Consider the following 144,179-nt stretch of genomic DNA (forward strand, 5'->3'; position numbering starts at 1 on the left):
TTAGTTTAGTTTAGTTTGGTTTAGTTTAGTTTAGTTTAGAGATACAGCGTGGAAACAGGCCCACTAAGTCCATGCTGAACAACGATCACCCATACACTATTTCTATCCTACACACTAGGGACAATTTATAGAAGGCAATTAACCTACCATGTCACAGGGAAAACGTGCAAACTCCGTACAGCCAGCACCCCGTGGTCAGGATCAAACCCAGATCTCTGGCGCTGTCAGGCCACAGTGCAGCCCTTCAAAGAGTCTTAAAAAATGAATTAGCATTGTACTTCAATTTATAAAGTGCAGCTTCTGCTGATAAACTCCCAGCATTCATGATGCAGGTGAATGAAAATTTTGTGCAGAAGGATTAAAACAGTCTAATATTGAAATTGTATTGGTTTATGACTGTCACATGTACCAAACTCAATGAAAACCTTGTTTTGATGCAATCCAAGCAAATCATACCATACATGAGTACATCAGAAGTTCAAAAATGTGGAAGGAAACAGGGTGCAGAATATAATGTTACAGCTACAAGGAAAGTGCAGATAAAAAAAAGTGCAAGGGATGCAGTGAGGTAGATTGGGTGATTGGGAGTGCATCCTTAATTGGGTAGAACCGAGGAACTGCAGATACTGCTTTATTTTAAAAAAACGCAAAGTGCTGGAGTAACTCAGGGGGTTAAGCAGCATCCCTGGAGAACATAGATAGGTCGGGACCCTTCTTCAGATCTCAACCCGAAACATTACCTATCCATGTTCTCCAGAGATACTGCTTGACCTGCTGTGTTACTCCAGCACTTTGTGTCTTTTTTTTCCTGAATTAGGTAGTTTGGGAGATTGTAAATACATCCTTACAACACGTAAATTATGAATGTCCATGAATTCATATGAAATGACTTTAATAAATTTTGGACTTTTTAATAGGCATTTATTAATTACGAAAATCACAAAGCATAATCTCAGTCCAGTTATATTCTTTACGTTGGTTACTGAAAGCACAGACATGAAAACCTAAATTTTAACAATGGATAAAAGATGGAGATGAATACATCAACTTCATATTAATGTTCTATTTGTTTTGTCACTTTGATCATGTTGATCTTTTTTACGTGGCTCTCATGATGGCTGAACTGCAATCCATCACTGACCGGCTCATAATTCACATTTATTATGATGGCTATGTTTCAAAAACTTACAACACTGTTGTCTCATAATTCAGTCAAGAGTCAGGAGTGTTTAATTGTCAGATGTACCAGCCATGGAACAATGATATTCCTACTTTCAGCAACTTAACAGGCCCGTAACCTCTATAACACACAGATATATATATACTCACAAAATGCTGGAGTAACTCAGCAGGTCAGGCAGCATCTCGGGAGAGAAGGAATGGGTGACGTTTCAGGTCGAGACCCTTCTTCAGACTGAAGAAGTATATATATATACTAATCAATAGTAGAATAAATTAATAACTGTAATACTAGGTAACCATAGTAGTTCAAAACAAAAGTCCATTGTGCAACCAGAGACAGTGCAGAGAAGATATAGTTGTTGAGGTCAGTGTGTGCAGTGTTCAAGTGCCTGATTATTGCTGAGAAATAGGTATTGACAACAATGGACTGGCATTTCATTAAATCTTCAACGTAAAACAGACACAAAAAAGTAACCAAGCCATGCACTGTTTATCTTTAATCAGCGTAATTAATTTAATTTGTCTCCACAAAAATCCATATAATTGCTCAAAATCAGATTTTTCAACATAAGGTCTTCTAACGCATGTTGTTGGAAGAATCATTCCTTGACTGAATTCTGATTAAATTAACTTAAATGAGCAGTCTGTGCACCTGGACAATCAAATTACCTTTCATAAATCAGTTTCTGGTGCGTACATTTGGTTCATGAAACAACAGTGGCACAGCTGGTAGAGCTGCTGCCTCACAGCGCCGGAGACCCAGGTTCACCCCTTTTGATGTCTCGTTTTCACACCTGACACTTCCTTATCTCTGTAACTCCCTCTCCCCTGACTCTCAATCTGAAGACGGGTCTCGACCCAAAACGCCACCCATTCCTACTATCCAGAGATGCTGCCTGTCCCGCTGAATTACTCCAGTATTTTGTGTCCATCTGTCAGTCTCCCTGTGATCACGTTAGGTTCCCACCGGGTACTTCAGTTTCTTCCCACATCCCAAAGACGCGCGTTTTAGTGGATTAATTGCATAACCTGATAATGAGTGTTTATCAAGAATTAACATATTTCTTTCAGTAGCATTTACAAACAGATCTTTCCAATTTTTCACTTCTCCATTTCGTACAGAGTGACTTGGAAATTGGATCAGACAAGAAACATATCCACCTGGTTTGTCTGTATGAGCAAGCTGTTTTGCAATCTAGAAGCGCGGATCATAAATTTCCCTTTGAAATTCCACCCACGGAGAACTTGGACCAGAAACCTCATGTCACAATTCACTCTAGCACAGTTTTCCTGATGCCATTTGTTTATTTGATGCTACTGCCAATGTGCACAGTGAACATCCCTGGCTTGAGGACAGAAATTAGAGAGAGCAGACTCATCTCGGGGCTGACAATGTATAGTCACTGTCAACCAAGGAGCAAATCGCACAACCAGGTGATCACCTTTATCTTCACTGTCTCTCACAGTGATGCTCGTGTCACTTTGCATTCAGACAGTGCTAAGATCACCATACCTGTGCATTGTGCACCTCAGTGAAAGATGCCATAAGACCATAAGACCTGGGTGGCACAGTGGCACAGCGGTAGAGCTGCTGCCTTACAGCGGCAGAAATACGGTTTTGATCCTGACTATGGGCGTGGTCTGTACGGGATTTGCACATTCTTCTTGTGACCGCGTGGGTTTTCTCCGGGTACTCTGCTCTCCTCTCACATTCCAAAGATGTGCAGGTATGTAGGTCAATTGGTTTCTGTAAATTGGCCCATGTGTGAAGGATAGAACTAGTGTACGGGTGACCATTGGTCGGTGCGGACTCGGTGAAGCAAGCTTTCTCCAAGCTGTCTCTTTGAAACTAATAAACAAAAACATAGATGCAGATTTAGGCTGTTTGGTCCAACAAGTCTGCTCCGTCACTCAATCATGGTTGATCTATTTTGCCCTCTCGACCCATTCTCCTACCTTCTCACCTGTACTAATCAAGAACCTATCAATCTCTGCTTTAAAAAATACCCATGACCTGGCCTCCACCGCCATCTGTGGCAATGATTTCCACAGATTCTACAGATGCCACAATCTATTCTGACGCTCATGCTGTCTCCAATGGAGGTATTGTCTCTTCTTCTTCTTTGTCAGCCTCATGTGCCTTTCTGAAAATCTAGGTAAACAACATCCACTGACTCGCCTTTATCTGTTCTGCTATTTACTTCCTCAAATAATTCCCACAGATTCATCAGACAAGGTCTCCCCTTCACAAAACCATGCTGACTTTGGCCTATTTTATCCATGAACTTCTAAGTACCAAACCTCATCCGTTATAATGGACTCTAAAATCTTACCAGCCACTGAAGTTAGGCTAACTGGCCTATTTCGAGTCATAGTTATACAGCATGCATCAAGCCCTTTGGCCCACTCGCCCATGCTGACCAAAGCACCCGTCTAGGCTATGCCCATTTGCCCGCTGTTAATTTGTATCCTCTAAAGCTTTCCGATCCATGTACCCATCCAAACGTCTTTTAAATATTATTGCACCTGGCTCAGTCACTTCCTCTAGCAACTAATTTCATGTACACATTACCCTCTGTTAAAAAAAGTTGCCCCTCAGGTTCCTATCAAATCTTTCTTCTTTCCCCTTAAATCTGTGCCCTCTCATTCTTGATATCCCCAACCCTGGGGGAAAGGTTGAATACTTTCATCCTGTATTTTCCCCTTATGATTTTAAACCTCTTTAGATCATCCCCCAATCTTAACTCCAAGGAATGAAGTCCTAGCCTTTCATGCCGCATCTTATAAAAAGCACACGCAGGCAAAAAACAAACATGTTTTTGTATTATTCCGTCTTTAGTTTAGTTTAGTTTAGTTTAGAAATACAGCGCGGAACAGGCCCTTCGGCCCACGGAGTCTGCACCGACCAACGATCCCCACACACTAACACCATCTTACAGACCCAGGGAAAATTTACATTTTGATACCAAGCCAATTAACCGATAAATCTGTACGTCTTTGGAGTGCGAGAGGAAACCGAAGATCTCGGTGAAAACCCACACAGGTCATGAGGAGAACGAACAAACTCCGTAGACTCAAGCACCTATAGTGTCGTGTTTGATAAATCACCAGATTCAGATAACAGAGCTTCATGCACTCAGTAATTTATTACACTACCAAATAAGGCACATACACTCACATATCCCCGAATATCCCCAAATGCACTCGCAATCCCTGAGTACACAGCGGAGCACACCGCAGGATGTTCTGTTCAAGATCACCTGGGACTGTTCGCGACACGGTCCAAGGCTGAGGTTCTCTTCCCGAAAGGGCGCCCAACACCAATCTTTATTGCATTTCTTTGCAGAGCAGACCTTGCCACTGCCACTCAGAGAGGAAATAACACGTCTGGAAACTTGTTTTCGAGAGGCTATGGAATGTAGGGCTGCTAACTTAGCTGATAACTCCATTTCACATTTTAGTTGAAATTATAAGTTTAACCCTTACACGACATGTAGTCAGGGTCAAACTGGGGTCTCTGGCACTGGAAGTCAGTAGCTCTACTGCTATGCAATTGTGCCTTGCCACCGAAATTTATCTATTATTTACCCATAGACTAAAGATCAATAAAACTTTGCAAACGCTGAGAGAGAAATTCTGATTCTATTTGAGCGAATCTCTCAGCAAACTCAATTAGGGGAGACTTTGTGGGCAGGATGTAACCTTGAGGTTAATGTGTTGTGCGAGTGGGGTTCAAAGGAAAGTGAAAAGTTCATCAGTAAGGTTACAATTAAATACCTGTCAGAGATGTTGACTGTGATAAAATTATCTCCAGTTTTTAATGGGAATTGTTCTATATTTATTCTCAGAAACATCCTGTCAGTTTTGTTACTCAAGGTGCTAATGTGTTAATTGCTGTATGTATGAGTGTGACAAATATTTTTACCTGTGCTACAGACATTCGATTAGACTAATTGAGGATTGCATGACTTGACAACGGCAAGTTTGAGTTATTTTGGCATGAATCTTTCTTGAAATGTAATAGACAATAGACAATAGGTGCAGGAGTAGGCCATTCGGCCCTTCGAGCCCTTCCAGCCAGCACCACGGGCCATTCGGCCCTTCGAGCCAGCATCATGGCTGATCATTCTCAATCAGTACCCCGCTCCTGCCTTTCACCGAAGGCGCAGTTGGTAGAGCTGCTGCCTGATCGTGCCAGAGAGCAGGGTTCGATCCTGACCTGATCCCTGATGCTGTCTATGTGGAGTTTGCACGTTTTCCCTGTGACCGCATGGGTTTCCCACTGGTGGTCCGGTATCTCCCCGCATCACAATAACGTGCGGGTTTGTAGGTTCATTGGCCTCTGTAAATCACCCCTGGTGTGTAGGGAGTGGATACGAAAGTGGGATAGCATAGAACTAGTTAGAATGGGTGATCGATGGTCGACGTTGTCTCAGTGGGCTGAAGGGCCTGTTTCCAGGCTGTGTCTTTATACTTTAAACCAAACTAAACTAAACACAAGCAAACCCTTTATCTTCCATATGGCTTCACGAGCAAAAGCCGAAAAAGCATGAGTTAAAATTCAAGGATAACAGGGGGTTGATGAGATCCTGGTTAAAGACTGTCATGTGCCAACTAAATGGACACTAAACTATAATGGGAGTTAACATAAGGCGGATGATTGAACATTTGGTTAAAGAGGTGAACTTAAGAAGAGGGGTAAATGGAGGGTGAATGGGGATTAGAGATGGGTGGACAACAGAAGTGGGTGAAGGGAGAATCAAGTACAACCCCTCCCATCCCACACCCCAAATCTCCTTCAATTGCTTGCTATCTCTTTTCCAATGACAATACTTGAGTAATGTACCTACAGTTAAGATGCTATATTTAGCTTAGTTTACTTTCGAGTTGCAGCATGGAAACAGGCCCTAGGCTAGGGGCCACATCGATTACCATTCACACTAGTTCTATGTTATCCCACTTTTGCATCTGCTCCCTACACACTAAAGACAATTTTCAGAGGCCAATTAACCCAAAAACCTGCATGTTGATGAAATCCAAGAATGCATTTACCTTGAAGGAGGACTATCAGTGGTTTAATAGGATATCAACTAGGATATGAAAGGGCTGAGTAATGTAAAACCAGATATTCCAGGATTATATTGTCAGGTGCTTAAACTAAAAGGCTGTATAACTGGCAATTCCAAATACCAATTGGAATTGGAAAGTTTATTGGGAATGAATCTCCCCTTTAATAGATGATTCAAATAGAAAATAACATCTTATTCCACAGGCTTCGCTAGTGAAAAGTGAAACTGGATGATTAAAACTTTAACATAAAGTGCTGCATGTATGTGGAACAGCCATGCATACAGGGGGAATTAATGGGCAAAAAGATGCATATTTAAAACGCGATAAAGGACACAATGTGCTGGAGTAACTCAGCAGGTCTGGCAGCATCTCTGGAGAACATGGATAGGCGATGCTTCGGGTTGAGACCCTTCTTCAGACTGATTGCAGCGGGGATGAAGAAAGCTAGAAGTGAGGAGAGGCGGGTCAAAGCATGGCGGGTAATAGGCGGAAGCAGGCAAGTGCGTTTTTTTTTCAATAGGAAGGTGGTCGGAATAAAGGTCAGAGATAAAAGCAGAAGGTGTGAGACAGGGTTAAAAAAGTTTCACATTGTGGAATTGGAGGGAGGAAAGTAGCAGGAGGGGAAAGCAGGAGGTGGGGAGAAATAGGTGGGAGTGCAGGTGGGACACAGGGAAGGAGAGAAACAATAGTAAGTTGATTGAGATAGAACTGACCTGGTTAATAAATAATAAATGGCAGCACAAAACTACTTTGGTTCATGTTTCAGTATCCCAGTCTGGCGCCCCAAAATGGTTACTCTCAAACAGACCCGAGAAGCTTGGAAGATTTCTTTTTGCACAAACTTGCAATTTTCCCAGGAACATTTTGCACAGCTCTCCAGCTTTAGGTCCGGCTAGGATCTGAAGAAGAAAATGTTTTGCAACAAAATGTGTAGGAAGGAACAGCAGATGCTGGTTTATACCAAAGATAGACACAAAAATGCTGCAGTAACTCAGTGGGTCAAATTGGAGAAAAGGAATAGGTGATGTTTCGGGTTGGAACCCTTCTTCAGACTAAAGAACTGAAGTCAGGAGTTTTAACATTTCAGTCTGAAGAAGGGTTCCGACCTGAAACATCATCTATTCTTTTTCTCCAGAGATGCTGCCTGACCCGCTGAATTACTCCAGCATTATGTGTCTATTTGCCAAAAGTAAAACTATATCAACAATAGGAAACACTTAAAATATAATTCAAATTTGCCAATAACAGGAGTTTGCTATATCTGGAGTTTTAGCATTTCAGAAGCGAGCTATTTCTGTAATATTATCTGATAAGGTTGCTTAAATAAGCAAGTTTCAAATTCTAGAGTAGAACCAAAGAACTGCAGATATTGGTTAATACTCAAAAGGAAATAAAGTGCTGGAATAACCAGCATCTGCATTCTTTGTTTCTACTCTAGGATATTGACAATAACTGGTGTGTTTCACTAAAAGTCTTTGAGATTGTAAAATTGCCTATCACTTAAATGTATCATTCTCATGAAATATTGAAGCCACTCATTGTAACTATTAAAATTGCATGCAATTTACAAATTCTCACATTGCAATGTTAAATTCTCATGAAAGCCAGAACAAGGAAGAGAAGGGAAAGATCTGAAATATTGTGAAGTAAGGCTGAGGGGGAGAGTGACAAGTGTTGGTTAGAAGGAGGTGCAGTTTCTATTCTTTGATAGAGAGCACAAAGTCACTCTCCTGATCCCTGGAAAGATTCATGGAATGACTAGTTATTGACAGGACATTGTTTCTCATGGGATTGCTGGCATAGTTGTGAGTATAAGATGTCTGAAGATGTGTTCCAACTCGAAACATCACCCATCATTTATTCTCCAGAGATGCTTCCTAACCCTTTGATTTACTCCTGCACTTTGTGCCTATCTTGAGTATAAGATGGGTTTAGCTCAGCGAAGAGTGGGGAGAGGTGAGAACGGAAAGGGAATCCCTGTGTTGTCTGTCACATTAACATTGCTTCTTGTAGAGTTCTACATCTCTTTCAGGACCTTCAGCCCAATGAAGCTGTGCTGGCTGTCAAGCATCTAATGGTGTCGATCCCATACTAATCCCATTTTATTCTCTCCTCATTCCCATCGAATGCCCACCCCTTCCACACCCAATTCTACCGCCCACCTACACACTGGGAGTGATTTACAGCGACCAATTAACCAAATAACCTGCATGTCTTTGGATGCTGGGAGAAATGTATATGGGGAGGGGAGAGGGGGGGGGGGGGGGGGGGAGAACGTGCAAGCTCCACGTAGACAGCATTGGAGGTCAGGTTTGAACCTAGTTCACTGAAACTGTGAAACAGTAGCTCTACTGGTTGTGCCCCTGTGCTGTCCCACAAATCTCCCAACCGCAAAGGCATTTAACTTTAGAATGAGGAACTCTGGCCTGCTTTATTAAATAAATCCCTGATCAGCATTTCTGTGGAGCCAGCAGTAATCATGTTACCAGCTCAATGCAAACATAAAGGGCAATAGGTGGCTCCAGATGCTCATGCCTGATTCTTGGTTGAATAGAATTAAACTGGACAGAGCAGGAGCAAAACACAAAGCGCAGGAAGAGTTCAGAGGGTCAGGCAGCATCTGTGGAGGGAATGGACAGGGGACGTTTCGGTTCAGAACCCTTCATCAGACTGGTGGAGCAGGGGCGAGAAAGCTGGAAAAGAGAGGTTGTGGTGGAATTTCTCCATTCCATCATCTACAGTTTCTTGTGTCTTCATTTTAATGCTTTGTCCCAACCCCACCTCTTTTCCAGCTTTCCACCCTCCTACTCCATTAAAGTGAAGAAGGATTCAGACTTGAAATGTCATATGTCCATTCTCTCTGTAGATGCTGCCTGACCCGCTGAGTTGCTCCAGGATTTTATTTTTAGCTCAGGAGTCCAGCATCTGCAGCGTCTTGTGTCTCCATCGTACAGAACAGGAGATGAGTTACTTGTGACTGTTAAAGTGCAATATTTCTTTCTCGATAAACTGAGCAATGACATTTGAAATCTATCCATTGAATCCTAACTATTAAAACGCAATTAACAACCAAGTACCTTATTTGAAAAATCTATCACCCGAGAGATAACATGCAACTTGCCAATGACGCAGAGGTTCATAATATGAACTCACTGATCCTTGCACGATTGGAAAGGCGAGGGTTCTGAGACTAAATACAAACCATTCAATCATATATTACCTTCGCAAAACAAAACCTCTTTCAAATGCTTCATGTTTTGTGCACGTGGTTTTATTTCCTTACTCATGCTCTATTTTCCTCATAGAGTCAGAGAGCCACACAGCACAGAAACAGATCCTTTGGGCCAACTAACTCATCCATGCCGACCAAGATGCCCATCTATTAGTTTATGTCATGTGTACCGAGGTACAGTGAAAAACCTTTGTTTGTGTGCTATTCAGTCAAAGAAAAAACCAAACCGTCCACAGGGCACACATAAAGGACACACAGGAGATCCTTTTTTCCTGTGGCTATCAAACTGTACAACTCCTCCCCCTTCTGTCATGGGGTAGACGGACACCCCTCCCCCCACCCCCCTCCCTCCCCAGTCTTTGCACATCCCAAATCCTGGACTTTCCATTCGTCACTTTAATTTCATATTTCATGTATCTTGTTGCGTTTTATGATTATTGGCAGCCCAATTTCCTTCCTGGGATAAATAAAGTTCTATAAGAAAATAACTGCAGATGCTGGTACGCCGAAATTGGAGGAGCAGCACCTCATATTTCGCCTGGGCAGTTTGAAGCCCGGTGGTATGAACGTCGACTTCTCCAACTTCAGATAGCTCCTCTGTCCCTCCCTTCCCCTCCTCCTTCCCAGATCTCCCTCTATCTTCCTGTCTCCACCTATATCCTTCCTTTGTCCCACCCCCGACATCAGTCTGAAGAAGGGTCTCGACCCGAAACGTCACCCATTCCTTCTCTCCCGAGATGCTGCCTGACCTGCTGAGTTACTCCAGCATTTTGTGAATAAATAAAGTTCTATCGTACTGTATCGTATCGTATACAGGGATTAAAGGATAAACGGATACATTTAGTGCTAAGATATAATATAGTCCCATTTGCCTGCACTTGGCCCACAGACCTCAAAAACATTTCCCATCCACGCACCTGTCCCAATGTGCTTTAAATGTTGTTATTGTACCTGCCTCAAGCACTTCCTCTGGCAGCCCATGCCCTGTGGGAAATATTGCTCCTCAGCTTGCTACTAAATCTTCCCCTCTCACCTGAAACCTATGTCCTCTAATGTTTGATTCCTTTACCCTGGGGAAAATATTCTGTGCATTCACCCTACCTATTCCCTTCATGATTTCATACACCTCTCTAAGATCACCAGCAGTCTCCTGTGCTCTAAGGAATAAAGCAGAACATCTCTCTCTAGTTCAGCCCCTCGAGGCTTGGCAACATCCTTGTGAATCTTCTCTGCACTCTTTCCATCTTAATGGCATCTTCTCTATTGCAGGGTGACCAAAACACAATGCTCAATGCTCTAACGGTGGCCTCAGCAATGCCTTGTACAACTGCAACATAACGTCCCGACTTCTATACTCATTTCCATGACTGATGAAGACCAGCGTGCCAAAGGCCTTCTTCACCATTCTACCTCCCTGTAATGCCAGTTTCAGGAAACCATGCACTTGTACACCTAGATTCCTAAACACTACAACACTTCTCTAGATCCGACCGATCACTGTGAAGGTCCTGCCCTGCTTTGACTTTACAAAATACAACACCACACAGTTACTTGAATTAAACTCCATTTGCCATTCCTCGGCCCACGTGCCCAGCTGATCAAGAATCCTCTGTAATTCTTGATAACCATCTTCCCTTTTTTCCTGGGAATTTTATCCAAAATAATATTGAAGGTAGGTCCAATTTTTCAGGACAAAAGATCGAGAGAATAGAAACGATTTACATCCATTTTTAATCCATTGCAAACATTTTGAACTGTCTCAGGCAATGCCTAATGAGATCTAATTGCATACCTACCTTTCAACACGCCTTTATTTTTCGTGTTAAATTGATTCATTGCCTTAAAATATAACCTCTTAACACGACAGTTCAATGATTCAATGAGTCAATGGTACTTTATTGTCACATCTCCAGTGAAATTCTTTGTTTTGTATACACTCCGGTAAAATCACACTATAGACAAGCACAATAATAGATAAGTACAAAAGTTCACCAATTGTAGGTATAAGAATAGCAGACTTTACTGAGGCAGTGCATGGTGGCGCAGCGGTAAAGTTGCTGCCGTACAGCGCCAGAACCCGGGTTCGATCCTGACTACGGGTGCTGTCTGTGCGGAGTTAGTACGTTCTTCTCGTGACCGCGAGATCTTCGGTTTCCTCCCATACTCCAAAGACGTACAGGTTTGTAAGTTAATTGGCTTGGTATAAAAAAAATTTAAAAATTGGCCCTAGTGTGTAGGATAGTGTTAATGTGCAGAGATCACTGGTCGACGTGAACTCGGTGGGCTGAATGGCCTGTTTCCGTGCTGCATCTCTAAACTAAACTAAACTAAACCAAACAAATGGTGGCCAGGTTTCTGACGCCAACATTTGCCCTTCAAGTTAAATGTTCTTAATGGTACAGGCTGATCTTGGCCTTAAAGTCCCGTTCTCATGGTGGCGGCACTGGGTCAGTGTTACAGAGGTTGACCTGGCCTGGCGATGTTGTTGGTGTCCTCCACCACTGCTCTGCCTCTCTGTGCTACTGCAGGCTGCGTCTGATCCGCTCACTCAGCCTCAGTGGAGCCTTCAGCAGCACCCGATCCACGTGATCTCCCGGCTGCTGCAGGGCCTCGAGCGGCCCTCTCCACTCCGCCAACACCTCGACCCACCGACACACCGTCCCCTCACCTCCTGCAGCCACCGCTCACCCTCCGTGCCCTGGGGGCCTCCTGCAGCTGGTCTCGGAACCCCCAGAGCTCCCCCAAGAGCGCCCCCAAGTGCGCGAGAGGTGTGCCTACAGCCCGCTGACCGATCCTCTCCTCCGTCTGCCGCCATCTTGAAATCGGCCCTTTGTCCAGCGTTGCCGCCGTCACTGACTCCTTCCACCCTCCTCACCGATTCCTGGTTCTTCGTGGTTGAGCAGGAGACGATCCTCAGACACGGCTCCCACTCCAGGCAGGTTCCCGGTTTCACGGTGGGCGAGCCAGGCCTGCTGCCCAGTAACGGCCCATATAACTGAACGCTTCTGTACTGAACAATAATATAAAACTTTACTGCTTCATGGACACAGTGCATATTATCCTCTGGAGATGGATATTTATCACAAAAAAAAAATAGTGGTGTTGATTGCCCCGTGGTATTTATGCTTAACATGATAGAGTCTGAAGAAAGGTCACGATTCGAAATGTCACCTATTCCTTTGTCACCACTCCAGCCTGACCCACTGAGTTACTCCGGCATTTTGTGTCTATAATAGATTTCACCCTTCCAACCAGCCATACGAGCGCAAGGCAATATTTAATTCAAATTTCAGATTCAAAGAGAAAATTACATGTTGTTTAACATTCAGTCTTATGCTTTATTACATCATCTGTTTGTGTTATTCCCTTGACACTTCTTCCCAATTACATACATCCCATCCTACTTAACATGGAATTTAGTACTCGGAAAATAAAACTATTCTAAAGGAAATCAAAAAAGTATTTCTTCGTGGCAGTTGGAATCACCTCCCCGTGGAATTATTTTCACTTCTCATTACCAGTTGCTAATAGCAATTCAATGCGACATTTCTGATTTGCGGGTTTTTGTCATCAGTCATTTCCAGCTTCAACGGTTCCTCTGCAGACATAACCCCAGCCGCATGTATGATGAGATGGCTGTTGCAGGCAGAAACACTAGACCGCACTGCAAGGTCACCTGAAGGACAGGAATATAGTGCAAGTGAGGAGAACAGGAAGATACATCGACTTCGAACCATTCACATTCACATTCCCGTTAATGTGCTTTGTGATTTATAAAACAGCATGTTTTTTTTTTCTCATCATTTTCCTTCAGGGGACAAGGATGACTTGCTTCCACTCCGGTTCTGCCCTTGAGAAGGCGGCCGTGAGCTGCCAACTTGAGCCACGGCAGTCATAAGATCATAAAGCATCGGAGCACAATCAGGCCATCCGGCCCATCAAGTAGGTTCTGCCATTCGATCATTGCTGATTTATTTTTCCCTCTCGACCCCATTCTCCTGCCTTCTCCCCGTAAGTTTGATACCCATACTCATCAAGAGCTTATCAACTTCCGCTTTGAAAATGCCAATGATTTTGGCATCCACACCATCTGTGGCAATAAATTCCCAGATCCTCTGGCTAAAGAAATTCCAGCTCATCTCCATTCTAAAGGGTCATCCTCTTGGGGAAGTTGCTCTCACTGTGGTGTTGGGTGGGCAGTCTGAAGATCCAGACTCAGCAACGATGAGAGATCGACAAATCTCTTCCAAGTCAGGATACAGGGTGACTTGCAGGTGATTTTGTTTTAGTTTTAGAGATGCAGCATGGAAACAGGCCCTTCAGCCCACACTAGTCAATGACCAATCATCGATTACCCATTTGGCACTAGTTCTATGTTATTCCACTTTCTCATCCACTTCCTACACTCTAGGGACAACTTAAAGACACAAATTAACCTCAAAACCTGCCCGTCTTTGGGATGTTGCACCCTGTGGAAACTGACGCGGTCACAGGAAGAATGTACAATCTCCACACAGACAGCACCCGAGATCAGGATCGAACCCAGGACCCTGGTACTGTGAGGCAGCGGCTCTGCCAGCTGTGCCACTGTGCTGCTGGTGTCGCATGCTTCTGTCACTCTTGTCCTTTCTTGTGGTTGTTGGTTTGGAGATTGTTGTCAAGGTTGGTTGGGGAAATCGATGGCAGCGGAGGTACAAGGATGCAAATTCTGTAATCTGGAACAAAGAACATGCTGCTGGAGGAACTCAGGGGTTCGGACCTGATCTGCTGAGTTCCTCCAACATAGAACAGAGAACATTGAACGTAGAACAGTAAAGCACAAGAACTGGCCCCTCGGCCCACAATGCCATTTCCAAACATAATGCCAAGTTAAACTAATCTCCTCTGCCTGCACTTGATCCATACCCCTCCATTGTCTGTTTATTCATGTGCCTATCTAACAGCCTCTAAAATACCTCCATCGTATCATCTTCCTCCGGTCCATCAGACACCCACCACTCTCTGTGTAAAAAGCATGCCTCGCACATTAAGTTGGAAAGGGTACAGAAACGATTCACCAGGATGTTACCTGTGCTTGCAAGCTTGAGTTACAGGGAGAGATTGGACAGACTGGGACTTTTTTCTTTGGAGCATAGGAAGCTGAGGGGTGACCTTATTGAAGCGTACAAGATTATGAGAGGCATGGATGAAGTGAGAGCTTTCAGTCTTTTCCCCCAATGTGAAAGGTTCTTAAAGTAGAGGCTACAGGCTTAAGGTGAGAGGGGGGAGATTTAAGAGATTAAGGGGCAACCTTTTCACTCAGAGGGTAGTCCGTATCTGTAACAAGTTACCATAGGAAGTTACACAAGAGCTTACAATTATGACTTTTAAAATATATTTGAACAGATATTTGGGTAGGAAGTGTTCCGAGGGCTATAGGCCAAATGTAGACAAAGGGGACTAATTCTGTATGCAAATTTGGCCGCCATGAACAAGATGGGCCTTTTTAGTGTAGGAAAGAACTGCAGATGCTGGTTTTCACCGAAGATAGACACAAAATACTGGAGAAACGCAGCTGGACAGGCAGCATCTCTGGAGCGAAGGAATGGGTGATGTTTCGGGTTGAGACCCTTCTTCAGACTGTCTGTCTGATTGATTTTACTGATTGTATGCCTCCTTGTCACCTTCCCCTCAGCTAACCGGTGAACCATTCTACATTTCCTTATCACCCTCTGCTTTGATCTGTCGTTTTCACACCTTACCCCTCCATACCTCCAGACTCCTTCTCCCTTGACTCCCAGTTTGAAGAAGTGTCTCGACCCGAAACGTCACCCATTCCTTCTCTCCACAGACGCTGCCTATCCTGCTGAGTTACTCCAGCATTTTGTAGGCCTTTTCTGCGCTCTATGGTTCTAGGGTTTTATTGTGCGATCACCACTTTCTGGAGATTGGTACCCACTGCACCGTCCCTTCTGTTGTCTGCAGATATGTATTGAATATTCCCTTCACATCACCTTGTGAGTTCCTTGCTTGCCTGATTCCAGGTTCATTACTATTCATTTTGATGACCCCTTTCACCACAGAATTTTTGCAATTCCCAAATATCCCGTACATGTGATCATTATCGTTAAACTTGCTTCATCGCTCTCGCCTTCCATTACTTCAAGGACTCGATCATTAATCATTGCTGTGTCTAACTAATTTCTAGCCCACAACTAACCAAGATAACTCAAGTGGCTCCAGGTGTTATCTTATTTGAATTCAAAGTCTAAACTTCACATCCATACATCTTGTTAACTGGCGAATACTATATTTACTCAATTTCACAGATGGTTATTCCTTAATTTCAACGATATTCTTCAATATCCTCAGCATAGTAATATAACAGACACATGGTTAACCTTCGCTTAACACACAATGCTGGAGTAACTCAATGGATCAGATGAAGTTGCAGGTCAGGATCCTTCTTCAGTATGATTGTAGTCGGGGGGGGAGAAAGCTGGAAAATAGAGAAAAAAGCATTGGGGATGGGGTTCTCTCTTCCAGCTCCCCCCCCCCCCCCACCCAACTACAGTCAGTCTGAGGAAGGGTCTCAACCCAAAATGTCGCATGTCCACTCCCTCTGCAGTTACTCCAGTAGAAAGACACAAAATGCTGGAGTAACTCAGCGGGACAGGCAGCATCTCTGGAGAGACGTTTTGGGTCGAGACCCTTCTTCTTTCTCTCCAGAGATGCTGCCTGTCCTGCTGAGTTACTCCAGTTTTTTGTGTCAATCTTCGGTTTAAATCAGCATCTGCAGTTCCTTCCTACACAATTTACACCAGTACCTCTTTCTCCCTTCCCCTCATCCCCTTCCACCTATATCCCTTCCCCTGGTTCCACATTTCATGCCTCTTCTATCCGTGTTGCCTTATCTCGCACTTTTTGTATTTTCAGCTCTGGCCCTTGTCCAATCATCATCTGCATCGTCCTATCACTGGCCTAACTTTGTCCTACCCCCATCTCTTTTCTCTCTTCCAGCTTTCACCTCCACCCCCCACCCCCCTAACTGTAATCAGTCCGACCCCAAAACATCGCCTATTCATGTTCATCAGAGATGCTGTCTGACTTGCTGGGTTATTCCAGGGGTTATGGGAAGAAGGCAGGTGAATGGGGTTAGGAGGGAGAGAATGATCAGCCATGATGGGCCCCATGTCGCATTGAATCGCCAAATAAGAACAATGAACTCTTGTGGCACAGTAATGTTAAAATCGTTGAAGGCACTTAGGTTGATAATTGAAACGATCCCGGTGAAAAATAAACTTAACAAACCTTCTCACACGGTCTAATCTAGAAACCTGTGTAGGAATGAGTAAGGTGATGCAGGCACCAGGGACTTATTTATCACTTGAATTATCGTCCTGCAAAACCGCAAATTTTCACCCACCTGTCAACAAGCAAGTGTTCCAGCAATAGGAAGTGGCAATAATTCTTCACCTCAGCTGACAAATACATTCCTGAACCATTAATCCATCAACACTATCACGCAGGATGGTCCTTGCTAATCGTATTTAGACTGTGAAGCCTCACAAGAGATAATTTTGGAATCTAATTGACTAAAAATAAAAGGAAGTCATGCTGTTCTCAACCTTTTACGTGTTAACAAGTTTAAAATCATTGTACCTTCGGTACTTTATGTCACAATTCAGGGACATTTTCTTTCCAGCTGTTATCGGGCAACTGAACTATCCTACCAACAACTAGACAGCAGTCTTGAGCTACTACCTACGTCATTGGAGACTCTCGGACTATCTTTGATCAGACTTTACCTTACACTAAACATATCTGTACACTGGGGATGGCTCGATTGTAATCATGTATTGTCTTTCCACTGACTGGGTTAGCACGCAACAAAACCTTTTCACTATTCCTCGGTACACGTGACAATAAACTAAACTCTAACTAAACTCAAATTCAAACTCAAACTCATTGTACCTTTGGTGCTTTGTATCACAAATATAGTCATTGGTCTGCAATTCTTAACAAATGTATTGTACCACATTTTAACATGTAAAATAAGTTGTTAATGTGACATGAAGTATTGAGATGTGTCTCTTAAACTTATGGGAACTCTGAGTGATAATAGAATTAGTGCATAATGAATTTTACTGCTATAGTATAGATTTATCTTTTAAAAAAGCATGTTCAAAATTCTTCCCATACAAGCAGTCATTGAGGTGAATCAAATATTCACAGGACATTTGAAGGGCGTTGAATTGCTAATCCGAACCATTTTACTTTCTTTACCCTACCTCCAAAATGTATAAAGATTGAATAGATATAATTGGGAGTAATCTAAGTACACAGGACTGTGGAAAGGTGAAATAAAACTGAAAATACTCAGCAGGTCAGGCAGCATCTGTTGGAGGGAGAAACACAGTTGCAGGTGACTGACATGAGTGTTTCCAAAGAAGAGTAGGTCGAATGATTTTTAGACTGTAGAAAATTAATTGAGGTATATAATTAATCTTGCCTTTGCTTGAAAAAGACGAGAAACTTCAAAATGACAAAAGTTAACCTGCCGCTGAATGGTGCAAGGATCAGGATTAGGATCTCAGCTATACACAACTTAATGTTATGGATGAAAATGGTTGTGCTATATCCAGCTTTGCTGATGATATAATGATGGGGGAGAAAGTCAGCATTGAAGAAGATTCACTGAATCATTAGATGGACATGGTAGGTTAAGCTGGAGAGCAAGAATATGCCGAATAGAGTTTAAATGACACTAAGCAGTGTGTAAGGATAATGGAAGAAAAAACATATTTACAGTGAGATGGCAACAGAAGAACTTTAGTGAGTTAATCATGAGAAGCAGGACTTAAACATCAGTGCTGTTTTGTGACAGAACGAGCTGGTAAGGTCCAACGTAGTACAAGAAGCAGAATATGTGGACTGGAGGGAACTACACCTGGTTATGAATGAACGTACTTACGGTGTACCGGCTGATGCACTAGAGACGTGAGAAACTGCAGACGCTGGACACTTGAGCAAAACCATAAGTGCTGGAGGAACTCATCAGGTCAGGCAGCATCTGTGGTGGGAATGGACGGACAACGTTTCAAGTCGGAACCCTTCTTCAGACTCAAATATATATTTTTTTTCTCTCTCTCTATTAATCCAGCCATCAGAAGGATTAACAATTTATTATCATGACCACCTTGGCTTCATCCTTTGCCCTGTCATCCCTCTCCCACTCTCTGCAACGTTAACCTGTTTAGACACAAAAAGCTGGAGTAACCCAGTGGGACTGGCAGCATCTCTGGAGAGAAGGAAAGGGTGACGTTTTGGGTCGAGACCCTTCAGTCTGACTGAAGTTACAGTACTTCAGCTTTTTGCGTCCATCTTCGGTTTAAACCAGCATCTGCAGTTCCTTCCTACTGGATAACCTGTTTTCTCTCTTTTCCAGTTCTGACAAAGGGTCTTCAAACCAAAAGTGTTTCTCTTTTCACAGATGAGACCAAAGGTTAACTACAAATGTGGTTTAAAGTCAGAGAAGAATTAGAGTGAGAAGGAAACAAATGAAAAATGTTTCCCTTTAAAAACAACCAAGAACAATACTCTATCAACAACATTGAGATTCCAGTTTTAACAGTTCTGCCATTGGGCTGAAGTGTGTTATAATAATTTAAATCTGGACATTTGAGGTCCTGTACGTATTTAATTGTTAGCGCTGTGTTTCTACAATGAGTTTTATTTTCTTTTGAAGGGAAACTCTACATGTTGTGGCGTTGAGGATGACGCTGGGTTGATAATGACTAAACTAACACTCACAGTAGGGTGAACGCACCAAATATGTTTTATTTACAGTGACAAGAAAGTTGAAGCCCATGTTGAGGTGCTGTCTCTTGACGTCAGTGCACATGTGAGGAGGCGTTGGCAATCTTGGGCTTGTCCCAACAGCTCAGTCCTGATCTTAAAGGAGGAAGCACGGCAATCTCAGGTTTGTCCCTGCAGTTCACCCTTGCCTCGAGAGAGTGCCGGCGGTCTTGGGCTTGTCCTGGCAACGCAGCTTTGGGCTTGAAGTGGAGGCACAGGCAGTCTCAGGCTGGTCCTGGTGGCTCAGTCTTTGCCTGTGTACGTGGGCTTATTCCCTTGTTGTCTGTGCGCAGGGAAGAGGCACTGGCGGCCTCAGGCATGCCTTGGCTACTTAGTCTTGGCCTCAGTGGAGGTGTTGGCTGTCTAGGGCTTGTCCTGGAAGCTCAGTCTTCACTACAAAATGGTGGAGCTGGTGGTCTCGGGTTTGTCCTAGTGGCTCTGTCTTCCTCCCGACCTGCAACAGGGGATCGCAGCTAGAATGGAGGCACCACAATTTTTCTTCTTCCTTCCTTCCCTTTTCTTTTCCTTCCTTCCTTTCTAACCCCCAACCCACCCCCCCCCCCCCCCCCCCTCCTCTCCCTCTCCTCTCCTCTTTCTCTTTCACTCACCCTCTCCCTTCTCCTTCTGGTTGGAATGCGTGGGTTTATAAGGAATAATTCTGACAAGGTTCAGGTTGGCTAATCTAATATTACCTATTGGTAATATCGGGTCACGTGTGGCTGCGCCTAACGGCTGCGGCTCTCTGGCAGTCTGTTTGTCTTTTTTTTGTGTGTGTCGGTGTTGGGATGGTTTTTGTTTCTGTTTTTGGCTGTGTATGTGTGGGGGGTGTGGGGGGGGGTGTGGGTGGGGGTGTGGGTGGGGTGGGGGAAACCTTTCTTTTATTGGGTCTCTTTCCCGGGGCGCAGCTCGGCCGCGGGGCCTTCCATCGCCCGTGGGGCCTTCCAGCTCGGCCGCTGGACTTAACATCGCCGGCGCGGCTCGGCCGCGGGACCTAACAGTGCCCGGCGCGGCTCGGCCGCGGGGCCTTCCATTGCCCGGTATGGCCGCGGGACGGTTCAGTGCTCGGTGCGGCTCGGCCGCGGGGCCTTCCATTGCCCGGTGCGGCTCGGCCGCTGGACTTAACATCGCCGGCGCGGCTCGGCTGCGGGACGTATCAGTGCCCGGTGTGGCTCGGCCGCGGGGCCTTCCATCCCCTTGCGGGGGCTGTGCGTGTCGGTTGCCTCGGTAGGGGTCGAGCTGCCTGTCCGTGGGCGCGGGGGGGAAGAGAGTGGAAGTTTTGTTGCCTTCCATCACAGTGAGGGGGTGTTTGGAGTCACTGTGATGGATGTTGGTGTTGGGGTCGTGTGTCCTGTGTTCTTTTCTTTTTTGCTGTGTCTTGTGACTGCTGAAATTTCGTTCGGTATTTATACCGAATGACAATAAAGTTCTGTTATACTGTTATACTGGACATGGCTGTCGACAATGGTGCTGAGGTTTGGCTTCACCTGGCCTGCCTGCTGGTAATGGGGATCAGAGCAGCATCTGAGGGAGCTGTCACCACATCAATGTCTTGTAGTTTATGAAGAAATTAAAGTTGAATTTTTGTTTTCATCAGTTCAATGATGGCCTGTGGCTAAGGGTCCAAAGATTTCCAGCGATGTTCTGTTCATTGGGTATCCCTACCTTGCCACGGACAGCAATGTTATTAACCCATGAATAACTGTATGGATATGTTTAGAATAATTTATTTTTGCAAACAAATGTGGGCCAAACATTACATTTAATCTAGCACTGAACTGGCTAATTGCTTACATCATTATGCTGGGTGGCACCGCTCGATGGCAGCCTCGCCAACAGTCTGTCACGTCCTTTTTCTTCTTTTGTTGTTTTTAGTCTGTTGTTAAATGGATATTTTAGTGTATCTTTAGTTTTGTATTATGTGGGGGGTGGGGGAAACGTTTTTATAATCTCTTTCCTCGACTGAGATGCAACTTTTTCCGTATCGTATCTCTGTCCGCGCTGCGGCCTAACATCATGGAGCTGGCAGCCTCTTGCTGGGGATTGACTTCGGGAGCTCCAACCGTCGGAGCCTGCGGACTTAACATTGTGGAGCTCCCGGTCCCTTGGTTAGGGATCGACTTTGGGAGCTCCAACCACAGGAGCTTCGATCGCCCCAACTGCGGATGGTTCGACTGCCCCGTCCACGGGAGAATAAGGAGGAAAGAAGATAAGACTTTATTGCCTTCCATCACAGTGAGGAATGTGTGGGAGCCGCTGTGGTGGATGTTCATGTTAACGTTTATGTAGTTGTGTGTCTTGTAGCTTTTTTGGTATGACTGTGTGGCAAATCAAATTCCTTGTATGTTTTTACATATTTGGCTAATAAATTAATTACAATACAATCATTAATCATTTCACTTCTGCAGGATGTCTAGTTCCGTACAAACGTGCCTTTTAAAAGGTGTAGAAACAAAGAACTGCAGGTGCTGGTTTACCGAGGAAAGACTAAAAATGCTGACAGGCAGCATCCCGGAGAACATGGATAGGTATCGCTTTGGGTTGGGACGCTTCTTCAGCCCAAAGAAGGACTGAAGAAAGGTTCCGACCGGAAACATTGCCTAGCCATGTTCTCCAGGGATGCTGCCTGATCTGCTGAGTTACTCCAGCATTTTGTGTCTTTCCTTTTAAAAGGTGTATTTCCAACCCTGCAGACCTCTTAAGAAATAACAGGAAGGCTTCTTTGATTTATTCGGAGATTATCTCACTAAGAAGTTGCAAAATGATCATTTTCTGATAGATTTAAATCCCTGTGGATCGATTTGAAAGTGTGGAGCTCCAAGTGTGAACCCAGTTTACAAATGTACAGACTGCATATACAAATGAGTGTTTGGGAGTCCGGTGGGATGGATTGGCTGGCTGCTGCAGGGCGGGAAGCCACTGCTTTTGACACCGGCTGGAATTTTGCTACATCGAACCCAACCTGTGTACATTCTAGTTAACACATTGATGTCCATGTTCCATTGGCACAGTTGGTAGAGCTGCTGCCTCATAGGACCAGGCACCCGGGTTCATTCCTAACCTCGGGTGCTATCTATGTGGAATTTGCACATTCTCCCTGTGACTCCATGGGGTTTCCTCTTGAGTGCTCTAGTTTCTCCCACATCCCAAAGATGTGCAGGTTCGTAGGTTAATTGGCCTTGTGATTGCCCCTGCAGGGAGCCGATGAGAAAGTGGGGCAACATGGAACTTGTGTGAACAGGTGATTGATGGTCGGCATGGTGGGACAAAGGACCTGTTCCTATGCTGTATCTTTCAATCAACTAAAGGGCCTGTCCCAGTTACACGCGATTTTTAAGGCGACTGCCGGCGACTGTCAAAGTCGTAGTGGAGCGCCAACATTTTTTTTACCCTACAACAATACCGAGTCAGGTCGATACAAGTTACTTTTTTTGTGAAGCTAGCACTTGGCTAAGAGATTACACCGTCTTCGGAAACATCCTGAAATTCCCACACTTACCTGACCGTCAAACTGTCGCCTCCAATCTACCTGTCAAATGTCCTGACGGTAAATAAATTGGTTAAACAAAACTATCTTCTGGTATCTTCAAATGCTTTTTCTTAATTTTAGTATTACGTGCTTCTAAATGCATCTGCCACAAGGGTTTTTCAGTGAACCTGCAGCAGAAACAAATGCGTTCCTGTGGCAGACTTGGAATCTGGTTTTAACGTGACGTCCGGGACTTTTCCGAAAGACAGCGAGAACCCGAATGCCAACATTGTTGTCCCCACTGTCTTTGTATCAGCCTCCCCGGTATCAACATCTTTTACTTATCCAATCCCGCTGAAAATCCCACGGCCACTATTCCTCTTGCTGTTGGGAGATCTGATTCCTTGTAACCTGCTGGAGTCAGGTTCAGGTGTCCGCCCACCTTTGACAGCATCGCGGTCTCCGCCCCCTTTCCACACCTGGTGGCTGCAGCTGCTTTTCAGTGGACAGGTTTTGACCACAGGTGTCAGGCACGGAGGCACCTGTGATGTGGTAATGGTTTGGCCGGACCTTGCTGTCCTTATGGTCAGGTGTCCATAACAGCATCGCAATAACTCAGTTTGTCTTTGTGTTAGTAGTGTCTGTCTTTGTGTGAGTGTTTGCCTTTAAACATAGTGAAATGCTTGTGTATGTGTTTGCTTCATTGATCAAAATAAATGAATGAAAAGAGTTCTCATAGTGCAGGTTCTGTGTCAGCGTTTTATTTCATTGGTCAAAATCAATGAGATTAGAATCTTTGAAAGAGAGGCCATGATAAAGTACTTAGAAACACAATAAATTCAGATTCTTAATTTTTTTTTAAATCACCAAAATCAACTTTATTACAACAAACTATATTCCTTTGAAAGACGGATAACTACATGCCAAAATCTTTTTTTTTTAAACGGAAAATTCAAATGATTACAAAATATGCCAAAAAATTTCACTGGCCGGACCGTGCTGTCGGTTTGTTCAGGTGTCCACCCACCTTTGACAGCATCGCCGTCTCCGCCCCCATTCCACATCTGGCTGTTGCAGCTGCACTTCTGTCAGCTGTCAAAACGGGTTTTGACAGTTCCTGTCGGACCGTGGCTTCTCCTGCTCCCGGTACCTGTCTCCGGTTGATGTTGGCAGTCGACAATGAAATTCATCCGTCCTCAGTACCGGCGACAACCTAACAACCTGGGGACAGCACGCGACAGCGCCCGCAATAAGCTACGATACCTGGCGACAAGCCAGCTGTCACCGAGAAATTTCTAGCAGGTAAACCTTTCTGCGACGCGCCGATATTTGCTACGATTCATTGAAGACTCACCCCGCCGAATGTTCGGCGATAGCCTAGTCGCCATAAAATCGCCTAGCTGGGACATGTCCTTTACTAAGTTCTATCTGGAGGCATACCCTCCAGGCCAGCTGTAGTGTCCTTTCTAAAACTGGCAATAGCATTTAAAACCAAGAAAAAAGAATCGAGAGTTTAATCATCATATGCACAGATAGCAGAAGAATTAAATTCTTACTTCTGACACAGTGGTGCAGCTGCCTCATTGCGCTAGAGACCTGGGTTCGATTCTGACCTCAGGTGCTGTCTGCATGGAGTTTGCATAATCTCACTGTGACCACGTGGGTTTCCTCCGGGTGCTCCGGTTTCCTCCCACATCCCAAAAAAGTGTGAGTTTGTAGCTTAATTGGCCTCTGTAACTTGTGTGATGGAAGTGGTATCATTCTCTTCTGCACCCTTTCCAAAACTTCCACATCCTTCCTGTAATGAAACGACCAGAATTGCACACAATACTCCAAATGCGGCCTTACCAAGGTCCGATAAAGCTGCACGAGAAAGCTCCAAGACGTACAGGTATGTAGGTTAATTGGCTGGGTAAATGTGAAAATTGTCCCTAGTGGGTGTAGGATAGTGTTAATGTGCGGGGATCACTGGGCGGCACGGACTTGGAGGGCCGAAAAGGCCTGTTTCCGGCTGTATATATATGATATGATATGATAAGACCATTTACTCTTGGAATCTGGAACATTCCCTGCAGTTCGGAGGGAGAAAAATGTAGGCCGACTATTTTTTTTGAAAAGAATGGAAAAAGAAAGGAATTACAGACCAGTAAGCTGAGTGGCAGTAATGGGGAAGATGCTAGAATTTGTTCTAAAGAATGCAATAACAGAACTCTTGGAACTCATTAATGTAATTTATGAGAGTGGCACAGAGGTGCAGCTGGTAGAGGTTGCTGGCTCACAGCACCAGAGACCCAGGTACGATCCTGACCTTGAGAGCAATCACAGTGGAGTTTGCACATTCTCCGTGACCGCATGTGTTTCCTCTGGGCGCTGCGGTTTCCTCCCGCATACCAAGATGTGCGTGTTTGGCGGTTCATTGGTCTCTGTAAATTGCCCTGAGTGTGTAGGGAGTGGATGCAAAAGTGCAATAACATAGAACCAGTGTGAACAGGTGATTGGTGGTCGACATAGAACCAGAGGGCCAAAGGGACAGTTTCCATTCTGCATCTTTCTAAGTCATGATATGTTTATGAAGGGGAAATCTACTGGTGTTTGTTTAGAATGTAATCAGAGGAAACCTCACAGAAACATATCAAACATATCAGAAACATATTTAACAGAATCGATCCATTAAATGAAATGAGGATACTCCTGATGGCAGGGACATGTCAACAATCAGATTTCCCAATGGCAATATGGCAGCACAGTGGCAGAGCTGCTTCTTTAACAGCAGCAGGGACCTGGCATCGATTCTGACCATGGGTGTGGAGTTTGCACGTTCTCCCTGTGACCTCATGAGTTTCCTTCGGGTGCTTCGGTTTAATCCCACACCCCAAAGACATGTGGGTTTGTAGGTTAATTGGCTTCTGCAAATTGCCCTAAGTGTATTGGGGGGTGGATGCTAAAATGAAATAACCAAGAACTGGTGCGAATGGGTGATCGATGATTGTTGTGGGCTCAGTGAATGGAAGGGTCTGTTCCCATGTTGCTTCCCTAAACTAAACTAAAATGCTTGTAGCTCTCAATCCTTTCATTAGCACAAACTTCTGCAGAAACAAACTAAACACTACAGAATGTTTCTTAGCCATTTTTTTGGATTGCACATTTTTATTACAAAAAATAAAATTTCTCAACTGTTTGCAAAAAAGGAAACAATCCATAACAGCACAAAAGTAACAAGAAATGTCACAATTTCTTCGTTTTTTTAAGATTGGGTATTGGATCACCACAGCTCCAAACTAAAGTCATGAAGGCTTCAATGGCATTTATTCTTTCAAATCAAAATAAAATTGACATTTGCATCAATGCACCATTTATCATAGAGGTTTCAAAGCCAATGATTGAAGGATTCAACTGAAAACAATTCAGGAGATCAGAAGAAGGGCCTGTGTGTTGCCAAAATCTTTCTAATCCAGAGATTTTTGTCACCCTTGTGGATGTTGTTACTTTACATTCCTCGGATTACTGCCACTATCATGATGTTAATATTTTCAAAATAATGTAGCAACAAAGTCCTGCCTCTAAAATAACCAAGAGTGGATGCTTAGATTTCCATGAAAATAGAATGGCAAGGTTTACCTTAGGAAAGGTTTTTTCTGCTATTGTTGCAATAAAACAAAATGAAACTGATTTGCTGTAAGAGGGACAAATCATTTTTCAATACTAAATGGCAAAAGACAATGTCCTTTAATGCAATCAACTCACAATGCTCTGATATGTAGGATGGAACTGCAGATGCTGGTTTAAACCGAAGATAGACACAAAAAGCTAGAGTAACTCAGTGGGTCTGACAGCAACGCAGAAGAAAAATAGGCGACGTTTTGGGTCGAGACCCTTCTTCAGACCGAGAGTGAGGGGCTTTGAATACTGTGAACTCTCTCATCAATATCCAAGCATTGTGCTGCAATTTACAAACAACAAATATTTGCTTCCACTGGTGCAAGAATGATGGTGGTGGGACAAGCTGTCAGAGGAAGTAGTTGAGGCAGGTATAATAACAACATTTGAAAGGGCAAATGGGATCAGATGGGGCATCTTGGTTGGCATGGATGAGTTAGGCTGAAGGCCCCCTTTCCATACTGTACGACTTATGACCAATAACAGAAGAACTGTAAAAAATTGAATGTTTGCTCCAATAAATTTTGCAGTCTCCTTTACGTCAATGATAATTCATTGTTTGGATAAAAATGTAGTTCAACTGCGTATGTGGTAGTTTTATTTTCAGATTTCATTGACCATACCATAAATATACAACAATTTATACAAATCCACTGTATTTATAAAAAAACAATTTCATCGAAATAGAAGTTACCGTTCCTCGGCAAAGGTACGACGGGGGGGAATTCCACAGGGCATTTAAGGCAAATAATCTCAGATTCTACCATCTTCAGCTGAAGAAATAGGTGGACTCTTTTACCTTCTGTAGATCAAATTCACCTGCAAGGAAAAATGAACGTTAAGCTGAGAGTCCTGATGCAAGATGGAATGAGGAAGGAATAGATGATGCAAATTATTCTTCAAAAATATCAGGAGGCAATGTTGGTTTCTTTGCAGGTCTAACCTACCAAATGTCAAAATCACTCGTGAAAATCAGGGCCACTGTTAATTGACCGTCAGATGGAAATTCAATTCCTGGCCCCTGTGGTGGGTTTCATGGGTTTATTTAGTGTAAAGTTCTACAGATGGTCCAGTGTGCGCTCCATATTTAATCCATGTGTGTTGAATCAGCTGTCAATATTTAGATGCCCAGAGTAGGTGAATCAAGGACCAGAGGACATAGGTTTAATGTGAAGGGGAAAAGATTTAATAGGAATCTGAGGGGGTAACATTTTCACACAAAGGGTGGTGGGTGCATGGAACAAGCTGCCAGAGGAGGTAGTTGAGGCTGGGACCAAACGCAGGCAGGTGGGACTAGTGTAACTGGGACATGTTTGCCGGTGTGGGCAAATTGGGCTGATGCGCCTGTCCCCACACTGTATCACTCTATGACTCTAATGATGGTGAGGTACCACAACTCTTGTAAACAATCTTGTTTATGGAGGAGCAAAAGGCAAGTGTTCCAGCGATCCTTGCAGAAACATTGTATATGCATTGCATTAGGTTAGGATTACCATTTTCCCCTTGGGGAATGACAATCAGCCACAATCAGGAATAACTAGTGCTTTTTTGTATACAAGGAGCAAGTAGACATATCAATTAAAAATTAAGTTACATGTACCAACAATGTTTCCCATCACATATGCCCCCCTCGTGTTTTCATTTTGTGACCAATCAACTGATTTGACAAACCAATAAGTATAAAATCACTTTAAAAATTAAATGTATCAAATGATATACAGTAAAACAATTAGGAGCAGAACCATTGTGTACCATCCCTAAAAAAGTGGGAACAACAACTATTTAGGCTGTGTGCATGGGATCAGTATCCACACAAAAGTGAATGAAAAACTGTTAGCAAAGAGTTTAAAAAAACATACTCTTATCTCAGGACAACTTCCTCTAGTTGTGCACAGTGTTTGTTTTGTTCGTCAAAGAGTTTCGACAAACATGCAGCCATTATTTTTTACTCCATTTGCAATTGTCTCCTTCTGTAATACCTAGCTTCAACTATATAAAAACTCTAAAACCCTTACATTTTACTTTGGGAATATGTGTATTATTTTATCCCCCTTGACTTATTGACAGATACAAAAGTTAAACTAATGCCAGACTTGTGTTCTTTCTTAAAATAATTTTCCTGGTACCTTTTGTTAGAACTTTAGACAGCGTATCCATCATCCTTTTGTACTCCTGGAGTCGTTTTGGTTTCTTGTCGACACTGCAAAGCCACATAATCAAACATGCCCAGATTAGCATTTTATTTGAACATAAGTTAAGACATTGAGCAGTTTTAAGTGGCTTTTATGACTGCTTCTCATCATGTTTGAATGTCGATACAAAAAGCTGGAGAGAAGGAACGGGTGACGTTTTTGGTCAAGACCCTTCTTCAGACTGGCCTCGACCCGAAACGTCACCCATTCCTTCTCTCCAGAGATGCTGCCTGTCCCGTTGAGTTACTCCAGCTTTTTGTGTCTATCTTTGGTTTAAACCAGCATCTGCAGTTCCTTCCTACACAAATGTTTGAATGTGTTTGTTGTACGGGATACTTACGGAATGTTATAGCGATATTTGTTTAACAGGAACCTGGACAGATCTTGAAGAATGGGCTGGTCATGTAGGGCTACGAACTGCTCACGGCAAATCTGCAACATACACACATCATTTATTATGGAAACTATCAAGTTATTGATACACAGGCTAAATGTGTCTGGATTTATGATGATCACTCATATTCAAAAAGCTACAGGAAAATAACACGCAAGACCATAGAGTCATACAGTACGACAATGGGGCCTTCGGTCTAACTCGTCGATGTTAATCAAGATGCCCCAACTAAAATGGTCCCATTTGCCCTCGTTTGGTCCCTTTCACTCTAAGCCTTTCCTATCCATGTACCTGTCCAAATGTATTTTTGATTTTGTTATTGTAGCTGCCTCGATCACTTCCTTTGGCGCCTTATTCCATCTATCCACCACGCTCTGTTCTTATTAAATCTTTACCTTCTCACCGTAAACCTATGCCACCTAGTTTCTGATACTACAACCCTGGGGAAAAGACTGTATTCATTCTATCTATGCTCATGATTTTGTACACCTCTTTAAGGATGGAAATATCAAATACTGAAGGGCTTAGCTTTAAGGTGAAAGGGGCAAAGTTTAAAGAAGATATGCGGGGCAGGTTTTATTTTACAGAAGGTGGTGAGTGACTGGAATGTGCTGCTGGGGGTGATGGTGGATGCACTTGAGGGAGTTTTAGATATTATATGGATACACACAAATTTGTGCAGATTAGAGTTTGTCTTGATATCAGCACAAACATTGTGGGCCAAAGCCCCTGACCCTGTGCTGTACAATTTTACAATCTATGTTCTCACATCACCCTTCAGCTTCTTGCATTCCAAGGAATAAAAACCAGCTGGTCCTCGAAACCGGGCAATATCCTTGTTAATCTTTTCTGCACTCTTTCTACCTAACTGACATCTTTGCTAAAACAGGGTCGTCGAAACTAAACACAATACTCCAAGTATGGCTTTCACCAATGTCTTGTACAGCTGTAACATAACGTCTCAACTTCCATACACAATTCCCTCAATGATGAATGCCTGCATGCCAAAGACGTTCTTCACCACTCTATATATCTGCGATGCCACTTTCAGGAAACTATGTACTTGTACTTCTAGATGCCTCTGCTCTACAACACTCTCCATGGCTCCACCTTTCACTGTGAAGTTCCTGCCCTGGTTTGACTTTCCAAAATGTAACAGCTCACACATTCAAATTGAACTCCATTTGCAATTCTTTGGTCCAATTGTCCAGCCGATCAAGATCTTGCTGTAATTCCTGATAACCATCTTTACTGTCTACGATACCACCTATTTTAGTGTCACCATCTATTTTGTAATAATATTTCTTTTCAGTACTGCCTTCCAAAATAGATGACCGGAAATGAAAAAGACACCATTTAGCTTTTCATATAGCATTATACAAAGCTTTTCACTATATACATGTGACAATAAACTAAACGGAAAAAAATATATATGGTGTGATTATTTTGATTGCATTTTATGGATATTCATTACATGGCCAACAACCCATAACTCCTTGCTTTGTGAAACATGATATTCCTTCACATTGTTAGAGCAGAACACAGGAAAATCTTGTTGACTACTGAGAAACCCCACTAGACAGGAATAACAGATTTGGCCCGGCAGAAAAAATGCCCTATTTTTAACTTAATCTTGAGCTGCAATTGATTTGCAAGCTCGCTGTCTATGTGCATTTATTTCACTGATTTCAACATTTATCTGGAAGACATGTTTATTGCACAAAAGCAAAATTATGTATTAACTGACAATCTGAATCTAAAAAAAAAGAAACTGCTGGAACACTCAGCAGCTCCGTATTTCTGACGAGAGAAAGTATGAATGTTTTAGGTCAATAGGCATTTGCCAGAACAGATGAGATCTGATGAACATTATTGACTCTAAATGTTCAGAGAAACCCAAAGGTGGGTTTAGAAAAAAAGACAAAGTGCTGGAGTAAATCAGCAGGTCAGGCAGCATCTTTGGAGAGAAGGAACGGGTGACGTTTCGGGTTGAGACATCAGTCTGAAGGAGGGTCGTGACCCGAAACGTCACCCATTCCTTCTCTCCAGAGATGCTGCCTGCCCCGCTGAGTTACTCCAGCATTTTGTGTCGATCTTAGGTCAGGCAGCATCCCTGGAAAACATGGATAGGTGACATCTTGGGTCAGGACCCTTCTTCATTGTTTCATTCGACACAGATGCTGGCTCACCTACTGTGGAGTTCTTATGACTACAGCTCTGAGTACTAATTTGTTAAACAGCCATTTTGATGAAACCATAAAGTTGCATTGAGAGAATAAACAGACAAAAACTAGATGAGAAGATTATTTTTGGGGTGGATTTTCAAGATTGACATAGATGTACAGTTGGGAAAAGGTTTTAGGAGAGAGATTCACCAAGGTCAATTCAAGTGGTTGATGTATCTCTCAGAATTGGCAGAGCATTGCTCCCAACACTTGTATTTTCTGCTGATTGAACATTCCATGTTACAGATTTTGATCAGAGTCTGGTATACACAGAATGTGTGACTCCAAAATCAAGATGTGATAACAATCCAAAGTACAATTCTAAAAGACACTTTTTTATCTACTTCCTAATTCAATTATAACTGGTATCAGATTATTTAATCTGTAAAATGCATTAAATCATATGCAAGCTAGAGGAATCTCTAAAGCTACAGATCAGTGATTATTTTATAATTTTCATTGATTAGCAAGAAATTGCAGATGCTGGAACCATGAGCAAAACACAAAGTGCTAGAGGAACTCGGTGGGTCAGGCAGCATCTTTGGAGGGCATGGACAGATGGTGCTCTGGTATGGGACCCTTCTTCAGACCTGAAACGTCGTCTGTCCATTCTCTGCAAAGATGTTGCCTGCCCTGCTGTTTTTTTTCTCTTACACTTTGTATTTTATTTATTTGTTGGGAAAGTCAAAGAAATGTGATGACATTAGCCATAAACTAGCATCTCTTGCATGCAGTCTTAAGAAATAAAAAAACATTACCATCCCTTTATGTAGGTCCACTTTTTAACTTTGCTTTTAAGTATAGAAATTTCTAATCTGTTCCACTACCATACACTATTAACAAGCATGAGCTATGTTTTGCCAGGTTTATGATAATGATATGTCATTACTATGATAATAATCTTTACACTATGGGATGTACTGTTCCCACCCCATCCCCACAGCCTGCAAGCTGCTGCTATTTAAAGCATTAATTAGAAAATTGAGGGGAAAGAAAATTACAAGTTTGTTTTTCTGTTTTGCACAATACATTATTTCAATGCTCTATCCAGCAATTAGACTTTATTATGAATATGGCAGGACACAAGATCACAAATTTGCATGAAAATGTGAGCGAACTCTGCAGTATGGTAAGTAGTTGTGAGTGTCGTCAAGCTGGAAAGCGTGCAGAGAAGATTTACGAGGATGTTGCTAGGACTTGAGGGCCTGAGCTATAGGGAGAGGTTGAGGAGACTAGGACTCTATTCCTTGGAGCATCGGGGGATGTGGTATGATCTTGCAGAGGTGTACAAAATCATGAGGGGTATAGATCAGGTCAATGCAGAGTATCTTGCCCAGTGTAGGGGAATCGAGAACCAGAGAACATTGGTTTAAGATGAGGGGGGAAAGATTTAATAGGAAATTGAGGGGTAGCTTTTTCATACAAAGGCAATGGGTGCATGAAACAAGCTGCCGGAGGAGATACTATCGCAGCGTTTAAGAAACATGGATAGGACAGGTTTAGAGGGATATGGGCCAAACACAGGCAAGTGGGACCAGTGTAGATGGGACATGTTAGCTGGTTCGGCAAGTCATGCCGAAGGGCCTGATTTCACACTGTAAGACTCTATGAGCTATGTTTTGTTAGGTTTATAATGATATGTCATTACTATGATAATAATCTTCACACTATGGGATGTATTGTTCCCACCCCAACCCCACAGCCCAAAAGCCTGTAAGCTGCTGCTATTTAAAGCATTAATTAGAAAATTGAGAGAGGAGAATGACAACTATGTTTTTCTGTTTTGTAGAAAACTTTACTCGATGGCTTTATCCAGCAATTAGACTTTATTATGAATATGGCAGAAACGAAAGATTACATAGCATACAAAATGGAAAAAAACCCATTTCTTACACAACGGTCTTGGGCATTATTAAAAAGGCAGAAGTAATTTGATGAGAATAGTTACCTTGTTCATGATATCTACAGTAAGAGCGTGCGTCCAGAAGCAGTCATGTACAGAGACAAATGTTATGCCAGCTCTGAAAGAAAACGTAGAAAGTTAGAGTCTTAAAGTCATTGAGTCACAGAGTGATAGAGAGTGGAAACAGGCCCTTCAACCCAACTTGCCCACACAACCAACATATCCCAGCTACACTAGTCCTACCTGCCAGCATTTGGTCCATATCCCTCCAAACCTGACCTATCCATGTACCTGTCTAACTGCTTCTTAAATGTTGGGATAGTCACTGTCTCAACTACCTCCTCTGGCAGCTTGTTCCATACATCCACCACCCTCTGTGTGAAAAGTTTACCCCTCAGATTCCTATTAAATCTTTCCCCTTCACCTTAAACCTTTCTCCTCTCGTCCTCGATTCACCTACTTTGGACAAGAGACTCTACCCGATCCATTCCTCTCATAATCCTTTACACGTCTATAAGATCGCCCCTCATCCTCCTGTGCGCCAAGGAATAGTGTCCCAGCCTATTCAACCTCAGCCTATGGCTCAGACCCTCCAGTCCTGGCAACATCCTCGTAAATCCTCTCTGTACCTTTTCCCCTTGACAAGTTACGGCAATAAAATTCTCCTATTGACACAAAGACTGCGGACACATTTGAAGTCAACATTCCCAAAATACTTTACATTTAGATTACCTTTAATTTAATCTCCAGAACACTTCCAATTTAAGTCTCCAACCTGATCCATGCTAAACCAGCACCTCACAAGCAAATTTCATCATGCTGTTATGTTCCAAATACATTATTCATTTCAAAACCTTAGACATTTCTCCTTCCTCAAAAGGTCTAGTTCTTCCATTGTTCCCACCCTTGTGAATATCCAATGTCTCCTGTGCTACACTAAACTGAGTAATTGGTTAAAATGATTAACAGCACCTCAAACTCTGCCTGGGTAGCTTATAATCTAATGAACATTGAATTCTCCAATTTTAGATAACATCTAACAACCACCTATGCAAAAAGAATTAGGCTCAATGCCAGAAAGTATTTATTCTTGAAGATGATCATCATTCTCTGAACCAAGCTGAAGTAAGTGCTGAGTAATCCTATAGAAAGCAATGCAGCAAGTTTCAGTAATTGGCATTTCCAGTTATATGGGTAAATCCTTTAATTCTGTTTTGACTGCTAAAAGCCAGGTGTAATGCGAGTCTCCCAAAGCTTCGGAATCAAACTTCTGAATTAAACCATGATTCATTAATCTCCAATTTGTTTTCTTTTTCCCATGAAACCAGTAGCAAGGATAGCCAGATAATGTGTAAGCTTGCATCAACTGGATAGAAAACAAACATTGTGGTTGTATGAGCCACTTCTTGTTTTAAATGTGGGGATGTGGTGAATGCACTTACCTGGCACAATACCAGTAACTAATCTTGTAAAAGAAAAACAAATATAATTTAGCTCTATTTTCCACAAGTCGTAGTGTATGCAAAGCCATTTTACCGTTTTGATTCAAGACTAGTCTTTCCAATATTAATTGAATTCAATGATACTTTTGTACCACAACATATGCCCATATGTACACAATTCTTCTCAAGAAGCATGAAGGACTCATTGAGCAAAATACAAAATGCTGGATGAACTCAGTGGGTCAGGCAGCATCTATGGATGGAATGGTCAGGTGGAGTTTTGGATTGGGACCTTTCTTCGGACTGATTGGAGTGGGAGGTAAGGAGAAAGCTGGAAAAGAAAGGTGGCGTAGGACACAGCCTGGCAAGTGATAGGTGGATACAGAGGAGAGGGGCGATTGGCAGATGGGTGGAGTAAGTGACAAAGGATCGAGGTGAAAAGGAAACAAAAGGCTGTCAGATAAGAAGAGAAGTGGAGGAGTGAAAGGTAAAGATAGAGGGAGGGATATGGGTGGAAGGGCATGAGGGGAAGGCGGGGGGATAAAAGGGAAATTGGGGACTCGGGGATGGGAGATGAGCATACAGAGGAGGGGAACAGACCAGGGTGTTGGGGGGGGGGGGAGAAATGGGTGGGTTTTAGGGTGGGGAGGAGGGTAAGAAAAGAGAGGATGATATTTCTAGAAACTGGAGAATTCAATGTTATTACCATTGGTACATGTTTTGATTTATGTCCGGGGTAAAGTTTATACATTTTGCTGCAGCAAAAGAAATGATTAAAATAGTAGGCCTGGAAGTAAACTGAAAAACCTAAGGGTGCAAAAGGATTAAAATCTGCTTACAGAAATGAGTTCAAACACACTTTTGTGGTGCGGTTTAACCTAGATGCTGGTTGTCCATCAATAGCTTACCTGTAACAATACAGTGCTGTGAGCATCATATGAGTTGAATCAAGGGAATGAATGAAATTCGGGGCGAAAGCATTCTTCTGCTTGACTGTGTCAGGTCGCCTGCAGCAAACAGAGAAATGACGTGGTCAGACTTCCATAAATCATGAGCCATTGGATTATAGAATGTGCAGTTAAATCAATACTCATCAGCATGAGTTTCAAATGAGCACATATTACCAGATATCATTACAATTCAATGAGAATCTTAAATATCCATAATACATAATCCATAACTCCAAAGACGTACAGGTTTGTAGGTTAATTGGCTGGGTAAATGTAAAAATTGTCCCTAGTGGGTGTAGGATAGTGTTAATGTACGGGGATCGCTGGGCGGCACGGACTTGGAGGGCCGAAAAGGCCTGTTTCCGGCTGTATATATATGATATGATATGATATGATACATCAATTGTAATGATTTCACTGGAATGCTGGAGGTTACGGGGAGACCTGGTAGAAGTATCTAAAATTATGAGACCTAGCTAAGGTAAACAGTAAGATCCTTTACCCCAGGATGAAAAAAAAAAACAATTACGAGAGGTAATAGCTTTAAGGTGAGAGGGGCAAAGTTTAAAGGAGATATGCGGGGCATTTAAAAAATATATACACAGGGTGGTGAGTGCCTGGAACATTCTGCCAAGATAATGGCATTTTAGAGATTTTGGGATAGGCACATGGATATGCAGAGAATACAGTCTTTGTGGAAAGCAGAAAGGGGTGAGGATGGGAAGATGTGGCAGGCGGTGGGATCACATGGTAGATTCTAGAAATGTCAGAAGATGATGTGTTGAATGCAGAAGCTGGTGCGGTGAATGGAAAGGATCAGGGGAATTAAGATAAACACAAAAAGCTGGAGTAACTCAGCAGGACAGACAGCATCTCTGGAGAGAAGGAATGGGTGATGTTTCGGGTTGAGACCCTTCTTCAGACTCGATCTTGGTTCTGCCTGGGGGATGGGGAGCGAGAACAGAACTATGGGACACAGAGGAGATGCGGATACGCAGGTGAGGGATCCATCTATGACAGCAGGGGGAGGGGAGGCACGCCTAATAAAGAAAGAGAACATCTTGGATGTCCTAGAATGGAAAGCCTCATGAATTTGTGGACAGGGTGGAAGTTGAATCTTAAGACTGTTCCTCAATTCGATGGGACCAACACCAGAGGCATCTGCTTAGATAGTAATTCTTCTGTTGAAATATTGAGATTCTTTTGGCATACCAAATAACTTTTTAAAATTGTAAAACTACCTTCAAAGTAAGCCAATTTAATTTAAAGATGAAAATGTCACTGCTGTAAATGTCCTGTGCGCTTTGGGTTTGCAGAACAAAATGCTACTACAGTTCTAAAAAGAATGAAAACCACTGTCACAAATAATTAACCAGGCCAGTGCTTATTCATGTGGAAAGAAGAAAGTATTTATAGTAACTATTATCGAAATGAAAGAGGATGCAAGGCAGGAAGTGCGACAATCCACAGGAGACACGGTGCATTGATTCACTGGTAATCAAGAACAGAAGCACCGGCCAGGGACATAGAAGATCAAAGAACTAGACTGAAGTCAGAGCAGCATGAAGGAACATGGGAGAAGCTGCAGCTAATGCATAGAACAAGACATGAGAGTTGAAATTGAAATACACGATTACACTATGAATATAAACTTTTTCTGTATTAGTTTCAGCTAATGCACATTTGTCTTTGATACGATCGGCCTATATATTAAGCAATTAACTGTTTGGGGCTTATACTCCTGCAACTTCAATTGACAGGATGACAATTTATAATTATCACACCAAGCAACAGTAATTATAATGACAATATTTGTTTTCATGCTAATTATTAACTAACACGCTTTAATATTCCTTTTCTCTATCAAGATTAGTTTAATTTAGAGGTACCGTGTGGAAACAGGCCCTTCGGGCCCACCAAGTCCACACTGTCCAGCGATCCCTGTAAAATCATATAAATCCATGATTTTAAAGCAAATAACTATCTAAAAGAAAATAAAGTCTTATCACACCAAGCTAGAAAATTGCTGAAAACGTCAATTATTTCTAATTTATTCAAATGATTTATACTGAATTTATTATATATTTCCACTTTTGAATCATTTTGAGTTTGTGTCATTATTATATCTTAGTAACTCAAAAATATTCCTTTGGTAAGGTGAATACAAATCACCACAAAGAACTTTGATCTCTGGGGTAATCCAAACACAACCTGAAAATGAATTTAATTACTCCGTTGTCGATACATAAGACAGTTAAACACTCTCGGCTCTTGAAATGTTGGTTTCTGAGCTGAAATATTAACTCTGTTTCTGTTTTCATAAATTATGTTTGACATGTTGAGTGTTTCCAGCATTTTCAGTTTTTATTTCAGATTTACAGAATCTGTATTTTTTTGTTAATATTTAATATTGGATTACTATTGTCATGTCAAGATGCAGTGAAAAGTTTTTGTTTGCATGCTATCTGGTTAAATCAAATTATACTGTACACGAGTACAATCAAGGCATACACAAGTACAACGGGTAGAGCAAAGAGAGCAGGATATAGTGTTACAGCATTGTAGGGTTACAGTATAAAAAGTTCAGCATTTAAAATAAGGTAGATTGGAAGATCAGAACTGCACCTTAGCTTATGGGAGGATAGTTCAATAGTCTGTTAATAGCGGGGAGGAATCTGCTCCTGTATATGGTGCTACGTGCTTTCAAGCTTTTGTATTTTATATCTGACGGGGAGGGGAGGGGAGAAGAGGGGATGACAGAGGTGAAAATGGGCATTACTTTTCCTGGTAATCTAAATGTTCTTGTTTCTGTCAGTGCTCATTTGGTGTTAGCATGATTGGATGGAAGGCAGTTCTGAAATACACCAGTCAATATTTTAGGTTGGGACCCTTCATCTGCACTCCAGATGCAAGATCTTGACTTGAAACATTGAGTTCACCAGCGGCTTCTTTCTTTTGCTCCAGATTCCAGTCTCTTGCGTCTCCACTTAATAGAAGTTTTTTTAATTGTGAAACACAAAAATGGCTTTATATCGACATCAGTCTCTAACATTCGAGGTGAAGGCTTTTATGATTATGCCCGAGCACAAATATCTGAAAGCCGGAAAATCTGGAGAACAGATCCGTGAAGGAAATCATCTTACACATTTTACAGAAGCAATCAATTTGAGAATGTGCTTCTCCTGTTCACCTGATTTGTCCTGCCACTTCTTGCTTCCAGTTCCCTTTCCCCCACTCTCCCCTACTACAATCAGTCTGAAGAAGGATCCTGACCCAAAATGTTGCCTATCCATTTTCTCCAAAGCTGCTGTTTGATCCGCCGAGTTATTCCAGCATATTTGCACCAATTTATGTTCAATTAACTTTTCCTTTGTAGTGTCGGGACACTTTTACTCAAGGGTTTTACAACAGCGTACACAAATGTTCTCCAACCAATAAGCATGACAGGAAGTCAAGTATAGGAGGAAAAAGTGCTGGTGAAAATTTGCATTCCTCTTACTTCACTGGGAGTGGGAAAGATGTGTGGGAGGGGTTGGAGAGGTTGCTGGTAGCAGGAGGCAAAATAAGGAGAGAAAGATCAAAATGATAGTTGCATCCAGTAACTGCTTTGAATTTCATGGTCCTCATAATTTCTTTTGACATTTTCACTGTTACTCACCAGAGTGGTAATTCCAGTAATAATTTGAAGCAATTTATTCAAATTAATTGTAATGCCAGTGTCATTTTTTTGCCATTCAAGATTCAAATTAGAAATTAAAAGAGCAATCAAACAGAGATAATGTGATGCTAGAATGATTTAATTTTGGTTTTAATGATGCCAGGGTGGTTTGATTATTACCCGAGGGAGTTGCACCCAGAACTTCATTCAGAAAATGGCCTTCATGTAGTGAATGTGTCTATTCTGGCACAATTCTTTTTCAGCCCAAGATTTGAAGCTTCAAATCTTCATGATCAGTGTATTTATTGCAATGTATGTTCATATCTTCAATCTGGTATTGGTTACAAGCATATAATGTTATAAGGTTTATTAACCTTCATTTTCCAAACTGGCTTCAGCTGAAAACGATTTGTATTGCGTTTTATGTGAGAAGAATGAACCACAAATTGGAGGAGGCAAAGCAATATTCTACTCATCACATTCACAAATCAAATGTTATCAGATGTAACAAATTTGCTCAACTTATAAATCGTGGAGGACTTCAATAATTTCCACAACAAGGATTTATCGAATTACATTACAACAAAATGAGGCAACCTACACACTGAAATGGTGGAAATACTTAGTGTTGTGTTTAAAGTATAAATTGAACTATGAAAAAAACCCCTAATAGAGTTAAGCACAGTGGTGCAACAGTAGGGTTGCTGCCTTACAGTGCTAAAGACCAGGGTTCTATTCTAACTATAGGTGATGTCTGTACGGTGTTTGTACTTTGTGACCGCGTGGGTTTTCTCCGGGTGCTCCAGTTTCCTTCCACACTCCAAAGATGTACAGGTTTGTAAGTTAATTTACTTCTGTAAATTATATATTGTCCCTAGTGTAAGACAGTGCTAGTGTATGAGGTCGCCATGAACTTGGTGGGCCGAAGGGCCTCTTTCCCCCTCTGCATCTCAATAGTCTAAAGTAAACTATTTAGTTATTTGGAATTGGTTAGGAATTAAGTGCTTACATTGAAAGCCAAAGTATCACAGAACTATTGGCCATCCGCAAGATTCATACCAGATTAAACTTGATTAAACATAGTTTGGGGTTTTGCAACAATGCAGATTAAAAGTGCTAAAAATGTTTAGTGTTATTAGCCATTCCTTATTAAACATGGCAATGAATTCTGAATGTGAAATAAATTCCCCACATTTGGCCAATATTGTTGCAAAACACTGAACAGCTCAGCAAAACATTTAAGTGCTTTATTTATTGAGCAAATTTAAATAGTATTATTTTTGGAACAGAGATAAATGTGTAAATATTTTACATCTGCCTAATGTGTAATTCGTATTGAATGTTGCAAATTCTGCTAACTTAAACATGCAGCTTTGTGATCATTGTGAAGAAGGATCTCAACCCGAAACATTTTCTGTCCATTCCTTCCACAACTGACCCGCTGAGTTTCTCCAGCAGTTTGTGTGTTTTGTTCAAGTTTTCAGTATTGCAGTTCCTCGTGTCTCAGATTTAAGATTAGACTGGCCAGCTCATTAAAAAAGACTAGACTTTATGTTAGAGAAATGCAAGGTAATGCATTTGTCAAACAAGGCAAGGGAATGAACAATACAAAAGTAGGATACTGGGAGGATATTGTAACATCGGGACCTTGAAATGAATGCCCACAAATCAATGAAGTTAGTTAAGTCAATAAGGTGATTACAAAGGCATATAGACACATGTTTTTATCAGGCACGATAATGTATGTAAGAATAGGGACTTTTTTTGAGGCACAAGGAACTGCAGATGCTGGAATTTTGACCAAAACACAAAGTTCTGGAGTAACTCAGCATCTGCGGATGGAACAGACAGGCAATGTTTGGGGTTGCAACCCTTCTTCAGACTGGTGGAATACGAGGGAGAAAGCTGGAAGAGAGAGGTGGGGGCAGGCCAAGGTCTGGCAAATGGAGACACGACGAACTGCAGATGCTGGAATCATGAGCAAAACGCAAAGTACTGGGTCAGGGAACATCTGTGAGGGAAATGTGTGAACTATGCAACATACCAAAAACATATAAACCTCCTGAGGTCTATACAGGATGTCAAAGAAATACTAATTTCTCTAAACAGAGCTCAAAATCTTGATGAAATAAAATTAAAGTTCCTAGACTCGAATGAAGATAAGGACTTTCTTTTCACCCAAGAGTGATACAAGAGTTAGACTCACTGGTTGGAAGGATGTGATGAACAACAACAAATTTAAAAGACACCTGAACCAATAGTTTAAGTGCCAGAACCTGCACCCTGATATCCGGTGTGTGTAAATTGCCTTGTTCACTTTGCTTGGGAACAGTGACTTCTCTTTGACCAATCCACCTAATGAGAGTGTTCGCATACTTCAGGATTAAATGCAGCTACAATTAAGCCTCTTATTTTCCATAACCATACAACATATGCCATTCATTAAAAAGTCAAACACTTACTGAGTTGCATCATGATTTATCTGAAGTTTTAAATTTTGAAGATTGCTTCTGAGCTGCAAAACAAATGAATGTGGTTTAACTTGCAATATTTTCAATGAAATAAAGAATAACCATTTCTTGATTTGGAATAAATGCATTCTATTGAAGATAGGCACAAAATGCTGGAGTAACTCAACGGGTCATGTAGCATCTCTAGAGAAAAGGAATAGGTCATGTTTTGAGTCGAAACATGTCTTCAGTCAGAAACGTCACCTAATCCTTTTCTCCAGAGATGCTGCCTGACCTGCTAAGTTACTCCAGCATTTGGTACCTACCTTCGGTATAAATCAGCATCTGCAGCTCCTTTCTACACAACTGCATTCTATTTGGTGGGATTTCAACATTTTGTCTATTTAGCTTTTATTTAAAATACTGTTAAAAACTGCATTCAATATAATTTAGTTAAACAACGGTAAATCTAATAGAAGAAAGCTTGCAAACGTATACGTTGAAGTGAACCCCTTGAACTTAATTCATACAATTTGCAGTATTAGTCTGAATTTTGTTCATTTCTGACTGGGTGCCAAAGCAAAGCCACATAGAATTTTTAGATTTTTTTTAGAGATACAGTGCAGAAACAGGCCCTTCGGCCCACCGGGTCTGCGCCGCCCAGCGATCCCCGCACATTAACACTATCCTACACCCACTAGGGTGTACATTTACATTTTCCCAGCCAATTAACCTACAAACTTGTACGTCTTGGGAGTGTGGGAGGAAAACGAAGATCTCGGAGAAAACTCACGCAGGTCACGGGGAGAACGTACAAACTCCGTACAGACAGCACCCGTAGTCAGGATCGAACCTGAGTCTCCGGCGCTGCATTCGCTGTAAGGCAACAACTCTACCGCTGCGCCACCGTGCCGTTCGTAATTGAAGATACTGAGCTTTTCCTGAAAAAATCGTGACATGTATCCCAGAAACCTTACCAGAAGAAAAAATGGGGATGCCAATTGAAAATAGGAGTACATATGCACGCAATATCATTTTATCTATGAATAGCCCCATCAAAATAAGCGTCAAAAAACAAGAATGGGCAAAAGGAGAGAAACTGTATCCAAACCATCAGAAAGAAGTTGGGGAGAGGAGAGTGGAGGAGGCATGTGGGAAGGGAGAGTAACTGAAAAGCTAACGTATCTTGTGAAGAAACATTTAATCATCATTTAATTGCAATTATATATTTGCATTTGATTATCAATATGTTTTATGCAGATCACATTTATCTCTGAAATGTAGCAACAAATCATCTGGATGGTTTTCTCATTTATTGCAACCTATTCCATTTAACAAGAGTCACCTTCAACACAGTATATTTATAATCATTCCGATTCTTAAAATAGATGCTCTTAAATTTCAAACATAAATAAAAGATTTTGTTTTAAAATAGGTCATGGGTTGATGCTATATCAAATTCTGGCAGCAATGTCAAAATATCATACATTGGTTGCATTAATTTAAACAATGCAAAGCTGAAATGCTGTTGCTCAGTTTAGTTACTAAGGGCAACACTCCTGCAACCATCTTTCATTGGACAACCTAATATACAGTGAGCTACTTTTGTGATGAATTCTCATAGAATAGAATTCACACACTGTAAAATATTACTTCCCTCCCCCCCCCCCCACGTGTTTTATACTATAACAATATCAAATGGAAGCATCTGCATTGAAATCAGTGTCATGGCAAGATTTCTGAATTGGTTCCCCAATTAAAATGCCACAGGCAGGGCTGGAACATGGAAGTGAATGATTCTTTTAAGGTATTAATGGATAAATGGACCTAAAAGCCTCTCTGACCCATGTAATGTTACAAATATTAGGCTTTTGTTTACTGCAAATACCATCTATCTTTCCCAAAAATTATCTCCCTTTTCTATTAAACTTGGAATCCTGTAAAATCTGCAAAACTTCTGAACAAATAGAAGAACAACAGGAAAAGCCATTACTTTGCCTCCAAAAGCAAAAGTTGTGTGATAATAGGTCAAAGCACATCAGACAGAGGGCTTTTTCCGAGAGACAGAGAATGTGAGAGACACAGACACCTGCACATCTACCAATGACTTGTATTATAAAATGGCGCGGGGAGAGGTTAATTTGTTACACAATACATCAGAATGCAAGAAATAGGAAGTTGGGCCATTGACCCAATACACCAACTCCACCTTTCAAGATCATAGGTTATCTGTTAACTCAGCACCACATCCCCCGTACTCACTACACATTATTTGATTTCCTTAATATCTAAACGTATATTGACATCTATCTTGAATAGGTTTAGGTTTATTATTGTCACCTGTACCGAGGTACAAAGCTTCTCATATTCAGCTACTGAACCTCCATGGACCTCTTCAGTGAGAATTTTTTAAAGATTCCTTACTCTAGGAGGAGAAATTTCTTCTTATTTCAGCTGTGATTAATTTTATTTTGAAACTCTGCTGTCCTGGTGACAAATATCCCAGCCATGAGAAATATCACCGTCTTAAGCTCTACAAGAATTCTGTTTGCTTCAGCATGATCAGTTTTCTCTCAGTACAATGATATTTTGGAGGGACAGGAAGCTAAGGCATGGTGGAGGAGTTGTTCTATTAATTAATAATAGCACAATGTAGAGTGCAATGATGCAAATTCAGGAATTCAGAATATAGGGGTGGTTTGGCTGGAGATGGAGATAAAAGGCAAGAAATCACTTCTGCGAAATAAGAAATAATGGAAATTTGTCAGAAAGTTGTGACAATAATCTTAAGGGATTTTAATCTTAAAATTATTGTCATTCCTATAATCCACAGACAGCTGGGGGAAAAAAATCTCTACCCAAAACATCACCCATTCCTTCTCTCCAGGGATGCTGCCTGACTCGCTGAATTACTCCAGCTTTTGGTGTCTATCTTTGGTTTAAACCAGCATCTGCAGTTCCTTCCTACATATCGTGGATGGGAAGTGCATTGTGTTTGTGGGAAAGCCTTGTCGAACACATGGTCCTCGAGCCAAACAGAAGCAGGCTATACCTCACATTGTTTTAGTGCAATGAGATTAGATTAATTAATGATCTCATTGTGATGAGACCTCTAAATTTCAGTGATCCTGACAGAATTGAATCTTACATTCAATCTGAGAGGAGAGAGAATTTTATACATAAGGGGAAGAAAGGGGGAACTATGAGGGCAGAGCTAACTGAAACTGGCAAATTAAGTTAATGGAGTTGGTGAGTTAAGATACAGTTGCAGATGTTTAATAGAAACATTCAAGAGGAGAAAGAAAAATTCTACTATCTGTTGTTAACTTTAACCTTATAGATAGTATTATGGTTAAAGCCAAAAAAAACGTACGTCAATATATATAGATAGCTGACTGGTTGGGAGCCTGAATTGAATATATAAAACCAAACTAAAAGATTGATAAGGAAAGGAAAATTAAGCGAGCCAGGAATAGATAGTGGGCACAAGTGGGTCTTTATATGGTTGGCAAGATGTGCCAAGTAGTGAAGTATGGGTATCAGGGCTGAGGCTTCAACTTTATTTTACAGTTTACATAAATGACTTGAATGAAGGCACCAAGGATATGGTTAGTGGATTTTCAGGTAAAACAAAAGAAAGGTGGGAAAGTAGGTTATAATAATAATAATAATATGCCTTTATTGTCATTGTACGAACAGTACAACTAAATTAGAAGTGCTACATTTGAAACAGTGCGACAGTGCAAATCTTTCAAAGACAATCGCACAAACATAGGAACCAACACAACAAGTACCAATATCAATAAAAACCAATAAAAACTAATAAACAATAAATGAGTTTTACACCTAAGATGCTGAAAATATTTTTAAAAAGTGCGATGAAAGTGAGAGTCACATCAAATCAAGTATTTCCATTCACAGTTCTTATGGCCCAGGGAAAGAAACTGTTTTTAAGTTGGTTTGTTCTGGCCCTTAGGCTCCTATAGCGCCTCCCAGAGGGCAGGAGAGCAAACAGTTCATATCCTGGGTCTGTGCTGTCCTTAATTATATTTCTGGCCCTGTTTAGACAACGTGAGCTGGAGATGTCCTTCAGAGAAGGTAGTGGACAGCCGATAATTTTCTCTGCTGTCTTAATAACCTCTGGAGGGCCTTCTGGTCTGCAACTGAGCAGCCAGCATACCACATTATGGTGCAGTATGCCAGTACGCTCTCAATGGTGGAGCGGTAGAAGTTCACAGGTTATGGAGAGAACTTAAGAATATCTACAAGACTGCAGACTGTGAGATGCAGACAAAATAGTGCACAACTCACTCAAAAATAGTGAACAGTTACACCAGTTGCATGGTTCATTAAGTGCTTTCACTAAGAATATAGAGTATTACAACACAGAAACAGGTCATTCTGCCCACATTTGTGCTGAACATGATGCCAAGTTAGCTTAATCTCCTCTGTTTGCATGTGATCTACTATATATCCTTCCACTCCATGTGCCTATTTAAAGTGTCTAAACCACCATACTTCTATCTGCTTCCTCCACCACCATCCCTGTCAGCATATTCTGGGCATCCACCACTCTCTGCGTAAAAAGACTTGTCCCACACACCTTCATTAAACATCCCCGCCGCTCACCTTAAAGCTACCATCTACCTCATTGGAGACCCTCGGACTAACTATCTTTAATAGGACTTTACTGGACTTTATCTTGCGCTAAACGTTATTCCCTTTATCATGCATCTGTGCACTGTGGACGGCTCGATTGTAATCATGCAGTCTTCTTCGCTGACTGGCGAGCACGCAACAAAAAGCTTTCCACTGTACGTCGTTACACATGACAATGAACTATACTAAATTACGCCCTCTAGTCTTTGACATTTCCACCCTGGAGAAAAAAAATACTGCCCGACTACCTTATTTATGCCTCTCGATTTTATATACCTCTATCGGGTCTCCCCTCAACTTCTGACATTCCAGAGAAAATAATCCAAGTTTGTCCAACCTCTCGTTTCAGTTAATACTCTCTAATTCAGGCAGCTTTGCGGTAAACCTCTTCACATTCTTCCCGCAATGGGGAGACCTGAAATAGACACCAGCTAAACTAAATTGATTTAACATAAAAAAAGGTGAAAATTAGATTAAATATTAATTCTAAATCTGAATCACTGTCTTCAAAATAAGAGGCCTGAAATGAATTAATATTCTGTACAGCAAAAATACAAATAATACAATTTATGCACAAGACCAGAGATTAAAATTAATTTTTGCAATGCATTATGTTCAAAAGTTATATCTGGCATGAACCAGTATAAACATATAGTGATAGTTTTTATAGTTAAATAAAACATTTCAAACAGACCAAAATTTCAAAATTGAGTTTTAAGTTCTTTCAGTTATATATAAGATCACAAGACATAGGAGTAGAATTAGGCCATTCACCCATCGAGTCTGCTCTGCCATTAGATCATGGCTGAGCTACAAGTATATTTCCCTATCAGCTCCATTCTCCTGCCTCCCTCCATAACCTTTAATCAAGAACTTATCAATCTCCATTTAAAAAATACCCAATGACTTGGCCTCAACAGCTGCCATTGCAATAATTTCCATAGATTCACCACCCTCTGCCTGAAGAAAGTCCTCCTCATCTCCATTCAAAAAGGTCCATTCTTTTATTCTGAGGCTGTGGCCTCTGGTCCTATGCTCTTTCACTACTGGAAACCTCTGCTCCATATCCACTCTGTCTAGGCCTTTTATTATTTGGTAGGTATCGTTGAGATCCCCCTCATCCTTCTAAACTCCAGCAAGTAGAGAGCTATCAAACGCTCTTCATACATCAACCTAATCATCCCTGGGATCATTCTTTTAAACCTCTGGACGCTATACAACGACAGCACATCCTTCCTCAGATATGGGGCCCAAAATGGCTCACAATATTCCAAATGCTGTCTAACCAGCACCTTAAAAAGCCTCAGCATGACATCCTTGCTTTTATTTTCCAGTCTTGAAATGAATGCTAATGTTGCATTGGTCTTCCTTACCACTGACTTAACCTGCAAATTAACTTATTGGGTGGGAATCCTGCACCAACATTTGGCCACAAAGCCATCAATTTTATCATCTAGATTAGTAACATACAATGTGAAAAGTAGCAGACCCAAAAGCAACCCCTGTGGAAGACCACTAGTCACCAGCAGCCAACCAGAAAAGGCCCTCTTTATTCCCACTCTTTGTCTTCTGCCAGTCAGCCAATCTTCAATTCATGCTAGTTCATTGCCTTTAATATCATGGGCTCCAATCTTGTTTAGCAGCCGCACGTGCAGCATCTTATTGAAGACCTTCTGAAAATCCAAATAAATAACATCCACTGACTCTACTTGGTTTATCCAGCTTGTTACTTCTGCAAAGAATTCCAACAGATTTGTTAGCAAGATCACCCCTTCACAAAACCATGCTGACTTGGTCTATTTTACCATGCGCTTCTGAGTACCCCATAGCCTAATGTTTAATAATGGACTCTAAAATCTTACCAATCACTGAAGTCAGGCTAGAAGGACACAAAGTGCTGGAGTAACTCAGCGGGACAGGCAGCATCTCTGGAGAGAAGGAATGGGTGACATTTCTGGTCCAGACACTTCTTTTGAAAGGTTGAGACCCTTCTCCTTCTTCTTCAGAAGGGTCTTGACCAGAAACGTCACCCATTCCTTCTCTCCAGAGATGCTGCCTGTCCCGCTGAGTTACTCCAGCACTTAGTGTCTATCTTTGGTTTAAACCAGCATCTGCAGTTCCTTGCTACACACTGAAGTAAGGCTAACAGGCCTATAATTTCCTTCCTTTTGCCTCACTCCCTTCTTAAACAGTGGAGTTACATTTGCAATCTTATAGTCCTCTGAAACCTTTCCTGACTCTAGTGATTCTTGAAAGATCTCCACTGAGGCCTCCACAATCTCTACAGCTAACCTCTTTCAGAAACCTGGGATGTCGTCCATCTGGTCCGAGTGGCTTATCCACCTTCAGACCTTTCAGCTTCGCAAGCATCTTCTCCTTAGTAATATAAAACATTGCAAAATAATTTGCATAGTTAATTTTAGCTTTTTGAAGGTAAAATTTTAATAAAATAGTCAGATTATCAAATATGAATTGATACTTGTGGAGTTAAGAGAAATCTGGTTTAGATCAGTCTCCTGATCTTTCCCCATTGCCCTACAAATTTTCCCATGCACAATTCCTTTAAAAAAAAAATCTGCTTCAACCATCTTTCAGGCAGCACATTTCAGCACTCAATATTAAAAATCGTTTCCTTGTGTCGCCCACCTGCTTTTGCCTATCATCTTAAATCTATGTCCTCTGCTTATAGATCTTTTTTCCCCACTGTATGCAATTTCCCAATGATTAATCAATCAAGCAGCTAGAATTCTGAATATATCAATCAAGTCAACTCAATCATATTTGTCCCATGTGAAATCACTCCAGCTTCTCCAGTCTATTAAATTAAATCCTCAATCTTGAAGGTCAGGACATCTCAGTCAGATGCTCAGCGTTGAAACCAATATCGTAGTTGAAGACTAATCTTTCATAAAGATTTAACATAATTGTGCTGCTTTAAACTTGATGCCTTTATTAATAACTAGAACAAGTGTACCCGTTCAAAGCGGGCCCGTTGGGCCCGACCCCACACCCCCCATTCTCTCCTCCCCCAGCCCCACTCTTACTCTCCCCACACTCTCCCCTTTGGCCCGTCCTCTTAGGGTTTCCATTGTAACCGGGAGGGGGGGAGGGAGTGAAGGGGGGAGGGAGGGAGAGGGAGGTTTGGGGGAGGGAGGTGTGGAGGGATCGAGGGGGAGGGAGTGGTGGAGGAAGGGAGGTGTTGAGGATGGAGGGGGGGAGGGAGGGGGGAGGGTGATGAGAGATGGGGTGGTATTTGTGGAGGGGGGAGGGAGGGAGGGTGGGAGAGAGTGGGGGGGAGGGGGGAGGGGAGGATGGAGGGATGGGGGAGGGGAGGGATATGGACCTCCCCTTTTCCCAGTACCCCTCTTTCCCCCACCACCAAGTCCCCTCCGCACGACCCCTGTTGTCCCATTCCCCATTCTCAGACCCCCCCCCCAATTTTCTCTCCCCCAGACACACTCTTAGCATCAGTTAAAGGCCCGGGGGGGGGGGGGCGCGGGGGATCGGATCAGTGAAAAGTCCGGGGGGGGGTGGGGGTGCGGGAGATCGCATAATTCAAAGGCCCGGGGGGGGGGGGGGGGATAGCGGGGAGATGTTCTCCCGGGTGTGGGAGAGAGGAGAGAAGCAAGGGGAGAGAGGAGATGTGAGCCGGTGATCGCGGGCTGGCGCCGCTAACGTCGTCCATTTTTTTGGTGCGAGTGAGGAGATGCCGCGCATGCGTGCTGAGCACAGAGTGAGGAGATGCCGCGCATGCGTACTGAGCACTGCCTCACCGCAGCGCCCTCTATAGAAACCTCAATAAGGGGGGTGGCAGTGCTTTAATACCTCTGTAACTTAAAAAATATGCAACCGAATTAAATAAAAATATCATTTTCCAGCCCCACCCCGCGTGGTGATTAAGGCAGTGCAAAAATCGTGGCGCTACGGTTCACCGTTTTTTCCGAAATCAGCGAAATCGCAGATACATACATAACATATATTCACGAGATCTGAGTTTTAGTAGTATACTAGAAAAGAGGGCCCGTTGGGCCCGTCCCCACACCCCCCATTTTCTCCTCCCCCAGCCCCACTCTTACTCTCCAAGTGTGCCCGTTGGGGAGGGCCCGTTGGGCCCGTCCCCACACCCCCCATTCTCTCCTCCCCCAGCCCCACTCTTACTCTCCAAGTGTGCCCGTTTTTTTTTTTTTCCTAATCAGATGTTTGTTTTGTTTTCCTAATCAGATGTGCAGTACTTTGGTCAACGTGGGTTGTTTTTAAATGTGCTATACAAATAAAAGTGACTTGACTTGACTTGACTTGACTTGCAATAACAAAAAAGACTTCTTGGAAGCTTTTCGAAACAATGTAGCCGTCACAAGCTGAAAACTAAATCCTTGCTGAAAACTAAATCCTTTTCTGGAAACTTTTGGAAACAAATGTAGCCCCTTGAAGAAAAGGGTTAGAAATGAAAAATTTAAACTTTAATATCTCTCTAGCTTTAAAAAGGTAGCTTCAATTTGAACGAAAGTACTTACAATAGTTGCCCAGGTTAATGGTGAATACGGCGGTACAAAAATCGTAGCGCTTTGGTGTACCGTCTAGGAGGAGTAGGGTTTGTAAGTAATCTTCCGTACATACACATATACATACATACATACGGAATGTTGGACCGCAGAGTTTTAGTATTATATAGACTAGCAAAGCTAGTTGGGCCCGTCCCCACACCCCCCATTCTCTCCTCCCCCAGCCCCACTCTTACTCTCCAAGTGTGCCCGTTGGGCCCGTCCTCCTGATCTGTGTATGTCAAGTGACCACTATAACTCTTTTTTTTTTTTTTTCCTAATCAGATGTGCAGCACTTTGGTCAACATGGGTTGTCTTTAAATATGCTATACAAATATAATTGACTTGACTTGACTTGACTTGACTTGCAATAACAAAACAATCAGTCCTTTTCTGGAAACTTTTCGAAACAATGTAGCCGTCAGAAGCCACAAGCTGAAAACTAAATCTGCACCGCAGCGCCCCCCTGAAAAAGGGGGGGGGGCAGCGCTTTAAAACCTCTGTAACTTAAAAAACACGCGACCAAATTAAATGAAAATATCACGGCCGAGCGAGCGCGAGATTGGGGATTGAGGCGGTGCGAAAACCGTCGCGCTACGGTCCGCCGTTTTGCTGCAATCGCTGTTACGAATATATCAGGCCAAACCACAAAAAAATATATACACAAGATCTGAGTTTTAGTATTATACTAGAACAAGTGTGCCCGTTCAAAGCGGGCCCGTTGGGCCCGTCCCCACACCCCCCATTCTCTCCTCCCCCAGCCCCACTCTTACTCTCCAAGTGTGCCCGTTGGGCCCGTCCTCCTGATCTGTGTATGTCAAGTGACCACTATAACCTTCTTTTTTTTTTTTTTTCCTAATCAGATGTGCAGCACTTTGGTCAACATGGGTTGTTTTGAAATGTGCTATACAAATATAATTATACAAATATAATTGACTTGACTTGACTTGCAATAACAAAACAATCAGTGCTTTTCTGGAAACTTTTCGAAACAATGTAGCCGTCACAAGCTGAAAACTAAATCCTTTTCTGGAAACTTTTCGAAACAATGTAGCCGTCACAAGCCACAAGCTGAAAACTAAATCTGCACCGCAGCGCCCCCCTGAAAAAGGGGGGGGGGGCAGCGCTTTAAAACCTCTGTAACTTAAAAAACACGCGACCAAATTAAATGAAAATATCACGGCCGAGCGAGCGCGAGATTGGCGATTGAGGTGGTGCGAAAACCGTCGCGCTACGGTCCGCCGTTTTGCTGCAATCGCTGTTACGAATATATCAGGCCAAACCACAAAAAAAAAAATACACAAGATCTGAGTTTTATTAGGATAGATAGATAGATAGATAGATAGATAGATGGATGGATGGATGGATGGATGGATGGATGGATGGATGGATGGATGGATGGATGGATGGATGGATGGATGGATGGATGGATGGATGGATGGATGGATGGATGGATGGATGGATGGATGGATGGATGGATGGATGGATGGATGGATGGATGGATGGATGGATGGATGGATGGATGGATGGATGGATGGATGGATGGATGGATGGATGGATGGATGGATGGATGGATGGATGGATGGATGGATGGATGGATGGATGGATGGATGGATGGATGGATGGATGGATGGATGGATGGATGGATGGATGGATGGATGGATGGATGGATGGATGGATGGATGGATGGATGGATGGATGGATGGATGGATGGATGGATGGATGGATAGATAGATAGATAGATAGATAGATAGATAGATAGATAGATAGATAGATAGATAGATAGATAGATAGATAGATATATATATATATATATATATATATATATATATATATATAGATATATATATATATATATATATATATATATATATATATATAGAAGATAGATAGATAGAAGATAGAAGATAGATAGATGCCAATATCTGGCCATCTCTTATGAACCTTTTCCTAGTTCAATTAGGCTTGATATCTTATTATTCTTGTGTTTCCGTTAACTAATATGGGACAAAGATAGGTTAATGAGTTTAAGTCATAGATCAGCAGTGATCTCACAAGATAGCCAAAGAGACTTGATAAGATGTGCATGAAATCCAAATCTGAAGATGATATTCATGGATTTCTTTAGATTTTTGTAGGAATATCAAAAAACCGAAAGATTGTTCATGTTAAATGACTTTTCAGAAAGGGGCGCGGATGTAATCCAGGAACCATAGCCCAGGCATCCTAACTTTGGTGGTGAAGTTATTGGAAACCACCACCACAAACAAGTTAAATGTTCATTTGGAAGGAATTGACTAATTAGGACAAAGGGACAAATTGAAGAAGAAATGGAGAAGTTTGTCTAATTAAAGTGGTTGCATTGGTAGATTATATTTCCATTGGCTCAGCAGTCAAGAACTTGGGAGGAAAGTCTAACAATTGGAACCAGACCTTACAGGAATTGCATGAGTAAACACTTCCAAAAGCAGATGGTAGAAACTTAAGAATGAATGAGAATTGCAATTAATTCCTGGGTAAATTGTTGAGTGATAGATTTCTGTTAACTACGGGTAATAAAAAAGATGGGACATAGATAGGTTAATGAGTTTGTCATAGATCAGCAGTGATCTCACGAGATAGTCAGAGACTTGATAAAATGTGCATTTAATCCAAATCTGAAGGACAAAAACAACTGAGATGGTATTCATGGATTTCTCCAGATTGTGGTACTTACTAATGTGGTTCTGGTCCTGTGGTATGGTTGTACAATCGGCAGACCCAGTGGGGTTACCCATTCTACTGAACTTCCTGATCGGGCAATTAGTCGGGCACTTTCCGTTAGCCAGTCCTAAAGAGAAAACCAATTAGATGAAAAGAAGCCAAGATACACTAAAGCACGCAATTATTAATGTTAGATGTGTTTTAGTTTAACCTGATCTCCATTAATGGAGAGTTTACATTGGGAGGAACATAAATAAAAATAGGCATTGGTCAATTAGCCCCTCGAGCCTACTCGTTCAGTCAATAGATCATGGTTGAACTTCTCCCTCAAGAGGTCTGAAGAAGGTTCTCGACTCAAAATGTCATCGATCCATGTTCTCCAGAGAGGCTGCCTGACCTGCTGAGTTACACCAGCACTTTATGTCCTTTTGTTCCTCAATTTTCCCAATCTTCCTGATTTATCCCCAATGCCTTTTAATGCCCAGAAATATACACATTTCTGTTTTGAATACAATCAACGATAGCCTCCATGGTTCTCAGCAAATTCCAAAGATTCAGCAATCTCTGGGTGAAGAAATTTCAATACTAAATGGCCCACCTCTTACTTTGTGATGGTGACCCTTTGCTCTGGACTCCTTGGCCAGAGGAATCATTCTTCCTACATTTAACCTGTTATCTCGGAGAACTCAACTGTAATGTCTAAGAGCAAGACAGGGCAATTATATGGAAAAAATGTACTTTGTCGCTTTCTCTGCAGATGTTACCTGACCTGCTTTGAGTTTTTATTTTAGTAAACTACTGTATTACCAGTTCATCCTTGGAGATTTCAAAATGTGGGTTAAAAAAAAATCTAGTTTAGGATATTGCGTCTAGACAGACTCGGAACACTTTCTCTCTGCATTTTTCAAGTAGAAATATCAATTTTTGAAACACCCTATAAATCAGTGTGTTTACATAAGGTGACAAATTAAATGCTTAGATTCCCAAAGGAATTTGGCAGCATTGGCAAGGACTGGAAGGCAACAAGACAATTTAAAAAGCAAATATATTTTTTGCTAGTTATGCTTTTGGGTTATTTTATTATTAGTCATTTTCATTGCAGACTGAAGACCTCTGAAATATTAATAAAGTAAGACACAAAGTGCTGGAGTAACTCAGCAGGTAAGGCAGCATCTCTGGATAAAATCAATAGATGACGTTTCGAGTCAGGATCGTTCTACAGACTGAGCAGTCTGAAGATGGGTCCTGACCCAAAATGTCACCTAGCCATGTTCTCCAGAAATGCTACCCACTGTTACTCCAACACTTTGTGGGTTTTTAAAAAAAAAATCAGCATCTGCAGTTCCTTGTTTCTATTTAAATATTAATGTTATCTTAAGGAACCATAGAAATGTGCAGCACAGAAATGGGTCCATTTGGCCCATTTCAACTGCGCTGACTGCGATGCCTTTCAATGCTAATCTAATTTGCAGTAAACGTTCTCTAAAGATCTCCTCTAAATTTCTACACTCTTATCTTGAACTTACACCTTCTAATTCTAGGTATTTATTCACAATGTGCTGGAGTAACTCAGCAGGTCAGGCAGCATCTCAGGAGAGAAGGAATGGGTGACGTTTCGGGTCGAGACCTGTCTCCTGCCCCAGGGGAAAAAAAAGATTCTGACTATCTGTCCCATCTATGCCCCTCATAATTTTATAAACCTTTATAAGGTCACCTGTCAGCCTCATGTATTCCAGTGAGAATAAATCTTTCTACTCCAATCTCGCTTTATAATTACTGCCTTCCTTTCCAGGCAACATCCCAGCAAATCATTTCTGCACTCTCTATTGCTCTGCCAACCTCCCTAAAATGCTGTGACCAGAACTATACACAACAGTAGGCACCAAGATTTTGGACAACTGCAAAATTTGTTCCAAGCAAAAGCTTTAAGATGCAACACTGTAGTCCAAAAGAAACCAAACAATATATTTCCATATAGATTTAAAATTCTAGACACCAAAATGATATGCCTTTTGTCTGTTCATCTTTGGCATTTGCCCAACCATCAGCCAATCTAACCATCCTTCACCTCTATCCACCTATCACTTGCCATGATTTGGCGCGCTGCCATTTCTCTTCCAGATTTCACTCCCCCTACAACATCAGTCTGAAGAAGGATCCCGACCCGAAACATCAACTGTCCATGTTCTCCAAGATGCTGCCTCACCTGCCGAATTACTTCAGCACTTTGTGACTCTAAAATTCTGAAGATCGCCCAACTTGAAAGAAAGCACATTCTTATTAAAATTGAATTATGTTCTTAATGCTCGTTAATCTGCTTTGCCTCCAGCTCTCAAATATGCTTTTTTTCACTTCATAGAAAAAATGATGACTTCAACAGAGTGGATTTAGAAAGAAGTATTTTTGGTTTTATTTAAATGCCAAGTTCAATCAAGAACAATAACACACCTGATCATGTCCATTTTTCTGCCTTGCTAAAAACATTAATGTCCCAAATGGATCGGGTAATATCCCGATTGTTTAGTTTAAAAGTGATGATAATGGCTTAGCTTTGACCACACTGCCAAATGATTAGCCGTCAACATAACCACATTGAGGGAAATTACCTGAATTTGCCTGGTTCCTGTAAACATCTCCTTTAAGCTGTTAAATACTTGCTGCACCAAGTAGCGAGAAGCTTCCCACACGTAGTCCTGCAAGTTAAATCCATTTCAATAATTACATTTAATTTTCATTTTAAATATGAAAGTCATCCCATACAACAAATGACGTGAAGTGACATTGGAGACACATCAATTCAGAGGGAACATGAAGCTGCGTGACCTAATGTTATTAGTTTGATACATTCCAACAAATGGAGTTTCTGTAATAGATTGCTTAAAATACATTGTGTTGAAGAAAATAAAATATTCAATAGAAATATAATTGCATTTTAGCTATTTAATGTAGTCAAGCATTGAATGCTGCATTTTTATTTGGCTTTTTATCTGGAGCGGAGCACCAAGGCACATTCCTTGGATACGCACATACTTGGCCAATAAACGTATTCATTCATTCATTCATTCCTTTTTCTCTTCTCTTACGCAGTGCCCGGTGATTGCGGATGGCTTGCTTTCAGCCCAACTCTGAGGGTTCTGATGTGACTGATCAGATCAACGTATAGCCTCACAAACTCCACCAGAGATGCGACAGGTGATGCCTGATATGTTACAAATAAAATAGACAATAGACAATAGACAATAGGTGCAGGAGTAGGCCATTCAGCCCTTCGAGCCAGCACCGCCATTCAATGCGATCATGGCTGATCACTATCAATCAGTACCCCGTTCCTGCCTTCTCCCCATACCCCCTCACTCCGCTATCCTTAAGAGCTCTATCCAGCTCTCTCTTGAAAGCATCCAACGAACTGGCCTCCACTGCCTTCTGAGGCAGAGAATTCCACACCTTCACCACCCTCTGACTGAAAAAGTTCTTCCTCATCTCCGTTCTAAATGGCCTACCCCTTATTCTCAAACTGTGGCCCCTTGTTCTGGACTCCCCCAACATTGGGAACATGTTATCTGCCTCTAATGTGTCCAATCCCCTAATTATCTTATATGTTTCAATAAGACACAAAGTGCTGGAGTAATTCAGCAGGTCAGGCAGCATCTGTGGAGAACATAAATAGGTGATATTTTAGGACAGGACACATCTTCGGACTGATTGTGGGGAGAAGAAAGAGCACTGGAAGAGAGGAGGGACAGGATAAAGCCTGGCAGGTAATAGGTTTACAAAGGTGAGGAAGGGTTTGGATAGGCAGATGGTATGGCAAAGGCCAGAGATGAAAAGACAGAATGTGTGAGACAAAAGGAGTGAAGAGCTGTAAATTATGATACTAGAGGAAGGTGAAAGGGGAGGGGAGAAATAGGAGCGAGTTCAGGTGGGGCAAAGGGGAGGGCGGGGAGGGGAGGGTTATGGGGGAAGAAGGAAGCGGAGCAGTGTTATGTAATTCCAACTGCAGGGTCTGAAGAAGGGTCCCAACTGAAAACATCACCCATCGATATTCTCCAGGGATGCTGCCTGACCTTCTAAATTACTCCAGCACTTTGTGTTTTTTTTGTTGTAAGCCAGCATCTGCAGTTTCTTGTTTCTAAGATTTACAGGTGCATGAGGTGATAGGCTCCTTCTGCTGTTTACACTGGACTTCTTTGTGCTCCTGACACTTGGGTGCAAGATTCTCTGTGCCATTCTAAATGGGTTTTTTCCTTTTCGAGTGGGCCAAGGATTCCTGAGTCAGGAAGGATTTTGCAATTTTAAGGAAACCTTGCTTTGTCAGAAAAGCAAATTAGCAGAGGAAGGGCTTGGAACAATATCTATTTCTGAAGGCTGCTATGATGCATGCAAATGGTATTGCCTGCCTAATGGCACCAACTGAGTGTTACTTGGCATCAATGTTGGAAATAGTGACTGATACAGAAGGTGGTTATATTATTCTTGCCAGTAGATTTGGAGGATTTTGTAGAGGAAGCATCAATGGTCTTTCTCCCTTGTGCCTAAGGTGCCTGCTGCAGGCAAGACACATATGCATTGGGACGGCAGGAAATGAGGTGAAAATGACATTACAGGCAATGATGCAGTTTTGCTCGATGCTGGCTAGCATTGAGATCAGTCCTGCTGTGAAAGGTTGGTGAAGATCAGGGCTTGAAGGTAACCAAATTTGAGGGATAGACCGTCCGAATTAATGTCATAAGGTTTTGGCAAGGCCGAGACCGGCAAATACATAGTGGTTGGTATTGTTATCTTCCATTTTCTGTTTAAAAATAAAAATGTCAACACTAGAACATAGAAGTCCAAAGTGAAACAAAGAATAATATGACACAAAAAAAATATTCTTTCGTTTAATCGGAAATGCATTCTGTTGAAAATCAAGATACTTATGGATACTGTTCCTCTAGCCATGACAATGGTGTTCATGGTTAAATCAGACCAATACATCTGAAGAAATGGAAAATTACCCCAAGTTTAATATCTTTGGGAAAATTACTGTATGTTGTGTTATGATGCTTGGTATGTTGCAAATTGGAAAATTCAAGTAATTTCTGATTGAAGTAACAACTGATGTATAAGATTAAATTTCTTTTAAGGTCATTTATATTTCATTGCAACTCAGTGCAAGTCATTGATTTTTTTTAGGATGTTCAAGGTCAAATATAAAATATCCTAACTTACTATAACCAAACTGTTCAGTAATTAAACAATGTTAGTTATGATCCTTTGTAGTTCATTTCTGCAAACTCATAGTTAACTCATGTGTTTATGGACTTTCCTGTTTAAACCACAATATTATCTGATTACGTCAGTTACTTTATTTGAAATTGAGACCATATAAAAATACTACTTTAAAAACGGAAAACAAAGTTCTTATTCAAAAAGGCAAGCAGTAGTTCACATGTCTGAAAGTTCAATAATTAATGGGCACTAAATGATGTTGACTGAATCACGGATAGAATTTTATTTCTCTTTCAGATGTATTATGAGGAAAGTTTTTTTTTTCTAAACAGAGTGGTGGAAGCAGCTATGATGGTAACGTTTAAAAGGCACTTGGACAGACAGATTAATAGGCAGAGAACGGAGGGATGTAGATCATGTGCAGGCAGATAGGATTTGTTTAAATTGCCATCACTGTGGGCACGGGCATTGTGATCCAAAACGCCTCTTCCTGTGTTGTACTGTTCTATGCTCTATGTTGATTAATTTGCTGAGCATTTCTATGTTTTTTTAAGCTTTGTGTTAAATGGTTTTCCTTCTATTCCTCTGGCCCAAATCTTAACTTTGCACTGTGATCAAGTAAAGGGTGTTTTCTCATTTATAAACTGCTCTCATCTTCAAACTGTTTTTGCACATACCAATTTATGATAGGCAAGAAAAACAGAACTGGAATGTCTGCCAGCAGGTTAATCCATTTAAAAATTATTTGTCTGGAAAATCAGTTTTAGATGGACGAGAATGCTCCATCTTACCCTAGAGATAAAACTAAATAACCTTCAAGTCTTTGCCCATAAAACCACTACATTCTTAAGTACCTTTGGAAAATCTTCAATTTCCTTCAATTTTTTCTCAATCTGGAGACGCCCACCGAACCGTGTCACACCGTAGACCACGGTCATCACAGTCTGTTTCACTACTTTACGACTGATGAAACCTTCCAAGATTTGAGCAACTTTTACATCCTTTTCAGCATCTTGCTTTCTGAATTGCTCGACCTGAGGAGAAAAATTCAAGCTAATTAAATAAAGCAAAGGAAAAGATACTCAACAATCTGTAGCACTGTATCATTGCAATGTCCCAAGGCAATGTAGAACATAATCCAGACAAAAACAGATCCCCAGCTGCACATGGAGATATTAACACATATGACTAAACACTTGTCAAAGACAGACATTATGACGCATCTTCAAAGAAAGAGGGATAGAGCAAGTGCCAAAGGCAACTGATGAATATTGCTTGCCAGCTTCCAGTGTCATACAAGACAACGGAATTCAAGTTATTGATCTATCGTTATATTTTATTTGATAAGTGGCTTTCTAATATAATGTAAGATTTGGAGTAAAGCTCATTCAGAAGAATAAGTTTCTCTTTTTTTCTTACCATAATTAAAAGAAAACATTCAATTTTCATGAGCTCAGTACACATTTCCCTAGTACACAAATTGTTAATATTTCCTCTGATGAAGGAAACTGCACTAAACATCACTTATCTGCAATTTAATCTTGTCCAAAACTAAACGTATTAAATAGAGATCAGGGGTCTCATTAGAAGTAAGCCTAGCAAAACTACTTATGATTTAAAATAATTGAATTATACTTCTGTACAATGTGATTGTAATTCTCAGGTATTAACAGAACATATTTTCAACAATAGGTAGAAACAAGGAACTGCAGATGGTGGTTTACAAAAAAGAGTAACGCATCCCTGGAGAACACAAATAAGTGATTTTTCAGGTCAGGACCCTTCTTCAGAATGAAGAAAGGTCTTGACCTGAAACATCACCTATCCATGTTCTCCAGAGATGCTGCCTGATCCGCTGAGTTACTCCAGCACTCGGGAGTCATATTTTCAACAACTGTTTTACAATGGGAAACAAGAAATCATATATCTTGAAAATAATATAAAAACTGAATTAATTATTTCCAACAGATACAAATGTATATCGCATCACCAATGTGTGATATTAACATCCTTCTATTTTTAGTGGGATGTGAAATAGTGTGCAGATTGTCAAATCAGTGTGCCAGCTCACCAGGGGGCTATGAACTGTGAATGACAAACAGATCAATCACAGGGATCGCTGCAGCTCATCCCACTTACCTGCTGTGCGACTCCATTGTAGACATCCTGTGGAACCTCACAGGGCATTAGGTTGACAGAGGTTGCACCAATTACATCACGTCCTAGAGCAGCATAGTGCTGCAAGCCATTACAAGAACCGTCCTGTTAAAAGATAAAACACAAATATTTCCGATGAGTTGGACAAAGTTGAATCTTTACCGTGCAGGATCTTGGAAAATCAGACTAAAAATATGCTGTCAATGTCCAATAAAACATTTGTGCATTGTTGTTTTGACCGTTTGCATGCTTTTCAAATGGAAAACAAAAATATCAGCATAGTTGGTTTACTTAACGACCATGAAATTATTGACCAATTGTTTGGAAGTACAGAACTCTCTGCATCTTACTAGCGTAGAGTTTTTTTTACCCATGTTCTTCCAGTGCCTACCTATGCTAGAATTGGAGACCTTGTTTGCTTGGAGCATTTGGGTCATAAGGAATAGAAGTAGAATTAGGTTATTCGGCCCATCAAGTCTACACCGTCATTCAACCAATGACTGATCTATCTCTCCCTCCTAATCCTATCCCCCTGCCTTCTCCCCATAACCTCTGACACCAGTACTAATCAAGAATCTATCTATCTCTGCCATAAAAATATTCACTGACTTGGCCTCCACAGCCTTCTGTGGCAAAGAATTCCACAGATTCACCACCCTCTGACTAAATACATTTCTCCTCATCTCCTTCCTAAAAGAACATATTTTAATTCCGAGGCTCTGACCTCTAGTCCTAGACTCTCCCATTAGTGGAAACATCACCATTTGGGACTTCAGTAACATGGTCTGATTGGCAGCAGGAGCTCAAGCAGCACATCGAAGAAGCCCCATCCCAAAGCCAGTGTAGCACTACTCTCAGATTTACCGATTGCAAAAGTTGCAAGAGATCTTAAAGAGACCCAAAATATAACAAATTTATATTTAAAAAAATCATAAATATCAATAATTGCAATAATTTATTGAAAACAATTCACTAAACATCCATAGTGACAAATGACTAAAAACAGTAAACCAAACCTCTGCGATCCAAGATTCCTAATTGAAATCAATAGGGCTGTGGATTCTCAACATTCAAAAATTGGTCACTCATTGTGGGACTTGTTTGGCAACACTTGCGTGCAAGTCCAAGATATTGCTTCCATTTAGACAGGTAAATGCCAGTGATTTTGTTCTAAGCTGCTGGCATTTATCAGCAATATCTGGGTCAATAGCTCCAAGTAGTTACACATGGGGATTAGACCAACATTGAGTCCTTGACATACTTTTGCAGTAGGAAAAAGGTAAACATAACATTTTCATAAATCATACAAGAATCATGAGCAGCATTAGGCCATCTGGTTTTCCAGCCTTTCAACACGATCATGGTCAATCATCTGCTTCAGCTCATTAACATCCAGAAATCTATCAATCTCCATTTTGAACGAATTAAATGACTGAGCATCACAGTCCTCTGGAGTAGGGTATGCGACAGATTCAACAATTCCTCATCTCACTCTTAAATGGCCAACCCTCCATTCTAAAACTGTGACTCTCAAGTTCTAGACTCCAGAGTCAAAAACACTATTCCTGCTTCTAGCCTGTTCAGCCCTGTAAAAATAGTGTGGATTTCAATGAGAATATTCTTATAATAAAAACTATAAAACTTAAAACAGGACATTTTAGAATTTTTTTGAATTTGATGATCAAAAAGCTTAATTCTGTTCCTCTTTCCAAGACTGACCAAGTCAAACATCAGGGAAAACAGGCCTTTTGGCCAATAAGTCCACCATTGAATACCCATTTACAGTAATTCCATATTAATTTCACTTTAATTTCCTCACAGCTCAACAGCTTCCTGCAGATTCTACCACTTAACTGCACCCTAGGGAGAAAAACGAAAATCAAAAAGTGAAACAAAAAATGAAAAAATAAATAAAGGAAAAATCAAATTAGGAAAGACCCGTTTTTCTTTCTTTTCATCTGGAGATTATAGGCTCAATCTCTTCTCGCAAGGCAAACCCGTCCTCCCAGAAGCTTTCTGGTTATTCTTTTTTAGAACCCTTAAAATAAGGATGTCCTTTTAAGGCAAAATGATCAAGACTGTGTGGTCAATCATATATTTAAATTGCGACATATTTACTTCTGTACTCAAATCCTTTTGAAACAAAGGCCAAGTACCATTTTCCCTCCAATTTGCTTGATTTACTTACATGTTAAATTTCAGTAATTTGCTTAGAATGACAACCGGTCCATTTGATCATTTCCTAAACTGCCTAAAATTATGTGATTTTTCTGATTGGCTGACTTGCAATTTCTCACACAATATTCTGAAGTTATCCCAAGTTAAATTTTAGTACTTGAGCAGGGATACTGCCTCCTCACAGAGTTTGATTTTTCAGATAGTATACAGCCTTTTTAATTCCTTGTCAGTCAGGATTGCACAGGATAGCTTGTGGAATGCATACTCTTTCCAGTGAAGGTTGACTACCTCTGTCCTTGATAGGTTTTCAATTGTTGGCTCTTAGGGTATGGTATTTGGGCCATACATATTCTAAGGTATTGAAGAATTAGCACATGGTTATCAGAGATATGCTGAGTCTCTTGCATTTTTCCCTTCCCTATTTGTTCTTTTGATCAGATGTCAAGATGTGATTGGAAAGGAGAGAAAGCAAAATCTGAACAGACTCATCCTTCTGGCAAAGCTCTCGGAGCACAGTCCATGTACGGAAACAGACCCTTCAGCCCAATTCATCCAGGCTGACCAAGCAGTTTAACTGAACAAGTCCCACATTCTTGCGCCTGGTCCACATCACTCCAAATATTTGCTATCCATGTACTGTTAATGTCATAATCCATCTTCCTTTAATGTCATAATTGTTTCCACCTCTACTACTTCCTCTGACAGCTCATTCTATGTATGCTCCAACTCTGTGTGAAAAGGGTGCACAGCAGGTCCCATTTAAAACATTCCCATCTCATCTTAAACTTGTGCCCTCTGTTTTTAAACTCCCCTGCCATGGGTGAAGGTGTGGCTATTCACCCTATTTATACCTTTCATGATTTTATATACCTCTATAAGATCACCTCTTAGCTTCCTACTCTCCAGGGAAAAATACCCAGCGTATATAGACATTCCTTATAACTCAAATCCTCAGTGAATGTTTTTAGCATCCTTTCCATTTTAATGACATGCTTCCTATAGCAGGGTGATCAGAATTGTACACAGTAGTCCAAATGTGGACCTACCAATGGTTTGTACAGCTGTAACATGATGCATCCAACTTTGTACTCAATACTCTGACCGATGAAAGCATGCATGCCAGTCACCTTTTTTTTGTCTCTTGTATCCTCTCCTTCATAAAGCTATACATGTACACTCACTGATCCCTCAGTTCTACAACATTCTCCTGGGGTCCTATCAATTACTGTGCAAGTTCTGCCTTGGCTTGTCCTAGTAAAGTACAACACCTCTCATTTATCCGAATTAAACCACCAGGCGCTGTGCACACTGATGGTTGAAGGTTGTCGGGTTATCTGTCCGAGAAGATCCACCTTTGCGGATCCTCGAGGCCAACTAAATTAATCTGCCTGCCGCGATGTTTTTACTTCTCTATTGTTTTGTGACCAGCTGGTGGGGATAACATAATGGACAAGGATCAGTCACACGTGTAGGAGAAAAACTGCAGATGCTGGTTTAAATGGAAGGTAGACACAAAATGCTGGAGTAACTCAGCGGGTCAGGCAGCATCTCAGGAGAGAAGGAATGCGTGACGTTTTGGGTCGAGACCCTTCTTCAGACTGACGTCAGGGGAGGGGGCAGGACAAAGATAGGATGTAGTCGGAGACATAGAAACATAGAAAATAGGTGCAGGAGTAGGCCATTCGGCCCTTCGAGCCTGCACCGCCATTCAATATGATCATGGCTGATCATCCAGCTCAGTAGCCTGTACCTGCCTTCTCTCCATACCCCCTGATCCCTTTAGCAAAAAGGGCCACATCTAACTCCCTCTTAAATATAGCCAATGAACTGGCCTCAACTACCTTCTGTGGCAGAGAATTCCACAGACTCACCACCCTCTGTGTGAAGAAATGTTTTCTCATCTCGGTCCTAAAAGACTTCCCCCTTATCCTTAAGCTGTGACCCCTGGTTCTGGACTCCCCCAACATCGGGAACAATCTTCCCGCTTCTAGCCTCTCCAACCCCTTAAGAATTTTATATGTTTCTATAAGATCCCCCCTCAGTCTTCTAAATTCCAGCGAGTACAAGCCCAGTCTATCCAGTCTTTCCTCGTATGAAAGTCCCGCCATCCCTGGGATCAATCTGGTGAACCTTCGCTGTACTCCCTCTAAGGCAAGAACGTCTTTCCTCAGGTTAGGAGACCAAAACTGCACACAATACTCCAGACAGGAAGACTAGTGGGAGAACTGGAAAAGGGGAGAGGATAGAGAGGGAAAGCAGGGACTATCTGAAGTTAGAGAAGTCAATGTTCATACCGCTGGGATGTAAATGACCCAAGCGAAATATGATGTGCTGTTCCTCCAATTTGCACTGGGCCTCACTCTGACAATGGAGGAGGCCCAGGACAGAGAGGACAGATTGGGAATGGGAGGGGGAGTTGAAGTGCTGAACCACCGGGAGATCAGGTTGGTTCAGACATACGTATCTGCTACGGGTGTGCTTGTAGTCTCTTGAACAGATGATTATATAATCTGTGTAGGAAGGAACTGCAGATGCTGGTTTAAACCAAAGATAGATACAAAAAGCTGGAGTAACTCAGCAGGACAGCATCTCTGGACCAGAAATGACACCTATTCCTTTCCTCGAAAGATGCTGTCCGACCCGCTGAGTTATTCCAGCTTTTTGTGTCTATCTTTGGTTATATAATCTAACAGGTGCCCGTGCCTAGATCAGGGCTCTATAAGTTTAATTAAGTTTATTGTCATCTGTACCGAGGTACAGTGAATAGCTTTTGTTACGTGCTAACCAGTCAGTGGAAAGACAATACACAATTACAATCAAGCCATCCACCATGTACAAATACATGATAAAAAGAATAACGTTCTGTGCGCGATAAAGTCCAGTAAGGACCGATCTACTATCTTGTGTACATCCTCCTAACAAAACTGACCCTTGGCTATGACAACACTGCTCCAAGAGTTTTGCCAGGAGGATGAGTCTGTTAAGAATTAGCTTTCTCTCCTTTCCAATCACACCTTGACAGAAGGTTGCATCTTTTCCAAATCTGGCATTGATATTGCCCTGGAGGATCCGTTCGTCTCTGTGTGAGATGCTAGCCAAGGGTTTTTTTTCACTTGGCTAAAAAGCCATAATATTCAGGTTTGAGGCTTATGTGTTGGTTCTATGTTGGAGTGAGTCAGTGGGCCATAAGATGATCACATCCCACGGAGATTACTTTGTCTTGATGGCAAAGCACCTCCCATGAAGATGGAATTCCTCTTTCAGTTTGCATTTCCAGCTGGCTGCCTCTACCTGTCCTTGTCCTGTCTCACTCAGGCCACCGATTGCAATGTTTGAGTTCTCGGATGGCAAGGCAATGGGAAGGTCTGGCAGTGTTGTCGCTGTCCATTAGCATTCTGAAATTCCAGATCCTGAATGCCACACTGAGGAGTGGAAGTTGCCTGGGTGCGATTTATTTTAACATTAAATACCAACTACCACATGGAGCAGGCACGGGCATTCAGTGGCCAGAAATTGCAAATGAACTGAGGACCAAGCAGTGCAATACGGACATCCACACATAAAGATGTTTGGTGCATGTAGTCATGTCTGTGGTCACTTGTCAGCACATTCAGTCAGATGTACAGTGTGTAGAAATGAAACTGCAGATGCTGGTTTAAATTGAAGATATGCACAAAATGCTGGAGTGACTCTTAACAATAAACGTTTTCTTAAATATTTCAGAACTTACTTGATGGACCGGGAAATAAGAGAAGTAGTTGGTTGTATCAGGTGATCTTACTGCGTGTGCTATCTCTGTGCAACAGGCTAAAGTTTGCCAAGGCTCATCCGCATTTGTCCACCACATCCTCCCCTGGGGAAAAGCAAACAGCTATTCACACATACTGACACCTAATTGTATGTAAAAGCATTAATCAACAGCAAATGATTCCTACTTTTATATCTCCCTGTCTCTTTTTTACTGAAGACTTGGATGGTGTCGACCATTGAAATCAAAAACAATATTCACATTAAACTGTTACACTGAACTGAAAGATGAAGGATCTCGATCCGAAATGTAATATCTGGCAGTGTTGGCGCTGTCCATTAGCATTCTGAAATTCCAGATCCTTTGGTTTTGTGCACGATAAAGTCCAGTAAAGACAGATCTACTATCTTGTGTACATCCTCCTGACAAAACTGACCCTTGGCTATGACAACACTGCTCCAAGAGTTTTCTTCTCTCCAGAGATGCTGCCTGACCCGCTGAGTTACTCCAGCAGTTGTGTCTATCTTCAGTGTAGATCAACATCTGCAGTTCCTTCTTACACAAAAAGATTTTATTCTTTATTTAAAACGGCAGTCATTTTTATGCAATGCTTAGTTAACTCAAAGCATAATTAGTCAATTTTCTTCATGCCCACTACCCTTATTCTACTCGAATGTAAATTTGTATTCATCCAAAACTCTGAAGTTACTGGTAGGCAAAGTTTCTTGAGTCTGTAGCTGAATTATCTAATGACACCAAGGAGTGAGTATGACCCTTGCTTTCCTCATCCTACAAGTATACATCCTTTTAGCTGGCTCCATTGTTGTAAATAATTAATAGGAGCAAATACTGCAGAATTGTTTTTTCTCAAGGGAATAACTTCACATGCAGAGGTAAAAATCGCTTGATACTGTGGCGCGTCGGTAAGCCCGAAATAAAGGTGAGGAGCCAGGTATTTCGGGAGGGATTTATTCGTTGTGTTCTCTAGCCCGGTCGAGTCTGCGAGAGAGATTGGGCTTAAAATCCCGTCCTTTATCCCTGTAGCTAAGGGCTGCCCCCCTGGACTGGTCCATGCCCGTGCCGAGGGGTTCGGTAGTGGTATGGCCCGACCCTTGGGAGCCGCCACAATACTCCATTATTTTACACCCACAGAATACATTCAACACTCACTATTTGATACACATTTCAAACAGTAATATGACAAGTTATAAAATGCATATTCCACCATTTATCCACCTGACACCTTTGAGATGGTTTTCACTCACTGTTAAAGGATTATCTGCTGAATCCAATATGTCATCCATTACGGCATTAGCATAGGAAATTCTCTCTTTGAGAGAACATGATTTTTTAAAGCCAGTTAAATTAACAAGATGAATCTTCAACCAATTTAACCCATGTTCACCCAACGGTTTTCCTTCAGCAAACAAGAGCACGGCACGGGTAACATCACTGCCCAGGTGATTAAAATACGGTGGGCAAGGGTACGTCCTTCCACGAAAGTCCATGTTGTGAGGAAACCAGAATATTTCATGTCGGATATGATTGGCAATGGAAAGCTTATAAATGGCATCCATTCGGAGGCTGTGCATTTCAGCTGATCTTTTCCTGACCCAAGCAATTTTTCTTTTCAATGAAGATTTTGTTGCTGGACTCATGTTACTTTTTGCATCATACTTGGGCATGGCTGGGGCTTCTGAAAGTGGAGGTGGAATCTCCAGCATCTCGCTCCCTTTGTCATTGAAAATAGAGATAATTAAATCGAGTATCGGTTTGTTCACTTTCCAAGCACAGTTTCCAAGCTGACTTAGGGAATCCAATACGGCATGCAAGTCACACCTGCTGCACTTCTCCAAAAGTAACTGGTGCTGTAGAGCTCCACCCATGCACCGCATCAGTTTGGTAGGGGCCAGAACATAGCCACCAAATTTGGGTGAAGTCCACGGGATGGGAGGACACACCATGGGCATGACGCAGGAGTCAAAGCTCAAAGTTGTCTCCGCAGCTTCTGAAAGGATTTGCGTTAGAATAGGATGGGGCTTGATGAAACCAATCTGCAAAAGAAAAAAATCACTAAATAAAATGCTCAAACAAAAATGTTAATTTCTCAGATTTTCCAGCCTTTGTATATTTGAACCGTGGATATACACATATATATATTTAAAAATAATAAAACTGTATCTTCTTTACAAATTTACTGCTTCATTGTTAAATTAATGATTAATATTTCTTTTTTGGTACCTTTCTAATCCTGAATCAATTGTTTTGTGGTTTACTCCTCCCTTTCACACGAAGGTGTGGCAGGGTGGCGCAGCAGTATTGCTGCCTTACAGAGCCTGAGACCCAGGTTCGTTCCTGACTATGGGTACGTTCTCCCGTGCCGTGTGGTTTTATCTGCGAGTCCGGTTTCTTCCCACACTCCAAGGACGTACAGGTTTGTGGGCTAATTGGCTTGGTAAAATTGTAAATTGTCCTTAGTGTTTGTTGGATAGTGCTACTGTGTAGGGATTGCTGGTCGGCACGGACTTGGTGGGCCGAAGGGCCTGTTTCCATCTTGTATATCTAAACTAAACTAAGACTCTATAGTGTAAGAAAATAACTGCAGATGCTGGTACAAATCGAAGGTATTTATTCACAAAATGCTGGAATAACTCAGCAGGTCAGGCAGCATCTCGGGAGAGAAGGAATGGGTGACGTTTCGGGTCGAGACCCTTCTTCCGAAACGTCACCCATTCCTTCTCTCCCGAGATGCTGCCTGACCTGCTGAGTTACTCCAGCATTTTGTGAATAAGACTCCTCTATTACTGATTGTTATGCTCCATTACTACAACGGCTTTCTGTAAAGCAATGTGAACAGAGCCAATTTTCTCTCTCCCAAATCACTACCTACACGATTCAATTATCATACCATTATGTATTATGCCTGAGGACCCAGTTGAAATTTGAAGGCAGTTATTCACTGGGAAACAAAGGTTAGAGAATCAATGTGGAAATATAAGAGGTCCCTTTACACAATGTTCACCACCTAAATTCCACTATCACTTGCACGGTATTCTCCATTAGTGGCCTAGAATGAGTTTTCCATTTCTTGGCCATTCAGACGGCAAAATAAATTACGGATCTCTTGAAGGATCCTGACAGGGTGACCGTGGGGGAATCCAGAGCTTGAGTTTCACTGTTTAAATCTATATGACGCTATATTTTTCTCATCTGCTCATAGGTTTTGGGAATTCTTCTTCAAAGGAAGATGGAAAGAGTGCCTTTGAATACTATTAAGATAGAATTAAATACACTCTTAATAAGCCAGAGCTGAAATTTCTACCACATCAGTGGTGATTTCATCGAATAACAAATCAGGCTTTGGAGGGTCGAGGGTTTGATGATTTATTTCTGCTCATACAAGGTTGGGTGTAAGCAAAGGTTAGCAGACAGATCAAGACAGACAGAAACATGGAACTGCAGATGCTGATTTACAAAAAATGCTTGTTTTCTAGTTTGTTTGATACTGCATTTCAAAATGACATAAAATTGTAACATATAACACATAACATATAACAATTACAGCATGGAAACAGGCCTGTCCGGCCCTACCAGTCCACGCCGACCATTCTCCCTGACCTAGTCTCATCTACCTGCACTCAGACCATAACCCTCTAATCCCCTCTTATCCATATACCTATCCAATTTACTCTTAAATAATAAAATCGAGCCAGCCTCCACCACTTCCACCGGAAGCCCATTCCATACAGCCACAACCCTCTGAGAAAAGAAGTTCCCCCTCATGTTACCCCTAAACCTTTGTCCCTCAATTCTGAAGCTATGTCCCCTTGTTGGAATCTTCCCCACTCTCAAAGGGAAAAGCCTACCCACGTCAACTCTGTCCGTCCCTCTCAAAATTTTAAAAACCTCTATCAAGTACCCCCTCAACCTTCTACGCTCCAAAGAATAAAGACCCAACCTGTTCAACCTCTCTCTGTAGCCTAAGTGCTGAAACCCAGGCAACATTCTAGTAAATCTCCTCTGTACCCTCTCCATTTTGTCGACATCCTTCCTATAATTTGGCGACCAGAACTGCACACCATACTCCAGATTCGGCCTCACCAATGCCCTGTACAATTTCAACATTACATCCCAACTTCTATACTCGATGCTCTGATTTATAAAGGCAAGCATACCAAACGCCTTCTTCACCACCCTATCCACATGAGATTCCACCTTCAGGGAACAATGCACAGTTATTCCCAGATCCCTCTGTTCCACTGCATTCCTCAATTCCCTACCATTTACCCTGTACGTCCTATTTTGATTTGTCCTACCAAAATGCAGCACCTCACACTTACCAGCATTAAACTCCATCTGCCATCTTTCAGCCCACCCTTCCAAAAGGCCCAAGTCTCTCTGTAGACTTTGAAAATCTACCTCACTATCAACTACTCCACCTATCTTAGTATCATCTGCATATTTACTAATCCAATTTGCCACACCATCATCCAGATCATTAATGTAAATGACAAACAACAGTGGACCCAACACAGATCCTTGGGGCACTCCACTAGACACTGGCCTCCAACCTGACATACAATTGTCAACCGTTACCCTCTGGTATCTCCCATTCAGCCATTGTTGAATCCATCTTGCAACCTCACTATTAATACCCAACGATTTAACCTTCTTAATCAACCTTCCATGTGGAACCTTGTCAAATGCCTTACTGAAGTCCATATAGACAACATCCACAGCCTTGCCCTTATCAATTTCCCTGGTAACCTCTTCAAAAAATTCAAGAAGATTAGTCAAACATGACCTTCCAGGCAAAAATCCATGTTGACTGTTTCTAATCAGGCCTTGATTATCCAAATAATTATATATATTGTCCCTAAGTATCTTTTCCATTAATTTTCCCACCACAGACGTCAAACTAATAGGTCTATAATTGCTAGGTTTACTTTTAGAACCTTTTTTAAACAAAGGCACAACATGCGCAATGCGCCAATCTTCCGGCACCATCCCTGTTTCTAATGACGTTTGAAATATTTCCGTCATAGCCCATGCTATTTCTGCACTAACTTCCCTCAATGTCCTAGGGAATATCCTATCAGGACCTGGAGACTTATCCACTTTTATATTCTTCAAAAGTGTCCGTACCTCCTCTTCTTTAATCCTCCTAATTTCCATCACTACTCTACTTGTTTCGCTTACCTCACATAATTCAATATCCTTCTCCTCGGTAAATACTGAAGAAAAGAAATTGTTTAATATCTCCCCCATTTCTTCCGGCTCAGCACACAGCTGTCCACTCTGACTCTCTAATGGACCAATTTTATCCCTCACTATCCTTTTGCTATTGACATATCTGTAGAACCCCTTGGGGTTTACTTTTACATTACTTGCCAAAGCAGCCTCATATCTTTTTTTCGCTTTTCTAATTTCCTTTTTAAGATTCCTTTTACATTCTTTATATTCCTCAAGAACCTCATTTACTCCCTGCCGCTTATATTTATTGTATATCTCCCTCTTTTTCCGAACCAAGTGTCCAATTTCCCTGGAAAACCACGGCTCTTTCAAATTATTATTCTTTCCTTTCCACCGAACAGGGACATAAAGACTCTGTACTCTCAAAATTTCACCTTTAAATATCCTCCATTTCTCTATTATATCCTTTTCATAAAACAACAATTTCCATTTCACTCCTTTTAAATCCTTTCTCATCTCCTCAAAATTAGCCTTTCTCCAATCCAAAATCTCAACCCTTGGTCCAGATTTGACCTTCTCCATAATGATATTGAAACTAATGGCATTATGATCACTAGACCCAAAGTGCTCCTCAACACATACCTCCGTCACCTGACCCATCTCATTTCCTAACAGGAGGTCCAACACTGCCCCTTCTCTGGTAGGCACCTCTACGTATTGCTGCAAAAAACTATCCTGCACACATTTTACAAACTCCAAACCATCCAGCCCTTTAACAGAATGTGATTCCCAGTCTATATACGGAAAATTGAAATCACCCACAATCACCACTCTGTGCTTACTACTAATATCTGCTATCTCCTTACATATTTGCTCTTCCAATTCTCGTTCCCTATTTGGCAGTCTATAATACACCCCTATAAGTGTTGCTAAACCTTTCTCATTTCTGAGTTCCACCCAAACAGCCTCCTTAATCGAGCCTTCTAGTCTGTCCTGCCAAAGCACTGCTGTGATATCCTCCCTAACAAGCAATGCAACACCCCCACCTCTTGCCCCTCCGATTCTATCACATCTGAAACAATGAAATCCTGGAATATTTAATTGCCAATCGCAACCCTCCTGCAACCATGTTTCACTGATCGCCACAACATCATACTTCCAGATGTCAATCCAGGCTCTAAGCTCATCCACCTTTCTTACAATGCTCCTAGCATTAAAATATACACATTTAAGGGACCCATCATTTCTTATTCTCGGTTTATTTCTTTTCCCTTCTTTCTCTCCTACATATTGGGTCTGAGTGTTTCCCTTTTCTGCCTCCTGCCTCACACACTGCCTATTAGCTATCTGTGTTTGAGTCCCTCCCCCCAACCGTACTAGTTTAAAGTCTCCGCAGTTATTTTAGCAAATCTCCCCGCCAGGATATTGGTTCCCCTCGGGTTCAGATGCAACCCGTCCTTTTTGTACAGGTCATACTTCCCCCAGAAGAGGTCCCAATGATCCAGAAACTTGAAACCCTGCTCCCTGCACCAGTTCCTCAGCCACGTATTTATCCTCCACCTCACTCCATTCCTATTCTCACTATCGCGTGGCACAGGCAGTAAGCCTGAGATTATTACTTTGGAAGTCCTTTTTTTTAACTCTCTTCCTAGCCCCCTGAATTCTCCTTTCAGGACCTCTTCCCTTATCCTACCTATATTGTTGGTACCTATATGTACCACGACCTCTGGCTCCTCTCCCTCCCCTTTCAGGATATCCTGGACACGCTCAGACACATCCCGGACACCGGCACCAGGGAGGCAAACCACCATCCGGGTCTCCCGACTGCGTCCACAGAAACGCCTATCTGACCCCCTCACTATAGAGTCCCCTATTACTACTGCTCTCCTCTTCCTTTCCCTACCCTTCTGAGCAACAGGGCCGGACTCCTTGCCAGAGGCCCGGGCACCGTCGTTGCCCCCAGGTAGGCTGTCCCCCCCAACAGTACTTAAACAGGAGTACTTATTTCCAAGGGGTACAGCCACCGGGGTACTCCCTGCCTCTGTTCCTTGCCCCCCCTAACAGTGACCCACTTGTCTACCTCCCGTGGTCTAGGAGTGAGCACCTCTCTGTAACTCCTATCTATAACCTCCTCACTCTCCCTGATCAGACGGAGGTCATCAATCTGCCGCTCCAGGTTCCTAATACGGTCCCTTAGGAGCCCCATCTCGTCACACCTGGCGCAGATGTGGATGTCTGGAAGACTATCAGACTCCCAGATTCCCCACATCCGACACCCAGAACAAAAAACTGCCCTGGCAGTCATACTCTCCAAACAAAGCCCCGCGCTCGGTTACTAAACCTACCGCCCGGCCGCTACTCCAACCGCTCCAACCGCCCACCCAAAAGAACTGAGTGATCTCCTGGGAGAGGCGAAAAACCGGATAAAAAACCCAGGCCAATTTGGGAAAAAATCCGGGAAATTCCTCTCCGACCCCAAGCTAGGCGATCGAAACTAGTCCGGGAGATCACACAGGTCTTACTCCTTACTATCCCCACACACTACTTCCCAAGCAACACAGCTTGGTGCTGCTTGCTGCTGCTTGCTACTGCTGCTGCTGCTGCTTGCTACTGTACTGCCAGATTTTTGAAATAAACCTACATGGTTGACTTTTACAAGAATAATTTTTTTGTCATCTATGTTTAATCCAGACTCACCAATGTAGTTGGCTGCTAACTGCTTCCCATTGAAGGATGTTGGAGATGGACAATAAAGCCATAATTTTCAGCTATATACAATGATATGAATAAAGAAAAATAACATTGTTCCAGGAGTGATCACTGACCTACAATTAACCCTCAACAGATAGAATTAATTTTCTACACATCATACGCTTGATGTTAGAGAATATGTTAACCGGACAATCACTGCAAGGATGAAGTACAGTTGAAATTTCTACTGTAATGTTAAAGGCAGCAGAAAATGATGCCTCCATCTTGCCTAAGCATAGAGGATCCCACAGGATGGGAAATAAAACAGTATAATGGGATCCTGTATCTAGGCAGCAATGTTTTGGAAGGATCAGGATTTGGCTGTCATTTATTTAAAAACCTTGGAATGGCAGATGTTTTGACTTTGGCAGAGCTTGTCACAGTTTTCTAATTTGTTGGGCTAACATTTGCTGATCCAAAGAGGACCAACATCTAGCCGTTTCACCCAAATAAATACATTATAGACATGCATGTCTATGTTTTGCAATGTGAGTCGGTAACGCACAAGAGGTTGGATGTACAAACATCTATTCTCTCACACCATCTGTGAAATTCCTGCTGAATCCAGGAGCATTCCACATTCTCCTCGGAGGAGAGGGTGGATACCTACATTCCTGGCCCCTCGACTTTATATCAGCTCTTGTGGCATATCAGTTCAGCCCCATTCACTTGATCTGTGTTGCCAACCTTCAATGTGAAGACTTTTGTTTGAAACTTTAATTAATACTAGACCAAGTGGACCCATTGGGCCCAAACCTCTCCTGCATTGGTGCAGCACCCTCTCCTCCTCCCCCCCTCCCTCCTCAACCCCCCTTATCCTCCCTCTCCCTCCCAAGGAGATCGATTTAAACTTTAAAATGTGAATAACTTTAAAAATATAACATCGATTTCAATGAAACTTCTTCCATTAGCACCAAAGGGACGACGGTAAGTAAGGTGGGCCTAAAACTGTTGCGCTATCATGTACCGTTTTGGCTGTAGTTCAGGAACAAACATACAAACAAATGAGAGTTTTAGTATATAGATTAATGCTTTCACTTTGCAACAGTTAAATGTGTTTTTTATGAATTTATATTACGTTTTATAAATTTTTATTTAACTCGCTTCCTAATTGCCCCATATCATAATAAACATTTGGAAAGACTAAATTGGCCTCCTGATAGCACAAGCTGTCAGAAAGCTATGAGGGCAGCCTGGGGGCAAGGACTTGGTTGCTATGGCCAGTGGCTTAGTTTCCAATCATGGGATAGCCACAGCAGCAACACCAGTGGTGTATAGGGAACCATGCGGCTATTAAAGCAAAATGCAATGGTGGAACGAGCAGGTGAAGGCGAAAGCAATGCATAATCCAAATGTAGTGCCTTCTGACCCACTGTCCCTTGCTGCAAGTCATGATTGATTTCTGTGTAACAGAAAGTGTTTTTAGAGGGTTATCTGAGGGGATCATTTTACAGCCCGATTCTTAAAATCATATGGTGGTATTTTCAGATTTCTTTGTTTTAATGGCTATTTAATTGGTTATTAATAACTCATTTTTAGAATACAATCAATTAAAATGAGCATGTGCCACTGCCGTTACAAGAATTTTTGAAAATATAATGAAACAATCTGATAATTAACAAGGCTCAATCTCGGCCTCATTTGGATTAATTTACTGACTTTTACTGAACCAGCAACATCAAGTGGCTGAGATTGCCAGTGATATTTAAATTGTTTTTTATGCTTCGTTGAATAATGGAGAGAAGAATCGGGGAAATGCTGCAAATAAGAAATAAAAACAATTTTAGAAATTTTTAGCTGCGCATTCAGCATCCAAAATCAAACAGGACCGTTCACAGATTTCTGATGCAGGGTCAACTGTGCCTTTAGATTAGCGGAAATCTAATTGTTCTTGATCTGTTCTTGTGCTTAGTTTTTTGGTCATAGCTATTTGTTTGCTTCTATCGTGCAAAGAAATGGTAGACCAACCAAATGCATACTTTGCTTCTGTCATCACAGAGGAGAACACAACTACCAGGAATATTGCGATCTATATCAAAATGGTATTAAGGAAAATAATGGCATTGAAAGCCAATAATCTATGTTCTAGAGACTTTGGGAAGTGACAAAACTCACGGCAAGGGGTGAAAACTTGTGAAATGAAGCAAGTTTAGTCAAATATGTTATACCTTGTAGGTATTTTTGTTGTAATCTAAAATGCATGAACTTAGAAGCACTGCATCCAGATGCATCATTTTCCAGATGAGACATTGCAGGGCCTTATCCAAGCTGAAAACAAAATATCCCCAGGCATTATTTTGAAGAGCTGCCTCAGGTGTCATTTATCCCTCAGTCAACATGTTTAAAGAAATTGTGATTTTATCATACAAATACACAAATTATTTACTGCGTTTCCTGTATTACGACAAAGATTACACTTCAAAAGATACTTAATGGACCATAAAGTGCTTTGAAATGCCCTGAAGTCACAGATATAAATGAGAGTGTTGCTCAGAAATCTCTTTCTTGCTCAGAAACCTAATCAACTAAACTTAATGTGCAAATTAAAATCTGTTCTCACAATAAAAAATGGAAGGTAGTGGGTTAATCCAAATTCTTCAAAATCACGATACAAATCTAGGCAATGTCCAAAAGAAAATTTAGAACACCGTGCTTTACCTGTTTGTTACTGCGAAAGCTGTACATGTGGTACAAGACGGGAATAAGACTTTTCTCCCGTGTTTGATGTTGGGTGTATATGGGGATTTTAATTTCCCGAACCATCAGATCCACGAGATGGGTTCCCAATTGTACAGTCAGCACATGAGACCAAGAAAAATCTTCACTGAACAGAGAAGGGCCGGCATTCATCTTTCTTTCCAGGAGCATCATGTATTCACGAGGCAGGAAGTTGTTTAGCTGAAATTGAAAGATAATTTAATTAACATGTTCATCAAATATAACAAAGAAATAAAAGTTCAGAAGCTGGTTGAATTTGTCCTTGAATGGCTTCTTAATACCACTACTTATAAAATCTAGTTTGCTCCTGCTAGAAGGTTAAAATACAAACAGAAATGCTGGGAACAACAGCACGAGAGTGAAAATAGAAATAGGAATAACCCAGGATGGAATAAAACTGCCAGACCTGCTGAGTGCTTCCATCATTTTCAGTTCCTATTCGGGACTTTTCAGCTTATATCCCCTATTGCTTATTTTTGCTCCAAATATACATTCGTTTACACAGTTCTGCAGCAAGCTACATCTGTTGCTTGTCTGTCCAACCCACAATTTGTCTGTGTTCCCGTAAGCATTTTATAGTATTCCTCATTATCCTATTATTATTACATCAGGAAACACCAACCACTGAAGTTTAATTCTTCTTTAGTCCAAGAAACATTCATTAACCCTTACAATTTCCATTGCGAGTTAATTTCTATTTGATTGCTTTTTTTCCTCTCAATGCAAGTTCCTGAATATCTGCAATTTAATAGGATTATTTTGTACACCAAGTCTTGCATTTAGCAAACAAAAGCAGAATTTTGCACCTATGCATTTTCCTTTACACATAATTTTAGCTTGTTTATTTCCCTTCTTGTTACATGGTAACTTCAAGCTTTAAAGTTTTAAACTTGTCATGTTTTCTATGAGCAATGATTTGTGGATTTACAAAGCTGGCAAATGCTCAACTGCAAAAAGATTATATATAGTACTGAAATGTTTAAAAAATAGTATTGAGATTGGGCACAATTACACAAATATGAAATTCATTCTTCAGTTTACTGGAAACTTCTGGTAAAACTGATGGGAAACCATTCATTCAGAGTGACTTACACAGGTCTAAGATATGCCATAAATTTAATTCTAAAAAAAGTCAGAAGGATTTTAACATTTTATTACATTGCAGTAGAAAAGCAATCTTCTTGATAGCTGCTGCTGACAGACAGTGGCCTTCAATTTAACCGATTGCCAATTTGACTGCTTTTTTGTAAAGTTTAGAAAAACATGCATTATACAAATTCTTAATTACTACTTTCTACTATCTCTTTATTATTATTTTTTAAACCAGAATCAAATTTAGTCAATATTACCTCAGTGTCTTTTGCCAACAGTTCAGCATAGGCATGATAAATGTCTCTCGTTTTGTCCACCATCTCATTTTTAATCTTCTTTCGTATTGAATACTTGTTGTAGATTCTGTTGCCCAATTCCTTTGCAATCACCACTAATGCCTCTCCATTTGGAGGGATACTGCCAATACACTGAAAAATAGCATAAACATTACGCTTCAAACATCTCCAATTATCTTGTACACTAAATAGTTCAAATAGGCAAAGGTGCAAAATTATTGTTGAAGCATTGCCATTTTTTATTCTACAGACATGCATGTTTCCTGTAAGGAATAATTATAAATAATGGAAAAAATCCTAATGGCCTAATGGATCATCTGATGTTTTCTTGCCCCTAGATAATGTACATTCAAGGCTAACAATATAACAAACCATTGTTATGATCCAACTTTTTATTTAATAGAAACCAATCTTGGAATCAAATTGGTGAAGAGTTAGAGACACAAGAGAGTGCAGATGCTGGCATCTTGAGCAAGAAAATAAAGTGCTGGAAGAACTCAACTCCTTAGGCACCATCTGTGGAGTAAAATGGGCAGACAATGTTTCAGGTTGGGATCCTTCTTCAGTCTGAAGATTCCCAAGTGATATGATTTTCTAGATCCTCAAGTCTGGATTTCTGTGATGCCATTGGCCCTCTTCTGTTCCATTGAGCAAAGCCTCAGGCCATTCTCATCCACAAAGAGTCCATGTAAAAATAAGATGCTATCATGACCTATATGTACGAATTCCTCACTTTCCTACCTTCTAATCTCTAATCCTGCCCTTTTAAAAGTGCGTTCACTAAAGCGTTTGCCCACTGGCCACTCAGTGACCACTACTTTCCTTGCTGAAGCAACATTTCAATGCATAAGATATTAGTCTACCCTCGTACATAATGGTGCAGAATACTATTAAGATTTGTAAAGAGCACAAAAAAATTAGTTTTATCTAAAACAATATGAATTTTACTGAGTATACAAGTGGTTCAATGTGGCTTTGGCGTTCTTGTTCAGATAGACATAAACAATCAGTATGAAATTCTTTCATTTTTGAAAGAAAAAAAAATTATGCAGCCCGAATAATAGGAATCCTACAATTAATCACATTATTGCATTTCACATTAATGGCAAAAATCATCATTCTGGCGCCCATTCTTTTCTTCCCTCCATCCCACCCAGCTCTTCTTCTCCTTAGGCCCCCTCGGTCATGGCTGACCATGGGTGATGCATCTTAGTTGGCTGCTTGCTCCACACCTCGGCTAGAGCAGCGTCGCTTTTGTTGGCAGGTGCGATGGTTGGGATCTGCTGTTCGGATGGTTCCTAATACCCGTGCACCCAGAGGATAGCAGACCGTGGCAGGACAGCACCTTATTGGCTGGGGGCTGCCCAGCTTGAGGCGGGCGGTAGCTGTCCAGTAAGATCCGAAAGTCCCTCCCACCGTCAGAAGCAACCCCTGGCGCCTTGCTTTACGCCAATCTAGCGGTGACTTATAACCGGTAACAGGTGCTCCCAGTGTTGTGTCGACGCCGCAGGCGAAGCTGGAGTGTCCTCTCCAGGTTGTAGGTGTAGGTTTGCAGTGATGTGTGGTCGGATGCAACACTGGGCAATGTCATATGAAGGACAGGCTGATGCCCATGCAGCACGTCCCCCCTCTCCATGTCGCTGATCGATCCAAAGGAACAGCAAGCCGTAAAGTTTGGCACCAGCACCGTTGCAGGAGCTGCCAGAACGAGGTTGTAGACAACGAGGAACTGCCTTAGGGACCCCGACTCCGGATTTTCTTGAAGTTCACTCCTGGTGCCTTTTCCATGACTGGATATGGCCACAAGGCAGTGGAGGTTTTAGATCAGAGTTTTCCCTCTTCCCAGGCTGACGAGCCTCATCTGCCCGAGACTCGTGGGGGCGGGAGCGTCAACCTTCCCGTGCAGGTCTATGACACCTGCCCACTGCCCAGCTCTTAGGCCTAAGGGAATCAAGGGTTATGGGGAAAAAAGCCAGAATGGGGTACTGATTTTGGATGATCAGCCATATAAAATGGTGGTGCTGGCTTGAAGGGCCGAATGGCCTACTCCTGCACCTATATTTCTATCTCCATTTTTACTTTAATCCTATTGTTCCGTGGTCCAGTGAGTGAAATGCTTGAAGAATTCCTTGATTTTATTTTGAAGATAGGCACAAAATGCTGGACAACTCAGCAGGACAGGCAGCATCTCGGGAGAGAAGGAATGGGTGACGTATCGGTCGAGACCCTTTTTAAGACTGATGTCAGGGGAGAGGGAGATGCATAGATAAGGAAGAATAAGGTGTGAAAATAGAACAAAGGGAATGGAGAGCAAGAAAAATGTAGAATAGATCATTGTTAGCTGGGCAAAGGTAACAACAAAGCAAATACAGATAAAATGTAGTCAGAGACAGTAAGACTGGTCGGAGAATTAGGAAGGGGGAGGGATGGAGAGGGAAAGCAAGGGTTATTTGAAGTTAGAGAAGTCAATGTTCATACCGCTGGGGTGTAAGCTGCCCAAGCGAAATATAAGCTGCTGTTCCTCCAATTTGTGCTAGGCCTCATTCTGACAATGGAGGCGTCCCAGGACAGAAAGGTCAGTGTGGGAATGGGAGGAGGAGTTAAAGTGTTTAGCAACCGGGAGAAAAGGTAGGTTTAGGCGGACTGAGCGAAGTTGTCCAGTGAAACGACCGCCAAGCCTGCGCTTGATCTCACAGATATATAGGAGTCCACAACTGGAAGACCAGATACAGTAGATAAGGTTGGAGGAGGTGCAAGTGAACCTCTGCCTCACTTGAAAAGACTGTTGGGATCCTTAGACGGAGTCGAGGGGGAGGTATAGGAACAGGTGTTGCATCTCCCGCTGCTGTATGGGACAGTACCTGGTGAAGGGGTGGTTTGGGTGGGAAGGGACGAGTTGACCAAGGAGTTGTGGAGGGAACGGTCTCTGCGGAAAGCGATGGAGATGGGAAGATGTGGCCAGTGATGGGATCCCGTTGGAGGTAGCGAAAATGTTGGAGGATTATGTGCTGTACGCGACGGCTGATGGGGTGGAAGGTGAGGACTAGGGGGACTCTGTCCCTGTTACGACTGGGGGTGAGGAGGAGCAAGAATGGAGCTGCAGGATATCAAGGAGACCCTACTGAGGGCCTTGTCTATGATGGAAGAGGGGAACCCCCCCCCCATTCCCTAAAGAGTGAGGACATCACCGATGTCCAGGTATGGAACACCTCATCTTGGGCGCAGAAGCAGCGTAGACGGAGGAATTTAGAGTAGGGGATAGTCTTTACAGGAAGCAGAGTGGGAAGACGTGTAATCTAGATAGCTGTGGGAGTCAGTGGGTTAATAATAGATGTCAGTTGATAAGTCTATCTCCTGTGATGGAGATGGTGAGATCAAAGTAGGGAGATTGCGGAGATGGTCCAAGTGAATTTGAGTTCAGGATGGAAGTTAATGAAGTCAGTGAGTTCAGCATGGGTGCAGCAGGTAGCATTGATGCAGTCGTCGATGTTTATTTTGATTGAATAAAACACTTATCTAGAATATACGCAAAGACCTATAATCAACTTCAGCTGACAGATTTCAAACTAATCACTAGCTTGCACAAAAAGGATACATTAATTCACACATCAATTTCTTGGCAGGATACATGAATTTCCCAATTTCTGGGCCAAATTCAGACTTGAGGCTGCAACATAGTCCTTAAAATAGTTAAATACCTAATGGTATTAAATATATAAATCTTTTTTAAATCTTATTTTTATAAAACTACTTTCATACCTGTAACATAATGTCCACATACTCATTATCATCCAGCAGACAGAGATAAGGATAGAGGTTCATTCTCCAGGGACAATTTCCATTGCCAGCCATTTGGAACTTGTATTCATGAAATGCCCGCAGAAGAGATTTTTGCCACTTGGCGCGTAAATCTGCCAGACGTTTCCGCTGATTTTAACCAACATTATTTCAAGTTAGTGGTTATCAGGACAAACAAGCAACAGGTAACTATGTTTAGAATTTTTGACTTTTAGAAAAACTATAGACTTTCTTTTTTGAAAATAGATCACTAATATTAAAGTTTACATCAGTAACCTCATAGATTTAAAGCCCTTAATACAAATGTCCCATACCTTAATGGCAGAGTAAGAGTGGTACAAAATCCCTGTATTTCAAACTTCATGCAAATAAAAATATTATCTGGAAATCAATTATGCACTTAATTACTAAATATTGGCTGCGCTCATGTATTTAAAAAAGGAAATCTGTAAAGTGACATAATCACCTTAGTTTTAATATTTTATGCCCCAGAATCACCCTAAAAGTGAAATATAGAGCTGAAAAAGCAGAGGCATTCTTGTCAGTGTCAGTTGAAAACAACTCTACAAAACTTCCATCTCCACGAACATCATTTGCAAATATCACTGGTACTTAAGTGATACGAAACACTTGATATTTTTTCTTTAATTTCAAAGAAATGAACTGAGATACAATTTTTTTTTTAAATATCTATTTCCCCATTTTATCGTGTCTGAACACTTAAAAACACAGGTACCATTTTTTTCATCTTCTCTGTAACTGGCTTTGTTACTTCAACAGAATCAATAGTAACAGTATCTGCTTGCTCGTTCTTTTGCTGTCTGTCAAATCTCTCCCTCAGTTCTGCAAGACAGAGATCCAGTTTGGGATATTCCACAGGTCCAACCTAAAATAAAGCACAATGCTTACTGAGTAGAATTTCTCAAATGGTATAAAAAAAATTCAGCAGGATGTACTAGCCTAATAATTACGGCACTGGTAATCCAATAGTTACAAAATCAACTCTCACCATGACAAATCATAAAACTGAATTCAAAAATGTTGGTTATTTTTTTGACAAAAAAGTGGAAAGCACTATTCACTTGGTAATGTGAAAACTAAATTGTAATAGTTACTCCACCATTACAAGTTTTGCTACCTTTATCACATCTTTTATCTCTAGAATTATAATTGTGATATATCATTTGTATAAAGGTTAGAACAATAGTATCAATGAATGCTACATAAATAATGCATTCATGGCTTTGAATGTTAACACTTTTTGTCATGCATGTTGTAGGAATACAGGGCTGTATTTCAAACGAACAAAGTAGTTAAAGTAAGTAAAAATCTCATGATGCAGCTCAACCTGAGACAACTATTTAACTGTAGTTCATTGCCGAATACAAATTATCTGCATAAGCTATGGAATTGTTTCAGAAACGATTAAACTGAGAATAAGAAATTATTTATGGAGCATCGACTAACCCATACTTTATAAATCTGCATTTGAAGTACCTTAGAAACGTTAGTACCTTTGGGCGCCACAGTGGCGCAGAGGTAGAGTTGCTGCCTTACAACGCCAGAGACCCGGATTCGATCCTGAATACGGGTGTTGTCTGTACAGAGTTTGTACATTCTCCCAGTGATCTGCGTGGGTTTTCTCCAGGTTCTCCGGTTTCCTCCCACACCTCCAAAGACGTACAGGTTTGTAGTCTAATTAGCATGGTATAATTTTAAATCGTCCCCAGTGTGTGTGTGTGTGTGTAAGATACTGTTAAGTGTGCGGGAATTGCTGGTTGGCGCAGATTCGGTGGGCCAAAGGGCCTGTTTCTGCACTATATCTCAAAACTAAACCTAAATAAAATAATCGTCTGTGTTAGACATTGAGGAATTAACAACATTTAACTTCAGAGTAATAAACTCACATATTTCTCTTCAAGGGAACAAGAGAGCTATTAAAAGATGAAGTTCAGAACCTGAAATATTTTCGATAACATTCTTAGTCAGGTTAAGATGCATTTAAAATATGATTTGTCTCCATCTACAGTGCAAGGAACTCTATGCATCATCACTGTGCAGGAAGGAACTTCATATGGTGGTCAACACCAAAGAGGAAGAAGCTTAGACTTTATTGCCTTCCAACACAGTGAGGAATGTGGGGAATCAGCAGTGGTGGATGTTTATGCTAACTTTTATGTAGTTGTGTGTCTTGTTGCCTTTTTTAGTATTGCTGTATGGTAAATCGAGTTTCACTGTGCCTTAATTGGTACACGTGACAATAAACTGACCTTTGAACCTTTGAAGTCAGACACAAAATGCTGGGATTGGAAGGGTGTGAGGAAGCGTCTCGACACGAGACATCACCTATTCCTTTTCTCTAAAGATGCTGCCTGACCCGCTGAGACACCCTAGCATTTTGTGTCTATGTATCATCCCTACATCTATGTTGAATGGGGGAGGGTGAAACTAAAAAGCATCCAATATGTGCCATTAGAAACCATGCAGATGTCTAGTATTATATTTAATGTTTAAAGTTTATTTTTATGAAAGAGTAATTAAAAATTATCTCCAAATTAAAATTGTATCAATTCATGATTTGTAATTTTGCCCAATGAATATTGAAGTTTCAATATTTATTAGGTGGTGCAGTCGATCGTCTTGTATATGTACTGAATATAAAATATTTGCTCAGCCACACCCTGGCCCATTTCTTCTTTGCAAATGTTTTGCATCCTTGCATGGAATGGTCCAAAGGGAGCTGTAGGCATTGCTGCCATGGCCATCTAGCAGAAAGTGAGTGGTGAATGCACCTCAGCTTGGATCTTTGGTCTGACTTGATGGCCTTTTCAAATATCTCTGAAAATAACATACACTAAATAATAGTTGTATAGTTTGAATCTGGTGACCCGCACACACCTCTTATGTGACAAATTAGGCCTGAAATGCTGGCTAAAGAAGAATACAATATGTACTGCTGCGTTTCTGTACCCTTTTTTGGAAGGAAAATCTTTAGACATGCTTGGCAATCCAGACAATGCTCCAGATGAATTATCATATCTTGGAGACAATCAACATGATAAACCTATTTCTTTTTGTGGCAGATATAGGTTTTCAGGAGTACAATAAGCACAAAACACAGGAACAATGTGCGCACATTCAACATAGAGGATATTTTCAAAATATATTACCTGTGATTTGTGTTAAAATATTACTTTGAAAATGCTTTCTGACAACAGTTGATATTAAATGTTACCATTGTACAATTAAACTTATAAGCTGAGTGCAGCCTCCACTATTATAAAAATGAATTCTATTAAAATTTCAGCTATCTTCAGCAGCGGTTTCTCATTTGTCAAAACATTCTGCTTTTAATATGCTCCACAAATCTTTAGTCGGCAGTGGAGCTATTGCCAATGGCTTACAAAGCTGCTGCTTGCTGGTGTGTCACAGATACACAAAACAATATCATATTTCCTGTTCACCAGATGCTGAAGAGCCACCGTTATCTTTCTGACCAAACACATAAGCTACCTCTTCTGATAAAGGAACTGCAGATCCTGGTTTATACCAAAGAGAGACACAAAGTATTAGAGTAACTCAGCGGGTCAGACAAAAAGGTTGGGTGATGTTTCGGGTCAGGTCCTTTCTTCAGACATGCTGTCTGACCCGCTGAGTTACTACAGTACCGTGTCTATCTCCATGTCTTCTAAAAATGCAGGGCTATTTAGGCAACGATATTTGGCAGAAATGGCAATATAGATACATCACAACCGATACAAACCTCAAAGAATTTGCAAATCAGATTTCAGTGAACAAGTTTTAGTTCTCAGCTACATTTTAGGAGATCCACCAAATGCAGCCTTTATGTTCAACATTATTAATAATCAAGATATTAAAGGTGCAAATTAAATATTATTACTCATTACAATTGTATACAGTAAATTAATCTAGTTGAAATTCTTTTCTCTGTACCATCTGTGCTGCTCCCGATGTTAAGTCATTTAAAAAGGGAATTGAGCAACTAGATCTCCTCAACTTGGTCAAAAAGGCCCACTTCAAAATGTAATCACTACTCTACTCACTCTGACCTGCGCGAGATACCCACTGATGAGGTGTTTGTGCAGTAATCAACCAGAACTAGAATCACTCTCTCCTCCTTACCTCTGCATAAAAATGTGTCACTAATGGAGACTGGCAGATCGCTGTTTCAGGTTCCGATAAGGGCTGGAAGTTAGGGTTCACAACACGAATGGCTTTCATTACCATTTCTCTTTCATCTTTATGGAATATACAAGTTTTAAATATCTTTTGAATCTGGAAGCCATTTTCCTCCAGCTGTTGAATACACCTAGGAACATAATTTCATACAGGTAATGAGCAACTATAATTCAACAGATATTGTAGAAAATGATAATCATCATGGGTTAGGCCCATCTCCTTCATGTAACGTACTGTTGAAGCTATAATATCCTGGACAGTTTTAAATCAGTCTTTGTAACACACAAATATAAATATAAATTTGGTCACTTCCTCTGTTAATCTACATTTCAAATTATGATGAAAAGTATTCCCCTTGGCATTTTCTTTAGAAGAGGATAGAATCAATTACTCCAACTGAGAATTGTCACCAGGCTCTGTTAACAAAGATATCTGTAGAAAACTCCCAAAGGCAGCACTGAAGTTAATGCTACGCCATCATAAATCATATGACCTAAACAAAGTGACTGATAGAAATCCTTGTACATTTGATTCCGATTCAGACCCTTCGTAATAGGCCAATACCCACAATTGATACATTGTGGGCATCAGCTTATTAAGAAGGGTCCGATTCAGAATCCAAGCTGATACTTCATTGTAGTACCATAATTGTATTGCACTCTTGCAGGTGCTGACTTTGGAAAGGATAACACATATGAAGGGCAGGAAGTTTTCCCACTGTCTTGGCAGGATTTAAGCCTCAAGTAACATCAAAGAAAGAAACAATAGATCATTCTTTTTACAGCTATTTATGGGATGTTGATAACACAGGAATATTTCAAATCCACAAGTGTTAGTCACTTTGAGCCATTAAGCCATATGAGATATTTAAATGCATTAAGGCATTATCCACATTTAGAAATAAACCATTACATTTGTCCAGCCATTGCTCTTGTCTCATTTTCATCTCATTACAGGAGTTAAAATCTACACACATGGATATATCATTTGTCTGCATCATCACCTGCTCCCTGACTAAAGCTCCAAGTCATGTAAGAAAATAACTGCAGATGCTGGTACAAATCAAAGGTATTTATTCACAAAATGCTGGAGTAACTCAGCAGATCAGGCAGCATCTCAGGAGAGAAGGAATGGGTGAAATTTTGGGTTGAGACCCTTCTTCAGACTGATGTCAGGGGGGCGGGACAAAGGAAGGATATAGGTGGAGACAGGAAGATAGAGGGAGAACTGGGAAGGGGGAGGGGAAGAGAGGGACAGAGGAACTATCTAAAGTTGGAGAAGTCAATGTTCATACCGCTGGGCTGCAGGCTGCCCAAGCGAAATATGAGGTGCTGTTCCTCCAATTTCCGGTGGGCCTCGCTATGGCACTGGAGGAGGCCCATGACAGAAAGGTCAGACTGGGAGTGGGAGGGGGAGTTGAAGTGCTCAGCCACCGGGAGATCAGGTTGGTTAAGGCGGACTGAGCGAAGGTGTTGAGCGGAAATATCGCCGAGCCTGCGTTTGGTTTTGCCAATGTAAAGAAGTTGACATCTAGAGCAGCGGATACAATAGATGAGGTTGGAGGAGGTGCAGGTGAACCTCTGTCTCACCTGGAAAGACTGTTTGGGTCCTTGGATGGAGTTGAGGGGGGAGGTAAAGGGACAGGTGTTGCATCTCCTGCGGTTGCAGGGGAAAGTGCCTGGGGTGGTTTGGGTAGGAAGGGACGAGTGGACCAGAGAGTTACGGAGGGAACGGTCTCTGCGGAACGCAGAAAGGGAAGGGAAGATGTGGTCCAAGCTTGGAAGCTCCAAGTCATCTCATTGAAATGAAATTGATTTTTTATGTCTTTGTAGCAGGCAATCTAGTTGCATGTCTCACAAACAAACTGTATAATTACAATTCAATGTATTGAATTTTTGTTCAACTAATTTTTTTTTAAACCTTCAATATGCCACGATTCTTCACCCAGAACACACAAAATTAATTGCAGTTACCAAGTGTACCTTCCTAAGTCAATATTAAAAAGTAAACAAGATCATGGATGAATCCTGATCTCAGAACTTGCTGAAGCATGGTTCTGTGACAGTCCTATGTTAGCTTAGTTCTAGCATTAGCTGCTACAAACTCAATCTAACAACTAGACCTGTCAGAACTTGGACCATGCAGTCCAAGTGATATCAGTGAACTGAGACACTTTCGACAACTAACACTGACAGCTGCATTTCACTTGGGAATACATTTTTATTCTTAGTCTTTTTTCAAGGAGGGTAGTAGGGGTTATCTAACAGTAGGTTTATACTGATTTAATCAAGGCTAACTGATGACAATCACCTCACCTTTGCTAATAATTCAACAGAGATCAGCCAAATAAGGATGAAGCTCTGCTTTCCCTGTCATGAGTTTTAATGAACACCATTGGGTATTTTTATAATTACATTCTGCAACAAAAGTTAATAATTATGATTTAGTTACCAACCGTAATCTGATCGATAGCCTAGAACCTTTTAATTGGGCATGTAGTAAAATTAATTTTGCATTCATACGCAACCATTATAGAATTAGTATTCAGTTTATTTTTCTATTTCACTCCGCAAATTTATAACAATCACAAGAAAACATAGATAATGAAATCAAATTTGCAGAGTCACTGTCCAGCACATTAATCGTAATCGGTAAGTTGCTACTGAGCTTGTGCACAGTGTTCCATGCAACTTGAATCTATAAATGAGCTTAACATTCCATAAATACTTAAAATAAGATATTTTTGAGCAAATTGTGGATCCTACAATATCATGCGTGTTCTACATAAAGCTCTTGTGACAGATTAAAAAGATCATTTGGGTTTCAAATCAAAAAAAATGCTGGAGAAACTCAGCCGCATGTGTGAAAGTAGGCAAAGTTAATTTCACGTCAACAATCTTTGAGAAAAACACTGGGATTGCATAAACAGGCTGCAGCCCCGGGAGTGACCAAGAGGGAGGTCCGATATCTGGCTCTCTCTCACCCTTTTCTTTCTGTCCTTCCCCCATCTTAGTCGTACTTGTTTCACTGTCATCTTGGTGAGTTTCATTGTCTGTATAACTCGTTATCATCTACCTCACAGCCAACAATGGGCAGTTCCCTTGATCGTTGTTACTTATTTGCATGTCTTTCATTAATTTATTCTATATATCTCCATATCACCGTCTATATCTCTCGTTTCCCTTTCCCCTGACTCTCAGTCTGAAGGGTCTCGACCCGAAATGTCACCTATTCCTTTTCTCCAGAGATGCTGCCTGACCCACTGAGTTACTCCAGCTTTGTGTCTTTCTTCAGATATCTGGATAATATTTTAAAGAAAGATCCCCAGCTCGAAACACTAACTCTTATTACTCCCCTGATGTTTCCTAACCTGCTGAGCTTCTGCAGCTATTTATTTATTTCATTTTCCCAACATCTGAAGTTGTTTATTTGTATTTGATTACAGAATGCCAAAATTCTACTCTTGGTCCCAGTTTAGAAAAGAAAGTTTTCTGCAACATCATGCATTGCATTCTATTTTGAAACTGGAGGCATTAAGTAAAATCTCGTGTATTTATTATAATGATAGTGCACTGCACTGTTAATAATTATAAATATTTATAATAAATATATTATTTAAATATAATAAATATTTATAATAATTGTGCACCGCAGGATGGCTCCATTCTTGTACTATTTGTTTAGGATGCCAAGCACTTGTATCTAGCCTTCGAGCACTTTGAAAGATTTGCCAAGATTAGAACAAGAGAGGAAGACATGTCTGGCACGAAGCATTCAAACAAAAAGGCCACACCTTTAACCCATTCTCCACTGGTTATGAGTCAGAGGTGGACCACAGACACTACAAATAGGCTTGGCAATCTAAGTGGAGAGCAGCAGATCAGCCAGCATAGTCTCAGTCCACACCAGGAGATGCACGTGGAGAGGATGTGGGAAAATCTGTTGCCACAATGCCCATGAACATTTATGAATTAGCTAACAATACAATACAATACAAACTTTATTGTCATTGTGCAGTGTACAAGTACAGAGACAACAAAATGCAGTTAGCATCTTAATCAGAGTGCATGCGATGGAATAGTAAAACATATAATATATACAGTAATTCAGTAGCGGTAGTGGAAATTCCGGTGAGCGAGATCAGTCACTGATGGGAGGAGTGCCCGAGGGTGGGTGGGGGGGGATGGCAGCAATCACCGAAGCGCAGAGTTAAGTAAGGTAACGACCGCAGGAAAGAAGCTGTTCCTGAACCTGCAGGTCCGGGAACGGAGAGACCTGTAGCGCCTCCCAGATGGGAGGAGGGTAAACAATCTGTGGTTGGGGTGAGAGCTGTCCTTGACGATGCAGCGCGCCCTTCGCAGACATCGCCTACTCTGGATAGACTCAATGGAGGGGAGTGAGGAACCGGTGATGCGTTGGGCAGTTTTCACCACCCTCTGCAGACTGCCACATATGTTTATTTGACGAGGCTCTGAAGGACCATTGTGTCCATTGATCAGTTGAACACGAGAGAAACAGGAGAATATTTTGGTTAAAAAAAACTACCACACAACAGCTTACTACTTAATTTCATAAGCAAATTACAAAAGTAATAGGAGGAAACACCAGGCAGCTTGGCCTTAAAGAAAGACTCTATACTGGGTTGAAGAAAATTATATAGTCAAAATATTTCACTATCTGCTTCCTTCAAGCTCCCTGTAATACATTCAGCAAATGAATTCTGTAAAGTTAATCACTAAAACAGGATTATCTATTGAATTTGCCTGTGTATATTTCTCTTGATCAGGAGCACTGCACTAATTCTTAATCCTGTTGCTGTATGGATGATTTCAACAGTTGAAATCAAGTGCAATTCCATAGTTCAGACTCGCATGATTTGAACAGCAACAAATGCATATGCAAGTCATTTATATTGATGACATTTGATTATCACTCCATATCATATGCAAAAATACTTCCTAAAATGCTCAAAGTGACTTCAATGCAATATATTCTCTCTCTCTCTCTCCTCTTGATCACCAACTTCAAACTTGCAACGTTATTATTCTATTACTTTTGCCACCTCCATATTCCTCCAGAAATCTCAAACCCTGTTTAATTGACTTCCAACCCTCTTTCACCTGCCTATTCATACCTTCACGGTTTTACCTCCAGCTCTTCTCTCTGACTTCCAGTGTTAGGTCTCTCTCAGTTCCGCTTCAATTATTGCCTGCCATTTTACTCTGCTTGCAGTTAAAATTGACTGTGTGCAAACCACAGGAAACCAATTAATATGTTGAAAGCTTAAAATGTTATGTCATTGCACCGCCTGCAAGTACAATTCAATAATTAGTGCATTAAGAAATATATACGGTGAAGGTGTTTATTATGACATGGAACTGCAATTCCCTTCAAATGACAATGCTCAAAATGGATATTCCTATGTAATCACTTTTCATTTAATGAAGAAAACTGGTTACTCGATGATCTTTGTGTCATCTCTGGTTGAAATAAATCTTAAAATAGAACAGTAAATGCTTAATGAGGTGGCAAATCTCCCAGTGTATTAATGATCAATAAGTCACATTTTATACTCTATAACCTTGCACAAATGTTAATAGAGATGCTGCCTGTCCCACTGAGTTACTCCAGCATTTTGCGTCTATCTTAAAAAAGACTATGATGCATTCACCAATGAAAGAAATGTAGATCAGTGCGAGATAATCCTGAAACAGTTCTGAATTTAATTTTCCACCTAGAATTCTGTCCGTAATTTAAAAATACTGATAATTCTGCAATAATTGGAGGTGGTATTGCCACTTCCTTCTCTTGATGTCAGCGATTAAGATTGGATTGAATCAATCATGAACCAGTGTTATAGAATTACCTGCATCAACCCCTTCAATGCTGAACAGCAAAGACATCATTACATATTACAGAAAATAAAATCTAGTAACCAAACTATTCGGAGAATGTTTCTTAGAACACTCTACTACAAAATGCACATGCAAGCATAAAGATTTTAAATCTCAAACTGATTCATTTTGTTAGCCAAAAGCAATGGAACCTATGTGAATGACATTTCTAGTTCTGAAACACTAAGTGTTTCTCTCTCTCTGTAGATGTTTCTGTTTTAATTCACCGTAATTTTGGAGTTGGTCTTTGAGATTGAGACACCTGCATCTGTCAACCTTTTTTTTCATTTTGGAGTTTATTGCAAAACACCGTTCTGATAATCAGACATTTCAAAGTTACATTCAAAATTCTGGACGTAGAATGGATGTTGTTATTTGTGAAAGGAAGACAGAAGGAGCAGAGGAATCTCAGACAACTTTATTTGTACCTGAGGGACAGCCAGCATTTGTGGAAAGATGGAATGGGTAACGTTCAGTCTGAAGAAAGGTCACAACCTAAAACGTCACCCATTCCTTCTCTCCAGAGATGCTGCCTCTCCCGCTGAGTAACTCCAGCATTGTGTGTCTACCTTCGATTTAAACCATCATCTGCAGTTCTTTCCAAAACAATTATTTGTACCTGTCATGGGGTGCACCATGTGACATAGAAACATAGAAATATAGAAAATAGGTGCAGGAGTAGGCCATTCGGCCCTTCGAGCCTGCACCGCCATTCAATATGATCATGGCTGATCATCCAGCTCAGTAGCCTGTACCTGCCTTCTCTCCATACCCCCTGATCCCTTTAGCAAAAAGGGCCACATCTAACTCCCTCTTAAATATAGCCAATGAACTGGCCTCAACTACCTTCTGTGGCAGAGAATTCCACAGACTCACCACTCTCTGTGTGAAGAAATGTTTTCTCATCTCTGTCCTAAAAGACTTCCCCCTTATCCTTAAGCTGTGACCCCTGGTTCTGGACTCCCCCAACATCGGGAACAATCTTCCCGCATCTAGCCTCTCCAACCCCTTAAGAATTTTATATGTTTCTATAAGATCCCCCCTCAGTCTTCTAAATTCCAGCAAGTACAAGCCCAGTCTATCCAGTCTTTCCTCATATGAAAGTCCCGCCATCCCAGGGATCAATCTGGTGAACCTTCTCTGTACTCCCTCTAAGGCAAGAACGTCTTTCCTCAGGTTAGGAGACCAAAACTGCACACAATACTCCAGGTGCGGTCTCACCAAGGCCCTGTACAACTGCAGCAGAACCTCCCTGCTCCTAAACTCAAATCCTCTTGCTATGAATGCCAACATACCATTCGCTTTCTTCACTGCCTGCTGCACCTGCATGCTTGCTTTCAATGACTGGTGCACCATGACACCCAGGTCACGTTGCATCTCCCCTTCTCCCAATCGGTCACCATTCAGGTAATACTCTGCTTTCCTGTTCTTGCCGCCAAAGTGGATAAGCTCACATTTATCCACATTATATTGCATCTGCCATGCATTTGCCCACTCGCCTAATCTATCCAAGTCACTCTGCAGCCTCCTAGCATCCTCCTCGCAGCTAACACTGCCACCCAGCTTCGTGTCATCCGCAAACTTAGAGATGTTGCATTCAATTCCCTCGTCCAAATCATTAATATACACTGTAAATAACTGGGGTCCCAGCACTGAGCCTTGCGGTACCCCACTAGTCACTGCCTACCATTCCGAAAAGGACCCGTTTATTCCTACTCTTTGCTTCCTGTCCGCCAACCAATTTTCTATCCACCTCAACACTGAACCCTCAATACCGTGTGCTTTAAGTTTGTACACCAATCTCCTATGTGGGACCTTGTCGAAGGCCTTCTGAAAGTCCAGATATAACACATCGACTGGTTCTCCCTTATCCACTCTACGAGTTACATCCTCGAAAAATTCTATAAGATTCGTCAGACATGATTCGCCTTTGGTAAATCCATGCTGACTTTGTCCGATGATTTCACCACTTTCCAAATGTGATGCTATCACATCTTTAATAACTGACTCTAGCATTTTCCCCACTACCGATGTTAGGCTAACTGGTCTATAATTCCCCGTTTTCTCTCTCCCTCCCTTTTTAAAAAGTGGGGTTACATTAGCTACCCTCCAGTCCTCAGGAACTACTCCAGAATCTAAAGAGTTTTGACACTGTAGGCACCTGTAATTGAAGAAACTAGGAACTGTATATGCTGGGTTAAAAAAGACACAGAGTGCTGGAGTAACTCTGCAGGTCAGGCAACACCTCAAGAGAACAAGGATAGGCGATTCCTCGGGTCAGGACCCTTCTTCAGGCTGATTGTGGGGCGGAGGGGGAAGGAGAGACACTTGGCCATGGTAGTGAGTCCAGGTCAGAACTTTCTACACACCCGGCTGGTTTTGTTAACTTTACCTGCCGGAGAGTCTCTCATGATCTCAATTTGTCAGATGCTGGATCAATTGTCCATCCTAAGAGATATAACCCCAGATGTAGAAGACAAGGTAACCTGGCAATGGGGACAGTAAAATATCAAATAGCAGTAAAACAGCAGCATTTTATTAAGAGCCCTTCATGTAAATATCAGATCAGGTTAACATCAACTCAAAGACTGCTCGTATCCTAACGCATATCAAGCCCACTTCACCCGTTGCAAGCCTCCATTTTAAGTTCTCATTTTTGCCTTCAATTTCTCCTAGGCACCTGCTCTACCTACCTCCAATCCAACAATCGCCACCAATTGTACACCTACCCCCCATCAATTTCCTTGTCATGCAATCTCTGTCTTTCTCCAATATCGGTGCCTTGAACATTTCTGATGATTTTTAAATGGCAGCATGCATTCAGCTATACAAGTTCTCAGCTCTTAACCTGCTTCCCCTAATTCTCCCAACTCTATCTTCTCCTTTCAGTAGTTTATAAAAACCTACTGCTTTGATCTGGTTTATGACCACTGATCTCTTATTCCAGATTTTGTTTGATGCCAACCCCATGAAAACCAAGTGTTTCATAACGTGATATTCTTATGCACAATGCAGTTGAATAAATCATTGGTCTTCAACAGCTCAACTACCACAGATGCCAGCACTCAGATCTGTTAATTATTCCAACTGTTTTGCAACACCTAAAAAGGTATTAACTTAAATATTGCATAAGTGCACTGTGACACAGCTGATGCTTTGTAGGCCAGTTTCCAGTGTAAGTTTTCAGTGCGCTAAAATGTAACCTTGTGCTTCTTCAAAACAATACATAGGTCACAGGGCAAGAAGTTTCCCTTCATTTCTAAGCATGCCATCCTTATTGTACGACACTTAAAAAGAGCTGTGTAGAGCTGTACCTCACACTGCCAGAGGCCCGCTTGTTTCCTCCCTCTTCACAAAGATGTGCGGGTTTGTAGGTTAATTGTCCCTCGTGTATAGAGAGTGGATGAGAAAGTGGGATAATGTAGAACTAGTGCCATTGGGCCTGTTTCCATGCTGTATCTCTAAACCAAACATAATCTAGTTTACATTGGCAGCTGACAGTGCATACACGATGAACTCATACAGGTCCAATTTCAATACTGGGTCCAGAAATTACACCATCACAATCAAGACAAAATGTCTGTTAAATTTTCTGTAAAATGATCAGGACTTGTCCATCCTTTCAAATTTTTCCAAAGGAAAACCTCTAATTGCTTTGAAAATCAAAACAAGGTGCATACATTTAACTTAATTTGTCAAAGGATTAGTTGTTAAAAAACGGTGAGGATTTGGAATGCAGTACCTTAAAGGATGGTCTAGGAAGTAAAAACCTTCACCATACTTAAAAACTACTTGGATGGTCACTTATAAAAAACATAATCTGGTATGGACCGAGAACAGAGAAGTTTAATTAACCCAAAGTCCATTTCTAGTCATTGTTCAGAAAATGAGATAAACTGCCTCCATCATGCCATGTGTTTTGATAAGATTTTATTTTTGAAAATGTTTCCTGAAGTCACCAGAGAACGGTATTCCCCAGCAGTCAATGACAGATTTGAGATGGAGAGCAAATGGGAACCCCACAACCTGCAGATTCCCCAACAATTTATACACCATCCTGATCTTAAACCATATCACCTTTCCTTTATCATCACTGGGCCAAAACCTTCTACCCATCAACACAGTCAAAGGCCTTACTAGAAGGACTGCAACAGTTCAACTAGGCAGCTTACCATTATCTTCTCAAATGAAATTATTGACAGGCAATAAATATTTGGCATGTCAGGTGATATTTACATCCTTTAAAGTGATTAATTTAAAAATAAATACTTCTCTGGAGGTTAGAATTTCTGGAGTACAATTAAGAACATCAACATCCACCAGCTTCACTGTATTATTTACTCACTTCAACCCATGTATCTTCCCAGTGTGCAAATTCATCCATTACAAAGACATGAAATCTACCAAACAGACAAACTTTATCATCCTGATTCCCAAAGCAACTCTAGAAATAGGTTACTACATTTTAAAATTTTCAAGAATGACCTTACAAGTCATAAAAAAAGGGAATATATTTCATTAACCAAATACTCCCATGGGAACTGTAAGCCATGTATAATGGAAGATAGGCACAAAATGCTGGAGTAACTCAGCGGGGCAAGCAGCATCTATGGAGAGAAGGAATGGGTGATGTTTCGTGTTGAGACCCTTCTTCAGATCATGTATAACGGTACGTGTTCAAAATGCTTTACTAAATTTCTGATTGATATATGATTATATAACATCGCCTATACACAGTTACAGCTGAATAGATTTCAATCCTTTAATAAGTTTGGTGCTGGGTCAATTAAAACCCATTAGACATGTCACGCTGCTGCGTGTTGCCATAGCTCATAGAATGATAAGATCACATGGTAGGTATCATGGTGTGCTCTTTAGTGTTTGGCCGATCATTTTGTACAATTATCAATCTCGCAACCAAAAATCGATAATGCTTCGCATCTGACACATCAAAATTAGTGGATATGAAATGTAGCAATGGATTTTAAACAAAGTGCAACACTTTTCCACCAAGAATAGTGTTTGTCATTTATGTACCTTCTTCACTATTTTCTTGTGGTCCTTCATAACGCCAAGGCCAGCTACTTTAAATTACAGCCACTTGCATGCATTGGGGAAAATGCAAATAGGAGATAATCGCTTACATTTAAAAATCAAATGAAGACTTTTGAATATATTAGAAACTATCTGTTAAAATAGAACTTCGATTGCAGTTCTACACATTACGAATTCTACACTACCTGCGGCAAAAGATCAGTGGCGCCATCTTCTGGATAAGACAGGCAATTACATCAACGTTTTTCTCCTGTTACATTACAATTGGAATATTGGTGATTCAATTGGGGTACAACATAACATCCAATTTGCCAATGATAGCTTCATCTCTTACAAGATTTGCCGACCTTGTGTCTGTTAACACTTAAGGCACTTCTTGATTAGTACAGGTGTCAGACGTTATGGGGAGAAGGCAGGAGAATTGGGTTAGGCGGAGTAGGCCTGATGGGCCGAATGGCCTAATTCTACTCCTATCACTTATGACCTTATGAGGGCAATACTGGGGATGTCAGGCCACAGATCAGCCATTATCCTGCTGTATGGTAGAACAATCTTGATGAGCCAAATAACCTCCTCTTAATGCTATGCTGCTGTGCACACTGAGGGAAAATAATCCTTGACAAGTAATTAGTCATATGAATCTATCCATGTCGTTCATGGTGTGAATATGATCAACTGTTTTTTTTTTAAATCAGGAAAATATAAAATTTAAAAAGTCAAAAGACTTGTTACTAGAGGACAAACAAATTGCAGATGTTGGAATCTTGATCAAAACACAAAGTGCTGGAGGAACTCAGTAGGCCAGGTAGCATCTCTGGAGGATATGGACAGGTGCGTATTGGGTCAGAGCCTTCTTCAGCCTGAAGAAGGGTTCTGACCAGAAATGTTGCCTGTCCATTCACTCCACAGATGCTGCCTGACCTGCTGAGTACCTCCAGCACTCTGTGTATATTGTTAGAGAATGGAGAGGTATAGAATTAAATGTCATCAACATATCATTGGAATTTGGTCCCAATCTTTCAGGTGATGTTGAGAGGAAGCATCTAGATTCTGAACATGATGACATTAAGATTGAAGCCACAGCGTACACTAGTTATGACTCTGGATATGGAATAAAATACAGAAGTCTGTGCAGAAAATTCTAGTTTAAACTAATGAAAAATGAGAGGGGGAGGGGGGGGGAAGGATTGTCAAAGAAAAATGACTTACTCATTTTCAGATAGACATATTACATTGAAAAACAAGAGAACTTTATACCAGTTTCATGTATCAGTCAGATTTATGTTCAAAATATTTGCTTCAAAGTGTTTGTCATTCTTTCCATAAACTGATTTCATATGGTTTTTAAAATGCATTTTCTTTAAAAGTGAGGCTGGAAGATACATATTTGTATGATGTAACATACAAATGGTTAATTAGCTTATTAGATTTTTGTGATTAATACCATGTTGGAGTGGTTAAAACCTCTATTAAACTGGCATTAAGTTTTTGTATCAATTTTAATATCTGTGATATTTAATACACTACTTCCAAGACAGAGCATTTTCAGTTTGGGAAGAGAATATCTTTAATTTATCGTAATTGCATTTGTATTTCACAAAAGCTAAATTCTTGAGGAGACAATATTCTTCACAAACTAAAGATTTTGAAGCAGATTTTCTGTCCATTCATTTTACTTGTCAAAATACATTTACTATTTTGGTGTCAATAGTTGAACAGCATCAAAGATCGATGGTGGTAATTTCTTATTTATAACAGACCCTCAAAATATTTTTCCCAATAAAAGATGCAAGGTTGTGTAGTCAACGCCACTCTAGTCAGAGTCCATTGCTTTGCTTTCTTACTCCCATAGCTCATTTGAAACATGTAAGAGTTGGAACTGCTCATCGTCTAATTCTGCTCTTTTATTGTTATCACTGCTTACCTTCTAATCACTTGGACCGAGCAATTTTCCATGCGTCCTATACACTCCAGTGCGGCCACGTAACAGTCCAAATTAGGCTTCAATCCTGCTTCCTCCACCATGTTGAATAGCTTGCCAATCTGATCTAATGAAACCTACAGTGACATCATTTGAAGTTATTTCCCAATATTAATCTTTTCTACCCAATACTATTTCATTGACAAGTAGAATTTTTAGGAACATTAGCAAAATAATGTAGAATACAGATAATTACAAAAGATCACAAGGGGATGTGACATGTCAGTAAGGTTAGGGGATGATCTCATTGAACGGGGGAACAGGTTCAAGCCACAGAATACCCTTTTTCTGATGTGGTTAAATACAAAATAAACTTCCCAGCAAGTTATTCTTAACTGTTCCCTGTAAAAATTCCTCTCAATTTCATTAATCTGAAAATGGAAAATGCTACATAAGCCATTGTGTAGAGTCTGGTAGCAAAACTAATTAAGGTTACTTTTACTGACTACCAAGACCTGGGAATTAAAATTCCCATATAAAGTGGCAGCAGTTTGTAAAAGTATTCTGGCTTCATGAAAAAACATATTTACATAGAAAGGCTGTCAATAATTTGAAGTTAATAAAAACAAGAAAAATCAAAGAACCACAGAACTGTGCTTTACAAATGTTGTGGCATGCGCAAAGTTAATTGTAGATCGACTAACCTTTTTAGCCCACAGGTGCATCAAAGTACTGTAAATCTTAATATTTAACTGCTTGCGGCGAGTAAGAATCCGGTGATTGAACATGACACACTGATGAGCTCTGTCCAGGTCATCGTTAAATGCACAGGCCTCAATGTAAGATAATAAATTCTGTTGGATGTCGACATGTTTATTTCCCTCATCACCTTCAAATTGTTTAGCTGATGGGTCCCGGTTGCTGAGTTGCTGTTCGAGCTTTTCTACTTCAGCAAGGATAGCTTCATTGGAAGCAGCGGATTCTGCGCTCACATTAACTGCTCTTCGAGCACCCGACGCATTAGAATTACCCCCCTGTGCTGTTGAAGTCTTGACGGAATTGCCTTTCGAAGCACTTTTTCTGTCAGGTTCCATAGACTTAGCATTGTGCATCTCTTTCTTCTTGGGAAATAGAAAAGATTCTTTCACTTTTTTCATAATAATAAGCTGCCTCTTGGTTTTGTTGCGTTTTTCTTGATCTAATTTTTCAATCCATTTTTTGGGAGCAAATGTAGATTTTGGATATGCTGTTTGCACACAACCTTTTTTGCCAGGCTGCTTTTCGGTAGTTCTTTCCTTTCTGAGTGCTGCTGTACTTGGATTAACGGATTTCTTAAACTCTCTGGCTGGCAGAGAGGTGAGATTCTTTGACCTAGTGTGACTTTCCAGGTGAATTACATTTATTTCGTCCATAAATTCTACCTCTGTACATTTCACTCCAGTCACATTATCTGCCTGAAGTTGATGCATTCTAGCTTCAAGTACTGTCATTTGGGGGTAGAAATGAGGAAATTTGAAAAGAGGTCATTAGAAACTTTTATCAATTAATTCAGAAATGCACACTGTGCCAAAAAAAAGTCTTTACAATAGTTGATAATGATTTGAAAAGGATATTCACTGATACAAGATAGCAAACGATGAGGTTGTCTAATATGGAGATTATGTTGGCAATGAGACAAAGCTTCATATCACAATTCCTTTGTTAATCCAAAATTACCATGAACAGTACACTTAATTTGATACCACAACTCTATAAGCTAGAAATGACTTTTTTTTTAAACACATAGTATTTCAGTTCCATTATTGCTGTGCACAAAGGAACAAGAAACCTGTTGTATGCAAGGAGTAGTAAGTGATCAGCTTCTCAAGAAGGCAGAGCAGGAGAATAATCAGAAACAATAACATTCTCTGGAGAATTCAAGGAGGACGGGCGAGAAAAACAGGCCAAGGAGGTGAATATTCTTTGAAATGAGGTAAAGTTCGACACAGCACAACAATGTACCAACAAAGCTCTGTATTAAAAACATTTGAATTTACAATACATGAATTTACAGGAAAACACATTACACATTGAGTGACTACAATAGATGTGATTCAGATCATTGGCACAATAACAATGTTTCTTTAAGTAATTCTAGATCGTAAGTTAAAATAATTTATTTAACAAAACAAATGATGGAAAAGTTAATACAATGGCATGGATACAGGCAGAGTGCCACACAAATAGAGTGCCCAGTAATTCATAAACTAGAAATATGTTATTAAACTATGCTTAACTTTCCCACACCATGTTTCAATTTTCTCCCACCATCTTACCCTCCAACAAATGAACTCTGCCACAGTTTTGATCGTTTCCATCATCCTTCTTAACTATAACAGAAGAGTAATTTCTTCTGAAGAAATCCCAAGGATACTCTGCAAAAATAAGTCAAAGGATTTAGTTATGCTGCCCATGAAACCAGGACATAGTCAACTGTAACTATCTGCTATGTGTTATTCAGTTCAGAACATTCCAGAATAGATGTAATAAATAGTTAATCTATGAGATTCATTCAATTTTCATCTATTAAGTTATTTGAATTATCATTGTATTTGAAGTGTCTGTATATTCACCAGCAGAGTTGCTATTAATATAAATGTTATTTTCATTAATTAATATCAATATTTATCTAATTGGAAGACTTAACTTGATAATGTACATCTTCCTTAAAACCTACAACAATGTAAATTCTGAAAAGATAAATTAAGGCAACTACAATAAATCTTGTATCTGACATTACATTTACAATTACAATGGAAACTTGAACAACTGGCCCAATGGGCCGAGGAACGGCAGCTGGAATTTAATTCAGATAAATGCGAGGTATTGCATTTGGTAGGACAAATTAGATAAGGATTAGCGTAGCAAATGGCAGGGCTCTGCAGAATGTTGTAGAACTGAGAGATCTAGGGGTTCAGATACATAGTTTCATGAAGGCAATGACATAGGTGGACAGGGTGAAGGAGGAGTTTAGCGGGCTTGTCTTGATTTTTTAGGTCTGAGTACAGTGGTCAGGATGCCATGTTACAGCTGTAAAAGACGTCACATTTTGGAGCACTGTGTACAGTTCTGACAATCCTGCTACATGAAGAATGTTATTACACTGGAAAGAGACAATAAGGTTTTACGAGGATGATGCTGGGTCTGAAGAGTTTGAACTATAAGAAGCTGGATAGGCTGTGCATATGAGGTTGAGGGGTAACCTTATATATATTTATATAAAATCATGAAAGACATAGATGAGGTGAATAATCATAATCCTATCCTCCTTTCCCTAGAGTAGTGGAGTCTAAAACTAGACAGCTCAGGTTTATGGTGAAAGGAGGAGAATATGTAAGGAAAATGTGGATGTTGCATACATGGAAGGAGTTGCTGAAGTGGTAAAGGCGGGTATCATTATAACATTCAAAAGACACTTGATCACGTACATCGATAACAAACCTTTGGAGGAATGTGGGCTAGGAAGCAGAACTGATAGCGGTATTCAAGATGTTTTAGATAGGCACATATATATACAAGGAATGACGGGATATGGATCATGTGCGGGCAGAAGAGATTAGTTTCAACACTGCATGATATTCAGTAGACATTGTGGAATGAAGGACCTGTTCTTGAGCTGTACTGTTCTATGTTCCAGGGCAAAATTTAGTTATTGCATATAATTCTGTAGCAAGCATATTAGCAAGAACAATTAATTTACTAATTAATTACAGAAGATCATAAACCATTAAAAACTTTTGAAAATAATTATTTTTGCCAATATTTCAGAGGGCAAGAATGCAAGCATAACGTGTGTAAATTATAATGAATATGGCAGATAAATCTCAACTACTAATATACAAGAAGAAAATAATAGTATTTTGTCCATGTAACACATCCTCAAAGTAGTCAACTCCAAAGATCGTTTGATTACCCAACAATGTGAAGAGGTACAGCAAAAATTCAACCAAGTTCATTCCTTTGGTAATGGTGCTTGCTAGCAGTGTGATTAATTGAGAGGGCAGCACACTTTTGGGGAAGATCTTGCAAAGCTGCATCAGCTCCTGAACCGAAACTCCATCTGCCCATTGCCTTCACAGATATTGCCTTACTCGGAGTTCCTCCAGCACTTTGTGTGTAACTCTTTTTCCCTCTCCACTGTGGCTGCTTGACCTCGTAACCTGGTGTCGAGACAACAATCTTTCCCTCAATGTCAGCAAGACAAAAGAGGTAGTGATCACCTTCAGGAAGCAAAGTGGTACACGAAGCACTGTTTGCACAGACAGCGCCGAAGTAAAGCTTCAATTCCGAGGAGTAAATGTCACCAACAATTTGTCCTGGGCCACCCATATTGCAGCAATGGCCAAAAATAGCACACCAACACCTCTACTTCCTTAAGCTAAGGAAGTTGGGCATGTCGCCAGCAACGCTCATCAATTTCTACAGATGCGCCGCAGAAAACATTTTATCGGGATGCATCACAACCTGGTTTGGTGACAGCTCCATCCTAGACTGCAAGAAATTGCACAGAATTGTGGACACAGTCCAGACCACTAAAGAAACCAACCTCCCTTCCATTGACATATCACGTTGCCTCGGCAAGGAAGGCCACCAGCATAATCAAGGATGATTCACACCTTGGGCACACCCTCTTCTCCCCACTCACATCAGGCAAGGTATTGAAGTGTGATGAAATACTTATATTGTCACACGTGACACATCACAGTGAGATGCTTTGTTTTGCATACCTATGCATACAGAGATTCGCCACGTAAAGAGCACCAAAGTCACAAATACCCCTTTTATTTGCCCCAATGCCCCCCCCCCCCACCCCCCACTGCGTCAGTCCCCCTTCGTTCTCGGTTGCCCCCTTCCACGCTGGGTCCCCCCTTTTGTTCTCGATGGTTCTCCACTCCGTGTCCCCCTTTGTCCTCGGTGGTCCCCTTGTGCGACCTTGGGACTTCGACCTCAAACCTCAGGGCTCCGGACTCCGAGCTCCGACATTGGGCCTCTCACCCTGGGGCTCGGGCCTCCGACATTGGATGCCAGACCAATCTCACCCACTCGGATGCTGCTCTGTTCCAGGTTAGTTGGGCTGAGCCCTGGAGTCGGTGTGGGCAGCAGATGGTGATGGATTGCCTACAGACACCTCCAACTTGCTATCACTGCCGCCACAAGCAGTTTAGAACATGCGAAAACCCACACGTCCAGGTTCAGGAACAGTTTCTTCCCAGCCGTTATCAGGCAACTACCAACAACAAGAGTGCAGTCCTGAGCTACTATCTACCTCATTGGAGACACTCGGGACTATCTTTGACCGGACTTTACTGAACTCTATCTTGCATTAAACGTTATTCACATTATTCCCTTTATCATGTATTTGTACACTGTGGATGGCTCGATTGTAACCATGCATTCTCTTTCCGCTGACTGGTTAGCATACAACAAATTCCTTTCACTGTACCTTGGTTTACGTGACAATAAACTAACCCAAACACAAAACATAAACCAAAAAAGCTGGAAATGCTCAGCAGAAAATATGACCACTTCACTCTCCATGGATGGTATTGGTTTAGTGCTATTGTTGCGTGTATCGAGATATAGTGAAAAGCTTTGTTTGCATAATATAGTCAAATCAAGTCTCTGTATATGAGTGTAATCAAGCTATACACAAGTTGAGGACATTGTAGCACATCAGTTCTACAGATGTGTAGATGTGCACAGAACTGATGTAGTACAATGCACTACAATGCTGAGAACTGTATTCTGCAATCTGGACCATACCCTTTGTTCTAACTATTGTACTTGAGCACGAGTTGATTATATTTATGCATTGTATTATTTGATCTGATTGGATAGCATGCAAACAATGCTTTTCACTGTATCTCTGTACACGTGACAATAATAAAACTAAACCCAAGTAGAATAGGAAGTGCAATAGAAAAAATACCAGAGTGCACAATATCCTGTTACAGAGAAAACATCCAAGGTACGCAGAAATGCTGCCCAAGTCACACTTCCGGCCTTTTATTTAAAGTTGCGACTCATATGTTTTGGTGCAAATGGGCAGGAGAAGACAGCGAACCAAAGGTGCTGGATTCAACCTTCATCGTGGATGGATGGATGGAGGTTTATCAAATTATAGTCTGATTAGTGTGGAATGGTTCCATGGTTTTTTAATGTCATGCATGCACAGCACAGTGAAATTCTTTTGCACAATCACAAATGCAGTCGCCATATTTTGGCGCCGTTTACAAAGCAAAAGAAAATGTCCAAAGTCCAGTCCATATGTTGGAAGTACTGGAGCACCCCCGATCCACGCAAGCCCAGGCTGCTGCAGGCCAGCGACACGATGTCCCTCTCCTCGCTCGCCCGGGGGGGGGGGGGGGGGGCACCTCCTGCAGCCGACCTTGACAGAGCTGGAGGCAATACCTCAGTCCCACTCACATCCGTCGTCGCCAGCGGCTCCATCCTCCTCTTCGGGACTTCCGAGCTTCCCCCTGAATGCAGTGGCCCGCCAGGTCCCCACTCCTGCTGCCGCCCATGGCTGCGGGCGGACCACCAGGTCTTCTTATCATCGCCTGATGGGTACGTCCTTGTCCTTGGTCAACTTCCAGTTGTTCTCGTCGGCCGCCGGGTCCATCCGTGTTCTCGGCAGGGCACCGGGCCCATCCTTGCATGGCTCCACAGCAAAGGGGGTGATGACTTATGTACATGTGCATTTGTATGCAGGAATATGGTACAGCACAGCAAGTGAATGGGCCCTTCAGACCACATCTGTCTCTGTTGGACATGATGCCGTTAAACTGATCTCCTCTGCATGCACATGATCCATATCCCTCCATACCCATGTGAATATCTAAAACCCTCTTGAATACTACTGTTGTATCTGTTTCCTTCAACACCCCTTGTACTCATGTGCAGAATGGCAATGTATTCCAAGCATCCTCTGTGTAAAAAGCTTTCCCCGCATGTCTTCTTTTAGCTTTGTAGGCATAAAATGCTGGAGTAACTCAGAGGGACAGGCAGCATCTCTGGAGAGAAGGAATGGGTCACGTTTTGGGTCGAGACCCTCCGGACTTGCCAGACCTAACTTTGCCTGTCTCATCTTAAAATTACACCCTGGTTTTTGACATTTCCACCCTGGGGCAAAGATTGGTCCTGATTGTCTATGCCTCTCATAAATATATATACTTCTATCAGGTGTCCCATAACCTCCAGCATTCCAGAAAACACAAACCAAGTCTGTTCAACCTCTCCTTCTATAGGCTACCTCTAATCCAGGCAACATTTTTGGAGAAAATACAAAATGCTGGAGTAACTCGGTGGGTCAGGCATCGTCTGTGGAGGGAATGGAACTGCAGATGCTGGTTTAAACCAAAGACATAAACGAAAAGCTGGAGTAACACAGTTGACCAGGCAGCATCTCTGGAGAAAAGGAATAGGTGACGTTTCGGGTCAAGACACTTCTTCGGAGTCTGATGAAGGGTCTTGACCCGAAACGTTACCTATTCATTCTCTCCAGAGATGCTGTCTGTTCATAAGTGAGGAGCAGAATTAGGCCATTCGGTCCAACAAGTCTATTCCACCATTCATTTATGGCTGCTCTATCTTTCCCTCTACTCCATTCTCCTGCCTTCTCCCCATAACCCCTAACACCCGTACTAATCAAGCAATCAACCCCCACTGTTAAAAGTATCTATTGACTCTCTAGATATGCTGCCTGGCCCACTGAGTTGCTCCAGTTTTTTTGTGTCTATCTTTAGCTATTCTGCTAAACTGGACAAGCAGTCGGGGTTATTCTGTGTGCATGCAGGAAGGGGCAGTTGATGTTGTTGCACAAGGTGGGCTGGAGGTTTGCATGAGCCAGGGCTCGGTGGAAGCACAGAGCAATGCCTGGGGTGGAGAGGGGAGCACAGAGCAGCAGTGGCCGGGGTGGAGAGGGGAGCACAGAGCAGTGAGGAGGGGAGCACAGAGCAGTGAGGAGGGGAGCACATAGCAGTGGCCGGGGGATAGGGGGATCACAGTGCAGTAGTGGCCAGAGTAGAGGGGGGAGCACAGAGCAGTGACCGGGGGATCACAGAGCAGTGGCCACAGTAGAGGGGGAGCACAGAGCAGTGTGACCAGGGTGGAGAGGGGAGTACAGAGCAGTGAGGGGGGAGCACACAGAGCAGTGACCGGGGGATCACAGAGCAGTGGCCAGAGTAGAGGGGGAGCACAGAGCAATGACTAGGGGAGAGATAGAAGCACAGAGCAGTGTGACCAGGGTGGAGAGGGGAGCACAGAGTAGTGACCAGGGGAGAGATAGAAGCACAGAGCAGTGACCAGGGGTGGAGAGGGGAGCACAGAGCAGTGACCAGGGGAGAGATAGAAGCACAGTGCAGTGACCGGGGATAGGGGAGCACAGAGCAGTGACCAGGGGAGAGATAGAAGCACAGAGCAGTGACCAGGGGAGAGATAGAAGCACAGAGCAGTGACCAGGGGAGAGATAGAAGCACAGAGCAGTGACCAGGGGAGAGATAGAAGCACAGAGCAGTGACTAGGGGAGAGATAGAAGCACAGAGCAGTGACCGGGGATAGGGGAGCACAGAGCAGTGACCAGGGGAGAGATAGAAGCACAGAGCAGTGACCAGGGGAGAGATAGAAGCACAGAGCAGTGACCAGGGGAGAGATAGAAGCACAGAGCAGTGACCAGGGGTGGAGAGGGGAGCACAGAGCAGTGACCAGGGGAGAGATAGAAGCACAGTGCAGTGACCGGGGGTGGAGCCGGGCAAGCACAGAGCAGTGACCAGGGGAGAGATAGAAGCACAGAGCAGTGACCAGGGGAGAGATAGAAGCACAGAGCAGTGACCAGGGGAGAGATAGAAGCACAGAGCAGTGACCAGGGGTGGAGAGGGGAGCACGGAGTGGTGACCGGGGGTGGAGCCGGGCAAGCACAGAGCAATACCGGGGGGTGGAGGGGAGCTCAGATCAGTGATTGGGGTGGCGAGAGGGGGGGAACCCACGACCGCTGCTGCAGCCCCGGCCTCCGGCACAGCCACAGGCTCCCTCCGGCCACCCCCTCGCCCGGGCGACCGCGGCACTACCTGCTGAGCTTCCAGCGGAGCGCCTCCTGAGCTGCAGACATCGCGGACAGCCCGGGGAGAGGAGCGAGAGCTTGGTGAGGGGGAGGACGCCGGCGCTGCGGGCCGTGCACAGCTTCAGCACCGACATGCCGCCTCGCCGCCCGTTGTCAAGGGCCGCATCTTCCGCCGCCAGCGCGCATGCGTAACCGATCGCCGCGGTGCACGACGGGAACTGGAGGAAGTAGGAAAAAGAACTGCAGATCCCAGCAGGCATCGCGCACAATGTAACAAGCATAGAAAATAGGGGCAGGAGTTGTCCATTCGGCCCTTCGAGCTAGCACCGCCATTCAATATGACCATGGCTGATCATCCTAAATCAGCACCCCGTTCCTACTTTCCCCCATATCCCTTGATTCCATTAGCTCTAAGAGCTATATCTAACTTTTGAAAACATCCAGTGAATTGGCCTCCACTGTCTTCTATGGCAGAAAATTCCTCAGATTCACAACTCTCTGGGTTTCCCTCATCTCAGTCCTAAATAACCTACCCCTTATTCTTAAACTGTGATCCCTGGTTCTGGAGCCCCCCAACATCGAGAACATTTTTCCTGTTGTCTTCTTTATGTATCAGCGAAGGTTCATGCTCGTTTTTATTTAATTTGCAAGTTTACACTTATATTCTGTCACCTCAGATTCCACTGTGGTAGCTTTCAACCTAATTGTATGAAGAGTGAATTCTCCAATTTTATCCAATACACTCACCCCTCCCCCCTTCTCTTTCCGATGTACTCCCAGTACGCACCCATTTCTCCCATTGTCCTGCCCATCTTTCGCCCCATCTCAATCCTTTTCCACCTATCATACTCTCTCTGACTTTACATTTCACTCCTGTGCTCTCCTTATCTAATACCCTATTATCTCTTTTTCATCTGAAGCCCCACCAATCTCCAAGACATTGGATCAGAATTAAGCCATTTGACCCATCGAGTCTATTCTGCCATTTGATTATGGCTGACCTATTTTTCCCTCTCAACCTCATTTCCAAGGATAACTTGCCAGGATTTGTCCTGCCCCCACCTCTCTTTTCCCCCCACTTCTCCCTAGAAGAAGGACGCTGACCCGAAATATTGCCTATCCGTTCCTTGCACAGATATTGCCTGACCTGCTGAGTTCTTCCAGCACTTTGTGTTTTACACAAAGTACCAGCATCTTCTGTTCCTTGTGTCTCTACTCTTTCTTCTCTTTTTTTATGACCTATTTTAGTCATTCTTTGTTATTCAAGTTTCTCAGAGGTTGTTACTTTTTGGTAATAAGCAATGCACAGCGCAGTCATATCATCATCCAGATATCATACCATCAGATTGTCTCTTGACTCCCTTGACTCTTGAAGTTCTCATTAACTTTTCTTTTGAAGCAAAGAACATCAACCTGAAGGGGTCCAACCCGAAATGTCACCTATCCATAGAGATGCTGCCTGACTTGTTGAGTTACTCCAGCACTGTGTCTTTTTTTGCAAACCAGCATCTGCAGTTCCTTGACCCTATATCAACCTGTGAATGCCTTGGAATATCTTAATATAATATTGGTAATGACCAAAGCATAGAAAGAGGGAAGGCAACTGGTGCATGATGCATCAGTTGTCTCATTGCCGCATCCAAAACCAATCGTGCAGAGATGCAAGAAACTGCAGATATTGGAATCTTGAGCATTGGCTGTAGCAAACAGACAATGTTTCAGGTCGGGACGTTTCTTCAGACTAATCACCCGGCTACATTTCTTTTCTCCAAAGCCGTCCATTTACTCCTTCAAGCATTTATCTACTTTTCCTGTAAACATAACAATTTATTTAGAATCTGAAGAATTTAGATTTTGTTTAGAATTTTTTTAACAATCTGATGAAGGGTCTCGACCCGAACGTCACCCATTCCTTCTCTCCAGAAATGCTGCCTGTCCTGCTGAGTTACTCCAGCATTTTGTGTCTACCTTCGATTTAAACCAGCACCTGCAGTTCTTTCCTACACATAACAATTTAATTGTTACCAATAGCTACAACATAAATATTTTCAGGAAGTGGCGGCGCTGTGCAGCAGCTGCGGCTCACCTGCAGTCCGTTTATCTTTTGTGTTTTTGTTGTTTTTTGTCTTAATTGTAGTGTTTAGATGTGATGGAGTGTTAGTACTATGTGTGGGGGTGGATACTGTAAAATTGTCTCTTCCGAACGGAGACCCGACCTTTTTTTTCTGGGTCGTGTCTCAGTTCACGCTGCGGCCTACCATCGGCCAAACACCTGGAGCTGGCGGCCTACAGCTGGGACCACCTGGGCTCTGGTTCGCAGAGCCCGCGGACCGAACTTACCATCTGCGGAGCTGGCTGCCTTGGGAGGCTGTGGTGGCGCTGCAAGTGCGGCTGCGACTCGCCTTCGGAGGCTCCGGAGGCTTCAGCCGCGGGCCGCGTGGATATCGAAAGCTCGCAGCCCCCTGGGTCGGGGCCGACATCGGGAGCTCCAGCAGCGGCAGCATCTTCGCCTGGCCCGTATCGCGGGGCTTGGGTCGGCCCGCTGCGGACCTTTCACCGTCCGGCGCGGCCTGAAATAGGCCGCGGGATTTTTCTCCGCCCGGCGGGGTCTTCAATGTTGGGATCCCCGACCGCCCCGACGTGGCAAGTTCAACAGCCTGTCCGCGGGAGAAGACGGCAGGGGAAGAGAAAAGACATTCTGGCCTTCCATTACAGTGAGAAGGTGACTGGAGGGGACTCACTGTGATGGATGTTTCTTTTTTTTGTTGTTTTGTGTTAGTTTGTGATTGTGTGTGTTATTGCTTATTTTTATTGTTCTTATTGTTGGACTGTGGGTAACGGAATTTCATCCAAAAGACTTGTTTTTTTGGTGGTAAATAGGATGATGTGATTTTATTCATTAAATTATAGACATAAGAAATTCAATCTGCATACTAAGACAGTCTGGATCACTGTCATCCTATGGACCGAAGAGCCTGTTCTTGTGCTGTACTCTTCTAAATATTCCACAGTGCCAAGCCCTTAAACTAGAAACTGCTAGAACTCAACTGTGAAGAAAAGGGCAGATGCTGACCTGGGAATCGAGAATCAAGGTAAGTCCAGAGTGTTCAATAGTCATGTGTGCCAGCAATGAAACAATGAAGTTCTTACTTACCAAGTCGCACCAGCTTCTCATTTTCACCCAACAAATAGCAAACAATGGCCTATATCCTTTATCATCGTTCCTTTTTTTCATATCTTTCATTCATTGTTCTTTATCTCTCTACATCTTCATCTATATCTCTCGTTTCGCTTTTCCCAAACTAGTCTGAAGGAGGGTCTCGAACCGAAAACGTCACCTATTCCTTATCTCCAAAGATGATGCCTGTCCCGCTGAGTTACGCCAGCTTTTTATTCTATCTTCGGTTTAAACCAGCATCTGCAGTTCCTTCCTACACAAGTTCTTACTTGCTATAGCTTAACAGGCCCATTAATCCAATAATGTACAGATAAATATATAATAATCAATAATGCAATAAATTAACAACTGTAACTTAAAAGTAATTTGGTTAGATACATGGAGGCAACAAAACTTCCACTCTCTTCCCCACGCCCACGGACAGACAGCTCGTCCCCGACCGACCCGCACAGTCCCCGCAAGGAGATGGAAGTCCCCGCGGCCGAGTCGCACCGGGCGCTGAAACGTCTCGCGGCCGAGCCGGGCGATGGAAGGCCCCGCGACCAAGCCTTGTGCAGCTAAGTCCCGTGGCCGAGCCGCACCAACGATGAAAAGTCCCGCGGCCGAGCCGCACCAGCGATGTAAAGCCCCGCGGCCAAGCCGCACCGGGCGATGAAAAGTCCCGCGGCCGAGCCGCACCGGGCACTGTTAAGTCCAGCGGCCAAGCCGCACCGGGCGATGTAACGTCCAGCGGCCAAGCCGCACCGGGCGATGTAAAGTCCAGCGGCCGAGCCGCACCGGGCGATGTAAAGTCCAGCGGCCGAGCCGCACCGGGCGATGTTAAGCCCCGCGGCCGAGCTGCACCGGGCACTGTTAAGTCCAGCGGCCGAGCCGCACCAGCGATGTAAAGTCCCGCAGCCAAGCCGCACCGGGCGATGAAAAGTCCCGCGGCCAAGCCGCACCGGGCACTGTTAAGTCCAGCGGCCAAGCCGCACCGGGCGATGTAAAGTCCAGCGGCCAAGCCGCACCGGGCGATGTAAAGTCCAGCGGCCGAGCCGCACCGGGCGATGTAAAGTTCAGCGGCCGAGCCGCACCGGGCGATGTTAGGCCCCGCGGCCGAGCCGCACCCCGCGCCGTGAGGAAGAGACCTAAAAGAGAAATGTTTCCCCCACCCCCCACCACCCCCCCACCACCCCCCCACCACCCCCCCACCACCCCCCCACCCACACCACCCACACCACCACCCCCCACACATACACAACCAAAAAAATACAAAAACCATCCCAGCACCGACAAACAACAAAAAAAAAAGGAAAAAAGACGAACAGACTGCTAGCGAGCCGCAGCCGTTAGGCGCCGCCACTTCCGCTTTATGACAGTGATGTAACATTTGAAACATGGATGATGGACACGAAAGGAGAAGAATCTTGCTCATGGCAACATAAATTAACATCCACTGAACCATGGGTGATGGAGATGCTTGATTGACAGACAATATAAAAAAAACAAAGCCATAAGGATGTGCAGATGCTGGAATCTTGAGTAAAACACAAAGTGCTGGAGTAACTCAACAGGTCAGGCAGCGTCTATGGGGAGAATGGATAGGCGACGTTTTGAGTCATGAACGTTCTTCAAACTTCAAAAAACTCCCTGATGTAGGAATGAGTCATCCAAAATAGGCCATGAATATGAAACAACTCAGTGTCCAATCCACAAGTGGAAACTCTTAAAGTGATACATGGAATCATAGAGTCATACAGCATGGAAACAGGCCCTTTGGACCAACTTTCCCATGACGATCAAGATGCCCCATCTACAATAGTTCGACCTGCCCATATCCCTCAAAACATTTCCTTTTCGTGTACCTGTCCAAATATCTTTTAAAGCAAGCATTTGGCCCATATCCCTCAAAACATTTCCTATTCACGTACCTGTCCAAATATCTTTAAAAACAACAGTAAAATTAAGTTTTATATCTTGTGTCTATCTTTGGTTTAAACCTGCATTTGCAGTTCCTTCCTACACAGTATAATTAAGTGCGCTTTCTTACATGGATCTTTTCGTTTATTTCGAAAATAAAATTAATTCAGAATAAAAAATATAAGGAAAGGCTCTTTCCCATATAGATCTGCTATTTAGAAATTGTTTCCTGCTGCCTTTAATCAAGAAAACACTAGGTGGCAGGCTCTGTTTGTAGATGAAACAAGGGCGAATTTATTCCAGAGTAATTTAGCATTTTGGGCTGAATTGACTGTTAGACTAGTAGTGTGTCTGCCAACTTACTCTGTTGATGTACTGTAGTTCCCAGAGGATTGGAAAATATTATATTAAAATTTGTGAATGAATCTCTGCAGAGTGTTAACATTTATATATAATGCATTATAATTGAACAAGATCCTGAAACACAAACGTTTGCTGATTTTCCACTTGCTGTTTCACTCAAGCCTGTCAATATTATCAAAAAGGATTTGCATTTAATTAGTGCCTCTCACATTCTTTTCAGGATTTTCCATTACTTTACACAACCTTTGAAGTGAAGTCAATCTTATAATTCAAAAAAAGGCAAAGTGCTGGAGTAACTCAGTGGGTCAGGCAGCATCCCCGGGGAACATAGATAAGTGAGGTTTCAGGTCGAGACCTTCTTCTGAACAAGGGTCCTGACCCAAAAAATCACCCATCCACGTGTAGAAAGGAACTGCATATGCCGGTATACAGCGAAGACAGACACGAATTGCTGGAGTAACTCATAGGCAGCATATTTAGAGATAAAGGATGGCTGACATTCAGCTCAAGACCCTTCTTCAGTGTCTAATCACCTATCCATATTCTCCAAGGATGCTGCCTAACCCACTGAGTTACTCCAGCACTATTTTCCTGTTTTGTAAACCAGCTTCTGTAGCTCTTTGTTCCTCACTTTTATCAAATATCTGAAGAAAGTTCCCAGCCCGAAATGTCACCTATCCATGTTCTCCAGAGTTCCTGTCTGCTCCACTGAGTTACTCCAGCATATTGTGTCACTTTTATAATGTTCAATGAATCCTGTGCACAGGTTCTCTCCAAATCCAACTTGATAATGAGCAGGAGTTACTCCACTGAGTTGCTCCAGCATTTACTTCAGCGAAGTGTCTACCTTTGATAATGAGCAGACAGTCTCAATTAATTGAGGAGCACAATAAACATTGGAGACACAGGATCTGCAGATGCTGGAATAACTCAACACATCAGGCAGCATCTCTGGAGGACATGGATAGGTGATGTTTCGGATCGGGAACCTTCTTCACACTTTGGGTCAGGATGCTGGGGGAAACTGTATAGGAAGGAACAACAGATGCTGGTTTACACCGAAGATAGACACAAAATGCTGGAGTAACCCAGTGAGTCAGGCAGCATCTCTGGAGAAATGGAATAGGTGACGTTTCAGGTCTGAAGATGGGTCTTGACCCAAAACATCACCTACTCCTTTTCTCCGGAGATGCTGCCTGACCCGCTTAGTTACTCCAGCATTTTGTATCTATCTGCTGGGGAGAAACTCTTCTGTTCCACTTTGCAAATGTCCCAATACTCTGTCCAATCAACTTGAGAGAGCTGCCGGGGCTTCAGTTTAACACTTTAAACAAAAGGTGGCACCTTCAACAGTTTCACACTGGAGTGTTAACCAACATTTTTAACCTCAAGTCTTGGTGTGGGAGAATGAACCCATAACATCCAACTCAGAGATGAGAGTGGTATTAACTGAAGCTCATCTGAAGCTAATTAAATATCACCAGTCCTGCAGTAAAATGGAGACACACAGAACTGTGGCGCCACAGTGGAGTAGAGGAAGAGCTACTGCTTCTGGCTGTAAGCGTCAGTCCTGGGCTCAATCCTGACTACGGATGCTTGTCTGTACGGAGTTTGTGCATTCTCCCCGTGACCTGCGTGGGTTTTCTCCAAGATCTTCGGTTTCCTCCCACGCTCCAAAGACGTACATGATTGTAGGTTAATTGGCTTGGTATAATTGTATAAATGTAAAATTGTTCCTAGTGTGTGTAGGTTAGCGCTAATGTGCGGGGATCGCTGGTCTCGGTGGGCCGAAGGGCCTGTTTCCGCGCTGTATCTCTAAACTAAACTCCAGATGCTGGAATCTTCCACAGGACACAAAACGCAGGAGTAACTCAATGAGTCAAGCAGCATCTTTGGAGGACATGGATAGGCGAGGTTTTGGGTCAGGAATCCGATGAAGGGTCCCTGGCTCAAAACATCACCTATCCATGTGCTGCAGATATTCTACCTGATCTGCTGAGTTACTCCAGCATTTTGTGTTCTACACTTTTCACCCACTCCTTTTTGTGTTGACAAGTATAACATAAATTCATGATTCTGTCCATAGGTGGTGTTGCTGCTGCAGATTGGGAGATCATGGTGCCTTTAGATACGCGATAAAAAGAAGTATTTCTGACCATGAAATCCAGGCATTTTCAAAGGAGTTTTTCTTTTCTCGTTCCATGCAGGTTTCCTGCTGAAAAATGACATAAAATTGGGAAAGAATGCAATTATTATTTGAAGCATAAAAGATTAAAAAAAGGCTTGCATTTGTATAGCATCTTTCGTAATCTCACATGATCTGTAACAGATCGGGGTTATTGGAATATGACCCCTATAATAAAGTAGGAATTGTAGCAGCCAATTTGAATGTTCTAAGTTCCCAAAATGATAATATAAGAACGTCTGTTTCAGTCATGTTGAATGAGAGATAAATAATGGACAAACCACTTAACAACAAGACTGATGCAGCTTGGAAAGGAATAAAGTGGTGCTGGTTGAAGCATTAGAATTTGTAATAAAGTCAGAACACAGAAATAGGCCCTTCAGTCCATCATGTCCATACTGCCCATTGTACCATTAGATCGAGTCATAGAATCATACATGATGGAAACAGGCCCTTTGGCCCAACTCATACATGCCAACAAAGATACCCCATCTGAACTGGTTCTAATTGCCCACATCCCTCTAAATATTTCAAATCCGTATATCTGTCCAGCTGTCTTTTAAATGCTATTCTTTACCTGGCTCAGGGCCGTCTTAACGCATGGGCCTGATGGGCACTTGCCCGGGGGCCCACGAGCATAGGGGCCCCATGCTGATCTGTGTATGTTAAGTGACTTGCAATAAATAAATACTACTTTAAAAATGTAGGTTCAATAAGTGCTTTTTTTGCAACATTTTCGGTCACTAAGTGCTTCTCACAGCGATCTGTAAGTGCTTTTCGCAACAATGTAGCACCCTAAGTCCATCGCTAAGTGCTTTTCGGTAAGTGCTTTTCGCCGGCACGACAGGGGGGGGCTGGTAGGGAAAGGGGGGTGGGGGAGAGTAACGGTAGGGGCCCCAGTACACTGCTTTGCCCGGGGGCCCATAATGCTGTAAAAACGGCCCTGACCTGGCTGAACTACTTCATCTGCCAAAGAAACATACAAATGTGCTGGAGTAACTCAGCAGATCAGGTAGCATCCATGGAGAACATGAATAGGTGACGTTTCGGGTCAGGACTCTTTTTCAGACTGTAAGTGGGATGAAGAAAGCTGGAAGGGAGAAGAGGCAGGACAAAGCGTAATCCTCTTCCACTCCAGATGATGGTCCCAACCCAAAGATGGAGCCAGCGCTGCCGTCGCAGCTGCGGCTTGCCTGCAGTCCGTCTGTCTTTTGTGTTTTTTGTTGTTTTTGTCTGAATTGTAGTTTAATATGATGTAGTGTTGTATGTTATGTTTTGGGGGGGGGGGGGGGGTGGGAGGGAACGGGAACTGTAACATTCTCTCTCCAGAACGGAGACGTGACCTTTGTTCTGTGTCGTGTCTCCGTTCCCGTTGCGGCCTACCACCGGCCATTCACCTGGGAACACCTGGGGCTCTGGTTCGCAGAGCCCGCGGCCCGGACTCACCACCTGCGGCGCTGGCTGCCTGCGGATGCTGCAGGCGCGGCTGCGACTCGTCTCCGGAGGCTCCGGCGCGGGCCGCGTGGACGTCGGAAGCCCGCAGACCCCTGGATGGGGGCCGACATCGGGAGCTCCGGCAACGGCAGAGGCAGCGTGTTCGCCCGCCCCGAATCGCGGGGCTTGGGTCGGCCCGCCACGGACCTTTCACCATCCGGCGCGGCCTGAAATAGGCCGTTGACCTTTCACCGCCCAGCGGCGGCTTCAATATCGGGAGCCCCGACCGCCCCGACGTGGCAACTCCAACAGCCTGACCGCGGGACAAGACGGAAGGGAAGAGAAAAAGACATTTTGGCCTTCCATCACAGTGAGAAGGGACTGGAGGAGACTCACTGTGATGGATGTTTCTTTTTGTTTGGTGTTAGTTGTGATTGTATGTGTTATTGCATTTTTATTGATTAATCTTATTGGTCTTATTGTTCAACTGCGGGTAATGTTTCATTTTACTACACATTTATGTGTATGTAACAAATAAACGACTATTGACTATTGACTATTGAAGAGAGATAGGCATGGGACAAAGTCTGGCGAGTGATAGGTGGGTACAGGTGCCCAGAAATGGAAATGGAACCCATTTTTCTCCACAAATGAATCCTGGCCCTTGGAGTTCCTCCAGCAGCTCACATTTTGTCCCACATTCCAGTAACTGCAGTCGCTTGCCTGTTCAAAACTCTTGTCCATTTAGAGCGTCAGAAACTCTTTCGTGAGCTTCTGCTTAATTGTGATGTTTCCTTTATCGAGACATCTAGATGGGTTCAAGGTAATCCAGCAGAATAAGGGACCAGAGGAGGAGTAGATGTTCTCAGCAGGACGCACAGCATCTTTGGAAAGAGAAGTAGATTTAAGGCTTCAGGTCAATATTCAGAGGAAGTCTCCATCAGGTGAAGGCTTTGATTGTTTGAACTAGAAATGGATACCAAGATAAGACATAGATTAGAAACAAGAAACTGCTGATGCTGGTTTATGTAAAAGGACACAAAGTGCAGGAGTAACTCAGGGGGTCAGGCAGCATCTCTGGAGAACATGGATGTATGACGTTTCACGTCGGGACACTTCTTCAGACTGATTGCTGTGGGGGCGGAAATGAAAGCTGGAAGAGAGGGGAGGCAGGACAACTCAGCAGTACACTGACTTATCAGTCCTGGTAACTGAAGAAATTGACAAATATCAGAATCTCCTGATCCATTCTAGACCAGCTGCTCATCAGACAGGAAGTGATGTGAATCATATAGCACAGATGAAACCTATTTGGTCCAGAGCTGGTTGCGCCAGCTCTTTGAAGAAGGAAATGAATCAGGAAGGAAAGAGAAGTTGAAATTAAGTATTCCTGTACCCTATTGCGAAATGCATTACCTACTGGGGTTTGAAGTCCAGTCACTGGGGTTAGGTAGACAGATGATGATGCATAACGAGTCTTGCAAACCGACATTTGCATTCATCTGTGGTGTCAAATGAGCAGCAAATGTCAGTAGATTACAGCATTTGCAGGTTCCTGTGTCTTCATTTTACTACTCCGCTGTGAAATCACCTCAAAGCATTCCTAATTTGAAGAGGTTGTCCTCCTCTCTCTGACAGGAGTTCTGTGTGGACCTCTCCCACTGCTCCTTCTCTGTGATTCCTGCCCCTCTCCCGCTCTTTCATCATGTCCTGGTCCATACACACTACTAAATCAGATATTTTTCCTCAGCACTTGTCTTTGCCGCCAACTTGTCCCACGCGGCTTCCAGTTCCATGTCCAGGCACCTGTATCCACATATCACTTGCCAGGAAGATAGACACAAAATGCTGCAGCATCTCTGGGGAAAAGGAATAGGTGGAGATCCTTCTTCAGACTAGAGTCAGGGGAGAGGGAAACTAGAGGTATGAAAAGGTACAGAGAACAAATGAATGTAAGGTGTGAAAAGAACAACTCAAAGCCAGCACCGATGATCAAGGAAAGTTGAAGCCCCCAATGGTCCATTGTTGGCTGTGGAAGAGGTGATAACAAGGGGATACGAACAGTGAAACTAAGCAAGATGACATGAAACTAGTAGGACAACTAGGGTGGGGGGAGGGACAGAACTAGAGGGAATGCAAGGGTTATTTGACACTAGAGAAATCAATCCACTGTGCTATCATTTGCCAGGCTTTGTCCCAACCCTATCTCTTTTTTTCCAGCACTTTCTCTCTCCTACAGCAATCAATCTGAAGAAGGGTCCCAACCAAAAACATCATCTGTCTATTCCCTCCACAGATGCTGCCTGATCTGCTGAGTTCCTCCGGCACTATGTGCTTTGCTCAAGATTCCAGCATCTGCAGTTTCCTGTGTCTACACTCAACAGTTCAACAGTTCAACAGAGCTTTATTTGTCATTCGGTACCAAGGTACCGAACGAAACTACATAGCAGTCACACACAAAAAAAGAACACAAGACACATGACCCCAACACAAACGTCCATCACAGTGACTCCAAACACCCCCTCACTGTGATGGAGGCAACAAAACTTCCACTCTCTTCCCCACGCCTACGGACAGACAGCTCGTCCCGATGAACTCCATGGGTCTTCCAAAGGTCCACCTGAAATTGTGAGCAGAGTCTGTCTGAAAGATTACAGTTGCACCACCCGTTGAAGTGTTAGCCTAATCCTTACACAATTATGCTTCTCGAAGCCATCCTTAAGGGATTGGCAGGGAAAGGAATTGTCAGATCAGATGCAAAAACTGGCATTTAAAACAGAATCTCATGCTGTGATTTCTCCATGGTGGCAGTGACAGCATGCAAATAAATTGATTGTTTTTGTCAAGGATATTGTACAATGCTGCACCTGAATTATTTAATCTGAGCTTTCAAAATAATCAATCTTGATGTGAACATTTTACCACTGCCATATCTAATAGTAGAGCACCAATGTAAACCATATTATTATAGTATGAATTATACTTATTTTAAACTGGCATCCCACAGTGTAGGACAGAAGGTAATTGGAAAAGTTTAAACCATAACCACAGACCCAGTATGTTAACAGAGGGAAAGTATTCGCACAGATGTCCCCCTATATTTGTGCTGCCCAGTGCCAGCAGAGTGTCTGTAATCTGCTGCTTGTCAGCCCAGCCTTGATAAACCACACCACAGAACCGCAACTACTTCAGCTATGGGTGGAAACAGTCCCTTCGGCCCACCGAGTCTGTGCCGACCAGCGATCCCCGCACACTAACGCTATCCTTCACACACCAGGGACCACTTACAATTTTACCAAAGCCAATTAACCTACAACCCTAATGTACGTCTTTGGAATGTGGGAGGAAACCTTAGCTCCCGGAGAAAACTCACACAGGTCACGGAGAGGACATACAAACTCCATTCAGACAGCACCCGCAGTCAGGGTCTAACCCAGATTTTTGATGCTGTAAGGTAGCAACTCTACCGCTGTGCCATCGTGACCCCAATTGTATTATTGTATTATTATATATTTATTGCATTATTGCATTTACGGGGCTGTTAAGCTGCAGCAAGTAAGAATGACATTGTTCCATTGCCGCTGCAAACGTCAATGAAAAATTGACTCTTAGAAATCAAGTTTCACTATTATTGAGAAAAAGAACCGAAAGCAACAAGGAGAAAATGTTTTTTACACAGTGAGTAGTTTGGTACTGGAGAAACACTGCATGACATAATGGTGGAGGTGTATTCAATCATGGTATTTGAGATGGTATTTGACCAGTACCTGAAATGTAAAAAAAAATTACAGGGACACTAGGGAGGTTAAAGTGAATGAGAATGGGCGTATGAGACTTACAATGAGCTGGCATGGGCTTGAAAGGATGTATGTCCTTTCTCAAAGCAACTTCCATTCCATGATTCCATGTGTGATTTACTTCAATCAAGTTTAGTTTAGTTTTAGTTTTAGTTTAGAGATAGAGAGCAGAAATAGGCCCTTCGGCCCACCAAGTCCGCACTGACCGGCGATCCCCGCACATTAACTCTATCTTACCCACACCCTCTAAGGACAAGTTACACCTACATCAAGCCAATTAACCTCCAAACCTGTACATCTTTGGAGTGTGGGAGGGAACCAAAGATCTCGAAGAAAACCCACGTGGTCACGGGGAGAACGTACAAACTCCGTACAGACAGCACCGTAGTCGGGATTGAACCTGGGTCTCCTGGTCTGCAAACGCTGTAAGGCAACAACTCTACCACTAGGCCACCGTGCCGCCCATCTGAAGCATTGTATTACATAATGTCACATGCAGGAAAGCTTGAGAATTTGCATTAGTCAAGATCTGAAACTGAAGTAGCTTTAAATGAATTTGAAATATGAAATTCCTCAAAGTCTGTTTCAATTACTTGAATCCACAGAATATTTTTAATGTATTTGGGGAACAGCAGAGTGGTTAAGTTACTGGGCTATTGTCTGAAGATACATACTGAAATACTGTGAGTGTGAGTTCAAATCCAACAGGGTTATTTAAATTCAATTAATGACATAAATGGGAACTTAATGTGTTTAAGAAGGCTAGTAACAATAATAGTGATTGTGAAACTACTGGAATCTTTATAAAAACTCGATGGGAATTTTGACCTTTCTTCTCCAGCAGGCCCCCAGAGTCAAGGATGACGTTTCCACCCTGGTTCTGTGGAGACACAAGGAACTGCAGATGCTGGAATCTTGTGCAAAACACAAAGTGCTGGAGTAACTCAATGGGTCAAGCAGCATCTCTGGAGGATATGGATAGGTGACGTTTCGGGTCTGAACCCTTCTTCAGACTGATTATGGAGGGGTGGGGGAAGAAAGCTAGAAAAGTGGAGAGGCAGGACAAAGCATGACAGGTCATAGGTCGATACAGGCAAGGGAGGTTTTCGATAGGCAGATGGTTGGAACAAAGGCCAGAGATAAGAAAGGAAGGTGTCAGCGAGGTTTGAAGGGTACAGATTTCCAGCTTTCTTCTCCTCCAATCAGTCTAAAAAGGGTCTGGACCCGAAATGTTATCTATTCATGTTTTTCAAAGATGCTGCCTACCCGCTGAATTACTCCAGCACTTTGTGTGCTTTTGTGTATTTACCAGCATCTGCAGTTCTTTGTTTCTGCAAAACACAAAGTGCTGAGGTAACTCAATGGGTCAGGCGTGGTGGGAATATGTACGCAACCTTCCAGGTCTGGATCCTTCTTCAGACTCGAGTGTAAAAATATGAAGATGGGTCTTGACCAGAAACATTGCCTATCCATTTTCTCTATGTGTGCTGTCTGACCTACTGAGTTACTCCAGCACTTTATGTCTGGTTCTGTGGTTTTGGAGTGGTTGATCAACCCAACGTGTGAACTGCAGATTCCTCCACAGAAGTGACAGGATGTGGCTGATGATCGGGGGGGGGGTAGTTTCTGATGTGACCGTTCCTTCCACTGTTTGTATTGAGCTTCTGTATACTGCTGAGGCATCGTCCCGAGGTTCTCAACACCATTTAGAATGCTCCTTCTCCACTTTGAGCGGCCTTGGATCCAGGGATTCCTCAGATTCAGCAGGGTTATTGCATTTTCTCCAAGGAGGCTTTAAGCGCATCTTGAACTATTTTCAACAGAGCTTTATTTGTCATTCGGTACCAAGGTACCGAACGAAACTACATAGCAGTCATACAAAAAAGAACACAAGACACATAACCCCAACACAAACGTCCATCACAGTGACTCCAAACACCCCCTCACTGTGATGGAGGCAACAAAACTTCCACTCTCTTCCCCACGCCCACGGACAGACAGCTCGTCCCCGACCGACCCGCACAGTCCCCGCGGCCGAGTCACACCGGGCGCTGAAACGTCTCGCGGCCGAGCCGGGCGATGGAAGGCCCCGCGACCAAGCCTTGCGCAGCTAAGTCCCGTGGCCGAGCCGCACCGGGCGATGTTAAGTCCCGCGGCCGAGCCGCACCAGCGATGAAAAGTCCCGCGGCCGAGCCGCACCAGCGATGTAAAGCCCCGCGGCCGAGCCGCACCGGGCGATGTTAAGTCCCGCGGCCGAGCCGCACCAGCGATGTAAAGCCCCGCGGCCGAGCTGCACCGGGCGATGTTAAGTCCCGCGGCCGAGCCGCACCAGCGATGAAAAGTCCCACGGCCGAGCCGCACCGGGCGATGTAAAGTCCTGTTAAGTCTGTTAAGTCTTCTGCTCACATGGAAATGTGAAGTTTGTCGATTAGTGACTGAACTAGTTTTACCTCTGGGCAGCATGGTGGTGCAGCAATTAGTGCCACTGACTCACAGTTCTAGCAACCTGATCTTGGGTACTGGACTGTGTGGAGTTTGCATGTACTCCTTGTGACCACACGTGTTTCCCTCGGGAGGTTCAGTTTGCTCCCACATCCCAAAGCCCAGCAGCATGATTGGTTAATTAGCCACTATAAATTGCCCCTTGTGTAGGTTGGTGGTAGAAGAAGTAGGAGTTGATGTGTGTAGAACATAGAAAAGTCTGATGAAGGCTTCCGACCCAGAACGTCACCTATCCATGTTCTCCAGGGATGCTGCCTGACCCGCAGAGTAACTCCAGCATTTTGTGTCTTTTTTTGTACAACTGTATCTGCAGGTCCTTGTTTCTACATGGAAATGTACAGCACGGAAACAGGTCCTTCAGCCCACAATTTCTGTGCCAGACATACTGCCAAGATATACTAATCTCATCCATATCTCTCCGTTTCCAGTATAACCATGTGCCTATCTAAAAGCTTCTTAAACACCACTAGCATATCTGCCTCCACCACTGCCCCGAGCAAAGCATTCCAGGCACCCACCACTCTCTGTGTCAAAACTTGCCCTGCACATCATTAAACCTTTGCCGCTCTCACCTTAAAGCTAGGTGAAAGAGGATGGATTACAGTGAAAATAAGTGGGGGGGGGGGGGGGGGGATGCGATTGGCTCAAATGAACTGAGAGCTGGGAAGAACTCGATGGGCTGAATGGTCACCTTCAAAGTTGAAAGAAAATATGAAAACGTCTTCTACCCATGTTCTCTAGAGATGCTGCCTGTTCCGCTGAGTTACTCCAGCATTATGTGTCTTTCTTGATGAAAATAAAAAGGCTGAGTTTTAGAACCTCAGCAGGGATGCTGTCTGTTCCAAAGGATTTATTGCGTTTTAGATGGGAAATGACCTGAGTGTTCTCTCTTCAGCCAGGCCCAAACAGACCGCTATGGGTTGAGGTCAAGGGTGCTCATGTCAAGTGCAGAGCTGTCGTTGAGGTCTGATCTATACATAACTCCAAACCCACAGCAATGTGGTTTGTTCTCCGAAGTAGCCAAGCAAGCCACTCAGTTGAAGACAGATTACCATGTCTGATTAAAGATAGACATCAAGTACTGAGCTTGTAATACAGCGAATGCAAAAGTAATCATTGCTTCACATCGTTGTGCATTGAGCAGCGGCATCAGTTAGAGTCAGAGAGTCATCGAGTCATACAGCACAGAAACAGGCCCTTCAGCCCAACTCATCCATGCTGACCAAGATGCCCCGTCCAGATCCCTCCACACATCAATGCCGCTAATGGTCTTACCATTATATTCACCCCATATATTCAATCTCCCAAAGTGCAACACCTCCCATCGTTTGGATTAAACTCTGTCTGCCATTTCTCTGCCCATTTCTGTTGCTGATCTATATCTGGCTGTATATTTTGAAAGCCTCCCTCACTACCTGCAACTTCACCAATTTTGGTGTCGACTGACAACGTATTAACCAATCTATCTACATGTCCCAGTATTTTATATATATTACAACAACAGAGGTCCTAGCACAGATCCCTGCTGAACTCCACTGGTCACAGTCCTCCAGCCAGAATAACTCCTTTTCACCACAACCTTCTGTCTTCTATGAGTGAGGCAGTTCTGAATCCAAACAACAAATCCCTGTGGATCCCATGCATCTGAATCTTCTGGTTCAGCCTACTGTGGGGGATTTTATCAAATCTATATACTAAAACTCTTGTTTGTTTGTTTGTTTGTTTGTTTGTTCCTGAACTACAGCCAAAACGGTACATGATAGCGCGGCAATTTTTACTCACTGTCATCCCTTTGGTGCTAATGGAAGGTTTCATTGAAATCGGTGTTATATTTTTAAACTTATTCACATTTTTAAGTTTAAATCTATCGCCTAGGGAGGGACGGGGGAGGGAGGGGGGGAGGGAGGGATGGGGAGGAGGGAGGATAAGGGGGGTTGAGGGGGTGGGGGGGAAAGGGGGAGGGAAAGGGTGAGAGGGAGAGGGGGGAGGGGAGGGGGAGGGGAGGAGGGAGGGAGGGGGAGGGGGGAGGGGGAGGGGCGAGGAGAGGGTGCTGCACCAATGCAGGAGAGGTTTGGGCCCAATTTGGCCTAGTATCTTACTAAAATCTATATCAGCAACATCCACTTTTCAACCATCATCAATCACCTTTGTCACCACTGTAAAATACTAAAGTTCATAAGATATGACTTGCCACAAATAAAGCCAAACTGATAGTCCCTAATTAGCCCATTCCCTTCTTCCAAATCCCGACATATCCTCTCGAAAGCATTTTAAGCACTGATGAGGCTTACTGACCTATAATTCTTTAGATAGACACAAAAAGCTGTAGTAATTCAGCGGGTCAGACAACATCTATGGAGTATAGGAATAGGTGATGTTTCGGGTCAAGACCCACTGAAGAAGGGTCTCAACCCAGAACGTCACCTATTCCTTTTCTTCAGAGATGCTGTCTGACCCCCTGAGTTACTCTAGGTCTTTGTGACCATCTTCAGTTTAAACCAGCATCTGCAGTTCCTTCCTACACATATAATTCCTTGGATTATCTCTACTTCCTTTCTTAAACAGAGGAACAGCAATGTTCATTCATCCGGGATCTTGCCTGCGGCTAGCGAAAGTACAAAGATCTTTCACGGGGCGGCTGAAATCTCCTCACTTGCCTTTTTCAATAACCTGGGATAGATTCCACCAGGCCCTGGGGATTTATCCATCTTAATGGCTAAGGGAAGAGCAAGGGAAGAAGAAAAGGGTCAAAGAGATAACATCAAAATGCATTCAAAATGATTTACAATTTTAGAAGTCTTCATTAGTCCCGAGTCGATTGGTACATACAACATATCTAATAACATCAATTACCATCTACAGATTTTCTAATTGCATCTCCATGGCTTTGAGAGTTCAGTATCCGCTACGGTAGGACATACCAGTGAAATATGGAAGCACAAAGCGGCAAGTATGTGTTACATTCCCTCAGCTAAGCTAAAGTTATCAGTTTCCCCTTGTGGATTTACTCTGGAGCCAGGCAACGAGTCTTTAAGCTCGAGGCCAGCAGTGACTGTAGAGGTAGGGCCACAATCTCTTGTCTTGGAATAACCTCTCGATCTCTCTCCCTTGGGGTTATCAGGGAGAAACATATTACTTTACAGATCTTTAGTAACAGACAATAGGAGGCAGATCATAAGCAGGAGACCAGGCAGACACTCCATTACCAAGATGGCCACCTGTGTCTACGAGCAGTTTCTGACTATGGCTTATTAGCTATAGATTATATTCAGAACTTATTTCTTATTCATATTTTATAGGAATATTATTCATATTAGATTCATTATCTTATGAACATAATTAATGTAAGATCCATTATCTTATATGAATTATGTATCAATTACAGTACACCAAATTAACTAAAAACCAATAAACTAAACTGAACTGAACTGGACTGGACTGAACTGAACTGAACTGAAATGATGTATCTGCAGTTCATTCGTAATTCATGTAAGAAAATTATGTAGCAATCGCAGTAGCAACTTCCTGGATATTAGATGAACCACCTTATCTGTGTTACTTGAGGGATGTTAGTTGAGATTGTGAATAACAAGAAAATTCCATCAGATTTTGTGTGCGATTTAAACTGGACATTGCAGGATGATTTGAGAAATTGCTAAGGGGATGAAATTATTCTGATGAAAATGAGATCAGTCTGAAGAAGGGTCTCGACCCGAAACGTCACCCATTCCTTCTCTCCAGAGATGCTTCTTGACCCACTGAGTTACTCCAGCATTTTGTGTCTACCTTCGATTCGAACCAGCATCTGCAGTTTTCTTTCCTACTGATGAAAATGAGAAGTCATTTAGATGAGTAAAAAGTGTTAAATATAAATGTTACTGCAATTTGTCCAATAAATATTCAATAATTTAAGCAAACATCACTGTGAACAGACACAAAATGGAGTAACTCAACGGGTCAGGCAGCATCTCTAGAGAAAATGGATAGATGACGCTTCTTCACCTATCCATTTTCTCCAGCGATGCTGCCTGGCCCACTGAGTTACTCCAGCATTTTGTGTCCATCTTTGGTAAATTATATCACTGTGAATAATAGGTTCAACTTCTAAAGCACACCAAACGTATTTTATCTCATGAAGTAAAGTAGCCTGCAAACATTAAGTATCAGGTGGTGGAAATGTTTTAATGTGCATGGAGCTAAAATCAAAAAAGCAAAATATAATAAATGTGCAAAATCTGAAATTAAATGAAATAGAAAATACTCAGCATGTCAGGTAACATCTGCAGAGGAAGAAGAAAGTTAATATTTCAGTTTATTGTGTTGAAATGTTAACTCTGTTTCTCTCCTCTCAGGTGCTTCCTGACTGCCTGGGTATTTTCAGTATTCATTATGAAGTCATAATTAATCCTTAGAAATGTCTTTGGTTTTTTGAATTTTAGACAGGTACATGGATAGGGCAGGTTTAGAGGGATACTAGACCAAGTGGACCCGTTGGGCCCAAACCTCTCCTGCATTGGTGCAGCACCCTGTCCTCCCCCCTCCCCTCTCTCCTCAACCCCCCCTCCCCTCTCCCCCAGTCCCCCAGTCCCCCTTTCCCCCCTCCCTCCCTCCTCCCCCCCTCCTTTTAAACTTAAAAATGTGAATAACTTTAAAAATATAAGACCGATTTCAATAAAACTACTTGCATTATCACTAAAGTGACAATGGTGAGTAAGGTGGGCCTAAAATTGTCGTGCTATCTTGCACCGTTTTGGTCTTCACCCTACTATAGTTATTCAACCAGACGCAACTAAATTTAAGGTAGCTCTTCTTCTCCAAGAAGCCCTTCTTGCTTAAGTCCATACTCCGCCACCTCCAGTTTAAATTCCATTTGGAATATTTTGGAGGACCAAAAACTAAGAATCAAGGCAGCGTCAGAGGCCAGGGTCTGGTTGAATCCTCGTCTCTGTTATTGTGAGGCACAAGCGTTGCCATCCAAATGTTCAGAACTATTTATGATATGATATGATATGATATATGATATGATATGATATAATATGATATGATATCACATGACATGATATGATATGATATGATATGATTTTATATATGATATGATATGATATGATACGTTATGATATGATATGATATTGGCCCAACCCACACTGACCAACATACACCATCTACACTAGTTCCACCTGCCTGCATTTGTCCCATACCCTCTAAACCTGTCCTATCCATTTACCTGTCTAAATGTTTCTTAAATGTTGAGATAGTACCTGCCTCAACTATTCCTCCTTCCAGTCAGGAAAGTCTTTTAGAAAATATTTCAAATTATATCGTGAGAAATTTTAACCACAGGGTTTTCAACCAGCCTGATAACAACTCTTTTGCTGGTTGACTAGAATAACTGACCTGATGCCTGGTAGTAGCCAACATTAGAAATAATGAATGCTATACTACAAAGATCACTGTATTGTGTGGGCAGTTCCTGTGAATTTAGTGGCAAGCATCCCATGTACTGCTGACCACAAAATCCAAGACAACATTCTTCACGTCCTCTGGAGCCAACACATGGTTTGAGATTGAATTCGGCTGGATCAAACTGCCAGCCAGATGATGGGTCCAAAGAAACCATGTTGTCTACTTGCCTGTCAACATAAATTACACATCTGGTCCTCCAGCCATGCTGCATCTGGAACAGACCCATTCACTTAAATGGAGTTGAAGGCCTACATTACAAAGTTCGTTAAATGGTTAATTATTTTTAACTCGATTATGATTCATTTCAATCCTTTTAATTTGTTTGCGTTTGCACAATGTAGTTTTAAATTAATTTATTCTTTCAAATCATTTTACAACTTAAAATAAATGTTTTCTGAATCTTTGGATCAATAGACATTTTGAAACTGTGAGGTGGGTCTTCTGACAATACAAGCACTTAGATTCAGATTCAAATTAGTTTGTCGCCATATAAACCAGGACGCATTTAAATTCCTTGTTCACAGAGTAAACTATATATATATATAGTATAATAACAGATAACTAATGATGTAGAGATATGATTAAGAGTCTGCACCTAATAGAGTTAACAATTCAGGTCAATTACCTTTCATCAGCAGCTCAATAACATTTATTTAAGAGGTCTAATGATTAAGACTGGGATGTGCTCACTTCCCTCAATTCCTTTGGTCTCAACCCGATTCTTTCATCTCGCTGACATGAAGGGTTAGGTTATTGTTCAGACACCACGACACGTGGTTCTCGATCTCTTTCTGGTCGCTGGTCGATGCGGACTCGGTGGGCCAAAGGGCCTGTTTCCGTGCTGTATCTCTAAACTAAACTAAAAAAAAGGCAGTGTAGCTTGGCTTTGCTGTAATCTGGGAAATTATTGTTGGACTTGGACTATCTCTGACACCCCTCTCTGCTTTTTTGATCTCTATGCCTCCATCAAGGATGTCTACTACAGACCCACTGACTCCCACAGTTATTTAGATTACACCTCTTCCCACCCTGAATTTTGCAAAGACGCTATCCTCTACTCCCAATTTCTATGTCTGTCACATCTGTTCCCAGGATAAGGCGTTCCAGTTTAGGACATCCAAGATGTCCTCTTTCTTTAGTAAATGTGGTTTACCTCCCTGATGTCATAGATGGATCCTTCGCCCATATATCCTTTGTGTCCCGTAGTTCTGCTTTCAATCCCTCTCCCCACAGAGGGAACAATGATAGAGTTTCCCTGGTCCTCACCTTTCATCCCACCCGCATCCGCATCCATTACATCATTCTCTGACATTTCCACCACCTTCAACATGATCCCACCACCAGTCACATCTGCCCATCCCCACCACTATCACCTCCAGCAGACACTGCACACTCTCCCCACAACTCCTTGGTTCCATTCCCACCCAAACCACCCCTCTAACCTCATCGACTGCATCCAGTGTACCCAATGTGGCCTTCTTTACTCAGCAAGACCAAGGGTAGACTTGGCGACCGTTTCACTGAACAATTGTGCTAAGTACCCCGAGGCCTACTTGATGTTGTGGTTCCTAACTCCCCATTTGAACTCCCCACCCCATTTCCCTGGTGACCTTTCTGTCCTGGGTCTCCTCCATTTCCAGAGTGAAGCCACACAAAAACTGGAGGAACAGCACCTCATATTCCGCTTGAGTAGCTTACAACCTAACAGTATGAAATTTCCCCTTCGCCTTCCCCTGACCAACCCCCTTCTCCGTGCCCCATCTGGATGCGTAAACATTTCTCCAATTCGCTCTCCCCCTATCCCCATCCACCCTTATTCCTTCCTCTGGCTTCACAATTCACACCTTCTCTATCCTTCTCTTACATCTGCCTTTTCATCCCTGCTCATTGTCTGAACATTTGCCAATCAAAGACACCCCTCACCTGTATCCACCTGACAATTGCCAGATTTTATCCTGCACTCTCTTCCAGTTTTATTACCCCCTCCCAATCCCCCCCCACTTCCACCTCAATCAAACTGAAGAAAGGTTCCAACCAGAAACATCACCTAACTATTTTCTCCAGAGATGCTGCCTGGCCCATTGAGATCTCCAGCACTGTGTCTTTTTTCTGTAAACCAGCATTTGAAGTTCCTTGTTCCTCCATCATTGTTGGTTTTTAGAGTCATAGGGTTATACAACATGGAAGCAGACCCTTTGGACCAACTTGCCCACACCAACCACACACTAACTACAATAGTCCACCTGCCTGTGTTTGCCTCATATCCCTTTGAACCGATCCCATCCATGTACCTGTCTAAATGCTCTCATATCCATGTACCTGTTGTAGTGTGGCCTAAATGTGTTTTGGACAAACTCAGTAACCAATCTCACACAGTAAAACTTACAAATGTCAATTGGATGAATGATGAATTCAATTTTTTTGTTGGGGGACATTGAGTGGACTTGGCCATTGCTTATAGAATGAAGGGAACTTTCTGTTTCCAGCTAACGGATCGACAGTGCCTTGATTTCATATATCATCTGGAAATAGCATTGGAAAAGGAACATTGTACTGAAACTGTCAACTCCATTAAGTGCAGTGACTTGAACGTGGGCAGGAGGCCACAGTTTTCTGACTCAAAGGTAAAAGGGTGAGTAACTGAGCCAAGGCAGCAAGAAAATCATTGTTTTTATGACCTTTCAGAAATAAATATTTACCAGGATGGAAACAATTTATGGGGAATTTGGCAGTACTGTGAAAAAGCAAGAGGCAAGAAAAAAGTGTGATGGAACATTTTCCACTTGCCTAAATAATTACAATAGACAATAGACAATAGACAATATGTGCAGGAGTAGGCCATTCGGCCCTTCGAGCCAGTACCACCATTCAATGTGATCATGGCTGATCATTTTCAATCACCCGTTCCTGCCTTCTCCCCATACCCCCTGACTCCGCTATCCTTAAGAGCTCTATCTAGCTCTCTCTTGAATGCATTCAGAGAATTGGCCTCCACTGCCTTCTGAGGCAGAGAATTCCACAGATTTACAACTCTCTGACTGAAAAAGTTTTTCCTCATCTCCGTTCTAAATGGCCTACCCCTCATCTCCGTTCTAAATGGCCTGCAGCCTGGCCCACCAATCTACTCCCACACTTTTTGTCTTTTTTTTTGTGAACCAGCATCTGCAGTTCTTTGTTTCTACTTCTTAATTACCTACAATTTTTTTGGACTCATGCTGCTTCTGGCTATTTGCTCCGATGTAGTACCTGTTTGATCCTTTTCAGGTGCAAGTAAATGGCCTCATATTTTCCCTTTGTTCCTTTTGCTGACTTAATATCTTTCAGAACTTCACGCATTGCTTAAAACACCTTTGGTTTTGTCATTTGTGGAATGAAAAATTGGACATGTAGTTTTCCAACTTGGCCTTCTGTCATTTATGAATATAATTAATATTTCTGGTCCAAACAGATGCACACTGATGCACATTCCTACCATTCTGAATACTTGCTCCCTTGGCCCTAGGATTGTGCTTGGGGCTAGTTGCCGGTTTTATAGAGAATCATTGGCAGACTTCCCACGGTGTGGAAATACTGAATACATTGGAACATAGGGTTGTCGAGTCACCGAGCTGTACAGCGTGCAGACCGGCTTCTCGGCTCACCTTGACCATACCAAACAAGTTGGCATACAGGGCTCGTCCCATGAGCCTGCATTTGACCCATATTCCTCAGCCACAGCAGTCAGTCCAAAACAAATTCTGGCGCTAACAGGACAAAAGACAACCTATCCATGTTCTCCAGGGTTGCTGCCTGATTCAAGTACTCAAATACTCTAGTATTGTATTTTGTGTCTTTTTTTTCAGACAAAAGAGGGACTAGCCCAGAGGATGCATGTAGGGTACAGAACTTCTGATATTTTCTGACATTTAAAATAAGCTACAGGCAGCATGGTGGCGCAGCGGTAGAGCTGCTGCCTTACTGCGCCAGAGACCCAGGTTCAATCCCGACTACGGGTGCTGTCTGCACGGAGTTTGTTCGTTCTCCCCATGACCACGTAGGTTTTCTCCGAGATCTTCGGTTTCCTCCCTGAAGAAGGATCCTAACCCAAAGTCTGAAGAAGGATCCTAACCCAAAAATTCACCTATCCATGTTCTCCATACTCCAAAGACGTACAGGTTTGTAGGTTAATTGGCTTGGTATCATATCATATCATATCATATATATACAGCCGGAAACAGGCCTTTTCGGCCCACCAAGTCCGTGCCGCCCAGCGATCCCCGTACATTAACACTATCCTACACCCACTAGGGACAATTTTTACATTTACCCAGCCAATTAACCTACATACCTGTACGTCTTTGGAGTGTGGGAGGAAACCGAAGATGTCGGAGAAAACCCACGCAGGTCACGGGGAGAACGTACAAACTCCTTACAGTGCAGCACCCGTAGTCAGGATCGAACCTGAGTCTCCGGCGCTGCATTCGCTGTAAAGCAGCAACTCTACCGCTGCGCTACCAATTTTTCCTAGTGTGTGTAGGATAGTGTTAACGTGCGGGGATTGCTGGTGCGTGCTGAAGGGCCTGTTTCCGTGCTGTATCTTTAAATTAAACTAAACTAAACTTCCTCACTTCACTTCCTCCTGCCATGCACAACCAAGTTCTTAGACAGATCAACAAATTGTCTACAATTTCCCAAGCGTGAACTTTAGCTTGCAGCATTTTTTAAAGGCTTTACCAAATGTCTTCTAGAGATCCAGATGAATGACATCATCCACCGCTTTTATCATCTCTTTAAACGGTTCCATCGGATCCAGCTTGCACGAGTTACTCCTTGAAACGTCCACGTTGGTTCTCTAATCAGATAAAAATGTTCAACATTTTCAGTCAATTGGTCCTTAATTACCGACTCTAGTCAGATGGCAGATGTTGGTTCGGCTAACTACTCTCTTATCCCCTTACTTCTCTCTTATTTGATTAAATAGCAGAATGCAATGATTCTGAGAGGAATAGATAGTGTAAATGCAAATAGTCTTCTATGCAGCATAGGGAAATTGAGAACCAGAGGACAAAGGTTTAAGGTGAGAGAGGTAAGATCTAATAGGAACCTGAGGGACAGCCTTTTTACACTCCGGGTGGGAGGTATATGGAATGAGCTGGAAATGAGGTGCTTGGAATGAGCTGAGCCAGAGGTGGTAATTCAGGCAGGTACTGACAAGTGTATGGATAAGATAGGTTTAAAGGGATATGGGCCAAATGCAGGCAGGTGGGACTAGTGTAGATGGGGCATGTTGATCGGATTGGGCAAGTTGGGCCAAGGCGGCTGTTTCTATGTTGTTTGGCTCTATGACTATGACTCAAGGCTGAGTTTTTTAATCTACTGAAACAGTGCTTGAACGAAACATCTTGGAAAGATTTTGTTCAGAACATCAGAAATGGTCTCACTAAATTGCTCTTAAACCTGAAATATGGGAGACTTGGTCCACATGAGTTGTCAGTATTGGGGGACATGATTATCTGTATCCCTTTTATTTTGTTGCCCATAATCTATCTTATAATCTTGTTCAATAGGTAGGATCTCTGTTTACTGCAATGTCCAAGGCAGCACCTCTGCCACCAAAGGGCACAATGAACTGGAATAACTTAGTGGGTCAGGCAGCATCTCTGAAGAACATGGATAGGTGATGTATCGGGTCGGGACCTTTCTTCAGCTCTGATGAATATGGAGAGGTGACATTTGGGGTTGGGACCCTTCTTCAGCTCTGGAGAATATGGATGGATGACATTTTGGGTCAGGACCCTTCTTCAATCTCCCCCAACACAATCAGTCTGAAGAAGGATCCTAACCCCAAAATTCACATATCCATGTTCTCCAGAGATGCTGTCTGACCCGCTGAGTTACTCCAGCAATTTGTGACCTTTAGTGTAAACCAGCATCTGCAGTTCTTTGTTTCTACTCCTCTGGTACAATATGTACACAGTACTATACTGGAAGGAAGTATAGAACATAGAACATAGACCAATACAGCACAGGAACAGGTCTTTGAACTCAAAATGTCTGTGTCGAACATGATGCCAAGAAAAAACTAATCTCATCTGCCTGCACATAATCCATATCCCTCCATTCCTTGCATATCCATGTGGCAATCTAATAGCCTCAAAACATGATCCTTCCTATCCCCAATGATTTATTGTGTAAACAGAGGGGTGGCACGTCTGCGCAGCGATAGAGTTTCTGCCTTAGTGCGAGAGACCTGGGTTCGATCCTGACTACTGGTATTGTATGTACGGAGTTTGTACCTTCTCCCCGAGTGGGTTTCCTCCGGATGCTCCGGTTTTCTTCCACACTCCAAAGACGTGCAGGTTTGCAGGTTAATTGTCTTTGGCAAAATTGTAAATTTGACCCTAGTGTGTGCAGGATAGTGCTAGTGTACAGGGATCACTGGTCGGTGTGGACTTGGTGGGCCAAAGGGCCTGTTTCTGCGCTGTATCTATAAACAAAAAAACAAAATTTCCCATCCGTTCCCAACATCCTATCCTGCAGTTGTATTGTGGTTGTGGTGGGTGAGCTCTTTAAGCTCAAACTAACTTCCTAGCATTCAGCTGTACTATTAAATGGTCGCTGCAAACTTTCATACCGTGAACCACATTGGTTTCCTTTAGTGTGATTGTGTGTTCAAAATGAAATGGCCAAGAATCAAGAGTCAAGATTCAAGAGTGTTTAATTGTTATATGTACAAGCAATGGAACAATAAAATTCTTACTTGCTGCAGCTTAACAGGCCTATAACTGCAATTACACATAGATAGTCTATAATAATCACAATATAATAAATTAATAAACATAATATTAGGTAACCATAATTGTACAAAACCTGAATGTAACGTAACACAGTCCAAAGAAGATCATGGTTGGAGGTTAGTGTTGTGGAATGCTCAAGAGCCTGATAGTTGCTGGGAAGAAGCTGTTCTTGAACTTGGAGGTCGTGGTTTTCAGGCTCCTGTATCTTCTTCCCGATGGTAGTGGAAAGATGTGTGTTTTGCCAGGGTGGTGTGGGATGAAATCTGGGTGCATTAGCATTCTGTACAGCATCTGTTTAGCATGACAAAAGCAGTTGAAATCCAATTTCCAAGCACCAACCTGTAACACCACTTGGATTACATTTAAACAAAACTCCTGGATGAATGAATGTACAGAAGGGGTTGATAGAACCACAAATGGTAGGATCTCTAGAGTGAAAACATGCACCGCACAATTGTTGACACTGGGATTGCAAAGTACTAATTTATTGTATTTTTGGTTATTATATAGTTATGCTTACGGGCCCGTTAAGCTGCAGCAAGTAAGAATTTCATTGTTTTACTGTTGGTCTATATGACAATTAAATACCCTTGACTTTTGACTCATTAAGACAAGAAAGGAAACCAATTTTGCCCATCAAGATCATGCAGGCTCCCTGTAAGTAGAACTACATCAGTTGTTTCGCCTGCCAATTTTTCCTGCTTCAAATGTCTCTTTAATGACAGTTTAATTGGATAGAAATGGCAACAAGGCAGTTTAAAGAACTAAGGTAGTCAAACGTTTCACCTGTAGGATTTTCTCATCCCTGAGAAGTGTTCAAGTAAATCACCATGTAACAAATTGCAGGTGTCTTCCCAACAACGGTGGGATAGGAATAGACTTTGCCTCAAAGCTGGTGGCTCTCACGCTCCCTGATTAATAGGCTTGAGATCTGGTTTTCAATGGCTTGAAATTATGATCTTTTTTTCTCTCTTCCCCGAGCTGCTTTGAGTTTCCTAATTCAAAGAGTAAATCCCATTGTACAAGCAACACATTATCTCCAGATCGCTATCTTCAAAGACTCAGCCTATTAGCTAAACCGTATGTTGGTGCTGAGGGTGGGCCTCAGAAATAGGTTTGATAGAATTTCACCTGCTACGGCATCAATTGTCGAGGCAATGCAACTTCTAATTTCTTTCCAGTTGTCACTCAGACCAGCGTGGTAACAGAACATGCCCAGACTTTTACCAAACGCGAGCACAGATGCGACGGTGTGCACACCATTCCTTCATATTTCTCACGGTAATTATTTTACACATCCAAAGAAACGTGCTTGAATTATTGAGTCTAAACCTGCTGTTTCTCCCTATCTGGTCTGAATATGCTGGATTTTAATGAATTTTCAGACTCAGATTAATAAACCTCCCGCTGTTATATTCAGATTTTTTTTTCAGCCTGTGGACAATGCTGGCGATCTAAACTCCACCCATAATGGACCACACAGACTTTGGAGACTCGGACATGAGTTCATAGGATACTTTTTTTCAGTTGAAGTGCTATGAAATGGATTGATAGGTAGAAAGGACATGGCATCAGAAATGGAAATATCTGCAATTGTGAGACCGTGTTTCACAGCGCAGGAAGGTTCCAGGTTCAATCTCAATGTTATTTAGCCGGGATCAGCAAGAATTGGTCATATTCACAGCTCCGAAGGAAAATAGGAGCAAAGACTCCTGCTCTTGACTGCTATTTCATATCTCTAGCAGCGATATGTCAAAGCATGATGTGGCCCAAGGATAGGATCTGTCTCTTTTGTGCTCCTTGCCACACACTCATCTCATTATTGCCATGAGGAAGAAAGTACAGGAGCCTGAAAACCATGATCACCAGGTCCAAGAACAGCTTCTTATCATATCATATATCATTCTGTATATGTAGGGGGGATGTGGGGGGGTTGGGGGAAACCTTTTTTCAAATCTCCTCCTCAACGGAGATGCGACCTTTACCGTGTCGTATCTCCGTTCGCGCTACGGCCTAACATCGTGGAGTCGGCGGCCTCCAGCTGGGATCGACCTCAAAGACTGCGGTCGCAGGGCCTGGACTTACCATCTCGGAGGCTTCGGCCGTGGGCCCTGCAGACCGCAACATCGGGAGTTCGCAGGTCCCTGGCTGGCGACCGGCTTTTGGGAGCTCCAGCCGTAGCAACTTCGACCGCCCCGAAGCGTGAGGTACGATCGACCCGCTCGCAGGCCCTTCATCGCCCTGCTTGGCTCGGCCGCAGCACTTTCCATCGCCCGGTGGGGGCTCAGGACTTTCATCGGCCTGCTCGGCTCGGCGCTGGGACTTTCCATCGCCCGGTGGGGGCTCAGGACTTTCATCGGCCCGCTCGGCTCGGCCCTGGGACTTTCCATCGCCCGGTGGGGGCTTCAAAAAGTTGGGAGCCTTGATCACCTCGTGGCACCACGGGAGAAGAACGAGGAGGAGATAAGACTTTGCCTTCCATCACAGTGAGGGTGTGCCTAGAGCAATCACTGTGATGGCTGTTTTATGTAAAAAATTGTATCTGTGTGTCTTGTGCTCTTTAATGTCTACTGCCGGACCCTGACGTGAGAGGACGCTGGCGTTGAGTATTCGCCGCTTTTCCGTCAGGATAGTTTGTCTGTTTGTTTCTATGTTAATTGTTTTTGTAAAGCGCTTTGAGCATGTGATAAGGCGCTATATAAAATAAATGGATTATTATTATTATTATTATATCATATATATACAGCCGGAAACAGGCCTTTTCGGCCCTCCAAGTCCGTGCCGCCCAGTGATTCCCGTACATTAACACTATCCTACACCCACTAGGGACAATTTTTACATTTACCCAGCCAATTAACCTACATACCTGCACGTCTTCTGATGGTTGCTTCTTCTCAGCAACCATCAGGCTCTTGAACCCTGTGCTAACCCTGCACTAACACTACCTCAGCAACCATGATCTACTATAGACTTTTGTTTTGAGCGAACCACTGACAATTTGTGTGTTTTGCATTAATGGGTCTGTAAAGCTGTAGCAAGTAGGAATGTCATAGTTCCATTGCAGGTGCATATGACCATTAAGCACTCTTGACTCTTGAATGAACAGCCATCTCATTGCCAAGGGTCAAAGCTAAATGAAGGTAGGTTGGCAGAAGAGAGGAAGGTTTAGAATCTCCTGGCTCTGAGCTACTTCTCAAACCCTGTCCCTTAGGATATTGGGTGGCAGTAATTGGAGTGATAAACATGTTATAAACATTACTTTGCAGACCCTGAGATAACACCGTGATGCAGCAATTAAAGCTAATGCTTCACAAGTCCTACAACCCAGGTTCAACTCTGATCTTCAGTACTGTCTGTGTGGAATGTGCACATCCTCTCTGTGGCTAAGTAGGATTCCCTCAGATGCTCTGGTTTCCTCCCACATCCGAAAGACATGTGGGTTTAGTAGGTTAATCAGCCACTGTAAATTTTCCCTGGTATGTAGGTGAGTAGTTGAAACTGGGGAGAGTGAATGGAAATGTGAATGAAAGATTAGATACGATGGTGATGTTTAAGAGGGTTTTAGATGGGCACATGGATATGCAGGGAATGGACGGATATGGATCATGTGAGATTAGTTTATCTTGGCATCATGTTCGGCACCAACATTGTGGGCCAAAGGGCCTGTTCCTGTGCTATATTTTTCTACAGTATGTTCTACGTTCCAGTGTAAAGGTTTGCATGGGTTGGTGGATTGAAGGGCCTGGTTCTGTTCTATTATATTACTCTACTAGTTTATGACTAAAAGGTAATCAGAAGCAAACTAGATCCAGGTGACTGATAACCAAAGGCTCACACAGAATGAAAACAACCTCCAAAGTCAAAGCAGATGGCATTAAGCTAGTATCTTTACAGTCAATAGATAGAAACAATGCCATTGATTATGTTGCAGTTGGAAATCTTATGCTGTTCATACTGAGTAGTCTTTAAAATGGTACCAATCAAAATAGATTCTCATACATGCATTTAAAAGATTGAAATCAGACGAGGAAGGTCTATTGATCTATTGATCTATCGGTCTATTGATCTATCCAACAACACCCCAAGATTCTGGAATGATGTCCTCAACAATGTCTCAAAAGACCCAATGCATCAAGTGGGAAGATCACCAGCATTCCTGACTTAACATAGGACTCGTACATACATGACCCTAGAATCTAAGGATTGCCATCACTATTGACAATCCCACAGCATATACTTCAATATATATTACAGAAAACAAGATCTGGAATAACTCAATGGGTCAGGCAGCATCTGTGGACAGGCAGCATTGCCTATCCATTCCTTTCATTGATGTTGCCAGACCTGTTATGTTACTCCAGCCTCTTGTGTTTTGCACAAGATTTCAGCATCTACAGTTCCTGGTGTTGTATTCAGAAAAGCATGAGATGTGCTACGCATCCTGAGAAATTCCACTAAACACTTCCCTCCGATCCAAAAACGAGTTATCACTATGGTGTGTTTGCAGTTATTTCGCTAATTTTCTATCCATCCTGCTCCAGTCCCTCTTACTCCCTGCCTTCCAATACTGATAACAAGTCTATGATGTACTACATTATCAAATTAATTTTGGGTTTTCATATGCACCACGCCAGCCTTGTTTCCCGTGTCAATCCATTCTATTATTTTATTAAAAGTCTCTATCACATTAGTTACACACAATTTGTCTTTAACTGGCGTTATTGGCCCCATTACATCCATGCCAATGAAGGTGCCATGGAGGAGTTGGAAGCTGGTGCCATTTGCCTGTATTTGTCTCATACACCTCTAAACCTTTCCTACCCATGACCCTGTCTTTTAAACAATGTTATGGTGCTTGCCTATACCACTCCTTCTGGCAGGTCGTTCCATACACCCATCACCCTCTATGTGCAAAACCTTCCCCTCCGGGCCCCTTTTAATCTTTCCCAACTTGCCTCAAATCTAAACCCTCTCCTTTCAAACTCCTTTAATCCGAGAAAAAGACCGTGACCATCCAATTTATCTGTACCCCTCCTGATTTTACAATATCCCTTGGCTTACTTCACTCCAGTGAAAATAATCCCAGCCTCTCCAATTGATCCTTATTACTCAAGCCCTCCAGTCTTGGCAGCATGCATGTGAATATTTCCCACATCCTTCCGATAGTATGACGACCTAAACTGCATATAATATTCCAAGTGCAATATTGCCATTGTCTTGTTAAACTGTAATGTGACCAGTGGTTTACCGCAGGGATCAGTGCTGTGTCTATTGTTGGTCATTTGTATTAATGATTTAGATGAGACTGCGGGTGGGCATGATAAACAAATCTGCAGATTACACCAGACCTGGTGTTGTGGACAGTGAAGACGTTTGCCTCAGGTTACAGCAGGCTCAAGATCAACTGGGAAAGTGAGCAAAGGAATGGAGGATGAAATGACAATGCCATCACAGTTGTTGCCAGAATCACAGGTTGTCATGAGTTACCATTCGGGAGAGAGGTAAAGCACTTGGTTGAGTTGTGTCGCAACGACAACTTCTAGCTCAATGTCAACAACACCGGGGAACGAATCATTGTCTTCAGAAAGGGGAAGTCAAGAGATCACACACCAGTTTGTATCGGTGGTTTGCCAGTGGAGAGAGTTAGCAGCTTCAAATACATTGGCGTTAACATCTCAGATGTCATGACAACCAAGGTGCACCAGTGCCTCTACTTTCTCAGAAGTTTGAAGAGATGCAGTACGTCATTGAATACACTTAACAAACTTCTACAGATGCACTAAGCAAGTATCCTGTTTGTTTGTGTCATGGCCTGTTACAATTCCAATGCACCGGAACACAAGAGGCTGCAGAATATGTCCTGGTCCATCATGGCATCTCCATGAGATGCTGAATTTTGGAAGTGGCATCAATCATCAAGCATCCCCACCATTGTGGCCTCGCCTCTTCTCACTGCTACCACAGGGCAGGGTGTGCAGGTGCACTGTTTGTGCATTACATCTATGTGCTTGTTTGTGATTACATCTATGTGCTAGGCCCAGGACAGGCTACCTGAGATGTATCTTTTCTGCCAAGGATATCATATGTTACCTTTTTGCCCTCCTGATTTTCTTCTACACCTGCACCTGTTCCTCATTCTTAATGCACCTCAAGAGATTTGTTTGATCCCAGCTACCTATATCTAACATATGCCGCCTTCCTTTCCTTGACCAGAGGCTCAATATCTCTCAAGAACCAAGGTTCTAGGGCACAATAAGGACAATGGGATCAAGTCAGAGTGCAGAGAGCGCAAGGAGGATGATATTAGATTTCAGCGAGATATCGGAAGACGGTGAAATGGGCAGAGAGGTAGCAGGTGTGATTTCCGGCTAGAAATGTGCAGTGTTGTATTCTGTTAGGAAGAATGAGTGGATTTAAACGGAAGATTACAATTCAAATAAATGTACAAAAACATAGAGATCGTGGGATAGAACATAAAACAGTACGGCACAGGAACAGAGCCTTCGGCCCACAACATCCATGCCTAACATGATTCCAAGTTAAACTACTCTTCCCTGCCTGCACCTGATCCATACCACTCCATTCCTTGCATATCCATATACCTACCTGAACTTCTCTTGAATGTCCCTGTCTGTCTGCCTCCACTACCATCTCTGGCAGCACATTTCAAGTCCCCATCACAAAAACTTGCCCCACTCATCTTCTCTAAACTGCCCCTCCCACCTTAAAGCAATGCCCTCTATTCTTTGAAGTGTATGCATGTTTCGTTGGAAGTAGCGGGGTAGCAGGAAAAAAAGTGGTTTAGTAAGCTTCAGGGATCTGACATCATGGGGAAATTGTGAGGAGAGGAACTATACACAAAATGATGGAGTAACTCAACGGGTCAGGCAACAACTCTGGAGGAAAGGAGGAGGTGAGGAACTAGCTGGATTGCTATTATATGGAGACAGCATGGAGTCTTGGGCTGAATGACCTCCTTCAATGCCATAACCATTCTGTAACTCATGAAGAGGAATTTCTTTATGGTGATGATGGTGGTGAATCTGTGGAATTAATTGCCACAGATGGTTGAGGAGGCCAAGTCACTGGATATTTTTCGTGGAGATTGAGAGATTCTTGATTAATAAGGGTGTCAAAGGTTATGGGGAAAAGGCAGCTGAATGGGGCTGAGAGGGACAAATGGATCAGCCACGACTAAGTGGCAGAGCAGACTCGATGGGTCAAATGGCCTGATTCTGCTCCTATGTCTTATAGAATCAGGAAATACCATGGACAAGGAATCCAGGTTGAAATGTAGACAGAGGGACATCTGTCCTTCCTGATGATGAAGTTTCCAATGGTCTGCACATTGTCCCTTCATTTGTACATGGGACTACACTCCCAGTGTACATAGTGATCTACACTCAATTTGCCTTTCAAGTTACTGTCAGAATTTGAGAAGCTAGACCTGTTGCTCTGTCCCAAAGCTGCTCGTTCTCCTTTTTGTTGAAACACGGTGGAAAAATAGCGTGCTTGGTGGTGGGATTTTCTTTGTCCTGGTTTAATGTAGCATTTGTACAAGAGCGGCAGGGGAAGTCGAGGCCAATATTTGGGAACTGAAGCAATACAGAGCCAGACAAAAGCTGAAACCCGCCCGCAACAATAATCACCCTTTCACCTCATGCACAATTTGAACCCAAACATTTTTTGAATGTGGGGCCATTCATCAAGGCAAT

General features: G+C 42.4%; 1 protein-coding gene across 4 annotated transcripts; it reads right to left on the reverse strand.

Annotated features, from left to right (window-relative positions):
* Positions 1-25,944: 25,944 nt before the first annotated feature.
* polrmt (polymerase (RNA) mitochondrial (DNA directed)) lies at positions 25,945-109,018 on the reverse strand. Of its 4 annotated transcripts, XM_078423804.1 has the most exons (21): positions 108,875-109,018; positions 102,086-102,184; positions 100,475-101,253; positions 99,774-99,907; positions 86,844-87,030; positions 83,437-83,586; positions 82,662-82,829; positions 78,864-79,034; positions 77,455-77,694; positions 68,118-68,906; positions 66,835-66,957; positions 60,909-61,031; positions 59,624-59,803; positions 56,168-56,254; positions 53,575-53,688; positions 41,671-41,723; positions 35,509-35,607; positions 33,204-33,276; positions 28,977-29,068; positions 28,571-28,644; positions 25,945-27,263 (listed from the first exon to the last, which is right to left on the reverse strand). In XM_078423804.1, exons 1-21 carry the CDS (start codon positions 108,999-109,001, stop codon positions 27,214-27,216), a joined length of 3,912 nt encoding a protein of 1,303 aa, XP_078279930.1. In that variant the 5' UTR covers positions 109,002-109,018; the 3' UTR covers positions 25,945-27,213. The 4 variants fall into 4 exon arrangements, with proteins under 4 accessions (XP_078279930.1, XP_078279933.1, XP_078279932.1 ...); XM_078423807.1 differs by lacking the exons at positions 25,945-27,263; positions 28,571-28,644; positions 28,977-29,068; positions 33,204-33,276; positions 41,671-41,723 and having other exon boundaries at positions 35,523-35,607; XM_078423806.1 differs by lacking the exons at positions 25,945-27,263; positions 28,571-28,644; positions 28,977-29,068; ... (1 more) ...; positions 35,509-35,607; positions 41,671-41,723 and adding an exon at positions 46,544-46,732.
* Between the last annotated feature and the right edge of the window lie 35,161 nt (positions 109,019-144,179).

The sequence above is a fragment of the Rhinoraja longicauda genome, chromosome 28, assembly GCF_053455715.1.
Source record: "Rhinoraja longicauda isolate Sanriku21f chromosome 28, sRhiLon1.1, whole genome shotgun sequence".
Lineage (NCBI taxonomy): Eukaryota > Metazoa > Chordata > Chondrichthyes > Rajiformes > Arhynchobatidae > Rhinoraja > Rhinoraja longicauda.

Bases quoted from the DNA above. Each gene is read 5' to 3' on its own strand.
- polrmt (XM_078423804.1), bottom strand. From the start codon at position 109,001: ATGTCGGTGCTGAAGCTGTGCACGGCCCGCAGCGCCGGCGTCCTCCCC. The intron at 101,254-102,085 runs GTAAGATGGTGG...CCCAAATGACAG, and splicing joins CAGAGTTCATTTGTTGGAGG to TACTTGAAGCTAGAATGCAT. The intron at 79,035-82,661 runs GTATGAAAGTAG...GCTATTTTTCAG, and splicing joins ATGTGGACATTATGTTACAG to TGTATTGGCAGTATCCCTCC.